General features: G+C 33.9%; 1 protein-coding gene across 2 annotated transcripts; it reads right to left on the bottom strand.

Annotated features, from left to right (window-relative positions):
- Window positions 1–16,494: 16,494 nt before the first annotated feature.
- LOC138330648 (endothelial PAS domain-containing protein 1-like) lies at window positions 16,495–94,750 on the bottom strand. Of its 2 annotated transcripts, none has more exons than XM_069278198.1 (11): window positions 94,287–94,750; window positions 67,612–67,802; window positions 35,169–35,269; window positions 34,744–34,854; window positions 32,353–32,488; window positions 29,781–29,854; window positions 29,203–29,390; window positions 25,623–25,729; window positions 25,140–25,281; window positions 21,813–22,964; window positions 16,495–21,476 (listed from the first exon to the last, which is right to left on the bottom strand). In XM_069278198.1, the coding sequence occupies exons 1-11, from the start codon at window positions 94,349–94,351 to the stop codon at window positions 21,266–21,268; spliced, it is 2,478 nt and encodes an 825-aa protein (XP_069134299.1). In that variant the 5' UTR covers window positions 94,352–94,750; the 3' UTR covers window positions 16,495–21,265. The 2 variants fall into 2 exon arrangements, with proteins under 2 accessions (XP_069134299.1, XP_069134305.1); XM_069278204.1 differs by having other exon boundaries at window positions 34,744–34,833; window positions 94,287–94,749.
- Between the last annotated feature and the right edge of the window lie 9,087 nt (window positions 94,751–103,837).

Here is a 103,837-nt window from a genome sequence, read left to right as displayed (position 1 = left end):
TCTTTATAAGACAAAAATGTAACCTTACCATGCCTCATATACACAATACAATGGGATAAATATAGGATGAATAATAAAAAAATCACCAGGTTGTATATATTTAACTCCAAGTTAGTAACATTGCAAGTAATATGCAAACGTTCTTCATGAGTACTACGTAATGACGGTTATACATTGAATAGTAGAGCCGAAGTACATGTAGTATATTTAGTTTTGTTTATTAGAAAGTCAAGCAAGCGTATAATACAAATTATTGAATGATACACTAGTGTATCATATACATTGTGTAACTGCACTCTGAAAGGTATGTCTTTATGGTATATTTACAAAATTTCTGGAAATGTGAATTATAGTCATCCAAACTCATATAACATATTATTTTTGTATCTTGAAAAAGACCAATAAAATAAATTTATCCTTGATTATTTATAATATCGTAAGTGTATAGAAAGACATTCATCTTGTAATACTGTATTAACACAGAAGCTGTTCCTCAGATCACTTACACAGAGAAGTCTCTCATCCTCCGGACATACACCACTGTTAGCCGATCGATGGCCTCGTTTTATATGTAGCCCGAGCTAGGAATTATTTCTCGATATCGAACATATAATTTCATCTACTCGCCCATTCTAGTTGGTGTCCTATCTGTAACCTGGTGTCCTATCTGTAACCTCAAAAAGGAATTATTTTTCGCTGTCTTAAATTGATGTCTTATACATTTATATTCAGCTATTTCCCAATTTCTGTAGATTTTAAATATTGAAAATCGTATCTAAACCAGAAATAAATTATCAATTTTCAGTATTTCATTTCAACAATCCGAACATTAAAATGATTGAGAGAAAAAAGAAAGAAAAAAAGAAAGAGAATTATACATCCGTGCAGGTATGGACGATAAACCATCATTTATTTTATTATCAAACCCATTTGCTTTTTTCTGCCCACCCGAATCGTGCCTAATGTAAACATAATGATATAACATTAAAATTTGTTTTACATAACAGAGAAATGGCAATAGTTCAAGATGGCAAAAACGTATATATAACGTTTGTTCAACCCGTTTGATAAAATGCTGTGTAAAAACAAAACAATGATCTGTCTTTTTTAATGGACACAGTCATCATGAGATCATGAACAATAGATTACTGACAAAATAAACGAAGCATGTCCTCAGACAAAAATCACCTAGAGAGCATAACAAACGTGCACAACTTTCATTTCATAATCTCCATTGTCATATGAATAGTATGTATTCATGTCCACAAAAATTCAATTTCTATTATAATCATATGTAACTCCAAATAGTCGTTGTATTTTTGTATTTTTGACATTAACATTTATTTAATAAATACTTGTTTTCACCACCATGTCTCAGTTGACTTTATTAATATGTGGTAAATAACATTGAAGTTTATACAAACATATTAATGTATATTTTCCTACGATTATTTCTTACTTAATGTGATAATAACATTATACTTAAGCCAATATAAATGTTCGTTTTTTAATTATAACACAGAAACAAAATAATTCAGGTAAAATACAGTTTTACATTAAGAATTATAGAATATGATCTCATTATAAAATCATTAATATGATGGCTACTGCATGTCATATAATAATATAATCCTCTGAATCATGTCTTCATCAGATCCGGTTTATTTGCTTATTAAGATATCTAATAAAAATTTTAAACAAATAACTCAAAACATATTCCTAAAGTTCTGATAGTACTTTCTGTGTTGGCAAATAATTTTCTGGTGGTTCGGTAAAGCACATTTCTATTGTTGACAAACTGACATAAAACATTGACGGAATTTGTAGAAGCGGGTTAAGGTTGAATAACAACATTGACACCGATAACTTCACATCATAATTTCGTAAGACGTTTGTATAAAAAAAGTGTAAACAGATAAACAGACATACGACACACAAACCATTAATATATATATAAATTTCAGAAAAGTAATATTACTGAAACAATGGTGACTTAAACACCATTTTGTATGATATGAATTATATGAGATTTCTAATATCCGGTTAGAATCGCGGGATTGTTTTTAAATTCATGACATTTAAAAAAGGCATTTATGAACGTATATCTGGTATGCGCGAATTAGAATTTGTTAGGGCAAACAATGCATTGTTAGAGAAATCGCCTTTGGTTCAGTCATTATCTGTAACTATCGATAAAGTGATAAAAACAACAATGGTAGCGCAGGAACTGCACAGTTAGTGTGTGTTACCGTGGAACAAATGACACAACTAGATGTGTTCTCGTGAGGAACATATTTTACTATTTATAAAATAGATCAATCGATTTAACAATAACAAAAAGCGAGTAAAAAATAGATATCAATATAAAACGTGAGCATTTTTAAAATTCTTAAATAACTAAATAGGACGCTGAAATAAATATAGAGTATTATATAAAATATAATTGTGTACAACAATAAATCACATGTCACCATTGACTACAGTCTTATTCCAATGAAATTGTGAAAAAGTTCAAAAATTAAAAAAAAAAAAAAAAAAAAAAAATAAATCTGTGTTAAAATGTTTAAGTAGAATGCTGGCAATGTCGTCAAAACATTGTATTTTTTATTATTATTTTGAAAAATAAAAATATTGTCATTGTATACATTTTAAGCAAAAACCACATTTTAATTATGCGAAAAAGATACCGTTGTGTGTCATTATAAATGTATGAATAATATCAACGATACGAAATTCGATAACATATCTTTTTTTTTAAATATAACATAAATACAAACATCAATGGCACTTATCAATATTTGTTTTCTTTGCATTCACATAAAATATGATTTATAGCAGAAAAAAACCTTAAGTTTCTTCCGAATTTTCAGAACGAATAATTGCATAAGTGTTTCCGAACCCACAACAAATCTAATTTTGCGATCGGTTTAACTTTTTTAAAAAGTGAACAAAACATGTGTTCTCAACTCGAAATGAATTTACATTTTTGCATAACATTCATATTGACTGTTAATGTACCGAATAAAAACTAAAGCCGTGGTAGGTCTCAAAATAGTATACGTCCTTGGCAGCTAGTATACATAACTCCGGTATAGTAGTTACTGAAACATGAATTTCCTATTTACATAAGCAATCTTACCAAAGATTATGTTGTATTATTCGCCGGAATACATTTGTATGAACAATATAAATCCAATGTGTCAATGACATCTCAGCTGTGGACAGTTCACCTTCAGCGCTTGTGGCTCTAAAAACAAAATCCTCGTTGGAAATAATTATCCCACCACTCCATATCAAATCACATAAATCTTCCATATGGTTGTTTTGAAAATATGATGTCCTCAAATTCCCAGTAAATATTGAAAGAAATACATTAGCGATGGCATTGATGTACCAGACAGAAAATTTGTTTGAATTTCAAAACACATTCCTGGTCTGCTGTTATCAATTTAAACATCAAAGGCTATGGAAACCTTTACGAATATGTAAAGATTATTGCAAAGTCTACATTTACGGAACTGTGTGTGGCTAGCCTGTTCGTGTAGAGAAGGATAGACCAACCAACAGTTGCGTTATTTCTCCAACCAGTCACTCGACACGTCGTGTCGAATGCCTCCAGTTTTATTCTTTCTTTTTGCATGTCACATGCAAATTTTCCACATTTCGTGTATTTATACATTTGATGAAATATAGATTAATTGGCCATATCAGTAAGAAAAGAGGAACAAGCATTCAATATTTGCGTGCTGTGCTCTGAATTGTCGGTGCATAATTTTAATCATGATACTTCTTCGCATACACGGCATGGTTTCCCGGACACTGGAAGTGACAAGTCTCGAGCGCCGCGACATCAGTGCGTGTCAGTACCGTGCGTGCTATACTATGCATGATAACAGCCCATTTTACCGACCAAATGTTTCTATTTAGTAAAAGAAGCACTAATACGAGTATACAATCAGCTACTAGGACTATTTTCTTTATGCTGAAAAAATTAAAATCAGGTTATATTTCTTGGTGTTTAATCAGAACTGAATTTATCTTAGCATCTGCCAACTGACACGTAATTTAAATTCAAAAAATAAAACTGTTAAATCGTGACGGGCCTACTTTAGTTTATGCTTGACATGCTATTAGCAAGCTCAACAGCGGCTTGTTCAGGTTTCCCTTATTTAAGAATGATTTCTCCCCGCAAATGCCGGGAGTTTTGGTAAAGACAATGGGTCTCCATCGAAATGAAAATTACAGCATCGGCAACAGAGGCAAGAAATCTCTGGTTGATATAATGGATAAATTCTGTCATTCGCTTGAACAACGCACTTGTGTGAACTGTAGAATAATTACGGATCGCCAACCATATGTAACTACAGTTTTCATGACACAATCCATTTCCTGAATGTCGTGCGAGTCGGAATCGTGTTACATTGTTTGGTGAGCAAAAAGTCAATATAACACAAAGGACGCCTGTGTTTTACACACAATGGTCGGTCAAGTATTCTGTTAGTTTTTGATATATTAGATATCTATCGGATAATTGTCGCAGGATTCATTTCTTAATAATTGGTAAATCTGTATCAATACACAGACTTAAAGGATCAATTTGGACAATTGTAACACATGGAGGCATCATAAGCACAGAATAAATAAAAGAGTGTGGAAACGCAGTGAATAAATTCCGGATTTATGCATACCAATAATTTAACCTTTTATACACCTCATTGGTTAGAAATGAATGCTGCCGTTTACCGATAAGAAGGTGGAAAAGATGAATGTATTTAACGAAAAGAAACAATTCCAAATGTAACTTTCTTGGCGTATTCGTGTTCAATGTTACAAATGATTAATTAATCATTTCACCAATAACTATGACTGACGCTATTTCAGAGGAATCTAACAAAACATTTTGTGTATCTTTTGATCTACTTTGTAATTATTTGTGTCACGTTGAATTAAAACGGGAATGTATTAAAATTTGGTTATCATTTCGTTTCTGTCAATTAAATTCACAATATCACGTGCTACGCGTAATTTAAATTTTATTTGAAAACTGATAATGATCAAAATAAATGTGCCGCTTATTTATTTTTGCTGGCATTAATGTTTATCAACAGTCGGTTGTGATTAAAACTGCATTTCCGGTTTTATGCATTAATTGTACACAAAAGCATCATTTAAAGATAAAATAGTAAACGTTTTGACATGATTGATTTACAATTGGTTTGCTGCTAATTTGTAATGCAGTTAGGTGCGATCAAAAATAATCTGATTTACAGCGCTTTCTAAAATGTCAGGGAAATAAAACAAGAGTTTAGTTCTCAGCTTTTTTGTAAATGTACAAAGTTAAATACTATGGAAGAAATAATACATATATATATATATATATATAAATGCATAGTATTACTCATCGCTCATTTCATATTACCTTTATATGTCAAAATCAAATCTCTCTAGAAAAGATATTGGCAACAAGGTATACAAGCTATATTTTCATGGTAAACGTTATTGTTGTTTATTTTTTTCCTTTAACAACATACGGTTTGATGGCAAATGGTGAATTTACTTTGGAATGGTTTTACACCAACGCAAGAAAATACATGCACCGTGGTTTGATAAACCAATAGGCTTTTTATAATGATGCTTCTTTTATCATTTTATACCACCTATTACAGAAGTTGTAAGGGATCGTTTTTACACAATTTGAACCCCCCTTGATTAAAATCGTTTTCAAAGAGTTAAAAAGATAGGAAAAATTACTTTTCCGTTTAAAACGTTATTTTAAGCCGTCTTATATGTATATACATGGGAGTACATTTATTGAGAGACTGTAATATAAATATAAGAAACGACAGTATTCATTTAGCATTTATATTTGAGTTCATTGTATGTAATACAGTAGTCATATACTGATAATGTCTCAGTGAGTTTCATAGGGAAGAGAAAATTAATGTAATGTAGTTATATGTTGCGAAATATATTGCAAATTGCAAGTAAAAGAAAATAATTTTGTCTGGAACGCTGATCGCGTTTGGCTAAAAAAACGTTATCTGAATATATGATTTATGATTATTTACAACATTAAAAGAAGATTTTATGAAAGAAAATTATTTCGGCTCTTTTATATTTATTTTTTTCACTATATCATATATATCATTACTATGGGATTACACTTGATTTCAGATACACGTCTCACAATAAAAGACATTAAAGAATATTAGCATGATTTTATCCGACCAATGAAAATAATATTGTTATATTTGATGGTATTTCATGGTTTAGATTGTTATGTGTTTCGCATTATTAATATAACTATAGTGTCACGTGATGAGTTATATTTATTTGAATACCGATTCCATATGTAGAAGCGTTCAGCAGGTCAAAGAAACTGAAGATCATGTCCCAGACTATAGGTTCATCCTGGCCGTAAAAATACCATATCTCCTACCACTTCGGTTCGGATTACCGTATCTTAGCTGATATGTGACAAATATTTTGAATTCTGAGAAGATTCAACTGGATATTATATCCAAGGAAAGCTCGACCACCTGACCTTGTCTCTGCTTTGGGGCATATTCTATTGGAAATAAAATTGATATTTGACTCGCTTGTACTCTTATATAAAAATTCAATATCTTAAAAAGTGTTTTGCCGTGGTCTCTGGTTTGGATGACTACATGATGGTTTAAGAAACACCTTCTCCCGCCTGACAGACTTACGACATATCACTATAACGCCGAGGCACGCTAGGTATTCGGTTTACAAATTCGTGATTTTACGCGAACATGATATACGATTGTTATGACAGGTATCAACTTTTTATTTCTCTATCCACGCACATACGCAGCGGTTTTTTATTTTAAAAGGAGAGAATATGGAGGAGAAGGTGACACGGAGGTGTAGTACAGTGGCCCTGATTGTCAACGTCTGTCTGAACTAGAGGCGCGCATGCGTCAACAGTGAAAAATACCCAAAAGAAATGTTAAGTGTAAACTGTTACTTCAACTTCAGACTTGATTAGTATATTTTTTCAATGCTATCATGTCTTGGTTATACGAAAATGTATCATATTATTACAGTTTAGAATGAATTTCATGTGGATGAAACAATGGACAACACATTTCCTTTCAAATAAGAACTTTTGAAAAATTCTTGTTTTTCATGATATGTTAATAGTTGTTCGAAAATTTGTTTGATTTTTGTTTGTTTAAATAAAACATAAAAAGCTTTATTTGAAGTAGTTGTTTATAAGTAATTTCCAACTGCGCCTATTTTCATATGTCATGAAACACGTACAAAAATGTGAAGGAGAGGAGTTATATAAAGATGTACCGATGCGTAAAGGTACATGTTGTGTAATTTTATAGATATACCTTTTCTTATCAAATCGAAAGTTTCGCCAAGCAAATATAATATAAAGCATAATACCCAATGACCTACATTTGAAATAGAGGATGTATCCTGTTATCATTAAACCTAACACCCTGAGTTCCAGCCATTCCACAATGGCGAGAAGAAGATTGCTTTATATATCATACCTCAGACAAAGTTGCCGAGAAATTGTGGATTAAGACTGTGTCCCCTGTGGATGTGTGCTGAGACACTGGCCTCGGTCAAACTCATTAGTAATAATATAGAAATGGCAATGGTGGCAAAGTCTGTCTGACAAACCGATTTTGACATAACGTCATTTCATACATCCATCACTAAGAGAACCTTGTGACGAACCCCAAAATGTTCCATGAAAAACAGATAATCACATTAACGTTCTAATTTTTGTATTCCGCAATTTCTTGAATGCACAAAGCACCCGCAAAGTGCACCCTGGATAGCAAGGGTTATTGTTAATTTTGGAAAATAAATGCTATATGTATTGTTGTGAGAGATTCGCCCCTTCGTCCGCGTTCTTCAGTAATGTTCTTCTTTAATAAGTCTATTCAGTTCTCATTTACTACGATTTTCACCTTCATTTCTCGTTCATTCCCTCGGCGAAGCTTGTCATGATACTTTGTTACAAGTTATTATACGCATATTAGGGTTTGCGTGCAAAGTGAACAAAATGTATTCATGCGCAGCATCTCTGGGGCTACCCTTGCGTGCCACGGAGCAGACGATCACTGGCTGTAACGACAGCTGTCGAGATGCGATTCCAGTCGGTAGTGCCGTTTGTTTACCAATTTACAATGTCAATGCCTGACTTTCCTATACATCCTTGTCATCTCATGAAATGCAAATTCAGTATTCTGTAACATTCTTCACATTGTGGACGAAGCCCCCCGTCGTTATGTGCCAGGTTTCGGCCAGGCTCCTCGGATCAAGATCCGACGCGTCTTTACAGCCTCTTCTCTACGATTCCACTTCCCTCGTCCCAGGGAAATGGCGTTGTAAACTTGAGTTATATGAGCAATACGTACATGCTTACCATAACAATGACCATAAAAATCTCCAAATCTACTTTCTATGTTAAGTTTATTTAGTCTATAAAAATTCGTTCCCGAATTTGCATGTCTTGAACAAGGGTAAGGACCTTAAGTAGCAGCTAGATTTGTCAGCTCACTAGTTGGAAAATACGCCATACATAATATATTACTACCACCGCTAAATTTGTCTGGTATAGCCACAAAATCCGCGAAAATCAATGTCTGTCATGTAATTTTTCTGATCAGTAGATTTTGTTTTCTAGTATGCAATAATATAACATAATCGAAATTCCCATACTAGTCTAAGACTCAACATATTCAAATTTTCTGATGTTTTATCATCCTTATACAATAATTCTGTATAAATTATGGAGCATTCGTTTTAACCATATGTGGGTGAGATGATAACAAGTATATATTTCTTACTAATGCATGTCCTGGCAAAGGCGATATATGGAATTGTACCTCGTAATTTACGACATAACACTCCATTATTTCTAACCACTCAATATCCGTTGCCACTCGATATTTGCACATGTATTTCAGTATATAACAGGTTGAGAAAAGACATGACCAAAGCTACCTGTCCACCGATCTCCGTGATGAGCCAAGCGCCCGCTAGCTTCAATGAGATGACGACGAAAGCAGGAATAAGCACGCAACAAGATTGATTACTTTCCAAAAACATCGCTGAAAATCAGTAGGGAATGTACAAGCAAACTGGTACAGTATGGCTCTGAACCATCCTGTAGACTGACTCCATTACTTCAAAGGACACAAATAGTACGACTGAACTTCCCACAGTGCTCAAGATAATTAAAATGTTTTTACTTATACCTACATTTATTTCTTAAGATATAAATATTTTCGTTGGGATATTTATCTTTATTAATATATTTTCAATTGTTAGTATTGCTCGAAAGTTGCAGTACCCTATAAACCTAATTATATACAGTTATAAGAGATTAGGGGAAAGTGATTGAATGTACGGTATATTGACGTTCATCATCAAATATCTTGAAGGTCAATTAAATAAAGCTGATATATCTCGAATATCATACATCTAAAACATAGTAATCTTGTATTGTTTTCAAGTTGTTTAATTTCACCATATTGTTTTATTTTATTTTGAAAAATTATAGCAACATGTTAAGGATCTTCTCCGCTAAAAAGTCAAAACTTTTCTTTGACAACTTTTTTCTCTAACAGATTTTTTTGGAAAATGGAGGAAAAAAATATACGTTTGTGTCCTTGATTTTGAGTTATTGTGAATGACGGGTGGCTATTTTACGCAATCGATTTTACCAGATTTTTACCGTTTTAAATGTAAATATGACAAGCTAAATCAATAACTAAAAACCGGGTTATCTAATCAGTATGAACGTTTGCAGAATTGACAAAAGCAATTTCTCCTAAAAAATAATTTTACACAAACACTCGAAAGAAGCAGCACATGTTACCCCTACCCTCTAAATTTTGAAGATCAAAATACACTCTTTTTGTCAAAATTTTTGGTAGATCTAACGCTTCAAGCAAAAACTTCTGATGTCTAAAAGGCATGCATATTGGGCGATCAGTGTGGTTGATGTTTGCTCAATCACAATATTCATAATTTTTCAGCATGTTATTTAATTAAAACCACTTAAATACACTAAAATGTAAATGTCAATAGGTTATAGTTTAATACTTAATTGTTTATTAGATTCATTACAGTGATCCCCACAAAACAACAAAATGAACTCGATACAGCTAAAAATGTTGTCGCACCCGGAATTGGAGAGAAAATATTAAAGTAAAGAAAGAGTGCAATTTCGACTCTTTAAAAACCGTATTAAGCACACGTTTTCACAATGGCCGCAAAATTAAATAAAGGGGTCAGTTGTTAACATTCTTATATAAAACAAATTCTATAAACAATTAAACTCTTCTTTCTTGTTGACACAATTTTCATATGGTAAATTGCTACAAACAGACACAATATTTTTTTTTAAATCACAAAACTTCTTTGACCACGATTGAAACGTGACTGAAACCTCACCAGTTAATAACTGGCGGTAACCGGAACACTTATATCCATCCACAAAACTATTTGTCTGAAACAATGCTTTTTTATTCAAGAAAATTCAAACGAATGTAAGAGTTAGTAAATTCATACTACTACTAAGTAATGCTGATAAATATTAAACAAAAACTAAAAGTGCACTGCATAGTTCATTTTCCGTTTTTAATAAAGTTGAATAATTTAAACGAATATTGGATTTGGTTAATCAAAAGTATCAATTTCTACAATCAATAAATTGCTGAAAAAAGAGATATCATCATTCATAAATACGACTTATATAACATGATTAGAGTTTCCAACGGGATATTAGATTGAGATTAGAGTGGTATTTTCTGTCGAGAAGCATTTTGAACTTCATTGTAAATAGATAACAGAGATAAAACTAACAATCCGGCAGTCGACATTGTAAATTGGTTTACGTTTTTCTCAAAGAACATATTGATTTACAATCAATTTCAAAATAGGTTTACCAGATATTTCGACATAAAAGAAATTCTGTATTAAATCAAAAATGGCCATAAAAGGTAATCAGGCATAGCGAATAGCAACAGATAAATAATTTGGCTTATCACATAATCGAAACCAAAACAAATCCAGTGGTAGTTTTAAGATGCGGAATAGAGTAGGCCGAAAAAACTAGATAGGTAAATTCTTAAAAAACTAACAAAAATGGATCAGATATAAAATATCCTTTCTTATGATCATTCTGAATCAGGAAGAAAATCGAGATTTTGTTTATCACAAAATATGAAAGGATTACAATTAAATTCCTTTTTTATTCCCTTTTCCTAGTGAACAAAGAAAATTGCCTTGATATGTCATAAAGATAACGATACTGCCTCTAAAGATATGAGCGAGCAGATGAAAAGAACGTTATGAAGATATACAAAACTGAACTAAATATTTCATCTTAAATAAATTACTGTTTCTCCTAGACAGTATAATATTATTGAATGAAGATTTGGATGTTCTTATCTTCGTTAATTGGGATCTTCAAAAGAAATCATGAACCATATGCTTAATATTAAGAAGGAGACGAAAATAAAGAATGCATCATAAACTGTTAAGCCTCTCTATTATTCATTTTGTGAAGAAATGATGAATTGGCTCTCTGATGTAAGAGAATTTCACATAATGAATGTAAGGTAAGATTACAAAAACATATTTATTTATTTCAAAGATTTCCATAGCAAAATTTTATCTTTTCTCCATAAATCAGAATTATAAAAACAACAACAACAACAACAAAAAAAAAAAGCTAAGAAGAAGGTGGGACAAAACCCTCGGTGTTTTTTCTCCGAGTACTGTTTTAGTGTTTAAATGAAATTTGCAAACGTATACAAACGTAACTCATGCAATAAATTTCAATAATTATAATCTATAAAAATTCCTGCATGCCATATTGTATTTGAATTGGCTTTATTTTAATGAAAATTGATAAGGTAATAAAATAGGACAATAGATGCATATTAATAATAAAATTTTCCCAGCATTCGTGTATCACTATCATCAGACAGTAAAAGTTAAGTGAGGTCATGGGTTAAATATTTCAACATTCAATACGACACTCTGAAACACAAACAATTCTTATAAACAAAGATTCGGGCACGTTATTGTTAAATAAACCTGAACTAAATGGGGAATTGTATAACACGTCTGCATGTACACGTATCTTCTTTCCGTAAACTAAACACAACATATAATGACATTCAAAAATATTCTGACAAGATATCACATTTTTGAAATGCAATACAGATTTCCTTTTTTAAAAGGCGACGTTTCGCCAGATGTTAGCTAGGGGAAAGATTGGAACAATCATTAATCATAAACGGGGCGGCAATTTCAACAGCTCTGTGTCACGTGATAGTTGCACTGTGTCGCGTGCTACACATTTCCACTGTTTTAGTATTTCTGTGCACGCAGCATTTCCCATTGAGTAAAGCGGTTACGGAAGTACTTGAAGTATCAAAACTTAGGAAGAAACCCATTTTAATTGACTTTTGCTTAAATTTGATAAAACTTAAAAGCGGTATGTAATAGTTTAACCCAGTAGAAAATAACTATAATTACAATAAAATAAATGTTTATGAATAAAATATAAAAAACAAATCTTCGAAACTATGATCTAAGATTGATAAAAATAATTTAATAATATTGAATAAACACTAATACCAATAAAAAAAAATTCTTATAAAAAATCAACACAGTTTAAGAAATACAATATAACCGGTAATTTTTGGCAATTTTCCGAGACATTGCTATGGCCGCGAAAATTTGATCCTCGAAGTAATGATAGATGGATGAGATATATAAACTCTGAACCAAAAAAGTCGCAAAGGATTTTAAAATGTTTAATATATGTCTTTAATCAGAAGGACTAAAATAATCATAAAATACCGTTAGGTCCTATACTAATGGTTCACGGTTATTCAACGGATTCGAAGTAAAGTTCAATGCGTATAACATTCATTTTCCATATCAATCGTCTATTGGGTATCAATAAGAACACGTGATATGTAGTGGAGTTTCGCCCGAGGCGACCTCAAAAGTTATATTTGATTCTATTTCCCAGATATATTCCTGTTATTACGAGGTGCAGACGGTACAATCCATAAGAGCATTACGAATCCTACAATATTAATAAGAGAGTGTCTTTGTGTTATATAAATAACAGTATATCACAAACGGAAAGACCTTTGTAGTTTTATGAAATTGCAGTTCGTATTGAAAAATTAATTCCCCATTATAAAAGCCCAAGGAAACAAAGAAATATTTGGAAGCTATGCGTTGTATATGTCGTATTTGGGTTCCAAGGTTTACATTAACAAAAGTTCAAAGAGAAACAGATGATAGTATGCTACGATGTTATATATACGAGTTTAGTTTAAAAAATAATCATAGAACGAATCCTTTGCAGCCAAATCCACCCCATACCACGTAGAACCAACAGTTTGTTTTGCTTATATAAATTATAGCCTAAGTACTCTCTAATAATCAATATTTTGCGCCCACCTCCATTTAAGAATATTTACATTTTCACTGCAGTCCCAGTATGTAACCTTACCAAGCGCAGTTGGCAGTCATATAGACAATGAACTTCAAGCGCTTATTATGACGTCATTATCATTGTGACGTCACAATTGTCGTGCCAGCGATCACGGCAGACGGCTGTTCAAATGGCTGTTCCATCCATGACGATAACGAATGATTAATTCATGATATATGCAAAATTCCTTGGGATTTCATCATAAAATTGTAACCAAATGTAAATATAAGCATTGAACGTCTTTAAGTTGGCATTCATAACCAATATGAATGCAAACTGGACAGAGGCAAATTCAACATGAAGCGCTAGCGCGCTTCATGGAATTTGCCTCTGTCCAGTTTGCATTCATATTGGTTATGAATGCCAACTTAAAGACGTTCAATGCTTAAATATTTCAATTTATTAGGTATTACGTTGCATCCTATACCCTTTACATCAAAATCAGTCGTTAAGATACCACTTCGGAAGTTGAAGTTATATTACTAAAAAGTCATGAACTTTTCTAAAAAAAACCTTGTCGAATAAAGATGTAACATGAAGCCTGATGGCTTGTGACAAGACACTGTATACATTAAACGATTATGCACATTTGGTGTTTATACACAAAAAATACAGTCAGCGATAGCGGTGCCTGGGTGATTAAGCATAAATATTATGACGGGAAATGAATTCGTATACCCTCGAAATCCAGGTGTTATCCTACAGCAGTGTCTGCAGCTAATTCATAAATATTGGGTCCAGTTTGGCTCAGTATTCCATCGCAAATGTAATCTTTCTTTCCGTTTCCGGACAATTCAACACATACACCTATATCCTTACTTTCAATGCCGAAAAATAATCAATATTTTCCAACCTTTTTTACAGTGGGCGATATGTTTCTTCACAAGGTACATGTATCAAACGTACTTTGTTATGTATATTTGGGTTTTGTCACCTGCCATTACATTTTGCTTTTTATCACTGACGCCTATTTGAAGGACACAGCAGCAGTACATGGTGAAGTCAAAGCCGCCTAATAGCTTGTGGGTTTTTTCATTCCTTTGCTTAGTTTCGGTATTTCATTTCATATAAATTGGTAATAATCTTTGTAAGCAACTCCTATAATAAGTCATGGATGACAACAATGAAGTCAAAATTGTTTGACCAAATTTAATCTACATTGTATAATACATATACTACAATGTATAAATATGTTGTAGTGAAAACAGGTTTATGTCTATTCGGAGTGAAAAGTATAAGAAGATAGGTAAAAACAACAAATATGTTATAATAATACAGATATTAGGTGACCTAGACAATGCATATTGTCTAGGATGCGGTTATTACCAATGCATTCTTAGCAGACGTATTGTTCTTTCAGAACATGCATAGTAAAGATATCGTTTCAGAACACGATATCATAGGTTGAAAATTTGAGTAATAAATGATTCACTATTTCTTCAAAAAATGATTTCTGATGCGTCTTATTGTATATTCAAGTGAAAACATGTCCTTACCAGAGTTGTTACGACATGGCACATATTTTTCGGGGAAAAACATCAACATATGTTGACCAAAATGACATATTTAAGTATATTATTACCACGCAAGAGATGAAGCTTTCTAGAACAAGCTATCTTATCTATATTTTGTTAATTGTGATAGCAGGTATTCTGGAAATCCCATTTGGTACAATGTATCCTTGATGGCTTGGAAAAGAAGAAGTCAGATAGGGAAGTATAGTTTGTAACGCATTCAACTTTGAATCTCCTAGAACTATTATCTCAAACTTATAGGACCCTTTGGTAGGTATTTATAGTGATCGTTATGCCAGTGGATTTTTATTATTTAAGAATCCTGATTTTGAGACATTTTGCAATTCCATACGTTCAACTTTTTTAATTCAATCATTGTAGTATTCAAGTACTACTTACTTATTTTCAAAATTTGTATCGTTGATTTTTTTAAAGGTTTAGAACCTTCTCCTCTTCTCATTAACATCCATTTTGATTTGTATGAATATTTTGTTTGTCATCATCTCTCTGCTGTATCATTAGTAGGTCAAGAACGACCGTGACGCTGGGACATCGATACCACGAAGATTATGAACTAGTAGTACAGATGGTATGGACACCCTTGTGAGCTGCTTTGTTTGTCTGTCCAGGTAAGTGATGCCGGTTGGGCCCTCGTAAGTAACTTCTATCTCATCTTCAGTCCTATTTCAGATGTTATCTCGTTGTTTTTTTCCTGTCCGGCCATACGCACGACAAATGTTTCTTGGAATTGTGGTAAAGCATATGTTTGAATTTACTTGCAAAGGTGTATATGTGCAATGACTCCAGGTAAAATTGAAATGGTATTAGGGACTAAACAATATGACGGATACTGTAGGTTTTGCTCAGACTTAAGTTTGTATCTTCATTCTAGTGGTTGTTTTTTCGTGGCTATTTAATTTCACAATTTACTGTTAAAAAACATTATAATCTTAACCAACCGTTTTTCTGGCTAATAAACTACGGAGAATATGTTTTGCGTAGATTAACATTTATGTGGAGTTTTCTTTCGGTTTTTAGAAAATTAAGGATATTTTTGCGGATTCAAACTTTTGTGAATTGAATTTGATCGCCAAATTCGCGAAAGTAAACCGCACTCGAAAGACGGTTGGTTTACAATACTGTGCGGGATGTAACTGTTTTATTGAGACTAAGAGACTTCCCCAGATATTAACAACCTTTTATAATGTAATAAGATACATTGTAAGTTGAATTACAGAATGAAACAAGACCAAAACCACACAGTGAAGACACCAATAAATAAGCATGTCACCCTTAACTATTAGCGGTAATTACGTACACAGGTCATTTAAGTCAGTGGTCGATAGTCAGATGTTTCTGTCTATTAAATTTATGTCCAATCATTTGGTGGCTTAACTATAGCGAAGCTTCAACAGAAGAGCAATAAAGATATGAAAAATAAAAACAAATCAAACAAAGCCATAAATGTAGGCGTTTATTATTTCAAATTACATGTTCATCTCTGTCGTGAGCGTTACATAATAAAAGTAATAATTCCAATTAAAGAAACAACATAAACATATTTAGATCAACAATTAAGTTATATATAGCAATAAAATGCAACAAAATTATTTTTGTAGCAACATACACATTAAACTGACATACTAGCAACATCTCACGCGCTAGTTTTCTGAAAGTGAGTGTTTAAATATAAACATGTACATGTGTTTTATACAGGTATGTATAATATATATATATTTATTTTATTTTATATGTTTATGCTATATTTTGCTATATATACATATACGTACAAGAGGTGGTTTCAGATAGAAATACAGAGAACATTGGAATTAACATAAAGAAACAATGTTTACATGTGCAGACCTTCTATTAAGGTTTAATGAAAAGATTTTGGCACTGTGCCAGAAATCGACAACCAATTCCATTCAATGTCCGTGCACCTGTAGTATGTATACCTGTCGTTTTAGACCTCAACATCTGGCGAACTATTTTCTTAAAATTCTTTAATTAGGCTTTTTAAAATATGGTTTATGACTCTCATTTCGAAGCTTGTTTATAACTCTTTATATTATTCTGATATCCTCTATTGTTGTGCTTCACAAGTTCTTTCAAAAGCAATACATCTAATACTTTGGGAAAAATACATCATATATAAATATCTTTATAGCAAAATTTACCATAAACAAATGATTGCCATCCCTAGGGTTTTTCATTAAAAAGGTTTTTAAAATATAACAATTTTATCGAGAATTGAAAAAAATACTTAGGTGTGAAAGGGTAAGGATAGTCTTTCTTAAATAACCTCAAACACTTGGCGTACCTTTTCCTGTAAATAGACTTTTTTTTTGTAAAATGCAATTTTTTTGGATTTGTATATGATTTAGATGTAATAGCCTTAATTATATTTCGAAGTTGTATGAGATTCAAATGTAATTCCTACAATTATAATCTGAATAAATTTAATAAAGAATGAATGAGTAATCAGAAATAGTTTAAAGAACCCGTTCTCTCAAGCAGAAACAAATTACTGGCGTTTATATATAAATATTTAATTGTTGACAAATTACTTTAATCATCTATGTGTCCTCTACAGTTCTTTGTTAGCCGAAGGACAAGAGAATGAACAATAACATCTTTTATATAGTGATACGCAATTTTTAAAGAATTCATTTCCGCTTGGATGGAGAGATCAAGCGAGAAATACAATATAATAATAATCACGGCGAAGTCTAACAGTTGTGTTATTATTTACCATCGTTCTAAAATCTCTATAATTATCCTATTAAGTTATATATATAAAGAAAATTATTCCCATCTGAACAAAATATTGTTCTTCCTTCTAAACCTGCACTGGCAACTTTTCAAACCTTGAACTGAAAACCTGACGCACAGTAAATAGAAAATGTCTGTCTGCAAAATATAATTGGCAAGCGTTTAACGTTCATAAAATACATTCAAAAAATTGTATATCGATGTACTTTATTTATTGTTGACTTGGTTTAAAACACATATCTCAGTATATTACCCTAAAGTCACGAGGTCTTGGCTAAGAAATTGGCTCAAATTAGTTGTGATGTTTAAAAGAACTATCGAGAACTCCACTGAAGGCTAAATATAATATGGATTTTGAAAGTTATATGGAGCAGATTTTTTGTACGAACATAATTCTTGCTGTTAAAAACTACATCAGAGATGTCCCTACACATCTCTAAGGACAATATCTATAAAGTATGACTAAACAAAAGACACCATGCCTAACATGTGAGCAACTGTTTGGGAGAAAAGAAAAAAAAAGGGAAAATACATATAAATTAAAGCACCAATCTAGAAAATAACAAAAGCTGTAGAAAACTTTGGGCACAACTGAATGAATGGTTTGGATAAAAACTTTGCATATTAAATGTCTATTATCTATGGATTTTTTTTTAGATAATAAAAGAAAATGTATTGCTAATATGTTATTATGTTACATATAAACAATTTAACATCATATATTTCCAGTAGTTGTTTAACAAATTAAAAGATTCATAGCACAATAACCTTTTTATTTATTAGAAACAAAGCAAAGTTCTACATCTTTGTTACTGAATAACCGTTTGATGAATATGTAATTAATTCAGCAGACTTTCAAGACATTATGGTCGACTTCTTGTGTACACTGTTGACTGTTCCAATTAATGTGATTTGACATAAGGGTATACATCAACCAATCACTGCTATGCTTGAAAATCATCAGACATATATGCAATTGAGGTCTAGTTGTCTTAGTCCTAATAAAGAAAAACAGTGATTGAGCAATAATGAACATTAACGCACATTTCTGGTTTCTCCAAAAGGACCAAACTCTTTGCTAGTTTGATCATATGCATTACAGTAGGTGCCTGAAGTCATATTTTACCTTTTTACTAACAAGGGGAGATAATTGATCAACAAGGGGAGATAATTAATGACCACAGATAATAACATATACAATCTTCACAATATCATGATGATACCTTACACACTCTTCAATAAAGCACCAGGAAAAAAACCAGAAAAAATAATAATATATTTTACACTAAAATTGATGATAGTCTATTAATAGCCATAAGCAAAATGTCCTTTCGTGTTATAAAACTAAATTTAAATACGAATTCAAAGAGAACAATCTTCATTGATTTTTTTCATATTTATCTTGGAACATTTTTAAAGACTTAATAGGTGAAAGAAGCAATATAGTAACATAAAAAGACGTCAATGTATCTTGTAATTATTTCTGAGTTTTTATTAGGCGTTTGGCAAAGGGAATCTAGGTTTATAGGAACATTCTATGACACTGTGTTGGATGTATAAGGAGGGATGCTTTATAACTACTGAAGTATTACCAATAAAGATACAACAAATTAGGCTGAGAATTTATCTTCAATATAACTACTGAAGTATTACCAATAAAGATACAACAAATTAGGCAGAGAATTTATCTTCAAAGATATTAGAGTATAATGAAATTATAAAATTGTTGGTCAAAATCTGACATCTCAGAAAACAAAATTTTTAATTTGATTTTGAATATACACGTATATAAAGCAAATTAAAATAAAGAAACAAATTGTCATCTATTCATCGTCAGAGATAAATATATGTTATTATAGCTTTAGGCAAATAAATCAAATCTGTCTATCTAATTAGATTCTATGGTAGTTACATATCACTATGATATGCAATCATTTGATATTCCAAGCAATACAAACAGCAGCATTCCCTGAGCTTAGATAATTCTCTCCTCATACAGATACAATTACACAATTAGTTGTGTTAAAATTTCAGACAACACCTAGAAAGTACATTGTGAGTAGACAAAACAGACTTCTGTGAAACGGAGAGGAAATCTTCCACTGAAACAGTCATACAATTAACAGAATTCGGGAAAACAGTCTTAGCAACAATAAATAAATTAATGAACAATGCTGGCTTTAATGTCATCATTTTTGTTTGTAGTAAAAGCCAATATCTAGACTTAAACAAAAAGAGACTGCATCATCCCAACAAATATTTAGTCCTAATAACTACACAGTTTGGTAAATGTCAGTACTTTTTTTCCTATAACAAGAAGTAAAATTTTCTTTGTGAGGGTTTCAATAGAGTAAATAGCATTATTGAGTACGGAAGTCCAACAGCGTGGTAATTGTGGGACCACACTTTAGTGGGACTGTATGACATCACAATCACCAGATATGGGATCAATTCATAATAAAAAAACAAGAATTTACTATTACACAAATAACCCTTTTTTTGTAAAACTTATTATTGAAATTAAAGAAATAGACTTTCCTTGATTTAATACTGCCATACATCGATATGTGGATCAAACCTAATAAAACTTTTAATCTCAAAACTGAAGCCTAAAAATGACTTGTTTTTGAAGTTTGAGCCTTTTAAGATGTCTGTACATTTGTATATGCTTGATCACTCATGTGTACCTTGTTTGGCAGAAATCAAGAAATACATTCATACTTTTTTAGCATTAATCATTTTACTGAATATTACTGAACTATTAATAATTATTCATATTCATTAAGTCTGGTCATTAATTAGAATTTTATGTAATACTCCATTAAAATAAATAGCTTACTGGTCTTTCAGCTTACTTATGAATGCTATAAGAATAAAGTGTTTTATTCAGACAATATATAAAATTTTGAACAAATGAGAAACATATTATCACAACATCTTCAGTACAACAGTCAGCTATCATTCTCAACCACACTATCATGTATACAATGCATGCTTACACCATAGTCATTCTTTACAATGACACAAAAAAAAAACTCCATTCTTTTAACAACAAACATTATATGCCAGACTAGCTAAATCTCGTACAATATACCATCTCTCTCACACCAGTAACATCATTTTAGAAAATTATCAAAAAAAGACCAATGTAAAACTATGCCTGTAAGACTTTTTTCTGCTTTTGAAATATGTACAATTCATATTGACCTTGAACTGTCTAGAAAATATGTAAAGAGGAGAGAAGAGAAGCATTCTCAAAGATAATCATAAAACCACTTCATCTATAACGTTCTAACTTTTCTACACAAGAAATTTCTTACATGAAATACCGCGATTTTTTTTTTTTGGTTCTCATTTTGATGGATGATTTGACATTGTAGTGAGTCTGCTTATACATTGTCTGACACAAAGTCGTCATAGATCAAAAATATCACAATATCACGTGGAGCAACTGTCGCTGTCACTGTATCGTCACTTTGGGTGCGTGTGACATGTTTTCTGTTATAATGCCACGCTGGGACTTCTGATGGCAGGAGTACATATCATTATGGCTCATGGCCCAGTCTTTGCTATCTCCATACGAATTATGTGATGTGGGAAACTGATGAAGCCATGCAGATTTCACAACAGGGACTGGAATACCAGCAACTAACGGCTGCTTATCACAAGCTCTGGAATAGACAAATTAAATGAACTTTTAGTCATTCAAAATCACCTTTACGATGTATGTTTTTGGCAATATAAGAATGTTTTATATCAAAATGGTGGTAGAACATCATATGACAAATTTCAATTGAGTAACCAGTATATTAGTATTGATGACCGTATATCTACTAATAGGTTCTCCTTTATGTTGAAGACACTATGAGAATACAATTTATTATTCTGTATTTTTGCAATACATATAAAAAAGACTTTTTAAAAGTAAATGTAGAAAGGTTTTCTGGTGGCAATATTAAGAATTTTTTAGAGTAAGGTGAGGAAGTTTTTCTTTTTATCACACTCACCTGTTCTGAGTTTTATTTGCTATGTGTGTCTGTATCACAGACGCGGGGGTGGCCCCTGATATGGGACTACTAGATGCTCCACCCAATCCATTCTGTTTAGGACTACCACTATTGTCCGAGCGTGGGGTTGAGTTGGGGCTCGATTTAGAACACTGCGCCCATGTCCCCGACACTCTCGACATATTGTTATAATTGTTCACAGGTGGACTCCCCATTTGTTCAGAACTACTACAACGAGAAGAAGAATGAAGTGTCCGTGGACTAGCTGCATTTTTTATAACAGAACTGTGGTGCAGAGGCATAGAAGGGTTCAGCCCCTGGCTGCCCTGCAGGACTTCCGAAGGGGAACATATCACTTTAGTCTCCTTTGACAACATGTTCTGACCATGAATGTCAGGTTTGAACAGTGATGAGGTTAGACAGGGAGAGTGACCTACCATACTCTCCCCATTTACAAGTGAGGTACCGTTGTACATTGATGAGGCTCGCAAATCCACTGGTTCTAGTGAACCATTCAACAGATTTGGGAGCCGTTCATTTCCATAGTCATAAGAATATTTCCTAAAATCGTTGTCTAGACGAGAAAGTTCCTCACCATAATGCACTTTTTTGGCATAACTTTCAAATCCATATTTCGACATATCATAACTATATTTTGTTGAGGTACCCATTAAATCGGGATAGCTGTTACCATGGTAACTAAGTGTGTGTTGGTATTGCCTGTGATGAGGCTCTAGGTAGAAACCGTTGGTGTAGCCATGTTTGTCCGCGTCGAGACGGTAACTGTCTGTACTTGGGTACACAGCTCCGGGGAACCCAGAGTACCCATGTGACCTGTAAAGGTCAGACTCTAGGCTAAAGTTGTTTGGAGGATAGGAGTAGAGTAATTCTGGCTTGTAGTCCCCACTGTCATATCCGTTATACTGGGGGTAACTTGTGAGTCCATTTTCTCGACACATTTTTCGTTTCCTGCCAGGAGTTTGCACTATTTCACGCACCTGATTCTTCTGTTTGTTTTTCTTTCCATTCTTAATTTTTATCAAATCATCATTGGGAAAGTCAAATCCTGAGCATATATCCAGATCAAGAAGTGGGTAAGGAAGTTTGAATTCATTGCCTCGCTTGTGGAACAGATCCTGGCCTTCATCATCTCTGCAACGACATAGAAAATATGGCATTTACCAAAATAGCATAACCATTATTATATTCAAATCAGAGAACAGTATTTCCCATATCCTTTATACCTTTATGTATTTAATTCATTTAAAACATAATTGATATTAATACTACTCTTCAATTACTACTTTTTTTTTTAAACTTCTCACAAAGTAAAAAAGTCAGATATTTTTCCTTCTACTCAGTTTAAGTTTACATCATAAACAAAATATGTTCATCAAAGTAACCTACAGCAAGAAAATTGTAAAGGCCAGCTATCCTTTTTTTATTTGATCTTAATCATATTGATTGGAATTAAAATGAACTAAACAGAACATGTGTGTGTTCTGGCCTCATGAGTCAGATATATAGCTTTGAGGTATTATAGGTGTAAAGGTGACGATCGATACAATATTATTCATCATATGTACCTGTCTGTCAGAGAAACAGGAAAAATTCTCACACCATGGTTACATATAATTTCATATTGAGTCATCTCCATTCTTAATTAAACTGATTTTATCAGGTGCCTAACGACTTTGATTATGTTATGGATTCCAGGAGGCAGGAAACCAATATTAATGCTGAATAATTGATGAATTCTTGGCATTATTTGATTGCTAGTGATTGTGAAAAGACACCTGCAGTATTCTCATCACCTGAAACTCTTGTGTATCAGATATGTGTTATCTACAGCAACAGTTTCTTTCATTTATGCATATGATAAAAAAAGTATTGTTCAAAACATCTTGATAATGTCATTTTAGCATAGAATTTTTCATGAGATAACCAATTGTTACAAATTAATTCCCTATTATTGAAATGATAAAATATATTTTGTGGTAATGATTTGTCATTGCATTTAGCACAATAAACAAAATATGTTTAATAATAATTGATTTTTTTTATACATAAATTTCCTTTGGTTTCCATATCACTTCTTATAAATAGTCCAGTTTCGTTTAATAATTCATTAGTAATTTTCCCAAATTTTCTGTAACAATTTAGAAATAATTTTTATATCATCTATTTTATGGCATAAAAATGATTATGATTTGCTATCACTTGTGTTTACCCAAGATGGTTATAAGAGTGTTGTATACAAAGGGAGACAATCAGTCTTGCATGCCTAATATAGGACATAACTAATCTACGACCAATTGACACTTCCTTCCCACTAAGCCAACTTACAGAATTTGTCCATTAGCCTACAGATAGGTTTGCTTTATTTCAACACAACCGTATATAAAAACATGGACGAACAATTTTAATAGGAGCATCACATTGTCATAAAAGAGATTCAGCGATCATCACTAAAAATGGCCTTTAAAAAATCCCTCTCCAAAGAGGGTCGTTTGTGGGGACTTTACTTTCTTGCCATGTCCGAGGAACAGAGGACAATAAAAGTGAATCAAAGAACGACATGATAAGGAGATGGTTTGAGTTAAGTGTCCACAGAGTATTAGTGCTATCTTGTGTAATTCTGTCTAATGAAGCGTGTAACAGCATTACACACTCTTAACTGTTGCAAGCTTGTCAAAACTCAAGTATGGTGGGCTCCGTCAACAAATTTTTAAAATCTTGTCATATGTATTAAAAAGTTTTCTAAATTTCTTTTGCATAGAACTTCTTCAAATTATGGAAAATCAATTTTCAATTTGATGTTTTACGTAATGAAAAAGGAAAAATACTTTGCGATGAAGAGTCAATAACTTAAATGAAATTTATTACATCAAGATGACTATGAATTCTGGACTCATCTCAGAAGTAAGGCTTTCTCTACTGTTCTTGTTCTCTGGGGAGAAAGCATTTCTAGTTACCAATGGCCGACTATTACTAAATTAATTCTGCATGGATAGAGGCATTCATGTTCTTTCCTAGAAACAACTGATAATCTCCTTATGTAACAGAGAAGAGCACAGGGATGAGAGACTCTATCTAATTAAATAAATATTACTGAATTAAAACAATATATGTATCAATCCCTTTAATATTCAAATAACAACAAAAAATTATCAATTAAAAGGCACACGATCTTTCACATTTTCTGTCAACAAGTAAAAGGTTTGTTTTTTTCTGTTTGCTTTCTGAACTCCAAAGAATCAGCCAGGAAAATATAACAAACCCAATTTTTTTTAAAGTAATTTCCCTTAATTTTAATATGCTACTCACGTTAGTTGACGATGAGTACAGATAATGAAGTCGGGTTTGCTGTTTTTGTAAATAACTTTACAACTCGACTGAAGCCACAACCACCGGAAGTCTTTTGTAAGCCAACGGTAGGCAATAAGCCCTGAGCTCCCAGTCTTGATCACTGGAAAAAATTTATTAGATATATAAATAATTACACTATGTAAATACTGTACATTTTATATGTTCGAGCACATGTGAGAAGATTCTTTGACTCAATGTGCAATGAAATGAAAATAAGGTCCATTATTATCATATTATTATTACAATACAGTGATTCTACAGTCATACACTAATAATTAAGTTCTGAACAAAATTTTGTTGTATATATGTTGAATTGTGATAATTAAATATTCAAAATGCCTTTATTTAATTGACGAAGAGCATGCAGAAGGTATTTCAAAGTTATATATTACTGAAAAAGATATGATAAATATAGTTAAAAAGAGTTGTGGGTATACTCACACTCTTGGTGAGCTGCAGCAAAGTAGGAAAGGTCGTCCGGGTGGATTAAATCATAGCCAGATTTTGTTGCAAGTTCACGGTCAGAGAAACTAAACATCATCTTACCTCTGTAAATACATTAAGATATATTCTCTCTGTTAATAGTTGCCCTATATAATCACACAAATGAAGTCAAAGATATCGGCAATAGAAAGGGGAGATAAATCAGTCATAGAAAGGGAAAGAATTAAAGGGAGACAATCATACTGCAGATTCTAAAGAGAAGAATTTATCTATTGCAGACATTTCTGCGGAATTGCGAAGAGTAAACTCACTGTTTCTAACTGCATGTCAAAGAGCTAAGTTTATATGACTGCACTATTCTGTTGTTGTCCTTTTTCCTTCCATTTATTTATTTTTAACTTCAAAAGACCAGGTGTTGATAGGCGATTGTGGGCCATGGTTTATTACAATGAATCTTCACAGGTAAATCTTATGCTAGCTGACAGAGTACATCAGTCTTGTTACCCAGCCAACTGTTCTGACTATAATGGGACATCAGTAGCCATTGTTCTTCACTAATTGTATGTGAAAAACTGTCTGGAGCAATCAGTGCACTTTGAAATCAAAACCATATTTTGAATTTATCTCCAAAAATTTCCAGTTTCTGACTCATAAGATATTTGCATCAAAAATTCATGAGCCACTTTTCAGAATTTTTTGCACGGTAATTGAAATTAACATAAAAACTTATATAAAACGTATATAAAATTTATAAATAAAATTAAAAACATATAACCTTATGTAAATTATAATTTCTGACACAAAATGGTGGTATAATAAGCAGAGCTCTGACTAACAGTTCAGTAACCCACGGCACCGTCAACACAGGATAATGGAACTAGCCACTGTTAATAACAGCGATTTAAATGACACAATTTGACATTTACAGATTTCAGACTTAGATCTTATCCCTGACTTGCTAATCTTATTCCAAGTCAGTCTTGACAAAATGTTTTTTTCACAACAAAAAAAAATGTGTCAAAAAAGTTCTGGTTCAACAGCTTGTCTTTAATGATGTATTAGAAAGAACTCCGATGGACCTGTCTGACTAATATAGACTTCCTGTTGTAGTACAAACTTATGTTTACATTTCAAAACAGTATGCTCACGATGTTATAACAATATGTCATTTATGATTTCTTGTTTCTTTAATTATATCTGTTAACAGATGCCATAATTCAAAAAATAAAATGAAAATAAAATAAATTAATTAATAATTGTCTCAATATTTGTATGTGAAAGTGATAACAATAATAAAATGTAATAGACCTGATGTTGTATTTTTCTAATTTAACCTGTATAAAAAAAAATAAAAATAACTAGAACATGATTTTATTCTGAAAAACTCAATGGTTTTATATGACAAAAAATATATATTTATTATAGAATAACACTTTTTTGCATAGGAAGCAATATAACTTATCTAATTGTGTCAATTCATTTTGAGTGTGTTTTGTAATTTTTGGGTTGTTAAAATCATATGTTTTATCTCTTTATGTATATATTTTTCATGCTATGATTAAAGTTTTGTACAATGATTAGTTTGATGCCATGTAAATTATATGGCAAAAGTAAAAGTTTACCTAAAGATAAACAACATGAAAGCAGTAATAAATATCGGGTTGTCTTTCACCATATATACCTCATGTACAGATACATGACAAAGAAAATTAAAAGCTCGTCCTGTAAGTAAAAAAGATGAGAGACAGAGAATTGGTGTGAGCATCATTACACAGAAATGGGCGTGTGTATCTCGCCACTAAAACTACGAGCCTAGTGTCTGCTGGGCTAGTGGCAAATGGGTGTTGTGACCCAACACCCCCGCTAACAAAGGAAAATACAGTCAAGTCATATTAATGCTAGATTTGATGATGATCCCATGGCGTGAGAGTGGCCAATCGTACACTCTACTGTTCCATGATATACCTATCATAGTAGTGTTTCTCACTATAGCATTGGGGGCTGCCATCTATAGCCATAATGAAGACATGAAAAAAACAGTAGAGATTTATGTTTTAATGAAACTCGAGTCGACTGGATCAACTTTTGCCCGTGGTATATAGGATCTAACCAGCTCACCTGTGTGGGAAAGTAATTTGTCAACATAAATGAAAAATGTGTACTTTGTTTGAATGGATGTACGTAGCGGGGCCGTCGTTACGCTGGCTAACTTGCTACTTAGGTGGGGCCTACATAAACCAGATCATGGCAGGCCGCGATGACAACTTCATTACAGGATATCCTCCCTAAACGTTCACCGTTTCCACTTTTTCCTCTGATTTCACGCAAACAAAACACAGCTTTACCTCATGTAAACTCTGAGGTGTGACCCACAACTGCTAAAAACTTAATGTCATTTACACGAAAAAAACGTTCCCCTGATCGGTGATAGGTTCTTCGATCTCTGATACAATTTGTGTTTAGAAAACAGCATGTGCCTGTCGAGATCAGATCCTGATATGATTGTACAGCCGGTGTTTGTCACGAATTATGAATATAAAATGGCGGGGTTGAATAAGGATCAGGCCGATTTGTCTAACATCTAACCTCCTAAATCAGTCCAACAAAAGACCTAACATGTGTTCCTTAGGAGTTACATAACACCATTTGTGCCATTGAAACGCAGGAGATATATTTAACACTTTCACAGGAATTCCTGTACTTTATTTAGGATTTAAGTTCCTATAGTCAAACTGATAATCCATCCTGGTTTCATGATTTCTATCTTAAATATTTCTGAATGTTTACATAAAAGTGCACTGTAATGACAATTCCAAAAGTTCTTTTAAATAAAAGAATTCTACAAAATATTCCTGTTAAGTTCTGCTTTATAAATCAATAGTTCTGCATGTTTTGCTTTCAGTGGGTTTTTTTTTTTTTTTTTTTTTTTTTTAAATTTAATGTTCCATTTTTGCACTTTGTATTTTTTTTTTTTAATTTTTAAATTGTGTTAAAAATTTGTTTTTGAAAAGCTTGAAAAAATTATTATCATCTTCTACCTTGTTTTTATTACATCATCATTTTTTTCATTGTGAAAAAATTATTATGATTTTCCTCATTACATTTTTATTGGGGAAGGGGCTTACTGATCTGATATTCTATATACCCAAACATCCCTTACGTCAACATGAAGACTTAACTACTGAAGAGTGACAAAGGTCAAGAGAAAGGTTGACTACACTCCCCCACAAACACATCCGATTCTCACAATAAACTATCGACTTAAGGTGTCATTTACAATTCTTCAAATGTTTTCCCTACTAACTGGAACAAATTTGAGATGCATGTTTTTTGTCAAGTCATTACGGATGAAATCCGACCGTATTGTGTCTGCCTAAAGATATCAGAGATAGGACTATGATATGTACTATTATACAAACATGTCTATAAGATAATAAGTTAAAGCATCTGATGAAAACTGTGGTACACTTCTGAAATTAAATCATAAAATGTGATGTCCACTCATTAAAAAACGTAGTTAACAAAAATGTCATTTTTAAGAGGGGAAAAAATTGGAGAAATAAAAAATGGATCTTACCTGTTGTCCATAGACATAGGAGAGAAATCCATTTTGTGTTTGGATTTGAAGGTGAGTTCCCGAGATGGAAGGTCCAGGAGGGACAATGGACCAAACGGACAACATGTAGCGAACAGAGCCAACTGTGTCTCGTCCGTCCGCACATTTTGTCCATGCAGTACCCGAATCCAGCCATTAATCTCCAACGTCTGAAATAAAAAATAAATAAAATAACCAACTTGAATATTGGAAAAATGAATTATTTCATGAAACTTTAAACAAGACAGACTTGTATGATCATCATTTAACACTAAGAATATGGAATCACTGTCAAGGATAGGCTTGATATTATGTTATGGATAAAAAGATTGAATAAAATCAATATATTCAGGTATTCTTTTTCAAGTAACGAAATTTAAAATATAATAATGGTAGCTAAGAAAATAACTTGACTTAAAAGCATAATGATTTCTAAATTGCTAGACATTAATAAATTATTTTGAAATTTAGCTTATGAGCAGATTTTGAACCACTACTTCAGAGAATACCAGTAGAGTTATGCCATAGAAAGTGTAATGTGGTCATTGATAAACACTTACGATAAAGCCAGATGTGTTGTCCAGGAGACACCGGAACCTCACAGTGAATGAACGATGCATGTGATGATAATTTTCTGTAACCAAACAAGAAATTTTTAACATTTATGAAAAATATAGATAAAAGATCATTTCAAAAGGTTCAATAAATTTATATTTGTACATATTTTTCTTTACTCCCCCAGCACTTTACAAACAGCAAACATCCAATTGAGGACCCTCCCCTAACAATTACCTAAATTTAAATAGTGTTGTCCAACATTGCTAACAGTTCCTGTATTAAGTCTATACCACAGAAAAAGGCAACCCACAAAGTGTCCAAAAAAGTAAATCTATACATACATATATATCACAACATTTACACAAAATAAGACACACCTATATGACAGACTTATTGACAGATAAAACCAAACATTTTAATTGATATCAGGATGTTCAATTTTAAATGAGTCGGTTACAGCAACTGATTGAGCAATTTCTCCTTTGCAGTGCATCTCAAACCATTCATTGAACTGTTTTTTCTCCTCATCCTCAAAGAGATTCTAGCCCATCTCCTTCAATTACCCTGACAGTACTACCATCCCAGTCTCAGAAACACCAGCATTATCAAGCATATTGAATTCAAACCCGAAATCTTGGAGTCAGCTAGACTATCCGATTTTGTGTTTTTATTGTTTTTCTTTGTACCAAGATTAATACGGATCTTGTCTACAAACATTGTGTAATTGCCCAGGAGAATCTGCACACAACTCAGAAATTAAAGACCTGAAGAAACCACAAGACACAATGCAAGGATCGGGAGCAGAAAGTGACTTGGTTCTTTGACAACGATCAATAAGAGTGCCAGGATTCTGCCCGCCACATTAGAGTCATTTCAATTTGTGTCTCCACTGGAGATTGCACACAGTAGTTACACCTGTCAGGGCGTAATCAGTTGCCAGAAAGCCACAGCTAAAAACCTTGTTGCGACACACAATTTCCTTCCCCAGTCGGCAGAAGAGACGAACACAATGTTGACAGTGACAATGTTTCTCTCTGACTGTCGATTCCCTCTTTACGACGGTGGTTACACTAGCATTAGCTTGACACAGGATTTCCTAACTAAAGCACTTTTCTGGGAAAGAATATAAAGGCCTCTTTCAGCCAGCGACGACATCAAACTGTCTTAAAATTAGGGTCTTGTAGTACTGTTTCCATGACTACTGCACAGTTTAAATGCATCAGATCCAATTTGGCACACCAAATAAAGAATGCAATGCACCATTTTACTCAGATAAAAACGGTAAAATGGTACAAAGAAGTAACTTCTAAAAATGTGTTGACTGAAAAACAGCATGTATAGAACAGCATTTCCATAACAAATTTATTTTCAAAAATCCTGATTTTTTAAATTTTTTTTTACACTGATATCATTTAATGATTTTATGGACAATAAATACATGACAAATAAATGTTTTCCTTTATCTTGTTTCTCCCATGATTTATATATGGACAAGCATGGAAACACAATTTATAGTATCTTGAACATGATCAGAATTAAAACAATTTTACTTAATACAGGGTTCTTATAGCAGAAAAAGACATTATATCTAGGATTCAGGAAAGCACTTAGCCTACTGAACAGAACTGAATATTTTCAGAGGATACCAGGTATTGATTAGAGGTTGGTGAATATTTGAGACCAATGATTTAAAAATATTTCAAGCCTTGAGATAATAGTACAGATGGACTATAAATAAGAAAAAGAAAAGAAAAAGAAAAGGTTCTTTCAAAATAAATATTGGCCGAAGCCTGGAAAGGGCTTACTGCCAGCTTGGTATGTAATAGCATTGCAGGATAATATGTTGGAATATTCTAAACTTAACTGGCATCACAGCCTCGTGGAGAGGAAGTGTGGACTTGTCTGAATAGACTTACCTGGCATCATAGCCTCGTGGAGAGGAAGTGTGGACTTATCTGAAGGGAAACTTACCTGGCATCATGGCCTTGTGGAGAGGAAGTGTGGACTTGTCTGAAGGGAGACTTACCAGGCATCATGGTCTTGTGGAGAGGAAGTGTGAACTTGTCTGAAGGGAGATTTACCTGGCATCATGGCCTCGTGGAGAGGAAGTGTGGACTTGTCTAGACTTATATACCTGGCATCATGGCCTTTTGGAGAGGAAGTGTGGACTTGTCTGAAGGGAGACTTACCAGGCATCATGGCCTTTTGGAGAGGAAGTGTGGACTTATCTGAAAGGAGACTTACCTGGCATCATGACCTTGTGGAGAGGAAATGTGGACTTATCTGAAGGGAAACTTACCTGGCATCATGACCTTGTGGAGAGGAAGTGTTGACTTGTCTGAAGGGAGACTAACCAGGCATCATGGCCTTTTGGAGAGGAAGTGTGGACTTATCTGAAGGGAGACTTACCTGGCATCATGGCCTCGTGGAGAGGAAGTGTGGACTTATCTGAAGGGAGACTTACCTGGCATCATGGCCTTGTGGAGAGGAAGTGTGGACTTATCTGAAGGGAGACTTACCTGGCATCATGACCTTGTGGAGAGGAAATGTGGACTTATCTGAAGGGAGACTTACCTGGCATCATGGCCTCATGGAGAGGAAGTGTTGACTTGTCTGAAGGGAGAGCAGAGTTCCATGTTAACTGTCTCTTAAACTCATCTCGGTCCTCTGAATGAATTAGCTCCATGACACTTTGATGAATGATGTCCGACTGTCAAAAACAAAGAAGATGTGTTAGTAGGTTACTTGTAGGCAGTAAACTCAATAAAAAAGGGATTCTTTGTTTTACTGTTTTCACTTGAAATTAAATTTGAATTTGTGCTAAACTGTCTTACCTATAAAACTGAATTTTATATTACATTGTATATTAATTATAGAATATTGAAAAAGAGTGATTCACAACAAATAAAAAACTGTCAACAAACATTTTTAAATTCAAAATTTTAGAAAATATCCATACATTTTATATTACATTGTATATTAATTATAGAATATTGAAAAAGAGTGATTCACAACAAATAAAAAACTGTCAACAAACATTTTTAAATTCAAAATTTTAGAAAATATCCATACATGTATTTGAAATAAATCAAACAGCATAAAAATTGTAATAATTTAGATTTGTTTTATACTAAACAAAGTCATGCCTGTTTCAAAATCAGCTTGATTTTTTAAATGTTTTTTTTTTTTTATTTCTCCAGTTAGGGATCAAAGAACTGGCATAAATTACTATGGTGATTAGCAATTTCATTCTGCCTTTCGTAATAGCAATGAGAATGGATGATTAACTAATTGATAATGTGTTCTAGTATTCTGCAATCTTACAATGGCTGTAGCTATCAATTTGAACTGACTCCTAAACACCAGTGAAATCGTCCTGAAAATATCCTCAGGATAATCTCTTTTTCTTAAAATTAAACCGTTAAAGAATTTAAGAGTCAGATCGACCACAGAAAAGCTATGCAGTAGCCTATTATCTAAAAGACACTAATTAAATACGATTCCCATTTGATGGGAGTCTAAGTGTCCCGACTGATTCGTTACTGAAGGCTGTGATGGCTGTAGGAAAGCTTCAGGAGCCATTTCCATGCGATGAGGTCCGGCGACAATATTAGTGTTAAGTGGAGTATATTGGACGTCACAATATAACGCCATTGTCAATGGCGATGGTATTAGAGGAGAATAAGGGGACAATCATTTCCTTGGTGATCCAGCTCGGCTTTTTGGTAAATTTAAAACCGCCATAAGGCTTAGCATAATCTCTACTTAACTGCTATGGCAAATGTCTCTAATGCTGCTAATTAATTGTGAGGTCTGACTTTAAAATCAATGGTTGAATCTCGCTCTTAAAATAAGAGAGATTTTATATCTCATGGACAAAGATAAATGCTGATGGAGGATGAGACGTTTAGTCCCCAATTAGACATAAATATGCTGAAGACCATAATAATAGCTCGCTCCGAACAGATTCAGTCAACCGCGGCCCCTCATTACTGCAGAATTGCCAAAAGATGTATATAGAATTATTGAAGCTTTTCAAATAATGCAAGAAAAACCGACTAAATTTCTCCTTAAGCTGCGTCATGGGTAACATTGGCAATTTTACAGCTAGAGATCACAGTAACATTCTATTTTAACTTGGCACTATTTACACAACGGGGAGAATCCAACACAAGTTATGACCAGCATCATGATTTTAAATCCTCCTCCCATGGCGGCCCATCGGAAGTTTATTTCTATTGGGTCGGAGAATTACCAGGTGATTTCTGTGCGACACCTAAACAGTTGGTTAAGCATGACATGGACTCGTCTCTGCGTGTCGCTAATGTATCATGGTCTAGCATGGCAAGATGAGCTAACTCACAGCAGTCCTCATTTAAGTTGTGTCTCAATCCAAGTTATATGTTCCTTCAACCGTCTGTTCAAAGGTGGGTTAGACGAGTTATCGTAGGCCGTATGCTGATTTATAGTGTTATCACAGTGAATTATTGGTCAGATCTATTATTTTTTTTCATTTCCGAACGATCCAATGTAAATTTAAGCTGTTTTTGATGTTGTTTTACATGACAAGTAACACCTAGAGAGCAAATCAAACAATAATGAACTCTTAGAAAAAGGAAGTCACATATATATGTAAATGTTAGATGGTAATGAGAAAAACAGTTCCTGAAGTATCGTTTCAGGGATTTGTCTGAAGTCAATAAAAATTATTTTCAATGTATATGTTTGTCTATCACAATTGCAAAAGATTTATTCAAAGCAAGCATGCGAATGTAATTAATAAAAAAAACACTTAAATACTACGATTCAAACCTGTCTATAAAGGACACAAACCAAAATTGTCCTTTATAGACAGGTGTATTTAATACAGAGGTCAATATATATTGCACCAAATGAGGTTGTTGAGTCAGTCCTTTAAAGACAAGTGTCTTTTATTGCAGGTTTGACTACTGCATTAAGAATTACCTGATGGAAGCCCAGATACTGTTCCACTGTTCGAGAAGCAAAGAAAACTTCGCCATCACAAGTTACGACAAATAGGAAGCCATATAGGGCCTGAAACATATATATTGCCACCTACATCATAAATATAGAAGAACTAAAATACAAACAGAACAGAAAGATCAACAACTTCTAAAATATTCACTCAGAAAATCTCGTCATATTTACCACAATACAAATAAATTTAGTTTCTGTGTATGATGGAGGCTTGTTCAAATTGCAACGTACAAATGTACTTACTGGTTTTTTGTTTTTCTTTCATTATTATAAAGGGGAATTTTAAAATATTTTTCATAAATTCTAACTCAGTATCCTTCTTAATGTTTTGGGATATGTTAATGCTTTCTCCTTATTTTAAATCATTTATTATTCAGCTGTTTGTAAGGTACCTGTAAGATGCTGTCGCCCTCGGAGAAGCCAGGGTCAGGGAAGAGGTGTGAGCGTCCAATCAGATGATGGGTGTCAAGGTTATATCTGTCTGGAAGCACAGCTGCAAAAAAGGTCAAAGGTTTTATAGGCTAAAGGTTAAAGTTTTATTAGGTGGTAGTTAAATATCTGTCTACATATCTAGTAAAGTTCCAATGTTTTTTGAGAAGGTAAAACAAGACATTATGAAAAGTACACTCAGGTTCAAGTGATAGGCTGTTCATTGCCACAAAAAGTTTCTAATTTCTTATTTATAGATAATTTCCCTTGGGATATATGCAATATAATATGTGAATATATCATTCTATAGATGTGGAAAAATGTCATTTTTTATCTGTAAAGAAATTCTGTTAAATTTAAGGCATGGTTGTATAACTGGATCGTGGATTAGTACAAACGTTCAGTAGTTCATCTGATAAACAAGAGCTGGTCTTTTGTTGGACACGGATCTGGTAACAACTAGAGGTTATCTATCATCTCCAGGAATTAGGCAAGGGTCAGCGCTTACGACCTACTTAATAGTCAGTTTAAATTCCATTTCATATAGGACCAGGTGAAAAACTGTGGTTCCAAAATAGATAGGAATGAAATATTTGAAAGATGAAAAATAAAAGGAAGGAGCAAAGTGACTAAATAAAATCAAAGAAATGAAAAATGATTCAAGAAATAGGTAATAAAACTTGGGGAGAGAGGTGTTAACTTAATGATATTTTAGAAATATCCCCTAACTTGGAATAGTTGTAATTTGAGAAGAATAAGCTTCTATATACATGCATGTAATCATATCGAGAGGGCGTATATAGGTTTTGCCTGATAACCGATCCAAATTGAATCTTTTGATTCAATAAAAATGTTTTTGAAATGAAATGATAAAGAAATTTCCATGTGCAAAGAAAGCAACAGAGGTGGAAGGGTTACTGTTCCAGTATAGTTGCATTGGAATTGAAATATTATAGCGATTTACCGGTACCTGAATTTGATTACCATAGTGTACCTTCCATATAAAATAGTAAAAATCATCGATTATGCAATTTCCTATTGGCTACTTACCTGCAACCATCTGTCAACGTTTTCAGGAATTAAAAACTCCCTTTTATATGATACAAGTTGCACACATAATATATACATAGGGATGGTAACATTTAAAAAAATAAAATTCTCCTGAAAATCTGCTTGTTTCCCAACTGTACAGTGACAATGTATTTTATTTTATTCTCTGACTGTCACATGGCACTTTAACTTATTTTCTGACCAGTTTTCACCCTACATACATGGATTATCTCCATTTCCATCAGCGTAACCAATAATTAAGGGATCAAATATTTATATACAGAGTGGATGTGTAACAGACCAGAATATCTATCTGGCCTGAGGCAGTGGGAATATATGGTAAAATATTCTGGTACGTATATCGCACGGCCAAACAAATATAAACAACTAATAATATCCAAAGGTCAAAACAATCTGAATACATGTATATACATCTGAAACATTTTGTTTACATTTCTGTTTTTTTCATTTTTTAAATATTTCCTATATGACTTCAGTTTTTGACATACCATATTCGACCCAATAAGCGCCCATGTCCCTATAAGTGCCCCTCCCCCTTTTTGAGGCCTCAATTCAGGACCAAAATTACATAAAACGGTATAGATTTCCAATAATTTTGACTTATTAACACCTTTTCATTTTTACCAATTTTTTTAGCGCCCTGGGCGCTTATTGGGTCAAATACGGTAAACACTTGAACGATGAATTAAAACCTTTCCCTTAGTTACAGAACATATATCAACACATGTAACTCTCAAGGTAGGATTCTAAAAGGTAACTGTATGAATACAATATCTAAATTATCCTCCTCAAAGAAATGCCTCACTGCTACCCTTTAGCATTCATCTAGCTCTGTTGATGTCTCCGAATTATCCCAGACTTCATTTACATTGACATGATATTGTTGAAAGTATATGTTCCCGAACCTGAACCCTCCCTTGTAGTTGTGATAAACAATGCAGAGTAAAGAATAACCAGTTGAATGTCTTCAGTAGTGTGGTTCAGTGAGATAGCACTAGAACTTCTGTATAAAGATTGGATTGGATATCTGCAAAGGATTTATCATTCCCTAAATAATATACTTAACAAATTCAGTCAGTGCCAAAGATACATAATGTTGTGTCTTAATTAATATTTACAAAATAATATATTGTAGTTCATCTTTATCAATTAGCAATGAAATACTGTATCCTGTATTACAACCAAAGGTTTAAACAAAATTTAATTTCCCAGAGACAATAACCCTTAATCATAAGGACTTCCTAATGAAACAAGAGACCTGTAGATTTTCTGTGCTGAATAATGAAACAGGTATCACTTCACCTGTTAAAAGTACATCTGGATACACCTGTAGCCTACCTGTGTTATCAGCAGGACGTACATACTGGCTGTATGTGTCATTTAAAGGTTTGTCTTTGTATTGTATCATTGCCATTAAACCTTACCTTGACTATCTGCAAATTGTTATGATAGTTTATCCTTAAGAAATACATGTTTTTTAAATGTGGGATCAAAACATTGAGAAATATGTGTAAAGTTTAAATATAGCTAACCTTTAAAATATGACTAACAATTGTCTTTAACTAGAATCCCTGAGAAAACAGACTATGCAAACTCTATAAAATTTTGATTGAGCTTATTCTAACAAAAAACATGTAAAATAAGCTTTCAAATCCTTAATATTACCTGCAAATTGTCATTAGAGCTTATGATTGAGAAACACCTGGGCATTGCTATCAGAGCTAATGATAATGATTGGGTAATACATGTGAATTTTCCATAGGGCTTTATTATGCTTGAGATACATGTAAAAGTCTATGAGAATTATTCATAGCTTTTTGCTATTTTCTTAAGCATTTCCTGAATATTTCCATAATGGATAACCTTTTATAGACACACCTGTATGTATATAACGATTTAAAACCAAGGCCACTGCCAGGTAACATGTGTTGTCACCAGATAAAGACACGATGACACTGCACATTTTGTTGTACTTTTATAAATGCGGAAATCTACTCAGGCCACCGTTTATATTCCTGAATTACATATCCATACATATTTTCATAATTTCTAAAGCTTTTGTTGATTATATCACAAGCTCAGATATCCGTGTCACTAATATAAATCTCAGATTTCAAACACCTGTGATATTTAGGCATGTTCCCAATACTTACAATGGAATTCTCTTGGTTTTTATAGTATTTCAGAGCACTAGGAACAAGCCAATTAATACTTTTTTCAACAAACAGTTGGTTATACAAATCTAACTTTTCACAACACAATAGTTACATTTTGTATGAATATGTAACTCCAATACAACTAACATAAGATGACAAATCGATTCAAAATTTCATTTTTTTCCCTCTTCTTACTCCTTCAAAAATCAATTTGGCTAGACAATTTAAGTCATAATGGTATACCAAGTGTACATACTGAAACTCTAGAGGTATATTATGCAAGCATGACTGAATTCACTACGTTACACCACAAAATCAATAAAATTTAAATTTTCTATGTCACAACTACAAATTTAAGACATCCTCTGTCTAGATAGAGGTATTGATTCCAGTGCTAGGATACCCAAGCTTCAAGAAAGTAATCCATATTTGCCGAAAAACTGTAAGTGAGAAATTTATAAAGAGATGTTTATGATGGTTACGATGTCAAATCTGTTCGCTTCCAACACAACAGGAGTCAGCAATGTTAGAACACATGGATCCAATCTACAGCTATTGCTAGTTTTGATCACGGAAAACTAGCATGTAAGACAACAAGATATTTTTTAGTATTCACACAATATTATACATTCAATATTATACATTTCATATTGGTATTCAAAATACTTGTAGGTATGTTAGCAGGATGATTCTGATGGATTTGTGTGGAACTTAAATAATAACCAACCATCAATGTGATGTCACAACCCATATTGCTAGAACATTGTTTAAAATAAATAAATATAATAAACATAACTTTTGATTTCATATGCATGGAAAACCAAATCCAATCTTTACATATGCAGTGTTAATACAGCTGAACCTAAGCATATAAAATTATGATATCTATAATTTAGACTCATTGGCCAGTTTATTTGATCAAATTCACCCATTAAATTTTAAAATGAACTATATCTTCCACTCTTAAGAATCAGAAGAAAGCAATGGTGTCTTAAAAGGGGTGAATTAGCTGAATAGATTTCTTGGTAATCCTTGGCAATTCTCACTACGTATTAAAGAAAACTCAACCTAGCTTTCCATGATACATCAATTTTAGAAAGAAAGAGGTTTAACTTGCGACTATATAATTGGCATCCTTTTTTTCATTTTTAAGTACCTTTATTTCTGTGTTCCATACCTATCTCAAACAAGTTACAACATAATTCACTATCTATGTCACTTTTAGTAATAAAGAGTCTGATTCAAACAAATAATTTATCTCCATACAAAACTACTGTTCCTATTATATCCCTTCCAATATAAAATCCTATTTAATTCAACCAGTGTCGCAAAGGTTTAAAATAAATCAGTCCAGCGGAGTCTTATATAAAACTAGATGATTACTAAATCACAATCTTGACAAAAATTCATGGTGTTATTTGTATCATTACATGGTCACTCTAATAGTCCCCCCCCCAACTTCCTTTGTTTTAAAAATTGGTTATAAAGGACAATAGAAAGATGTGCTACCCATTAGAACCTAACAATGTCTGTGTGTAGGGATTTATTAGAAATGGCTAGACACCTGATCCATAGCTCCACTACCTTCAGCCTCTTTTCTTTGATTTACTCCGACTCCTTCAAGGAGATTTACGTCAAGTTTGTGTCACTAAGATTTACACAACTCGAGAAAACCGAGATGGAGACAATTGCGGAGGATTTGTGTTAGACACAGCCCACCCCTGATAGATTTAAAATGGTACTGAAACTCTATCTCGGGAGTGATGGATGAAGCTAGGCAATTAAACAATAAATCATGAGCGAATTTCCGCTCCATTTGCTACTGACGGGGAAATCATCGACTTGACTAGAAACAGCATATTTAGAGCACTTACGAAGCAAAAATGAAGCAAGCTCAATGTCTTAGCTTCATTGTGATATAATTTCTAAAATTCCATTTTATGGTTTCAAAGCTTTCTCCAACATTCTGGTCTTTCAAAAACAAGTGTACAATATGAAGCTAATACTTAATGGCAATAGTATAAAATAATTAGCTTTTGATAGGAAACAAGCTACATTTCATTTTTCATGCATAAACCTATATTGTAATATTGAATTTATTATGAATTTATTAGTAAATATAATTTTACATGCTTCTAACTGGCTCAGTTTGTCAATGAATTGTTTTCTTTAAAAGCCAAGAAAAAATATTACTTACATCCACCAAATGTTAAACATATGTAAAAATCTCAACTTAAAGGAAAATAATCTTTATAAAGGAAACTCATGTAAGACTTATTTTCATTGAAAGGCAGCACAAACTATGTAGAGAGTAATAGTTTCAATTCAACAAAGAATTCCTTAAAGGAATTAGGCAACATGATATCGAGATAATTAAATCTTTCTGGTAATTACTTTCCTTTCGAATTTGATCCTAACTTTAATTTCAAGGGGCAGATTTATTTAACATGAAATTTGGCAACTATTCATATCACTTCACAATCACACACATTTGGTATTAAAGTCTGGGGCATAAGGCATTTCCAGTAATGATATTTTTTGCACTTAATAAACATACAGGTATCACTTTTTAAATTTAATGTGAGAAATGTTTGGCTTGCTAATCTTGTATGTGCTAGGGAGAAACCCATTGAAGAACTTGCTAGGTTTTGTTGGTGCTGGAAAGCAAACGTTCCAATAAAATGACAATAAGGGTAACATACTGGCAACCCAATTCTACATGGGTCTGAGGCTCACGACCCAGAAAAAGGGATTTGGTATTTTTGGCAAGACATCTTCATTGTTAAGCAAAAATGTATATCATTCCTTTTTTGATTTTTTTTAAAATATCAGATTTAATCAAGTAAACAAACAGAAATATCTCATTGCTGTTAGTTTACGTGATTAAATCTGATATTTTGTTTGTTGTTGACAAAGAAGTTAAAAATACTTAAATGAAGTGGATACAAACTGACAAAAGCCAAAGAGCTGTTCATGAGTACAACAAAAGTTTATCTACTAGAGAAAGAAGAATAACACAAAATGAATAGTATAGTTATCAAACATTTGATTTCCACGTATACAGACAGATCAAACTTATTAATCTTGTTAAGTGCTTCCATTTGTTTTATAGGCTGATGACAAAGATCTAACCAAATAATTTGAGACGATGAGTGAAAAAGCTCTGTTAACTTTTTAAATGTAATTTGAATCTTGATAATATTTTTGTGTTTGAAACTGTTAAAAGAAACCATGAAAGTTGAATGGACAACAGCTCTGAGTCATTCATTACAATTTTCAATATGCTTTAAATCTTTTATTAATTGAGTGGGTTAAAACATAATAACAGACACCAAAACAGCAGAACATTGATATCAGAATATTAATTGATGCTAATTGTCAAACTAACCAGTCTGGTGACCATACACCTCTCAGATGTAGGTTTTATGCCCCTAGTTTATATCAGTTGTGCTCGAGAATAATTCCACAGATTACACAAAGTTTCATGAAGTGCAGATCGGTCGTATAGATGTACCCCAGTACATAAAGTTACCGACCAATAGTGATTAGCCCTAGGCTAAGTTGCTAATTCACTTTGTGTGTTGTCAGATAGGTGATCAAGTCACTAATACAAGGTAGTCTGCTCGTTGATTCCTCAACTCTCAGGTCCCAAGCCACCGACACTGGTAAGATCAATCCAACTTTATCTTTATTATCAAAGGACATGAAAGCCACAGGTAAAAGTTAGCATTTCCAGCATTAGCTTATTAGCACACCGAATCTACATAATTAAATTAATCATCTTTCCATCAGATCTATCTCTACAGATTTAATACGTAGTAAAATGAGGAATGAAATAAGGTACATTCTTAGTGTTAAGTTTAGAAAATTTGGTTTGCTGGTGCTTTATTCCATCAGGTAATGATCACCTAATGATAGGGACGTCTAAGGTTTTGGTGCTGGAGGAAAGCCAGATATCATGGAGAAAAAAACACCAACCTACAACCAGTTGCTGGCATTTTCAATCAAGGGTAGTTCTAGAATCATAGTATGAAAATCATCATTCACCCTAACACCATGAGTAGATACTAGTGGGAGATACTATTTAGCTTTGGTACAAAAGTTCACATCAGCTAATTTTTTAACTGCAAGTGTAAATTATTATTCCGTCTTTGCATATCAAAGGGTTTACTGCCATTGCAGGTAGGTATCTATTGTGATGTCATGAGTTTGTGAATATTTTTCAGTGTTACGCTCACAAAATAATGACGTCAGAATCAATACCTACTCGCAAGGGAGATAACTATATAATATGTGAAGGCAAAATATCAGACTAACTTGTGATTTCTTGAAAATATGTACAGTATCTCAACAGGAAGAAACACCATGTCATATTAAGATAAGCATTCTATAAATCTAGACACATTACTGCCTTTCTCAAAATAAACATTCCATTACAACATGGAAACATTATGTATCATCTCTGTTTCTAAATAAATACTTCAAAGGGACCTTTTGTTAATTAGTTCCTTTCAGGAGTCTTTTTTCTGCTATACACATCTAAATATCATTAACAACTCAAGAGCTGTACAAATGAATGTCTAAAGAGTTATCTCCCCTCTCTTTGATTGATGGCAAACAGGAAGTAAGGAAAGTGTCTAGTATTGATTCGATAATTAGTCCGGCTTTCAGTTTGTAACTTCGCACTTGACCAATCATGCAAAGCTTCACTTCTTGAAAAGAATCACTATAATACGTCGAGGGTTGGGGAGGCTTTGGTAACAGGTCTGTGTTCAGTAGCTGTGATGGTTATCTCTAATAAATTTCATTAATCCAATGACTTCCAATAGCTCTGGATTGTTGGCTTTGTATTGCATTAACTGGCCAGTTCAAAGACAAAGGTGAGTGATGTACTAAGCTACCCCAATCAACGGATCTAAGAGATGCAAACCACTCATCCATGACTAGAGGTGGCCATCTTTGCCACATCACCGTAGGTGACAGATAATCAAAACAAATAAAATCGTCAGAAAAACACACAATTTGTTTCATCAATTGAAGCCATGATGTCATCTTTCCGTCGACCTACAATATTACTGGTCACACCTGAGCGATCATGGCTACATACATGAGAAGCCTTTCGGGGATTTTAATTATGTCGCTTGTTTGAAATGCGGAGTGTGACTGTGTTATGCATCTCTTTAGACAGATTTAAAGTATTTCCGGGGAGTATTAAGGTAAATACACTAGGAACACAAGAGTCAAACAACCATATACAGCGTTCACATCCAATTTGTCGCATCAGTTCAAACATTAGATACAAAGACAACAACCACATTGAATTAATGGTTCATTAAAGGAAACTTTTAAGGAATTTACTTGTTCGGAAATTGTCCAATTATAAATGCCTAATGACTTCTACCAATATCTATAGATGCTTTTATCCTTCACAATCATCAGGTTCATGTATATTTAATTCAATATACTAATCCAATTAAATTTTTTAAACAGTTATTTTTTTCCAAAATATTATACTCTTTTCCATATATGAACTTTTAATCATATTTCCAAGACATTTCTTATTTAAACCAACTTAAAAACATATATATAAATATCGAGACATTTCTAGCTTAAAAAGCTGAAGTTTCATGATGTAATTAATCCATGAAATTAAGTTGTTGTGAAAAATATTCTTCAACTACTAGTACAATCAAGTGTGTTTTAACTGTTAATGGTGTAAATTAAATTGTTGTGAATAGGTTATTGGGCAAGAAAATTAGTTGGTTAACAATAGCTAGTATATTTGTAGATAAGCAGAATGCAGTTGCAATTGCTAAAAGTGCTTAGCTCAGGTTCCTACTGAAATATGTATATTAAGTAGCTGATATGCTCATAGACAATTAAAAAATGTCATCATCAGAATCAATAAAAATTGTTTTCACCAAATAAATTAATGTAATAGTTAAATTCAAATCACCGTGAGAAATACTTAATTCAGCCATAAAAGGTGGTTCTGGCTCACAAGCATGACATATATAGCCTAATCAAAGCTACCTTTATTCATAATTAGCCTTTCTGAAATATATAACCCAATTTATTCATCCATGTAAAAAACTAGTAACATGTAAATATATGATGAGTTATAACAAGTTTGGTGCGTTTCAGCCTCCAACCCTATAATGGAACAATACATTGACAAGCCAATGGCCTCATCACATTCAGAAATACAGAAACCTTTTCTCCATCAAATATTTATACATTTTTCTCCATTACCGATTCACTTTCATCTCGTTTTATTTCATTGTATTGGATCGGCCTGGCACACCGGGTTGTGTTGCTGTAAACATCAAATGTATTGAGACTAGAAGCTCAACATTAATTACACTCATAAATACTCACATCTTTCCCTGTCAAACTCTCCTGTTCTTTTTATGTCACAAGTTGAGAAGGTCTTGGAATTCTTCACTCAGAAGTGTTGAACTATATGCTTCACTCAACTAGCAGAAAATATTACGACAGCAGAATTTTTGTTTAAACATTTCATTTGAATGCCAATGTACCCAGAAGACAATGATATTTAAATAATAACTTGTAAAACAGTTAATAGAAAAAGTAATTTGCCACATTGGGATATACACCTTTGAATTAGATAAATAAATGATGATGTTTTTGTCCTGTGTGAGTAAGTTAAACCTTAATCACTTAATGATGCAAACAGATCATAACATGGTACATTAAATACCCAGGTAAGACCATACAACAGGTAAGATTAGATATAATAATAAACTTACAGTTAAAACATATAATGCAATAATTGGATTTTCCATAGCAAAGTGGATTAAGTGAATTGTGACCTTGGCATTTACCTTGACCTTTGGAATCTGATCATGAACTCTTTATAGTAAGGTACATATGTATACAATACAGTCAAAATCCAAGAACCTGGGTTTAGAAATAAAGTTTGTGGAATGTAAAATAAAGTCACAAGTCATGAGATGACCTTGAAAATGACCTTTGTATGTTTGTGTCACATGTCCTACAGGACACAGCTTCACCAATAAGCACAATTCATTTACAAAGTTTCTGCTTTTTATTGATATTCATCCATACACTTTTTTTTTATTTCATTAACATTCATGCATATATTAATTCCAGTGACATATTCTAAATAATATATTTACTGATATCATTCTAAAATGTTTTAAATATTTAACTCTTTTAAACATTTGAAATAGCCAATGCATTTCACAATGAATAACTGGAAACATAATTCAATACGTGAAAGCTGACATCATATTTGATAAAACAAGTAGATTTGAAAGATTAAAAGTGCATTAATGATTTTTTTTATAAATTAATTAGTTCAAACATTAATCCCTAAAATGTCATTAGCCTTGACCTTTTATGTTTTAGTAACTGATATGAGAGAGACATCAAAACACTTCATCAAGATTTAAACAGTGATTTCTAGCGTGTCAGGATTTAAATCAAACTTGTCATATAAAAATGTTACAAGCCTTGATGTTGTAGTAAAATGATGACTTTTCTCTGTGTATTCTTTTTTATAAAGGAACTGAAGTTCAGCTTGCCTTGTGAAATCTCTTTTACAATGACCTTGAGGATGTGCCGCACGGGCCCCTTGTGACCCTTACTGCCCAGAGTCACAGGTTAAGTTATAAGATTTAAAGCACCAGACTCCAGATAAAACTCCCAGCCAACCACAAGAGAATGATGCCATCATGATTGCTATATATAAGGTTCATTTATTTTTACACAACCCCAAGGATTTTAAACCCCAGAGCATTGTTATCAGTCTAACAGCACTGATCTACCTTCAGATTGAGACATAATTAATTCTATAATGTATTGTTTCCTGGCAATAAAAACGTCTCTAAAAGACTCTTTGCAAATTATTTTTTAACTGTTGCTTTGACGATATGAAACTGCACACGTTTACAAATTAAAATCAAGATTTGCCCTGGGGTATGCAGAGCATACACTGGGCCTTCCAACAAACACACCACAGAAGTGAGGACAAAGTTTTGATTATACTGGCCCCTCTGATCATAGTCCGTAGCTTTTATCATTAACAAGAATAAAGATCCATTGAGATTTAACTTCTTCTCTCTCTCAGCCTCTGGCTATCATGGCTCTCAATGCTGAGTGATCAGTCAAGAAACCTTCAGTGAATAAACACATAACATGGTTTTACTGTTCAGCTCCTGCAACGGGCAGTGTGGCAGTTTATGATATTTTGAGAAATGGACTGGTCTGTGCAAATGAAGAATCATGTCCTTTGATAATCTTTATAATTTATGCTGGATTTATATTTACCATAAAAGGGAATATAATTTGCAAAGAGTTTTAACAATTTTATAGCACTTTGATCCTCTCAGTTTGTATTTGATGTATGTATCATTGGAGATGTCGTTAAAACAGTTTTGTTTGGCTAAAAATGATTTAAATTGTTGATGGACCCTTCAACAAATCATTCAGAAGCAAGCTTTCAGGCTTTATTAAACAATCCCTGCATAAATAAATTCTCGCAAAGAAAGCCAAATTTAATTTTTCAGAGCAAGAAATGTCTGTAGGACCTTCACCTTCAATGAAATCGAAACAGAGCATGAAGTGACGACATGTGACATGAGAGCAATTGTGATGGGAAGAGGTGGGAGTGATTTGAAATCCCTAATACCCAATCTCCATTTTATGACAGAGGAATAAAATATACCATTCATGCAATACTGAGTTACGTACTTGTGAATTTATAGAGTGTTTCTTTTTTTAAAACAAAAACTAATTTGTGAAATGTCTGACAGTACGACAAGGTCTGAGACGGGTTTGTAGAGTTATGTCAGTGTTTTATTACTGTCAAATCTGTACAGGCATGGGAGGAGGTGTGTAGCCAAGGCGCGGCCGTAAATCATATGATTGAGTAGCACTTTGGTGATCATTTGATCACCATGTGCATTTAATACAAGATGTGCTTCCATACTAGTAACCACACAATTAAAAACTTAACAGTCTCATGAATAACAACCGACAAAAACGTCGCACGAGGCGAATGATTTACTGGCGAAAAGTGTGGTCCAAAATATCAGTTTTTGGACAAGTCATTTAATTTTACTTGAAGAAGTGTGAGAATTACTGCAGACGAAATTGACTTCTGTTGGAGGTGACACACATCCTTCTAGGCTAGAAGACCGACTTTATTATGACATATTTCCTTCCTCGACACCAAGTCTTACTTGATGAGAAAGAACGGCCTAACAATGCCAGAGTGTCATGTTCATTTACACAACATTAGTCGTTTAAGACAGCTTGACCAAGCCCTGGGTGTAAATGCGGGCACCAGCTTCAGTGCCATGCATCACGGTGTGGCCTTCACATCATCTCCCAATAGCTAATAAAAAGGAATACACTTTAGACATTTACCCCATACTGTCTCGATAGTCACCACATCTAAATGTTCTCAAGAACCCATATTTCTTTTCTTGTAGAATCACATTTATCTAACAAAGACTCTTAATAAACTAGACAGCATGTTCTTTGTGTGGAGACCACATCCTCCTGCAGCCATTCCTCACAGGGCAGCAACCTCTACAACAATAGTACCTTACAGGTTTCTCTTCCCTTCTACCTGTTTTGAGGTATGAACTAGGAGCTAGCATGGAATGATTAAGAGAGAAAAGGGAGGGAGAGCAATTGTTTCAAAAACCAGGGAAGGAATAGTTGGGGTGTAGGATTGATTTGGTTATAATTTAATGTCCCATTACCATCCAGAGGTATTGAAGGACATGCTGGGTTTAGATGTTGGGGAAAAACCGGCCAGTACCTGGAGAAAAAACACAGACCAGCAGTTAGTAGCTGGCAAGAGCCCAACATGGGATTTGAACTTTGTTTCTTTATTTGATTTAACATCCTATTAACAGCCAGGGTAATGTAAGGACGGCCTACCATGTATGCAGTGTGTACTGTGTGTGTGATTTGTTTGTTTGTTTGTTTTATTAACGTCCTATTAACAGCCAGGGTAATGTAAGGACGGCCTACCATGTATGCAGTGTGTACTGTGTGTGAAGTGCGAGGTGCGTGTTTTGGGAGACTGCGTATTTCCATGTTGTGTCTTCTTGTATAGTGGAACTGTTGCCCTTTTTATAGTACTATATCACTGAAGCATGCCTCCGAAGACACCAAGCAACACCCCCCATCCGGTCACATTATACTGACAACGGGTGAACCCACCATCCAGAGATGTTCATAATGATGTATGGTAAAAGTAGGAATGAAGAAGGATGCTAAGGGAGGCAGTTAGAGGTGTAATTATGAGGATAGATAATAGATATAGTGACTGGGGTCAGAGGGGGCAGGCATGCAGGGGCTATATGAGTAGAAACAAAAGGTAAAGGATATAAAGGGTTGGAAGTTATAAATACTGTATTCAGCACAATAAGCGCTCATTCTCATCCCTATTAGTGCATCTGTCCTTTTCGAAGCCTTAATTTCACTTAAATTGAATTAAATTCAGAATGAAAATGAAACTATGTAGGTTTCTTTATTTGATATCTTTTGCAAAATGATTCATAATTTTGTACTATTAAGTGCCTCCTTATTTTTTCCATTTTTTAAGTGCCATGGGTAGTTAATGGGTTGATTATGGAATGACAAGTTTAAGGGAAAATGTCTTCCACTGATGAGCAAGTATAGATTTTAATCCTGAAATTAAAGGTAACATTACAGCAAACACAAAACCATCAGTAGTATAGTCTATTATACTGAGTAATATATATTTCTCTACATTCTAATTAATTTGAATTATGTGCCAAAGTACATGGCAAAGAACCAACATCAAAATTTCGAATTTTTTTATTCTTGTGTGCAAAAACACACACAGCAGGACGATCATAAAAAACAGAATTTGATCTGACTCAATCAGAAGCTTACATTCCCTGGCACATGTCAGTGCGATTACTTCCATCTTGAAGGTAATTAGGTGTAATTAATTGAAAAGCTGATAGAAAAGTAATACTCTTTTGATACTGCCAGACAAATCCAGCCAATGGATGTTGGATGTTGTCGGGTCTGGACTGCCTCGGGCGTATATAGAGCCTGTCACAAACCATATGACAAAGCCCCGCGTCTGATGGGCTTGTTTAGTATCAGCTCAAGCCTCTCCACAACAGGTGAAAGTGTTAACCATTCCAAACACAAGGTTGAAACACTATAGATATTAACCATTCTAAACATCAGGTAAAAAAAGATCAGTTTGAAAGGATTTTCCTATTCATTAAAATGGCTTAAAGCACAATCTACAGATAGGAGCTCTAACAATCTGCAGGTTCAAATTCCATATATGCCTATGGTTGGAATTGAGATGCGAGTTAAATTAAATTATCATTCATAGACCAGTTACACAGTGTTGACCACAGGTTAGTATTTTGTCTCCGAGTGCTCTGGTTTTCATTAACCTGGCACATCCTTAGCACCTCAGCGTTTAGTAGAATGAAACACAAAATAAACCAAACAAAAAGCATTTGGATGGTCTGACATTTCTGCATTAATATATCAAGGTTCTCCACAGTATACAGGGAATGTATTTGCTTTGAAAAAAAAAGAAAATCTAATTAATGATTTTTTATAATGGACTATTTTTATGTATAAAATATTTGCTTCCAAAGAAAACGGAAATCTAATTAAGGAAAAAGGGTACTTTTTTTTGTTAAACTTGATGTTCAACATAAAACATTTAAATGAATAATTCCCCTTTACCCTATAGGGAATATAAATCAATAGCTTGTCTATATGTCATAGTAGATGATTAGAGTTCACGATTACTTTGTACTGTAATACCCTGGTTACTTGTAACACTGGTTTAATTGGTGTGAATATCTTTTTTAGGTTTACGCTGAACATGGAAAGTCAAAGCCAGCACACAATGGAGACGAAATCAGCCTCCTCAAAGTAAAATAGGAGACGTTATTAAGATGAAAACTGGGAGCATTCAGGGGAATGTTTCATAGTGGTTCAAGTCTGATGAAGGGTGAAATGGATAATGGTGTCTAAGACATTCGCCGTTAATTCTCAAGTCCAGATAAAATAGCTTCCAATGGACTAATCAAGTGTAATCAACGCCTCGGACAAAAACTCCAATCCATAAGAAAGCTGACAAGAAGGAGTGAAATACATCAAAACACTTCATGACACAAAGCTTCTGGCCAGTAAACCCGCTGATCCACAATTACCAAGCAACATGGTGTCGGGGGTTGAGGCCACCACTAAACAATGGTGGATTGCTGGCCTGAACAAACCCACTAGCCTCATTACCCGGGAATCGTATCAACATAAGCTGGAACCCTCAGAGGAAATCAGTCCAGGTCCTCGATGGCCTACCTGACGATCCCAAACTTCTTTTTATCTGTTAATTAACCGAGGGCAATCGACTTGTACCTGTATTTCGCTCAAATGCTGATCCCTGCTGATTAGTTCAGACTCAATTATGGCAAATGTAAATTGAATATCAAACGGACATCAGCGTAAACTTTATACACAGCCATTGTTTTCATTAGTTTCTTTCAACGATCTGGGTTTTTTAATACCCAGACAGTATAAAAATCACCCATTCCCTTCTTTCTAGTCTTAGTGAATAATTTATACCAATCAACAAAATTACGTAGTGATTGACAGATCAAAGCTGGAAGGGAGCCGCCCGCAGGTCCCCAGGGGAGCTTCAATAATCTGACGGAATAAGATGATCTGAGTGATTAAATAACATGGCTGTTACTGAATGAGAACAAATAAACATACAATACATTAATGTATTGTTTCATTGCAGTGATTATGGTAATTATAAGGTAATGAGGATAAATATGATGATCCTATGTCTATAACTAATGAGAATTTGTCATATTTATTGGCACGTACGATATGTTGATTTTTTAACAAACAAACAAATAACAGATACTCTGATGTACAAAACTTAATTATCATAATTAATATACAGTAAATAGTAAGATGGTCAAATTTTAAGGAACTGATAGAAATAATTTTGTTTTAACTAGAGATTCTCCTTAGTTTCTTCACTAAGGTAGCCATCAGATACAACACCCAGTCTGACTGATCAAAAACCGAAACAAACAAATAGATTTTGGGGCTCCAATGTATGCTGTGTAATCTAGCTGCACTGTAGAGAGATCCATAGATGCACTCAAATATTAGAATACTGCAACCCTAATCAAATCACCCCTGTTCAGGATCTGATATGTAACGAATCCGCCAGACAAACTTGATCGCTTTATCATATCAGAATAAGTTTTACCTCAATTACATACACCAAAATTAAATACATCTTTACAATTTATTCAATTAATCAATTATTATACAAAATGTTTGAGATTTGTAAGCATTGACCTTCATATTTCAAGCAAACTTAATTAATCTTTATATGTAATAATATCCTTTGGGATATGATTCATAATTTGAGTTTCCTCCAATGGCCATATACATCAGTAAAGTTTATTACCAGTAAAGAATCCTCTACATCAAAATCAAATATACATAATAGATAATGTTTATGATTAAATTCATCGTTACTCCACTTCATGGTAACAATGAACCTTCTGGACCTACATCCAATGTACAGTAAAAGAGAATTTCACTTTGATCAACATACACAAGAAAGAGTTTGACGAGGTTAAAAGTGAATTCCACCTTGAATAACATAAGCACAGGAAACAGTTTGACAAAAATACCATTTTTTTTTTAATTTTTGTTTACAATTCTGCTAGAAACTTCGTACTGTATGTATGCCATATTGAAGGTCAAGTGTCAGCGTAACCCACGACAACAATTAAGTTGCCCAGGAGATCAGGTAACCTACAAGTGCATTAGAGAAACAATGGTAGCCGATACCTGAGCCATGCCGTTCTGTTGGGCAACCAACATTATAATGATTGATAGGCTAATCCGCACCAGCACCACAGCACACAAGTAACCAGTGACACCTGTCAGAATCAAAACGCCATGACCCTGCCAAAAATTTCAGAAAATTCTGCCATTTTTCATTGACAAAAATATTCACCATAAATGTGGTTACCTAGTATCCACAGTACAGTCCTGGATTGAACCATTAGGATTGGTCAATTAGTTGTTGAATGTGTGTCGGGTTAACTCGGGTCAGTGGCTAAAAAAAGTTCAAGGTATGGTAATTAGGCATCCATTTTGTGCAAGGTGATATGAGTGTTTGAGAATTGGCTGACATAATCAGATTTACACTCTGAAAGGCATCAAATTTATACCTATATAGGTACCATACCTCGGATGGGGACGGCATATATAGCCTAAATCAGTCTTCTCATAATTGCGTAAATAGACAAAATATTTTCCTTTGATTTTCATCATCATAGTATATCGACATAATTTCTAGAATTTGTTAAGAACATTTATAGATCTTTAATCCATTTTTCTTCAGTCAAAATATCTGATTCTAAATATTCTGAAAAATACTGGATCATCCTCACTAATTGGTCAGGCAATACGTACTTTTAGCTTTGATTGGTCAGTTAATTGTTAATAAAAATCAACAAATGTGCAAATAATTTCATCAGAATGTAAATTTATATTTTGATTGTAAAATCATATTTATGTCTTTGTTTACATTTAATGTACAACATGACAATCTTTTCGCGTATCATTATCAACATAAATGTCCTCCTGATCATCCAAACATGACATGTGCCCGTCTCAATCAAGCTGGACCGTAATAAAATCAGCTGGCCACAAAGTCAATCCCAGACAGGACAAATGACTTAACCTTTCACCCCAGCGTCCAGTGAGGTCAAATGGCCAGTAAATAGTGGACAAACTCCCTGATTAGTTTGGACAAAGTAGCATTGTGATCTCAGAGGTGGCTATCGTCAGCGATATGGTCGGCTTTATCCCCTCGGATTAATAGAACTCTCTTGTCGTGGAGTCCCCTTCAGTCATTAATGGAGTCGGGTGTTGCATGTGGCATGCGATGTTTTGATGTACAGCGGGACATTGCTGACAGATATATACGTAGTAATTGCCGTACCCTACACACAGCTTTCGGACTGTAAAGTCGGACAAGTTGCGTGTAGTCTATTTATTGTAAATCGGCATTGCTTTACTTCTCTTCCTTCATGACTTTCCTCTAATCCCAAATGAATGCTCATTTAATCTATTCTTAATCATGTCAAGAAGAAGATAGTTGAGCGAGACAAGCATGGAGCGATCCAGAATGAAACGCAGGAGTGATGTCGTGATCCAGTCAATGAGGTGTCTATGTCAAATCTAAGTGAATCAGTTTGTATACAAAAACTAGAGTTAATTTTCCTGTCGCTATGTTGCTAAATAAAGCTAGCATGCAGCTTCTAGATCCTGACACCATTTAAAACAAACAGTTCTGCGATCCTGACTGTCAAAATACATGTGATTTTTGCCACGGAATTGATGTGTGTATTTTGAACCCCACAATCACTGAAGCTAGTGTCACATTGAATGATGACAATTCAATAACCATACTATAAAGCTTTTATCTATATTGAAATTTTAAAAAATCTTTTAACTTCAAATCATAATTCACCATAAAGAAGTGACACATAAATGAATATCTCACATATGTGCTAATGTATATTTCTTTTTTGTTTTTTTGTAAAGAAATCCTTTTAAAATGCTTTTGTTTTGACAAAATAATTTACTGCAAAGAGTGTGAATGAAAGAGATTTGATAGAACATGTAGCCTTTAAAAGCTGTTATTTCAGTTTATATAGAGTTCACTCTGGCTGGCCTAGAAATGTTTTCTTTGCAGAGTGGCATGGTAGATGATATTTATCATAGCTTTTCTGCATTGCTTATACCAAAGATGCACCTTTCAAGTATCTGTGAAAACATGCAAACTGTTTGAGTTCACTTTATTGTCCTATGAGATCCTGAAGAAGTTCTTAGCACCATTTGTAACATAAAAGTCAGATGTGGTCAAATATTGGTAATGTCAGGTGCCACTTAAATGAGGTGTCAGTAAAGCCAGGAGTCAGTTAAGTGAGGTGTTAGATCATAAATAGGAAATTCAGACGACAGATAAGTCAGGTAAGAGTAAATATTTACTTTAAAGTCATTAAGCAAATTACATCACTTTATCATTGGGAATAAAGACTTTGGTTACATCATTGTGTTGATTACGTATATTTGAAATTCAGGGGAAATTCTGATTCTTTCTGGAAACAATTACTAAAAAAATTATTACCATTCAGGAACATACATCAATATTTCCAATTCAATTCCTTAAGAGTACACTGAATTACATCAGAATTTTCATAAACTTCACCAAAATATATAATTACACTAATTAAGTTCAGAAGTCACTCCATCATCCTCGGTAGCATTTAGAGGGGTGATGAATGGGATGACTTTCAACAGCACTGAGGATCAAAATGTACATCATTAGTTTATGGGCCATATCTGAACAGACGAACATTCACTGATGTCGACAGACAAGACAGTTAGTGTGCAGTTTATATAAAACACCGTGTATAAGACCATTAAAGGGGGATAATTGTTTTATTTGTCCAAAGGTTTGATACACATTTAATTGAAAACCAATGCCTGGATCGAAGGTCAATTAGGTGTTCACAAGGTTAAAACTGAAGCGATTTTCTCTCATGTGTCTTTGATATCAAGTCACATTCACAATAGGACTATTACTCTCACTTAAAATGCTGATCGTCCGTCAACAATTCATCTTCCTTCTTTTGAAGGTGCATTTTTATATTTCAAATATCTTCACAAAACCCATAAAATTTTATACAAAATTATCATAAAATCTGTTCCACATCAATGTTGACGGAAAAAACATCGAGAGAAAAAAAAGAGTGTTGTGTATTTATATTATGTTGTGTGTATTTAAAAGAAGCCAAGCGAGAAGATCTTTATAGAAGGAGCCTTTTATTATACAGTCTGACAAAGCGAAGCGATTTATTGTCAACTCGATCCTGCCGCACATGAGGAACCTTTTGTAGGCCATTGTTGTACGACACTATGAAACAGAGGGATAACTACGGAGGACCTTGTAGGATAGTGTCGTGTTGTATAGGCAGGTCAGACCTCGTCAAGGCCTCCGCTGATATAGACATCATCCACCGTCACCTTACATTAACCAACCCTTACCTGGATCGTTCACCAAAACGTCTGGTACGTTTCAAAAATCTACAGAAAACCTCATAATACTTCAGAACTAGTGTATCAATGTTACTTAAAGTATGAACATTCGATCAAAGACGTAATTTAAGATCCAAATACATTTATCTGGTAAAATGATAAACACTGATCACTTTCAATGAGAAACGTTTTTATCTTTGAAAATTCTTAAAAAGCTGACTATTCAGAGTACTAAGGTAATGAAATTGATACTGATGTTAGGTGAAGTTACCGCGGATTATTTACCAGTATAAATAAACAGAGCTCTGTTTCATTCCTACAAATAGCTGGATTAAATTTTGTTTCCCTCGACTTCATTTGTGATCAAATACAAAGCCTGCCTTCTTGATATCCTGAATTCTCCGTCACTCTGCACGTTAACAATAGCCCGATATTGGGCAGCTTCTCAAAACCCCAGATTCTGCGTAAAACAATACGACCCTATATGACCACGCAGTTATTATTAAGATGGCAGGAATGTTGAAATTCTTTTGTTCAGAAAAGTTCAAATGGAGCAAAATATGGCTATGAATTAAACTTCAAAAATATATCGGCCCATTTGATAACCCAAATTTTTTTGTTAATAAATATGAAATAAGAATATAATATTATACTCAAAGGACAGCATGATCAGTCTAGGAATTTTTATAAATAAAACATGGAAGATTGTAAGAATGGCATGGTACATGCTTGATGTACGTTTAAATCTATTACGCTGCTGTGAATATTAAGAAAAAAATTATATCAGATTTCCGACGTGATGCAACTAAGCACCAACATTTTTTTTGGATTTTATTTTCATGTGAAATATTGAAATCAGGTTAAAGTCTGTGTCCTTGAGAAATTTATGGAATGGAAAAGCTTCATGTTTTTGTAACATTTCAATCAAGAGTATTTTGTAATAACCTGGATAAAGTAAACTTGTCTATAAAGACCATTTTTGAACAGTGAAAGTGGTTTTTAATTGGGAGGTGGTCAAGGTAAATAGGAAGAGATTATGTGGTAATTAATTAATATTAGAATTCAAATACAGTCTTCATATGCAAAAGATTTATAAGCAAAAGTGATACCCGCCAGGTGTGACAAAATATATTTTAGAGTATTTGCAAGAAATATAGCACAACTTAAATGAAATTTCACATAAAATTGAAATTTCTCTATAAAATTTTAATGCAAATTATGTGTATATGTAACTCTAAACCTTTCTTTTGTTGAGACTCTCTTCTGTTTCTTAAAAGAAGAATTCTAGCTGAATACACAACAGTGAGAGATTGTGATATTTTTAGATTTGACAGCTAGTGAAGCTGACCCCGGGTGATATGATGGAATAATAGTAGTGAGAAGAGAAGTTCTGGATCACAGAGATGGGCTCCTAGACCTCTTTATTTAATGACATAATCTAATTAGAATGATTAGCCCCATCAGGTCGTAACAATCAAACCGACTGGAGCGACGACCAGTCATGTGTTTGACAACCATTGTGTGTCTTATATAATGTAATTAGGTTCTGCAACCACCCCCGACAAACATTGTCACAGGGACGCATTCTCTTATCGTTACGATTTACCAAAAGCACAGCAGCCTTTGCCCACTCCCTGCTGCCACAATACACCAACACCATACGTTAGGGCTTCAGCCCCCACACCCCACACAGCACCATGGCCTTGTTTGTATGACACCGTTGTATGACAAATTAACAAATGCTGAAATGATAATTAAATCAATCAATTTGGGTCGGTTATTGTGTATTTGTTAGATGTCGTAAGATATAATGCAGCATTACATCAGTGGAGTGGGATGCTTGTAAATCTGTAGGCCTGATCACAAATACTCGAATGGGACTACAACAATGGTCGACGGCTCTCAATATTACATCTCAATTAACACCATGGTATGGCAGTAATTGACATGCTATACATATATGTAAGAATTATCGATGATGAATGTATTTAACAGGAGCAGAGATTAGAAAAGCTGGTCAATGGTCACCATTTGTGCTAGCTTGTGTTACGGCATATTGATATCGCTTACTGTTCTTTTGAACTCATTATCCGTAATTTGTATACGGTACAACAAAGACTATTTTGTACAATATGGAACATATTATATATCTTTGTGGGCTGCAATAAGCCCAGTGATGTGGAGGAGGTGGTGTGTAGAAATCAAAGACTTTACATGACCTTTGCCTCAATATTTTCAAACAAAAGTGCAAACTTTGAAATATCTTAAAACAAACCAGATATTTATATTATCAATTTTTATAATTTACTTAAAATTAAAATTATTTTAAACATCCCAATTCTGATAGGAGTTTGAATTTCTTTCCTTGGTTTGAAAGATATCTATTTCTTCAAAGAGTTATACTGACTCAGCTGAGAGCAAACTATACCCACAGAACAAACGGTCCTCGAACAGACCTTCACTTGAGTGTGTCTTATGAACCAATGTATTATCAGAAGGTGATTATCAAATTTGGACAGCATATTTTGAACATCTGCAAACAATGTTAAGATAATGTACGACCTGTTGTAAGGGAGTTATTAGTATGCCACATACTTTATGTCCGCCTGACCAACTGGGCCCAAACAATGGCGAGAGGCAGGTAAAATGGGGGGTAATTACCAAATTAGGGCTCCCAGACACAGGTGTCACGAAGGTAAATTATGGCTCAACACATTGAGAAAATCTGGCCTGGTAATGGGGAATTGAGTTTAAATCCTTGAGGTGCTAATATTTCAAATAACTGACAGTAGATCTTCTTTATTAATATCTATTTAGGAATTATGAAATGGACATTAATTTGTCATTCATTTAATTCCCTATATATTTGCATGTATAGTGACAACCCTCAACAAGAACTATAACAGCTCAGCTAGCGTAATAAATACTTTTAACGAAATAAATATTCCAAATCTATTCCAAGATATATTCCAATAGTAAAGCAGACCCGTCTTAGACTAGCTACTAGTATACAGTGTCTATATATATCTATATCTAGAAGCCTCGATCCACAGTACAAGTACTGGTTACCCTGTTACCAACCCATACTTTTTCTACAGCTTTGCTTAATATTCCAATAACTGTTATAACTCCAGTCAGCCATCTCCCTAGAGGCTGTTAAAACGTTTACCTGACCTACTTTTTATCCTGAATATCCATTTGCATTGTTATTGTGTATTTTGAGATTGCTCATCTTACCATAGTTGTTTCACAGTAGATTTTGTTTCTGTCTATTATCCGTCCAAAAGAGGTGGCTAGATAGCGCAAAAGATGATGATCATTGAAATATGAACTAAATTTCTACTACAATAATGCTACACCTTTTCCACTAATGTTCTTTTTGGATTAACAAATTTAAGACCAAATAAATATTTTTTTATTCAACTCATATTTGAATTATAATCATTTACATTAACTATGGTATATAATATAAAAGGAAGAAAAGTTCCATGAAAAAAATATATGAAAATTTCTTTTTACATTCACACAAATATTCATTCTGAAATTCCTCTACTCCAAAAGTCAGTCTTTAGACACAAATAGATATATGTTTATTAAAACAACTCATATATTCATGACCTTTACCATTAAGATAGTAATGCTACTTAAAGCAGAAAGCCCTATAGATCACAATGGAGTCCTATTAACTTCTACATACATATCATCTTTATGAACAAATAACCTTGGCTATCTTCACAATAAATATGGACAAGGACAAAACAATATTCAATTGTGTTTGTATGCATTGTCTGGTGGAGAACTGACCCAATCATCCGTGTGATGTTCTGATGATGCTCACAGCTTTATGAGGGGCGGTTAAAAGCCTGGAATTCTACATCTCAGAAACCTGAGCCGCTCTCGCTTGGTTCATACAGGCCAGAAGTAATTAAAGAAATGGGTAAGCCTTTTTTGCATCAGCCCCTGCCCAACTTCCTTAAGGAAATGAAGTGTCGCCTTGACGCTGGTGTAAATAATATTCCTACATTATGGCCCCATATCAAACGTGGGCCACGTCTTTTCAAATGATGGCATGACGTGTGCATGCTACGCTATCGTAGGAAATAATTAGCGTTCAACAAAATGGGAAGAGAAATGGATACATAGAAGGATTTTAATGTTTTGTGCAAGTAAATGTGTTCAATTACTAAGTTCTATCCAGAAGTTGTGTGGCACATAAATGCAATTTTTCTGCCATATTTGAGTAATGCTAATGTGAAGATAACATATGGCACTTGATGTACGAGAGACAGTTTAAAGTAAGCTTGTCTATTGATTGCTGGTACGTAACAGTCACAGCCACTCGCTATTGGCTCACTCAATCATACATGTACATGTAAATGATTTTATATGTAAGAACTGATATATAAAAAAATGCATAATCTGCCTGGATTGTACAGAGATATTTTGCTGATCTGGTTTTATCAATTTGAATTTTTTTTTATATGGTATGTACCATAATGGGGCAGAATCTTTTCTTTTGATTTGTATCAATTTCATCTGCTCAGATAATAGAATTCCATAAAGGCCTGTAAATGTGTCCTTCCCAAATTTCAATAGCAGTTAAACATTATGACTGAGTGCCTAATGACTTGAGGCCTAGGTTATTGGTTTTCTCCAGGTACTCTGATTTTCTACAGCGACCAAAGGCACATCCTTGAATGAAATTAGTTGCTAACAGTATGTAAAGCACAAACCAAACAAACTTTCAGTACCAAACCATTTAGTAGATCCTTATTCTGGTGAAATTGAATATAAAGCTTATCATTGTATCATAAGGCTACTGACTGACAGAACCAATTATTACGTATGAAATGTTGCAGTGACTGAACACAAATATATTAAGCCCAGTATAGCTTTATGTTGAAACAAATGAAATTTGATCATTGTGGTTTTGACAAAAGGGATGGGGAATATAAGTCCCCTTTATCTTAGAAAATAACAATATTGACAAATTAGGGTCATTTAAGGATGTATCAAGTTTATCAAGGAGGAAAGCCAGAGTAACTAGAGTAAAAGCACCAACTAGCAGTCAATACCTGGCAAATGCATCAGGTTAGATTCAAACTCACGACCCAGAAAAGAGAGCTTTTGGTGATATGTCAGAACATCTTAACGACTTGCCACTCAGCCAACACCTCCTCCCTAATTTTCAATATCTATGATGTAAGGCTATTTTCCCAAATTACAAATGAGCTTTTCCCTTATACTCCCATATAGTGTAATAAAATGAACCATTTTTGAATTAATGTAATTGAAAGTTGAGGTTGGATCCCCTAACTGTGTTATTATGTAGAAATAAATAGAGCATCAGTACTGTCAACAAATCATTATTAACAGGTGAATTGTAATCAAAATCATGTAACGTGTAAACACATTCAGGTTATTATTTTTTATAAATTATTAAACTCATTAATTAATACACAGAGAAACACATCCCAGGTGAGTTTTCCTGTGAAGTTCATGCGATGCCTCCGGCAGAGCATTCTCCTGTGCAGAATTATTGTGGAGAGATTTCACTGAGATATAATAGTCAATATTATAATGTTAATTATACCATCATACATATACCGTAATTCTTATAATAAACAATCCATCCGCATTTATTTTTAGTTGTAAGATCTAATTTTCTTAATTACATAGCCTGACTATATCGTATAGACTTACACAACTGATCATGACTTAACACTTCAGGTCCCTCCCCCTCCATTTTACTTTATCTAAGAAGTAAGTAAAATGAATATGTACATAAAGCCATAAAAATGAAAGAAAGGCTAAATCAATAAAATAGTAATAACTTGGCCGATATGTAAAGATCTTTTTATAGGAAAAAGGATGATACAAACCACACAAATATTTAGCAAGATTTTTTCTTGGACCATGTGATATGTACCCAGTAATGATACTTTGACTGTAGCTGCAAGGGCTCTGCAGTGTAAACAACTAAATTTTGGACAAATAACACAGCAATAACAGCAAAAGCAAAATTTGCCATACAAGATTGAAGACATTATGAAACATGAAATTTTGATTTCAAAATGAAAATACCTACACATAGTTTCAACAAAATACCCTACCACAAAATGCACCATGTACAGCCACATTTGCTTGGGTAGTAATATTGCTCTCTCAAAGCCATAATTAATTATATTGCCAATACATCACAAAAGAAAGTCAACTCAGAATATGGAAATCACAGAAATATGATCGATATCAATTTGTATACAAGACTACATGTAAACCATTAAAATATTTTTAAAAGCAAATATGAGTTATGCGACAAGCATACATATGAAGCAGATGTATTACTATCAAAATTTCCTCACCGTGTAGTACAGAGACTATTATTTCCAGCAAACATCTTGAGGAATCGAGTCATAATTTATAACGCGGCACTCACATTAACGTATGCATTGAAGATAACAATAATTCTCTTGTATTAATTACATGGGCAAACAGCGAATCAAAGTTTTATTCCCCATATTCTGACAAGGAATTGTAAATCACTGTTTAAGTGCTCTTAGGGAACCAGTATCAGGCTTTTCAAAGAAGATGGGTAAAAATGAATAGTCTTCCATTAATGAAAGGCTGAGGGGAAGAGGTTAGAAGCCTGTGCGTAATATACACACGGAGACAGGCTGGATAATTGATGTCCAACCCATGTAACCCAATGAAATATGATTATAATTACACAGTCTTCGTACTTAAATGCTTTCCCGCATCCCAACCTTGTAGTTAGATGTTGGAGAGCCTAAATACTTTTATTTTAGAACCGTTTACTCTAGAAGCCAGTCAGAATCGCCATCACCCGGCTGTCATGATACCGAGCAATTCAGTGTGGCGCAAGTATACAAACAACAGCCTTTATCTTCTGCCATCACAAGGCTAGTGCTAAACAGAACTCTTTCTTAACCTTATCTACGCTCCTCTATTGTCTTATAAAATTTGAAGAGGAAAAATATCAATATTTATGCTATTCTGGGTACGGCTATGCTGGGAACGTTGAGTGGCCTGGTCTGGGGATCCTCAGGCTGGCGCGATGTTGACTGAATGTTGTTGAATCTCTCACTTCAGGAAGACACTCGTAAAATGTTTAAAAGAACAAGGATGTTAAAACAGTGACTTCCCATAATACTCAGCATCGTCTACATGACTAATGCTGTAATAATGTCTAATGATAAAGACTTGTTTGTGGAGCTGTCCTCTCATCTTACGATATTGACGGAGTACATTGTTTCTTACACTATTGTCTTGTCTTTGTTAAGCCCTCAATCACTGTATCAGTCAAAGAAATATACATTGATGTAATTTCACAAATTCATTGTGCTTCCATTTACATGAAAATTAAGTTAATTAAATAAGTTGAAATTTGGAATGGTTGGAAGACAAAACTGCTAACACAACTCCATTGCTATCGAACCCATTGTTACAAGATCACATATCTGGAGATTTCTTTATCAAGGATAATGGTCCAGCTGTCCTACTTATCAAATTGATTTTAATTTCAGCCTTGAAATTGATTGAACCAGAATTAGTAAAACACTGAGACATTTCCCACTCCCATCTATATCTATTGTGTCCTTGATGTAGATATTGATACACAATCTTAGTGCACTATATTTTGTGGTTAATCACAGAAGTAGGACAATCTGTGGCCATGTGGTCAAGATGACCCACGATACAACCAGACCATATGCCTTGTACCTTTGGGCTGCTGTGCCAAAGCAGTCAAGGTAATGGACAATTCTATGGACAGTGTTCACATAATTAGACTTATACCTCTAGCTGGTCTACTGTTGCTGAGCGGTCAAGGTACTGGACAATTTTTCAACCACTAGCCCTTCATTTTAGGGCTGCTGTAAATGAATGGTCAAGATGCTGGACATTATTATCACCATAATCCCTATACCTCTGGTTCTTTAAACTCTTATCGGCTGCTATTTCCAAGTGGTCAGTCAAGGTGCTGGACAATTCTACCACCCTAAACCCTTCGTCTCTAGACTACAGTGACCAATTGGTTAAGGTGCCAGTTCTACCATGGCCACCGCTAACCCACCTGAATTTGTGTAGATGACCTTTAAGTTTAGGTTTCCTTAGGTTGATACCAATGGCCATGGATCACGTTCATAAGGCATGGAGAACTTTCCGGATGAAACTTGTGCTTCTCTTTATCACAAAATCTGACTTTTCCTTCAGATGATCTACTAATTAAAAGGCCATAAAGCAGACACAAAGTCAAAGATCAATTGTACATACCACATCTACTAGATCAAACGGTTTTAGGGGGAAATTCAATATTTGTGAAAATGACTTTAACTACTGCTAGTAAAATAAATAATACTTTTTTAATTCCTAGTCTTAAATTTTAACAAATCTTTCAAATGAAAAAATACACTACATCAGATTTTGTTTGATAAAATCCCCTCGCACCAACAAAAAAATACTTTCTGCTTTTCTGTAAATGATCTATATTTAGAAATACCTGGACACACTCCAAATCAATTAAATGCAAAGTAACTATAAATAATTCAAAAACGTACAGAACAATGTTTTTTCGGCTTCTGGCCGTATAATCAACGGCAACAGTATGTGTGATTAAATTGGCAACCATCTGTGAATTAAAAGAAATAAACTGGACCAGAATCGGGTCCAATTAGACTTGAATATAGCTGACCCTGAGTCAGAAAACCAGGTAAATTACAGCTACATTCAAAAGGTAATTAATGCAGTAGAGAAGTACCATCTGTAGAGTTTTGCTACCTGTATTTTTTTCACCTGAGTTTTACCTGTGCTGTAGAAAATCAGATTGTAGTATAGGAGCCCCAGGTTATAGACAACTTAGTTGGTTAAATCAATAGCATAAAAATAATTTCATAAATAATTGATGAAAAAAATGCTTTAATTCAATTTTCCACTAGATTTATCAAATACAGATTCCAGATGCTGAAATTGTCCACAAAGGTACACATAAATAAAACCTTTGTAGGCATCTTATCAAAAACCAAAAATCTGTCCTTCAATTTAAGGCTTTTAATGCTTAAACATTCAACAAATCATGATATAAAAAAAATATCATTACCATTGCAGAAATGCACAGTAGTTAATTGCAGATCCAATATGTGATATACTGCTTCTATTTTGATAATATTTAGATGTTGGGCCTATTTTGAGATACACAGTATTCTGCATTAAAGCTAAAGACTTGTTTTGAAACCATCATTAATTCAATCTGCAAGTAAATCAACTAAATAGCATTTTAACTGTAGGAACATGTATATAATTCTTTACGATTCCTAATAGGTATTGTTCAAAACACAACAATTTAAGATATTGAGTATCCTAGACCAGAGCATCTTCTGATTGAAACCGAAGACTGAAAATAAGAAGAATTGATTGCATAGTCTGTGTGTTTTTGGATAAAAACTGAAACATTTGAGTTTGATTGGCAGCGCTAATGATTATTGAGTATAATTACATGAGGACCCACCACCGCTTCAATTATATTGGTAATTTGACTGGTCCTCTCCAGACTCGAGGCTCCGTCAGCCTCCGTACCGCCACCGAACCGACTCATCACACACTACACCCGATAGGGTAAAACCTGTGACAGTTACAGCACTGCTAAACACAATTCACACTGAGAGAAATTGAATGTTTTCCCCAAATAATGGAGGAAATTATTTTCATTCATTATGATGACAGTAATTTCATCTTTAAAAGAAATTTCTCATATTTCATTTATGAAATGGTTAAAAGTTTTCTTGTTTGATTTGTAGTGTTATTCTTGGAATAAAAAACATTGATTATCTGTATTACAACTAAGACATAATAAGACATTAATCACGATTGCCAGTGATATTAACTGTAAACAAAAACCAAAACTAAAGTTTCATGATTGCAGAAATAATATGAAATAAAGACTACAAGTATGATAATGACTTTACATTATATTTGCATGTTTTTTTGTTTCTAAATAAATTTTCTAAATAAATAAATAATTTGAATTCACAAAATTCTCTTTAAAGAGACAATTCACTCAGGTTAATACTTTTACATAACCAAGAAGCAAACTATGGCATAAATGTATTGTTCTACATTTCTTATGAAACATATAACATAAAATATTGACAAAGTCCACGTCAATGTTTAGTATTTTAATTGATACTGTTGTAATTACAACTCGTTGATCAATACGATTAAGCATGTACAAAATGTACGCTGTACTCATACCCGAGCCAAAGTCACGCACGTTTAACAAATGAACAACATAACCACTGAGGAGGTGATAAAATGACTTTTTAGACAAGACAATTTACCTAATAAGGTAAACACACTACTGTCAGAGCGATTTGAGCAGTTCTAGACGAAAGTTGCATTACCCTAAGAGCAAGGGACAGGGTTCTTTATACAAGATGTTCGACCACAATATGTAATGGCGGACAGCGAGTGAGTTTGAACATTTCACATGCATTTCACCACTATGGGTTTTTCTGGCATATCACAGTAAAACCGACTGATATAATTTCCATTAGAACTGTTTTTTTTTCTATATATGTACACATTTTAATGTTATCTTAGACTGAATTGTCCCTTTAATACTGGTCAAATATGTAATGTTATCACTCGACCATGGAATATTATTATTATGCACTATTCTGAATTAAATTAACCCTCGTGCCTCCATCCATTTATGAAAAGTAAATTTACAAATAGATTAAAGAAGATAGTTAAATTATCACAGAAAATCAATAATGATATTTATATCCATATTAGCAATGATATTAGTAATATCATTGAAGATTTTTTATTCTATTCAACATGTTTGCCTAGATTTGCTTATATAATATTAAAGGCAAATTTTAAACTTCAAATAAATCTGTATCTGATTTCATCGTCTATACATTTTGTTCAATATGCACTTAATCCTCTAGTAGTAACAGAGGATCACGCAATATAAAAACCCAGTGTTTGGTTCAGCCATACTTAAACATATGCAGCTGTCAGTAATACGGTGTTTTTCTAAAATGATTATGCGATGAAAAACTAGCCTGCCAAGTGACTGCACATTTATAGGTTCAGAAACAGAAAAAAAAACCATCTCCATATCTTTGCACAGATGCATTTGAAATTGGTATATATATGTTTTGACTGGGTTTCTCCAGTGACAAAAGACTCCACGGCATTCTAACATTCTTCGTCACGGAAACACGGAACTTCCGCACTACACAGTATGCATGTCTGACAGTGTCAGAGCAGGGCGAAGGTGCATGCAACACATTAATTAAACTTTGTCTCCGAACAAGAAAATCATTCAACAAGGTTAAATTAAGAATGAGTAAACACTGCAGAGAGGATATCTTTTGCATGTCTATAGGAAATCTAGAACTTGTGTCTGGCTCTGGGAAAGCCCAGTAGCTATAGGTTATAGATGTGTACAGTGGCATAAGGCCACTTTTAGTGTGAAATTGTGTTTGACGGTACTTGGACGTGTAAAAGTATCATATTAGGTGTTGTTATTATAAAAAAATGACTTTTAAACTATTTAACCTAATAGGAACATTCTTCTCTCTCATTTAAAGAATCCATATCCCCCTCATAGCATAATTCTTTTTCCTTGTACCATTTTCTTTCACTAGCAAAGGTATCTTATAACTACAGACTGGCACAAGTTTCTGAAAAACCTCTACGACAATTGCAAAATACTGGGTATTTTTCTCGTATGAACAACTGGAACACTATGTACTTCAGTCAAAAAACCAACAACTAAAGACCCTCCTAATTTCTAAATTGTCCAAAAGTCCAATACAATCTCATTGGAAACCCTTTAAATTACTATAACAGGTAGCACATGGTACACAGTACTAGTGTCTAGCAGTAGGAAGGAGGAATAAATTCTTTTAAAGAGTTATCATACAGAACCACCAAAACTGGACAAGCCAAACAACGTTCTCAGGTACCCGGTAAAAACATTGATGAATGACAAATATTGTCTTACCTTGAAAGTAGCTCTTGGTTCTGAGATAGCTAACGGCAAGTCGAAGGATAGAAAGTTTGTCAAGTTTTGAAATAACACTTTGTTCAAATGGTAGTAAACTGGCAAGATGATCGAGTTCCCCATTAAGTCTTTCCCTGTGTCGTTTACTGGGGTTACTCTTAGGGGGGTGGTCCTTCACTGGAGTTTTTACACTGAAACACAGAAAACATAATGATAGAAATATGCATGTATCAGGTAAATATCACAACATATTCAAAAAGTAAAAAATAATTTCAATATGTTACCAGAAATCTTAATCAAACTCTAAATAGATTATCAAATATTAAGCGTAATATACACTATGTACTGTAAACTGTCAAAACAAGTTCTTGTCCAATCCAGACAACTGACTATTCTGGCTTGATTGTATGGCTTTTTATAATAACTGAAACCTGTATAATCCAGAAACCTGTCTTTACCGACCAAATATGTTGGTCCCAATGGCATCTGGTTTAGACAAGTTCTACTGTATAATAAATGTCTCCGTCTTTATATGACAATAAGGCTGGTTCTCAACAAGATTCATTAGCAATTGCTATACACGTTTACATCAAGGTTCAGTCACCATTTGTCCTTATAAAAATAAAGAACGCACTATGGTCCTCCTCTAAACAGTAGGATACACTTGAAGACATATACCTCAAGTCTTTGTGATCCTCTACATTGAAGGTGACCAGGAACTGAAACTCGACATCGTCCAGGTCCATACTGGGTGATAATGAAGCGGTTTCAGGTCCATGGTACTCACAGAATTTGTAGATTCAATAATAATCAGCTTTTTGGTTACAGCTGTGTATCATTATATTTTATCCTAATTAGTATTACATCTGTTTACCACTATTACTATGATAAATATACATTCTACCATCTTTATTCTTACCTCTGCTCCACCAAAGAGGTTACAGATACCATATTTGTGCAGTCTTTTGAGAAGGGTTTGGTTTTATTTGCTGGTGTGATTTCCTTGGCGAAACATATTACTTTTATGGACATACAGATATTTCCTGGCTACAGTCATAATGTCTCAAACTTCCTGCAGATGTGGAGGGCAAGAGGTAGAATGTTAGATATAGTAACTTATTCACTGCAGTGGTTTCTGACAACAGCCTTTAGTGGACCATGGCCCAGGGAATGGAGAGGGGTTTAGAATGTTAGATATAGTAACTTATTCACTGCAGTGGTTTCTGACAACAGCCTTTAGTGGACCATGGCCCAGGGAATGGAGAGGGGTTTAGAATGTTAGATATAGTAACTTATTCACTGCAGTGGTTTCTGACAACAGCTTTTAGTGGACCATGGCCCAGGGAATGGAGAGGGGTTTAGAATGTTATATATAGTAACTTATTTACTGCAGTGGTTTCTGACAACAGCCTTTAGTGGACCATGGCCCAGGAGAGGGGTTTAGAATGTTAGATATAGTAACTTATTCACTGCAGTGGTTTCTGACAACAGCCTTTAGTGGACCATGGCCCAGGGAATGGAGAGGGGTTTAGAATGTTAGATAGTTACCTTAACATCCCACTCTACCAGTAGAAGACAACAGTTTAGATAAGTGCATATATGTTGACTCTTTGCCCACTTGATCTGCCTGCGGTTCCTATCTTTTTGAGATACATAGGCACAGTCAACTATTACACCCCAGCAGGGCATTTTTCATGATAAAGAGGCAGTATAGTACAGGTATAAAAGCCCTGTTTTCCCTATTATCTAGTTAAGTCAAAGCTCAGGTAATTAACCCATCATCAAATCTGCTTACCTTTAATTTGCATATGTGTTACATATTTCATTAGGTGCCCTGTACTATGTGATACGTGAGGTAGTGATCTCGCAGGAACATGTTTATTTATAGTCTCATTGTGGAGGGCAAATGTGTTTTATGCATAAAATTAAACCTGTTGTAAAGTATTTATGATGATACAATTAAAGATATCATTTCTCGTCTTAAGTGAAAAGCAGTTAATAAATAATACATCAATTGTTTTTATCTCTGTTAAAGTATATGCCTTCTTTAGAGATAATGTTTCCAGTTGGTCTTTAAATACAGGTAAGATTATTTTTTTTTGTTTTCAATTTTCAAAACAACATAAACAGTGAATGTTCCGAAGTAATCTCTTTTTTGGTTTTGTTTATGCCTCAGAAGTTAAATTTCGATCAATATCAAAATCTTTCAATTAGGTGGGAATAACATTAAAATCAATAGTATTTTTAAAATAGAAAAAAAATGCCATTAAATAATTCTGAAAAGTAAAATATTCAACTGCATCTCTATCATACCTTGATAGGTTTCCTTGTAAAACTGGTGTCTGTATTGAGCACATGTAATGGTATTTTTTTTTTATCTATATTCAGATCTCAAAAAGATAGCATCTGTAAGATGTCTATTTCCTTCGTCTATATTTTATATATTTACACAAATGTATATATATATATACAATAACAACAATTTTAAAGTTAGGATGAAATTTATCATTCATATGCTTATAAATAACAAAACATTTAAACTGAATCCAAGATAAAAAAAAAATTTAAATTGTGAGTTTTTATTTCTATAAAGTGCAATTGACTGGCAGACATTTTTCTGCATACCATGGTTATATGTCAAAATTGGCACTGGCACGCAATTCAGAGACCATTTTTGAAATTCTAGAAAAAAATATATATATAGCTTCAACTAGTATATACATAAACCATATATAGCTCAATACATATGTATGACCTATTACAAGATTCTCAGTGAAATGTGGCCATTCCTCTGCAAGGGCTTGTTTACCATACTTTGTTTTTATGGATGTTTCTGGTCTAAATATGGCATGTAAGTTAAGTCACCCAAACGTTTCTGAAAGAATACCAATCTAAATACATGTACTTATCTAGGATTTTTTTACACAAATTTCTATCAGGTCAATCAACCCTGAAATACATAATGGAATGTGTCAGACTCAAGAAAGTTAATAATATGTCTTAAGGCAAGAATGAGACGATTAATTAATTTTTCAGACCAAACCATAAATTTCCTTCCAGATGCAATCTTTTTTGTGACATATATTTCCTGTCCATTTTCTGAGTAGGAATTAATTTCCACGATATAAATTCCCCTGCCTAAACCTTGCAGTGTTTGCGATATAGTTTTTCTACCCATACTTTAGTTAGTGCATGATCACACCTATATGACTCCACCTATTCCTAGGGTTCATCTCTACCCCTACCTAACAGACTGGACGTTATCGCAGAGTTAACACAATGCAAACAGATTCTACAAACGATGATGAGTCTGTAATACCGATTGAATAGCCTCTCCAAACTTAAGGACGGGACAAGTAGATTACTCTAGAACTACAGAGTCCTTTATCTAATGGATAACAACCCTTCAAACAGAATTTATAATAACGGCACTTCTGTGCGATGGCGTGCACGGCACACGATCATCACATGCACCAGCCGACACCTAAGGTGTCTGTCCATTAAATCTCTGTTTAATGTAAGTGAATTACAGCACTAATCAACAGTCTAATACATTGAAGAAAAATATAAATACCCGTATCTCAGATCACAAGTGTTAAAAACACCATTTTTTTTCCCAGTGAAAATATTATACCCAATAATCATGGTTAAAAAAAACCTTGAAAACATATTGCATTTATATCAGGATGCTAAAAGTGGTTAAAATTACCCAGAATTTCAATTTTTTTTTTTTTAAATTCTATGCTCCAAATTTTTCATACATCATGGATACTTAAATTACTTCTCAAAATCCCACCGCTGTCACCTTCTTAGAAAATCCAACTGCTGGTCCCTTTTTAGAAAATCCCACCACTGCAACCTTTTTTTGAACTAAGATATGCCTAGTAAATCCGATTTTATTTTACAAGTTCAAGCTGGGACATTTTGTGAGACAAAACGAAGCATTGATTGCTGTCCATATTTATTATTATGTAACTTTAAGTAAACAGATTGTATGTGCAGTGGATTGATTAAGATATAATGGGAGAAGGCTTCGACACATAATGCAAACATGATATTCATTTGTTGTTAAACATCACATAAATATATCAAATGGTTGCTATAAATCACCTACAGTCACACTTACACAGCTTTCATTCAGAAATTCAATGATTATAGCCCATCTCGTCTAAATAACAATTCCCTACCATCACAACATTAGACAAATTTCCCTATTGTCACATGAAGGATCGGAATTCAACGGCCCATGAAAAACGGGCAGTGCTACCGTATGGTGGAATTAGGCAGCACAAGAAACCCAGATGACATTTGGGTATGTGATGTCCCTTGGGCTCTTCTCATTGTCATCATGTAATTGGCATGTCGAAAACAAATTAACCTCTCGTTATAAGACTTGGTCAGACTTTGATTGGCGCAACCAACAAACTATGTTCCCCAAACGGCTCTTCACATCTGCTACTGGGGCAGACTATAGCAGATCTCCTTGTATCCTCACAGCCACAAAGTTCAACAAATTCCAACTTCATAGTCTTCTAGTGTTTTTCATTTCAATTCTTCAGTTTTTAGATTGACATTTAAAAACAATAAACCAAAACATTAAGAGATCTGTATGCTCTTCCGAGAATCCAATGTCATTGGATAGCCAGCCTCTTCAGTTTTTACACAGTCAAACACGCATCCTTATGTAAACATTGGAGTCTGTCAGATTTCACAAGGAAATTGAACATCATCACACGTTTGTTTATTTAGTTTCTCTCCATCATTCATTTTTTCTTGCTCTGAGGATGCCTCATTTTCAGCTTTATCATAACAAAAAGTGAAATTACGAGTGAAGAAAAACTGTTTACATGGCAATTTTTAATTTTGTAATAGTTTCCACCTAAATAAACCTGAACCTAAAAATCAAAATGGGAATAGGCTGAAAAATACTCTTAAATATAACTTGCTTTGAAAGTATGGAATTTATATGCTCAATGTGAAGATAAATTATACATAAGATGTATACACTTTATTGGTACAAAGTATCGGTATAATGTTAAATGATCCGTACAGTTGTACAAAACACATCAACCATACAACAGGAAGTCCAGTGCAATTTTAATTTTCGATACACTAAAACATGATATGAAATTGATTTTTTATTGTTTGGATTAATTTGAAGCCTAAATATAATATACAAAGTATTGGTTTCCCTAATGGTTAATTATCACTGTTGAATTTTTTACATTAATATATATATATATATAGTTCATGTACCCAGATAGCTATAGCGTGGGATGTGGACCCTGAAAACGCTGGTTGGGGAGTCACTCAAGCATAACTGATGATAAATAAATAATTTTAATTCAATTTCATCCCTGAAGGATGTTATATGCTGAGGTAGGGCAATGTAAATAATGGTTTTTATCTCGATAAAACGGGTAGTAATGGGAGAGGGTTTTTTCTAGATATTACACTCTATTTGCATATAGCTATTGTACTTTATATTCCAGTAAGCTTCGGTTGAGAGGAAAGCTTCATTATATCAAAGACAGTCAAGTGTTGTTCTATCTCCACATCCGATTACAAAACGATACATTTTCTAATTCAATGAACCAACTTCCATTCTTGTACGATTTTCCACTCCAGAAATCATGGATGTGTATTAACAAAGAGGGGAGGGGAGGGGGAGCCCTATTTTCCAATCTCCGTAGGATTTGTAACACAGTAGCATTAGCAGTAATTTGATTCACTCTATTGAGTTAGTGCCGATAAAACACAATTTGGTCTTCTGTTCCTTCCAGCAACATCGCACAAATACCAGGAATAATTATGATAAAATTTATAATCGGGCGTGTTGTAAAATATGTAAAGATAACATTAGGTTGTAATAGATTTGATCCTGATGGCCTTAACTATTAGCCATAGAACACAGCGAGATGACGGGACTCACACTCCTCGATAGTGTTCAGACTCGCCTATCATTTACACAGACAAAATGGCAAGCCCTTCCTGTGATGTGATAGGGCTATATCAAGCCTTTTCTCCATCATTCGCCTCCTGTTAAATGAAAACCCAGATGCTTATAATTTCATTTGAGACTTGTGAAATTGCCCTGGGCTATGTATCTGTTAAAATGATCAAACACTGTTTTTTATAGACAACAGACAACAGCTCCATAGCACCATCGTAATCAAGTTCTGAAGCATTAACGTCAAGTTCTATGCCAATGTTGTAATTTCATACCCAACTTATTGCTTGCTGACATGCAGAGTGCCGCAGACCAGGGGTATCAAGGCCGTTTGGCGTTATGACGCGTGCCACCGCCACACTGAAGAACATGTGATACAAGGTGTTCCTCTGTACCTTTGCTTTAGTCCATATATTCTCCCAGATCATCAACCTTTAATCACCTGATTGCAGTGTCTTTGCTGCCCAAACTACATGTGGCTAATAATCCATTGTGTTTCTCCAATAGAGTCTGGATTTCCTAACTCTGATAAACCTTATTGAATTATTTTATCCGGAAAATGATGGCATTAAGAGATGGAGGAACAAGTCTGCACGCAACTTTAAATAAATCGTAGAAATCCTGAAATACATTTATCAGATCTATATGCTGCCCTCAATGCACTGAAAAATAGTTTTTTTTTAAAGCAATGAAAATAGATGTTGAAATTTGGTTGCATGATACTTTAAGGAATACAAAGGATGAGATCAAGTTACTGGACAGTTTTACTAAAGTAGTAGTAAGCTGTCTAGTAAAATCCTTATAGGAGTGGAATTAGTGGAATTATCAAGTTATTTTGTTTTATTTTTCAGAATTTCAATTTTTGAACTTTTCACTTTAAATTTGCAATATGCAAAATATTTGATAAGAAACAGGATAGACAGTGTTAATAAATTTAGAGGTTATATTTTTAGACAAAATAGATATATATTTTGTATTTTCTACATTCAGGAAGAATCCTCCCTTTTTGTATTGTAACTATTGTTTGATTTAAATAAGATTCTTCTACTTGATCGCTTGCTTGCCTTGTTGCTACTTTAAAAATGCTCCAACGCTGACAAATGGTAATTTTCTCTATCAAAAAGAGAAGCAGAAGATTTAGTTCTTCAGTTACAAAAGTTACTTACTTTACACAATTATCACCATTCAAAAGTTTGCCGTCCAATTTTACTTCAATATAAAAACATTAAAAATAATTAATTGCATCCCGAAAAAATTACGTGGTACTAAGTCCTGTATGTATGCAGTACTGATTGTGCATGCACTGAAAGCAAAATGAATTATTTTGAATTATTTTTTTATGTTCATTAGTCATATATATACGATTAAACACCAATTATTGTTAAAATGATGGGTATCATTTATGCCCTGTCGGTGTTGGAGCATCTTTAAGAGAATTACAAAAATTCCACATTATTTTTAAAACATTAAAAAATACTGCCACTGGTGAAACATTCTTAGAAACCAAAAGAATTGATCTCTAAATTAAAATATTCCACCATAGCATCCACTCAGTTATCATGCTATAGCGAAAATGTTGATTACAAGAATAATTGAATGTTCCCATAAAATAATCTAAAAGTCATTGTCGCAATTGACCATCAAGCCTTAGCACCCATTAAAGTCGCACTTTAGCCATTCTGTCGCGCGTACTTCATATAACATTTGCAAACATGTGTAAATGAAAGATTAATCGGTGGTCATTTCCTGTGAAAATGGCCGGTGGTCATTTCCTGTGAAAATGGCCGTAGTCTTCCAACAGAAAATCTATTCTGAGAATCCGAAGACGAAAACGATAATAAATATTCATACATTTCTCACACTAAAGGAAACATAGAGACAGGGCCATTACAACCATCTAGTGACTTTGGTGGCTGGTCAATCAGAGAACAGGTATTTATATGAATTAGCGGCTGCCTTGGACAGAGATACGCTCACAGTCAACGAATATGCTGCTATCAAACTCGAGACATTTTCTGTGAGGGCAATTCCCCTGGATGTCAATAAATGCTCAAGCTGCAAATGGAAGCTGTACAGGGAAATTTTATTTTTCTTAATTTTTCTGCATTATCAAAATTCACAGCTATTTTTACAGCATCTAAAATCAAAACTTAACATGTGCTAGCATTAGAAATATAAATTATGCAATATACATATTTTTTTACTCCAAAAAATATGCTACTGGTATTTATTATCACTGAACAAAATTGTAGGTAATAATCTAATTATGAGAATGAAAAATAAACACATCCTTTTAATTTCAAAATCACACAATTTGGAAATATTAAAGCTAAACTCTCAAGAAGGAATAAAAACAATCTTTATTGAAAAATACGTCGAAATGAATAAATTCAGTAATATTTCTAATAATTCAGTTATTCACCTATTTTAAAATTCCTTTAAAGGTTTGGTTAATCAAAATGCCAATTATGCCATTTTACTCTTTCCATGACATAATGGTGAACAATTTCATCATGAAAGATTTTACAAAATTTGGTTGGTTAAAATAGACGAGGCTCCTTCGTGGAAAGTCACCCCTCTAAGTACAAGGAAATCCAACATTCTGTGGCTATGGGTTTGAATTAAAAACCTTCTCATCACCCAGTAATGAATTGGTTAATTTTCCTTCCCAGAAAAACCACCCATTTGTCAACGGTAATAGCTAAGGGAAACACACACACAAACTTAGCAAGACAACTTCTACTTTGTGAACAGATCAATCACACAATCTTCGTCACCCGTATTTTTAAGTACAAAGATATTTTTTTATTTAAAATCTTTACTCAGCCTCCGAATCAAAATCTCTGGGGGATTAGAGGTGGAGTTTAAAGGTAATACAATTCAGCACGCTACCATCGTAAATCTTTGTTTCAGGTCTTCCAAGGGGATGGCACATTTAAATGAGACAAATACCTCGGCCACGTTAAAATGTCACACTCTCATTTGAAAATATTTCGGTCTTCTACGATTGGGGCAAAGGTTTTCATAAAAATTTATTCTACAAGAATCTGTTTGAATGCAAAACACATTTTTCCTAATTTTGGGTTGAACTTTTTATCTTCGCTTAAAGGTTAGAGAACATTAGCATTTCATCCAAAGAGATCAATTCTCATTTTCAATTTTTATATAGATACATTGACACTTACTGAAGCTAAATGTATATAAATATATTTCAATTAAATGACGCTCATTTCTTTTAGTTCAAATTTGAAATGTTGTCAGTAGGTGCAAAGCTCACTCGCACTCTAACCACATGGGATAGAAATGATGCCATTCGTTCAGATGTTGTGTCAAGAAAAAATACTAGTTTTATCATGGAAACATCCAATCAGAATCATGAATTATTTCTTTGGAGATAAAAACAAAAACTGCTTTGAAATTTGAAAACATTTACTTTTATTTGAATCATTTGTGTATATAAGAGAAATATATATTGGAGAGTTCATTTGACTTTCATTTTTCAGCAAATAAATCTTGATAACCATTAGAACTTTTTTAAATATAAAATCAAATTTTAGAAAAAAAATTGTTTTCAATTATTTCTATTTCAAAATGAATAAATCTAATTTACTCGATACAAAATCATCCTGTTAAGTGAATATCATATTTTACGGCAAGTAGGGACAGTATGTTTGGGACAAAAATTAAATTATACTGACAAATAAAAAACAGACAAGAACAATTTTTGAAATATTATCTGGCCACCATGTGTCCATCAAACGGTCATAACAATAGGGGGGCTTGACCTAAAGTAACCATCCTTCATGAATATAAAGACTTGTAATGTCACTTGACTCCTCTCTTCCATCATACAGCCCAGAACCAAAATCCAGATTGAGATTGATCTTGTCCCTAATATTGATGAAAACCTCTCAACTGACCACAGGGGTGGACACGGAGCAAGTCTTTGACCAGCAATCATAAAGAATAGCTGCGTCCACTGATCCATCATAGCCCTGACTGGTTTATAACCAACTGGTTATTATCAGAAATCACTAACCTGTCTTTTATAAATAGTTCTATAGAACTCCATGCAAGAACAAAGATAAATGAACAGAAAAAAATGTTTCCAAATTTATTGCGTGAAAATAGAATAATCAAATTGAAAGATCTGAAGAATCCTTCGTCATGCTTTAAATATACAGATAGAATCCTTGTCATGGCAACAAGCTCATGATCAAATGCTAACCTGATGTTTTAGTTCAATTAATTTTGAAATAACAAAGTTGAAATGCATATATGTATACCTATTAAAAGAAGAAATAAAAACCTCCATATCCTGTATTATTCAATTAAGCATTACAAATAATACAAAAATTATTTTGAATTTTTTTTTAAAACTTTTAAAAATTAAAATAAGAATTATTTGATAGAGATACATCATTTAAGGTCCTATATAACAGCTAGCTATAGGTTAGGTGATAGGAACATCTTGGTCCACTGTGACCTTCAATGACATGTACCAGGAGGCTGGTAGCTGACCATTTGAATGACCGTTTATTGATGATGATATCTCTGCTACCAACAATAAGAACTTGACCTCTGGATTACACTTTTCTTTGACCTTTGTTATTACTTTCTTTTTATAAAACTCGGATTGCAGTTCACTCCGCCCATTTCATTTAATCCTATCATCAAATATACCAGTGATGTCGTTCCTTGGGGTCAACAAGTGCAGGATGGCCATGGTTCATGAATGGGTGGATGGTGAAATCAGCCAAGCTTTCTCCAAACCTTTGATATTAACCCAAAATAAACATGGCCCATCAGTTGGGGCGTGCACAGTACGTTCAACACCATACTTAGGCTCGTCTTCCTTGTTAATTTGACGGTAACTACACATTTAAAACTGATAAAGTCATGATTTAAATCTGAGGTATGCTTGGGAGGAGCAGGAAAATTACACAGCCATCGTATCCAACCCTACTGTAATCGGCTATAAACCAAAACCTGCTCCCAATCACAGCTATAAACCAAAAACTGCTCCCAATCACAGCTATAAACCAAAAAACTGCTCCCAATCACAGCTATAAACCGAAAACTGCTCCCAATCACAGCTATAAACCAAAAACTGCTCCCAATCACAGCTATAAACCAAAAACTGCTCCCAATCTACACCTAATACAATGACAATTAAGACCAGCCAAACTCCCATTAAACCTGAAGTCAACTAACAAAAGTTTGTATTGTTGTCATGGCAATTAAACGACAATCTGGTTTAAAACTACAATTTGAACAGCAGTTGTTTTTCTGTTTGTGTCATTTTGATCAACCTGCATCATCTTCAGATCATAGAAAAATGTTTTTCTTATTCTTGTCTTATTTGGGTATATATTTCTGATGAAAAAATTATATTTGTCTTTCTGGTTTTCACAAAGTTTTTCTGATGAAAAAATTATATTTGTCTTTCTGGTTTTCACAAAGTTTCATTTTTTTCATTTACTTTTTCTAAGGTGACCATCTAATTTTGGCCCAAATTTCTAATACCGTTTGAGCTACCTGGTCACCGATGATCGACCCAGTCCAATCCCACTACATATCTAGTTAAGAACATTTTCTTTTTCATACCATTTCTTCAACCAGCTTTGGCTTGTTTTGTTGACGAAGCTGGCCGTGATGGCAATCAATACTAGAATACCTTTCCTATCCACAATCTTATCCCCCAACAAGTCGTGCTTTTGACTCTTAAATAATTCTATTTGATTCATATCATTTGTAATTTTATATCGAAATTGGTCACAATCTGTCAAATGTTGTGTTGTTAATAGTTTTGCCTTTCTGTATCGTTGCGTTAGGACGGCCAAACTGACACATGTCAGTTAAAACACTGACAGATAGATTTCAACTTCCTCCGTCCAGGTAAAAATCCACAAGCGAAAGGGAGTGCACAGACTTTCAAACAACCATTTTTCTTTTACCTAAAATTACCTTTCTTCTTTTAAGTGTAAACAATATATTCACAACATATCTATTTGCCCTGTAAGGCTTGCATTGAATGGTTTTCACATTCTTGGTGTTCAATTTACCATGAGTCAAGTTTTTAACTACAGGCCTGGGTGTGTAAGGTCGCAAGTCTATTCACTATTTGGCCAAATTGCAATATGGACCAATTTTCTGGTTCCATTCACACGTAGTAAAAGAGTATATTAATGTGTTGAGATATCCTGACATACGTTTATTGTAGTATTCCGACCTGTAGCCTTACTGATACTTCATGGTACAAACAGTTCCTGTCTGTTGTTTAAAACTCCTAACAACTTAAGTCTGAAAAGCCATGACTAATCTCTATACTTGTTAGCTTCCCCCAAAAGGACGTCTTTTAACAAATCCAAAATTTCTAAATTAAAATCTCATATTTCAAAATAAACAATTCCAAAAATAAAACAAAATAGTTTTAGTGCTTCTTTTCATAAAAATAAGTATTGTAAACCTGAACAAATTTGAGATTCATAGTGAATTTAGTTAAAATTATTTTGAAAGTCATATTAGCAATACCTAACCAAGCTTATTGTTTCCCTGTCCTGTACAGTAACAAAAATACCCCAAACACGCTCAACAATGCCAGTATTCCATTTCTATTGATAGTCGATTAAAAACTTGACTAATTTGAAATAGAGTAAGAAAGCAAACTACAACATATGACTGAGGAGAAAGATTGTTATCAGCAGAGAGAGGGAAGTGTGTGGATGTCTTTAGGTAAAAAAACTGAAATCTTGACAGCTATTTCATTCAGGCAGTGTTCAACTATTAAACAACAACAGTTTAATGGCCATTCCTTAAAAAAAATTCAAATCAAGTTCAATGTAAAATATCAGGCCTAAATGTGGTCTGGTGGAGGTGCATGTATTAGTCAGAGAACGTTCAAACCTGGACAAGCTAGTTAAATCACTAAAATATGTTCATATATATATTATCAATACTAATATGGAGCAAGCATACAGAGGTTGCTTTACAACCTTTGGCAAGTTGGAATTTCAAAGTGGTACCAAGTGTCCAATTTGTGACTAAAGAGAAGATTGAACCCCATAAGTGGTAGATTATCACTAAAACCTTTACAGATTTTGGTGCAAGGTAGAAATTATAGCAGAATGGTATGCATGAGGATTCGCGTTAACAAACTGGGGTGTAAGACTTTGTGAAAGGTTGCCTCACTGACTTCAGCTTATGGGAATTCGGAGTGATTTGTCTACCTTTAGACCAAAGGGCTGCAACTTAATTAATGAACACAAATGACAAAGGTGTTTTCTTTCTGAACTCCATCCTGTTACAATTACTTCTTGACTATTTCCATAAAAATTCCATGAGTACAAAAGTCCTCAAATCTTATGAGTTATTGAAAACAGTAATAGATGTAGTCTATACCAAGATCAGTAATTCATCCTCCAAAATTCTTATATGTATTTTATATCTGAGATTTTATAACACATGCCAACCATAAAGTGCCCAATATGTTCACTTACAGACTCCTAAATGATACATAGATATATAAATTATGGAAATCTGGAAGCCAGACCATATCGAGATCAGATTTACTGAAATCAAATAAGACCTGGAGCAAATGTCAGCCATGCTGGACTTGCACAAGCACCCTTGGACATGCAATCGAGATACTGATGGGTTATTTCACATTGTCATGCACTTATATACCATAACATTCAGATCATTCTAATCCCCTACCATCATAAGTACATTTAACCTCTGACCTCTAGCTTGCTTAAGATGCTTTCACTCCTGGGTATTATTTTATAGAAATAATCTTTGAAGATACTATTGTTTTTGGATTGACAATTTTTAGTGCCTACTTAAAATTTTAAAGTGAATACTGCGCTAAATTTACGCAGGACTTTTCCGTAATTTCAATGGTCACAACTGGACAACATAAGCAGAAATTGACCGTCGTTTTGAAATGCAAGGATTTTTGAAAGGCCAGTGAATGCATCTAGACTGGTTTTCATTGCCCGACATTGCATTTTTTTTTAGACAAATTATATACTACAGGATGCTTGACTCCTGCTTTACTGGAGGAAAATTTATTTAATGCTGCTAGAAACCTTGGTTTCATGTAAATACAGATATAGGCAATAGCAAACTAAGGGATTTGATAGTAACCCACTCTAATAGTACACACGTGTTAGGACATCTCGTACCGCCATCTTGTACCTGTATATTTCACCTGTACGGCAGTAATGTGTCGAACAATAAGGTTATTGTTTTCCTCGTTTCACACGGACAGTCTTGCAAACACTCTGTAGGGTTTTGTAAGAGTTAAAACTAATCTACGTAGAGGAGAATGCACACAGAGTTATATAAGAAAGGCCATTATAGTATTGTTACTGAGAACTTTTATCTGTATATTTCCAGACTTTTATCAACACCGCAAATAAAACGCTTGGTCTTTAGAAAACAGGCTATGACAGAAAGATAAAGTTTTTCTCTCTCAACATTTGATTTACCTGTGATTAGCTTTTCATTAAGTGGCTTAAGATATGTCTACCTTGTGGTTGGGATTGGATTAGAGGGACTCTGGTGGAATAGAGAAAGGTGGCGGCAGGGTTGTGGATCTGGTGATAAACTTTGGAAGAAGGGAAGGGAGAGGTTGGTCAGAGGTAGGGTGGTTGAGATGGGGATCTCTTGGTGTAGTTTTGGTGTGATGGTGAGGATGATGATGGTCATGAGTCAAAGAAAAGGTAGATAGTAGTACCAGGATGTTGGTGATAGTGAAGGGGGAAACTGAAGGTGGGTTCTAAGAGAGAGGGAAGGGTGGCATGGTTGGATGTACATGTAGATGGTTGTGGTTTGGAGTCTGGTGATGTACTGTAGGTGTGGTGAGGAAGATGTTGATAGTTGAATTGTGATAGAATTTTTGAGGGGCAGTGGTGGTGTTGATGGCATAGGTTGGAAATCTGGTGATGGATTCTAGAAGAGGGGGTGAAGAGGTGTCCTTCACTTGGGGATGGTTGTGGTGTGGAACTTTCTATGAGTTTAGATGAGTGATAATGGAAATGCTGAGAGTTGTGGTGCAGAATCTGGAGTCAGAGATGTATAAAGTGAGTATTTCAGCAATGGTGGCAACAGTGGCAGGGGTTGGTAGTGGTGGGATGGGGAGATGGAATGATGATGGTGGGAGTGTTGATGGCTGGAGATCAGGATTTGTTGTAGAGACCTTGGTAGGTGTGAGGACCATCATTTGAGTGCATGGTGTGGGGAAAATGGGAAGGAGAGCTAGGCAAATGTTAGTTAGCAAATGAGATGCTGAGTAATTCTAGACCATCCTGATATATATATATACTATTGATGTACCAGTGTTTCTTATCCATCCTAATTAAAGTATTACAACTGCTATCATAAAATCAATTATGATGAAACAGGTGCCCCATTTACAACCTGCAGCAAACAGTTACAAATCAATTTGACAACAAAAGTAGATGGCTATTTCTGAATCGAGTTTCAAAACTGTACCTATTTCCTTACTGTAAAATCTAATACAATCATGCCGTCATCTAATAGCATGATTCACAAATAGAAAATATTTTATTAATTCATGATCCTTTTCTTTTTTCACAAACACAAATAATTAGGTATCATGATTATTTTCTGTCTCAGTGAACAAATTAATTGAAAGAGTATTAAGTACTTCTTAAAATGTTTTTACACAAAAATAGAAATTGAAAAAGGTTTTGTTATTTTAGTTTAGTACTGGATTTACAAGGAACAGTTTAATATCAGTGATGTCAAAGTTTATAGGTCAAATCAGAGATCATAGGATGAGGGCATTTCGGACAAACCCATGCCAAACGGCTGATCATATTGTGGTTTTATGGGACGATCTAGAAATGACATAAATTATTTCAGTTTTGTTATTTGATGTAAAAGCAAAATGGTATAGCGAGTCCATAAGTTGTGTCTGAGAGGATGTGTGTGCCCTGTAATACAAACTTAGCCTTAGTGCACATGGATAGCGATTAAAATTTGTGAGGCAAAACTGTTTGGTTGTAGGGGTATAAGGTAGAATTACCTGGTGTTTGATACCCCCTAATTACTGAGCTCAAGTCAACTCTCTGTCTAATACTGGAGCAGAGGTCTTCTCCAGGCTGCCTACATCAACGGACCTCTGCCTATTTGGTACTCAGTCGAGCCAACAGTGTAACCCAGCTTATAAATCATTGACTGCCCCAACGGCCGTCAAACCAGCCTTGTCATGTTAACACAAAAATACAGATATTCATACACTGATACTTCATTATACTGTCATTTTTTCCCGATAAATATCAAACTGAAAACATTAAGAAACATTTCAATATTTGGAAGATGGTTTTATATAGGTATTAATAGCTGAACGTGAATTCTTTATGCAATATAATATCGTATCTAAAGTTAACTGGGCTTTTGCTTTGGTAAAAACAAGCCTATTGACTCGGATGAGTTTACAATGAGCTTACAAAGGTATCTTATCTTTATATGAAAGAAATGGAAATGAATTGCTCTCTTCTCTGAATTCTAATTCTGACAAGAATATAGGCCTATAAACTTTCAAAGGTTCATAATAGAGGTTTGACAAATTCATTTATCAAATGTAATTTGGGGTCATCTGGTACTGGGATGGGATGGATGCTAGGGGTAAGGGAACACCCACAGATTTTGTATGTCTTCATCACCTTGATGCTTGAAATAAGGTATCAAGAGGCAATTAGTACCTGACCTATCACAACCAACAAGGCACACATTGAAGTAAGTTAGAGACTACAAAGACCTCAATTATCACTTGGTTAGGTAAGTAAAAGAGATTTGATTTGTAAGGCATGTGTACTAGGTGCAAAAAAATGCACTACAAGACAAGGATTCAGACCACCAACCCTCCGAACGCCAGTCAGATGCTTTACCAGTTGAGCTACCTTGTTGCCAATTGGTTGATACAATCCAGAACTGTTACACATAAACATAGTCCTCCCGATTTAACAGTCTAAAAGTGACAGAATAATGACATCACCTTAGCAAACACCTTTGAATGATTGAAATAAAATAGAAATTTGATGACCTCTGGCCTTTGGGTCCAGGTTAAAATAGCCTACGATAAAAATAAATTGTACTGCAGATGGTCTGTTTGTGATTCAGGTATGATTCAAGTTTCATTACTAAATCTACAACATTTGATCCCAAGCTATAACTAGTTATCATGGCTGCAACCAATTGGCAAAGCATTGTCCATTAGCCTATCATGTATTTGTCCTGCAAGCTTCTTTTATTCTTCATTGGTACTGAATTTTGGTCTAGAACGAATTCATGACAAGACACAGACGAAGTTATAAATGAGACAAAATAACAATGAGACCCTGTTGTTGCAAGATTGTACAACATGCTCAGAACCAGACAAAACAATTTTCAGGGAAAGAAATTCTCCAGGAACCAATATCATTCCAAGTTCACATGCTACTGGTTCCTCCAAAATGTTTCAGGAAAACGCCGACTGGTATACAGGATCCCCTTGTATAAACCAATTCAGAAGGATGAGAACAGAACCAACTTCTTGTAACTGATACACAAACTTTCTTCTATGGCTTGTTGCCAAAGTTATGTTTAAGTATATTGACAACAATACGAAGTAAGAAATAGCAGAGTCTGAAATCACTGAGGGGACTTCAGCAGAAATGATTGCTTGGAAAGAAAAATGCTTATATCATGCATAAAACAAAGGATTTGTATTCAAACAAAGACATACTAAAAGAAAGAAACTATTTTATGTGTATCCTGTCAAATTTAAAATTGAGACCAACATGTAAATTCCTTCCGACCAAATGTTAATGTTGTTGATTTATGACTGTAGATGCCAGTCGATTGGAAATTTATGATTTACTAGGTTACAGATGTCAGTGTCAATTTCTCGAAAATGACTTTTTTCATGAATGGGTTTGGAAAGCTATCCGCAGTTGATTCGTAGACCTATAAGTGTTTGTCTGAACGCCCCAGTCCGCCACACAGTGAGATACTCTAGGTGACCACTGTTCCACGTCGACTCACCCATTCAAACTATTCCCCCCTATAAATGGTGGAGTGTCCGTAAGGCCCAATTCCTACACAATTACATACTCATGGCTTTGTCTTACTTACTGAAGTGGGAAAAGTAGAAAGTTAAGTCTGAAAAATGACAGGCCTTTACCATATAATACTTACTGTGCTAGTGTATTCTGTATACTACACTTTTAGTAATTTTGAACACTGGTCAGTTAAAATGTTAACTGGTTATGGTAACCAACATATTCAGGCATTGGGTTGTATATTAAAGTAAAGGTAGGAGCTGCAGCTGTAGGGTAATCCCCAATCCTCACAACCAAACTTTCTCTCATCCCCATCCTCACCACCACCCTCTCTCCCATCCCCATCCTCACAACCACCCTCTCTCTCATCCCCATCCTCACCACCACCCTCTCTCCCATCCCCATCCTCACCACCACCCTCTCTCTCATCCCCATCCTCACCACCACCCTCTCTCTCATCCCCATCCTCACCACCACCCTCTCTCCCATCCCCATCCTCACCACCACCCTCTCTCTCATCCCCATTCTCACCACCACCCTCTCTCTCATCCCCATCCTCACCACCACCCTCTCTCTCATCCCCATTCTCACCACCACCCTCTCTCTCATCCCCATCCTCACCACCACCCTCTCTCCCATCCCCATCCTCACCACCACCCTCTCTCATCCCCATCCTCACCACCACCCTCTCTCTCATCCCCATTCTCACCACCACCCTCTCTCTCATCCCCATCCTCACCACCACCCTCTCTCCCATCCCCATCCTCACCACCACCCTCTCTCTCATCCCCATTCTCACCACCACCCTCTCTCCCATCCCCATCCTCACCACCACCCTCTCTCCCATCCCCATCCTCACCACCACCCTCTCTCCCATCCCCATCCTCACCACCACCCTCTCTCCCATCCCCATCCTCACCACCACCCTCTCTCCCATCCCCATCCTAAACACCACCCTCTCTCCCATCCTCATCACAACCCCTCTCTCCCATCCCCATCCTCACCACGACCCTCTCTCTTATCCCCATCCTCATCATGACCCTCTCCCCTTCCCTCATCTCCACCCTCACCACAAAAACAAACAAGAGTTTAAAGGAGAAAAGATTGGAAATAAGGTTTGACGGTGAAAAGAGGGTTAAAGGTCAGGCTATGTAGCATGGATGTTGACAAGAAAAATTAGGGATTTGTGGTAAAAAAAAATGAACTGAACAGTAGGATTGAAATAGAACTGAGGGAAGGGACATGAGGTCTTGGAGCCAGACCAATACCAATTTAACAGATAGAAAGATCATACAGTAGAAACATTCAGTACAAATTTGGTATCATATCTTACATCTGAAATTCAAGACAAACATTATAGGTTTTTAGAGTAATATGCCAGAGGAGAAAACATTGGTTCAGAACAAGCAAATAAAAGTCAAAACATTTCTATTCCTATCTGCACTATATATATATATATAATTAACTTCATCTACAGAAATAAACTGGTAGACTACCACATCAATTGCCATCTATGAAATATATAAATTTCTGTTATGGGCCATAAAGGATAACAGTACGTGTAGCCAATGACACTAAACGATATCACAGACACTGCACAGCACAATTAGGATTAATAATTCACACTGAGAGAAAGTGTTGTATCGACGGACCAGGTGAAAGGACTACCCTCAGAATATTGGGTATTACACCTGTATATATCTATAGGTTTGATTTACAGCCAATATGGGTCCAGATATCATAGGTACTATGATATAAGGCTTCAAGTAAGAGAAAGTAAGTACTAAAATATAACGTCATCGATCCTATAACAGTCAGAGACAATAAAGGATGTGCCAGGATTAAAAGGTAAAGGAAAGCCACAATATGCAAAGAAGAAACAACTGCTCCCATACGGTTTTCGAACTCATTCCCCAGCAATTGAGTACATACTACTCAATGTGGTTACACATTGGGAGGGGACCATAGTGACCAAGTGGTTCAGATGTCCTGACAAAATATCACAAGTCCTCTACCTCTGGGTGGCAAGTTCAAAATCCATGTGGGGCAGTTGCCTGGTACTGACTACTTATTAGTTTTTCTATGGGTACTCTGGCTTTTCTCTACCTCCTTAACCTGGCACATCCTAAATTGGAGTCTAAAGCAAGCACCTTAACCATTGTGCCATCATGGTCCCTTCAAACACACTACATATCTAGGTATTGTGTAGATGTACACACCAAGAGAGTTACCATCAACTCCAAAGAGTGTCATATGGCAAAGATTTGACTGAGGTCATTCCTCCTACACATGTATTGTCCAGTAGTGGTCATGTACAGGTATTGTCCAGTAGCGGTCATGTACAGGTATTGTCCAGTAGCTGTCATGTACAGGTATTGTCCAGTAGCTGTCATGTACAGGTATTGTCCAGTAGTGGTCATGTACAGGTATTGTCGAGTAGTGGTCATGTACAGGTATTGTCCAGTAGTGGTCATATACAGGTATTATCTAGTAGTGGTCATATACAGGTATTGTCCAGTAGTGGTCATATACAGCTATTGTCCAGTAGTGGTCATGTACAGGTATTGTCCAGTAGTGGTCATATATAGGTATTGTCCAGTCGTGGTCATGTACAGGTATTTTCCAGTCGTGGTCATATACAGGTATTGTCCAGTAGTGGTCATGTACAGGTATTGTCCAGTAGTGGTCATGTACAGGTATTGTCCAGTAGTGGTCATGTACAGGTATTGTCCAGTAGCTGTCATGTACAGGTATTGTCCAGTAGTGGTCATGTACAGGTATTGTCGAGTAGTGGTCATGTACAGGTATTGTCGAGTAGTGGTCATGTACAGGTATTGTCCAGTAGTGGTCATGTACAGGTATTGTCCAGTAGTGGTCATATACAGGTATTATCTAGTAGTGGTCATATACAGGTATTGTCCAGTAGTGGTCATATACAGCTATTGTCCAGTAGTGGTCATGTACAGGTATTGTCCAGTAGTGGTCATATATAGGTATTGTCCAGTCGTGGTCATGTACAGGTATTTTCCAGTCGTGGTCATATACAGGTATTGTCCAGTAGTGGTCATGTACAGGTATTGTCCAGTAGTGGTCATGTACAAGTATTGTCCAGTAGTGGTCATATACAGGTATTGTCCAGTAGTGGTCATATACAGGTATTGTCTAGTAGTGGTCATGTACAGGCATTGTCCCCTAGTAGTGGTCATATACAGGTATTGTCCAGTAGTGGTCATGTACAGGTATTGTCCAGTAGTGGTCATATACAGGTATTGTCCAGTAGTGGTCATGTACAGGTATTGTCCAGTAGTGGTCATATACAAGTATTGTCCAGTAGTGGCCATATACAGGTATTGTCCAGTAGCGGTCATGTACAGGTATTGTCCAGTAGTGGTCATATACTGGTACTATCCCCTAGTAGTGATAAAGACATTGTCCACTAGTGGTCATTGTGTCTTAATTTTGTCCTTTGGTCAGATAGTGTCTGGTTTCCCCTACCTATAACGTTTCCTGCTGTGACTACATTCCCAAGACCTTGAGCATCTGTCTACAGGCCTAAATAAGTCTTTCTATGAGCATCTGTCTACAGGCCTAAATATGTCTATCTATGAGCATCTGCCTACAGGCCTTAATAAGTCTATCTATGACAGCGGTAGAAATATTAGCATTGACAGAAAACAAATTTTCCTTTTCATCCACTGTCAGTTTGTCTGCTTACAAGACAATGACTAACTTATCCATAACAGCATAATTATGTTCAAATTAACTGGAAATGAAGGCCATGTGAATCACCTATGTAATAAACCCTTTGACAGCCAGACGATTGTTCAGGAGCAAGTTCACACCTTCCATAGTGAACAACAGATGGATTTGTTCACGACATTCTCTTGATTCTAATTATGTTATTGTTTGATTGGAAAGGAATTTAAACATTAAACTATGGCAACTTTTTCCGGATTTCCTGTCTGGTGTATTGTGGCTTTGGACATATGTTTAGTATTTATGTTCAATAATCAACCTCTACCATAGACAAATCACTTCTCACTGCATATACACCATTTTATTTAACATTTCATTTCCATACCTGAAAGTTAATAACTGAAAAGATGTAAGAAAACTATATCAAAAAGTTCATAATGGAAAATATGAGAACACGAAAGAACTCTACGGAACACTTTGAGTTTCATGTAATTCTTAAGATGTGAATCCAATTTGATAATGCTTATAGCCATATACATCTACTTCTTCAAACAAATACTCAAGCATATTCTGAATATCAAAACAGATATAAAGTATGTACTTTTCCAACACACATAGCTCAAGAAACATTAAGTTTTTTCTTCTTCTAGAAATCTGATTGATAATGGAGATTTGACAGTTTTTATTGATCAAGCTGAGCAACTCAAAAAGAGAATTTTATTATACTGGTGAAAATGATAGAATATACCACTTTCAAATATATTTCCAAATGGAATTGTGTTATGAATAAAAAATCCCTAAATTTCTTATCATTCATCTGAATTGTTCTTCGAGAAATGATTCTTTATAGTAAAAACTACCGTAATATTTTTAAGTGTTCATGTAGGTGGAAGAATGACAAATATAGGGATTGGATGAAGCTAAGAAATGTTTACTAATTAAGAAAATTATATCGGTAACAAGAGACAGCCGTTTCAATACAATACAAATGTCTATACCATTGTTACCTCATATTGTTATGGTGCACTAAAGCAATGCAAATTAATAAATATCTCGGCCATCCACAAGAAAAGTTATCTTTATCATCCTTATTATAAATGTCTATGCCATCTTCAATCATGTTTATCAAATATCTATGACATCCTCAGGTGGGGTTCACAATTTTTCATCCTCAACAGGTTATCAAACCTCTTTGTCATCCTCAAGCAAGGTTAATAATTTTTTATTCTCAATTATGTTTATAAAATATTGATCATTTTCAAAAAATGTTAATGAATATCAATCTTATCCGCAAAGTTACCAATTGTCTACTCTATAACATTCTGAATTTCATATCATAAAACAAATCCAAATTTTGACAATTAAGAGAATAAAACAATGTATTTGACTGTTATTTCAAACTGTCCTATCTGAAAACTAATAAGTTATGAAAATGGAATGATTGATTTTTACCGATAAGCAATTTGCTTTTTCAAACAAATTACAGCGACCAAATTTTCATCCAATCTAGATAATTATCACTTGTAGATTCAATCACATTAATTGTCATAAAGCTAAAAAGAATTCCAGTTGAATAATAGGCAAAACAAATAGAGGGATGTACTCCTAAGCTTTCAAGAAATCACAAAATTATGGGAGTGTAAATTGTGCATATTAAAAATTAATGCAATAGAAAGTCAATAAGGATCTTGAACAGTTAACAGTGATCAGGCACAAAACTTGTGCGATAGCAAATGCTGACATGCTGCCGATTCAGTCAGGCATGACATATGAATTATACCTGAGTTCTGTAAACACCGACTTTTGCCTGTAGCAGACACATCACTACAATTATTTCTACTATTGTGTCGGCTCCCCCTCAATAAAACATACCTGTGACATTGATTTTAATATTTCATCTAAATCAACAGAGCCGACAGATGGGCAGACTTCTATGATTTGGGTTTTCGTATTGATGTTCGGAGGAGCAGATCTAATTCACTTTCCAATTTCAATTTTCTTTCCATGTTGTTTTTACATAAAACTACATTATGAGTCAAAGACTAAATTATATCAAAGCAAGAGACAAAAGTGGAAAGAGATTCCTAGAATTCAATGTCGCAGTGCCGACAATACTGGGGTCGTTGTTCATCATATCATAATATAAATATCCTTTAGTGGATGGCTTTTTAGAAGGCTTGGCTTGGAAACATCAGATGTGTTTAATCACATGTAGCTGATTCTAATCGGTGATAATGTCTGGCATATGATAACAGAATTACTGATCATGTTAAAATATAGCCTCATGTCCTCAATGTTCCTTTATAACAGAATTACTACTGTTGTTGAAATACGGTCACACATCACCAACATCCTGTTTTACTGGCTAGAGTCTTTATAGGACAAAACACAAATTTAATTGGGTGTCATTAAAAATATTGTAACGTCATTATTTTTAAATATTCATTATGTTAAGCATGTAGTAGCATTTTAACGACTTCTTAATAAAGAGCATACATGCATATTTATTTTAATCACATCAGAATTATAATTTTTAATTCAGTAATGCATTATAAAAAATTTAGGGTTGGGTAAAAGCAGAAAGTAGTTATACTAGTATATATTTCTTTAAGAAAAAAATAATAATATTGAAAAAATATGCTACAAGTTAATATCAAGCATTTATTCAAGCAATATTGATGCATTTTAATCACATTAACTGTCAGTCATGTTATGTTGGAATAGTAACAAATTGATATTTCATTTCTAACATACAGTAATATGCTTACTGTTAAACTAAATTCATTTATTTATCCAAATTTACAAAAATACAAATTTTACTTTTATTTTGATTTACAATCTTTCATATTTAATATTATATTTTTGCTGAATTTTATCACATTAAGCAATTACAAAGTTAAGTCAAAAGTTCCTTGTTTGGTTTAATACCAATGATATATTACTATATATAATTATGTATATCAATGTATCTTTCCATAGAAATATTTGTAGACTACATCATCACTATTGTCATCTTTAGTTTCATTTCTGTTATTAGGCCACAGGTCATTGATGATAGCTCTATCCACAAGACACAGATCATGCCAAAATTTAAATTTATCTAGTTTATTTCAACTATTCTTTTGTATTTTTTGTTTGAAGTTTTTCATCATTTAATTGCTTATATTTTTATAAATAAATTGAAACCCTTTAATAGCTTGAATACAATTGATTTAGAGTACTATACTGCTTCACAAAACTAATATCAACAATGAGAGAGGAAAAATATTTCAAAAAACAATTTCAAAAGTGTTGTGTTTCAAAAATACTAGTGCAATGGTCATGTTGTTTTTTTGTTTTAAATCCCAATTGTTTCAGAACAAAGCTATTGTAATTCAGCACGTTTAAGAAAAATTATTAAATGCCTTCAAAAAGGTAGTAATGTATAGTTTTGTATAGTCTCATAAAAGAAAGGTGAAATGGCCATCAAATTTTATGAATTTTTTTTAACAAAGATGTCAAATATTTAATGATCTTGGCACCATAAAATTCTACAAATTTAATTATAATCAAAAGAATAAAAAATAAGATATCTCAATTAAAGGCTATAAAGTACAAAGGTCTTCTCATATTGTCATTAATAAAATGAAACATTATACAGTGAGGCTGTACAAATTCCCTGCAAATATTTTCAGTAAGGTATAAGAATTTAATTTTGTAATGGAAAATGCATTAGCTTTATACGAGGAATAAAAGAAGATAAAAACAATGTAAGTCCTTTATCAATACAACAATTAATTAGCTGAGGTAATTAGGTCGTGGGGGACATTGTGTCTTTTTGCCATATGCCCCTCACAAAACAACGGATATGCCCTTATCTCTTAACAATCAATAGCGATCTCCCCGTGACGCTCCCGGCCAGCATAACAAAGTCTGTATTTCTTTAAAATATCAAAACATTAACACAGGTAATTCTTATAATAAAGCCAAATTTACTACCTAAACATCTGTATTAAAAGACTTGATAGTGAAAGGAAGAAGGAAAATTACAACCAAAACAAAAACAGAGCGACAATGAGAAGTCAGGAGCTCGTCACGGCAGGCGAACCGAGACTACAACAAACTCAACAACCGTCCAACTGTCATTAATACTTCAAGGTACTACCGACTTTTTAATGGCTCCAAATTCATTTCATTTTCTAGTGTAAATTTCTGCCTGTCGAGATTGCTATCCACAATAATATTCGATCTCAATTATTGCAGTTGATGAGTTATGGACCACCTTATTTGTACAGTGCTCCTGTTCCAGGTTAAAGTGCAAACGCAATGTCTATAATTATGATGCCATTGTTATAAATATATGATGAAATGAAAACATTATTTTTCATTTAAGTTCATTTTGTTACATTTATTTCTGTTTTCAATAAGGAAGAAATTTATTTATTATATATACAGATAAATTGATATAGCATAAATGAAAAGAAATTTTTTGCTTGTTTTTTTTCCCTTTTTTTTCTTCGAGGTATTAAAATACTAAGACCCCATGCATATCATATTTAAATTGTATATTGATTTGTATTATTTAGGACATAAATATTTAATCTATTGTTTAATTGAATAATAGAGACAATAAAAATAGTTTTAAAGACAACATGTGTTTAGTTTTGTTTAAAATAAAGTTTAAGATAAATTTGAATTACTTATCTATGAAACTATTCATTTTTAAAAATTAATGGTGTTCAATAATGCAACGTGTTATAAATATTTTTCAACTATTATCTTTTTTGAGTTCATTAAATAATAAAAGAAAAAATCCATGTCTTCTTAAATTCTTATGTAATTATCGATACAATATATAATTCACAAAAATCCACAAATAGTTTTGGTCATTTCAATACTTGAAGTTTGTCGTTCCTGTACTATGAGAGTGGACCCTCGGGCAGCAACAAGCATATCAGGGACCGTGATTAAAACCTTACCTTTTTACGGTCCTTCTTCTTCGCTTAGTGGCATACATAGTTTTAATCACCCAGTCCTCCACCATTAGCCGAAGATTCCTTTTTTTAAACAACACAACCGAACAGTGGTATCACCTCAACAAAACTTTGCAAATATTTTTCCCCATTCCGGCGGAAGTTAAGCATCCTGTCTACCATGAACTTTCGGCATCTTGAGATTTTTTCAAGACAACTAGTGACTATGATTATATTGACAGCATTCATTCATGACGTTCTTTTTGAGAAAATTGAAGACGAGTAGTCTAAATTAAAACAAAATCACTGGTGTAGGCATTACGGAGGAGCATGTCAGTCGTGATATGATAAGAATGCATATATTATATGTAATGTAAATATGACTGTGGACATAGCTTCTCTGACAATTCCGATCAAGTTCACTCACAATCTCCTATGCAAGTTTCATGCTAACTATTCTCAGCCACGCGACCATCAGCGATCAATAAGCCACGCCTTCGCGGCGTTTATCCCGCCTTGCTGATTATGGGTGGCCAATCACCTGCTGTGAAGCTGAATAGTCATCCCGTGCCTTAAATCTACGGGTATTTACCGTGTTCATTTAACAGGTGTAGGTATGAATGAACAGCTCCCCGAGGGTCTCAATTCGGCTGTATGACAGTAACCTGACTTTGGATCATTATCCTATTGTCCCATACAAAACCGCCCCATTCAAACTGACTGGAGCAAACCTAATGCTAACAGCTACCCTTCGCCTTCTCCATACAGTTCTGGGCCAACCTTAAAATCACCATACATCTCAATCAGCACAGACTTCCCATCATATCTAGTCAAATTTTCTTTATACTGATTAATCATCAATCAATACTCCAGCATTTTAAATCTGTGCCATATTTTTTTCTTGATTTTTTTCCCAATTTTGAGCAAGGTAATGCTCTTAGCATGATAATTTGTGAGCCATTTAAGCTCTGGGGTGTTACGAGAATAATCGTATTTGGTGACAAACCATTGAGAATGGTTGTAATTACCTCGGTGATAATTCCGATAATGTACCTGTGCCGAGGTGTAATTGCATTACTGCACTACACAAAGAAGTGACATCACACACTCTCAGTCCATCTGGTCAACACCTACTCACCTGTAACAGGTCACTGACACGCCCACTCAACCGGACATTGTTTGACCAACCGGACATTGCTTGACCATCCCATCTCTGTTAACAGTAGCAGCAGACTTTCCCTTAAAATCGCACAAAGACAAAATTTCAGATATTATGCAGGAAAGATTTATCTCTGAATAAAAGAAAAACCACAAATTTTTATTGAATTCCAACAGATTTACCTCCTATTATGTAGTAATTGATTACAATTAACTCCTTTCAATTCTCATTTTGATAGCAATGGTGACTTTGCATTTCCATAAGATTTCTTTTATTACCTGGGTATATCAAATCAAATTATTCTCACAAATATATTCCCACAAATAATCAATATATAGATATCTTTTATCTATGAAATTGATTTCTTTGAAAGATTTATCCTTTTACATATTGAAAACATTTTTAAAATATAACTCTTGCAATATTTAATTTCATGTTATTCTTCATGCTAAATACTCATCTTCAAATTTTCAACAATTAAGAATTCATTAACAGTATGATATAGTATAGATACATGTATATGTATACATGTTTCATATAGAAGCTCCTTGAAATACTAATAAGTTTATTACATTTAATATGTCTTTCTTTCAATTTAAAACATTCACATTTTTCATTTTGATGAATTTGCGCATAATATCTTAAAACTTAATAAGCCTTCTCCATATATTTTATTGATGCTATCATATCATTCACAAGTTTTTAACAATCTCAGCAGAAGTATTTAAAGATGCTCCACTGCCGACAGAGCATAAATGATATTCATCATTCGAACAATAATTTGTGTTTAATCCTGTATATATATGCCTAATTAACACAAAAAATAATATAAAATAATTTATTTCGCCTTTGGTGCATGCACAATCAGTACTTCATTTCATATAGAATATAGTGTCATGGAATTTTTTCGGGATGCAATTAATTGTTTTTCATATTTTTAACTTGAAGTAAAATTAGAAGCTCAAACTTTTCAATGGTGATATTGGTGTAAAGTAAGTAACTTTTGTAACAGAAGAAAAATATTAAATCGTCTGCTCCTGTTTTTGATAGTGAAAAAATACCACTGTCAGCGGTGGAGCATCTTTAAGAATAATATCTTCTATCGAAAATATTTAAAAGTGATTATTATACATTCAGCAATGCTAAAAAATTTAAAATGTGAAATTGTAAAAAAGAGAGAGAAAAAAAAGAAAGAAAAAACTTTAACCAGTTATATACATGAGTACAGCATCTAAAATGTTGACAGAAAAAATATTATTTCAACATTAGTATCCTAGTAAATATTATACCATATCTAGCGGTCATTATTAAACCTCAAGTATTTATATGTACAATCTGAAAACACTCAAAATCAAGTTTAATTTCAAAATACACAGACATTTTCAGATGTGTTAAAATATGTCATATTTTGCCATCTTATTTTCAAATAAAAAGAAATCACATATCAATGTTCATGTATTGACAGGATATAGATCTTAATTTTCAGGGGTTCATCTTATTTTCTTTAAAAACATTTTCTTATTTATTTTGAAGAACAGGTTATTAAAAAACTGGTTATTCAAGTTTTTAAAACACAAATCCTAACACTAGAACATTCTTGTAAGTCAAAATTACCCTTATTCATTTCAAAATATATTAATTCCAACAAAAAAGATATTTTTAAATGAAGCATTACCATGGTATTAATATTAGGTTTTTTTTTTCTTATTGAAAGACCAAGTTAATACAAAATTTTCTTGGCTAAGATTTTAATCATGTTACTTAAATCAATTCTCTATATGGACAATCCAAAACATGACAGAGGTGAAGAAAATTCCTTCCTAGTACATCATGTACTAGAACTTCACATTTTGAAGACAAGTGGTTCACTCACCTGATTATTTGCTAGGTTCATTACCTAGCATGTGAACTAAGTGACAGGGCCACCTTCTAATGGTGAGGACCTCACTGAACAACGTATGAAATGCCCATCATATGTTATCTTGAACTGAAAAGTAAGAGTCTTACTCAATAACATAAACCAAGACAGCACAGTCCTGTCCATTTCTTTGCAAGTAGAAGAACCACTTCACGTAAAATAATGAAATCTTAGCAGTTTCATATTCAAGAACCAATGGAAACAAAACACTAGCTAATTAAACCTTTGTGATTTTAAAAACAGGAATTTACAATTAATCTCAAACCCATGCAATCTTAGGTCTCTTTTAATTTCTTGATTAGCAAAAATACTTATTTCTTTTTTCCCATGAAACTCAGTAGGTCAAGACCATTCACTTTGTTGGGTATCACATTAACAGTCAGGATCATTTGTAGGGCTGCCTTATGTGTATATGATATGTTGCATGTGTGATGTAGATGTATGTGCATGTTTTGGGAAACTGCAGTATGTTTAATTTTGTGACAGACAGTTCATAAATAGGTTATAGATTTGAACCAGGTGTAATTTCACAGTGGCCTTATTAGCTTGGAAGAAGTCTTTTATCTGAGAAAATATATAGATTCATATGTCTAATCCATAACGCTACAAACTCTGAGTCAGGTCTACTGAGCTTAGTGTAAATCATTGGTTTGAGAAGAATTTGTAAGATTATTGTCACCAATGGAAAGGTGAAAGTTACTAACAAGAACATTACAGTTAATTAAGCAATGTATTGTCAAGGTCATAGTTAGCACAGCAAGGTCAAATCCAGCAATAGAATCATCATTTCTTCAAACAAAATGTATGTTTTTGATTCAGACTTATACCTTGTGAAGTAAGTTAAAATAAAAATATGAACTAACTAGGAGTAAATTGGACTGTATCTGTTACCTACTTCTTACTGAACACAGTGTTACACTGAGATCATTTACAATCATGCTAAAACCTGATGGGACTGGGTTCTGTGCCCTTGGTTATTAAGAAGATTTAAAAGAGTTTAGCATATATATCGTTATGAAATTTATCAAAGCTAGAAAAAGGTTATTCCTTTGAACAAAACTGGTAGTCTTTCACTTCAGCAAAATACTGACCAAATATCATGTCTTTGGGCAAATGGATATGAATGAATTGAAGATCATGTTTGATTCTTGAACACAATCTGAACTGGTAGCCTTTCATGTACCTTAGAATAACATAGTCCCAATAGCAGATCTGTGTCTCTTGGTTATTGAGTATAAATTGCAGAATAAAGAAAAAAGGTCATTTGAATGAAAGTTGTGTCTTGTTTATATGTTATATAACTCTGTCTGATACAAATTTGGAAAAATAAAATAAATACATTAAAAAAAAAGGGGTCATTGACACTTTAACAAACTTTTTAGCTCTTCGAATCATCTCAGCTTTCTATAAGCCAAGATCAGGACTGAGTTTCACTAAAGGTCCCATGTCTACACGTAGACGTAAACCTTACGTCCGAACTTACGTGTGCGTAAGATGTGTTTCACTAAAGGGCGTAACTCTGCACATACGTGTAAACGTAGGATTTTGCGTAACTTACGGCTGAAAATCAATTTGTATCATCGCGTCTGATTGGCTGATGCGACTTGGTACCCAATCAAATTTGGCGGGTGTTTTTATATTCCGGCTTGTTGTCTATTTGATTAATATTCTTATGTTTTATCGCGTACAAAACAAAACACGCCATATATTTGCCATGAAAAAATATTTGTATAAAAATCGATGCGTTTTCCATATATCAAATTGTCAGGAGTGAATTTGAAAATTATTTTTGCAGGACTGAATTTACATGTAAGTTAACATGTATTAAAAAAATCGTTAATTATTATTAAAAAGAGGACAATTATGAAACCTACATGTACATTATGTATTCTTTATTCGCATTGCCATCAAGATAGAGATTTATCGGAATATCCTACTATTTGGTCACCATTTAACAGGATATATAATTACCTATCGAACATGTATCAGGATATCCCACTATATTATATCAAACTTTTTTTTCTCATATAGATTTTTGGAAATAGGAGTTCATACCATAAAAGAAAATGGAAGAAAAAGCATATGTCTGTGTGCTTGTTTTTGAGCTGTTGTCACTCACAGATACCTAGTTGACAAAATATTGGATTTTATGGGAATTTTGCCGTTTTGACCATATACAAAAGAGATTAAAGTCATAATATCCTAATGAGGTGTGTGATATGTATGGATGTTTGTGAATTTATTTTCCAGTAGTCTTCTTTAAAAATATACCAGTTTTGGCCAGGGTTGGGCCAGAGGCAGGAGGCCACTCACAAGCTTAAACACCAATGTGTTAGAATATGTTCATCTTTTAGGAATCTGGTTCAGAAATGGGATAGAGGTGGGGGGGTTAGGGTGTTACAGAGACGGGTGGGGGTTACATACAAAGTGGTGAAATTGAATTAAATGATTTTTAGAATAATTTTGAAATCTCAGTATAGTCATAGTCATGTAGATAATTAACTCATAATAATATTTCTGTTCAGTTCATATGATGCTTGATATTTATGAAATATTTTCTGAATACCAACATTTATTTTTGAAATACAGAATTGATATATAACTATAAAACAAAAAGTATACTCTTATACAGGGTCTGAATTTTAAAGGCTCAATATCTTTCAGAAACGACTTTTAATTTTTAAAATGGGAACGTAAAATGAAATTGATAGTTTTGTACAGACACAAAAGTTATTAACTTGCCGTTAATACTACACTCATCATCTTCTCCTGCAAAAATTAACAAAAATAAACGATGATAAATATCATAACGCGGGTCGTCTTATGTTCCCTGCCATCGTCCTTAATACTGCGCAGTAGTTGAATACTACAGCAAAATGAATCTCCACAGTTATCATATATTATGCAGGAAATCTTGCATATGTTTGGTATTGTAACCTCATCTTTGGCCATCGATATGTATTTTCTTATGTTATTAATGTTTGAAAAAACCAATAAATTTGGCTCCGGGAAGGTAGTGGGCTTTTAAAACATTAAAATTGAAATTCATTGTCCAAATAGCAATAATGCATACATAAAGATATTTTTCTGTGTAAAATTTCTGCAAAAAAAAAAAATCTTATCATATAAGTAATGTCATGTAATATACACCATATAAGTAAATCAGAAAAGAAATCTTAACTTTTTGCATATGGCATGGATTGAATTCAGTTTCTGTGTCATTCAATATTTTTTCAATTTCCTTCATGTCAAATAAATAGTTGGGAAGATGAAAAACCTATATCTACCCAACACAAAGTCACAAATATATCTGCGAAGAATAGAAATAATTCTTTAACCTTGGTTCCATTAACTTGGAAAGAAAATCAATTTTTTCCGAACACACTGTCAAAGCATGTGGCACCAAAGCCTATACGACGTTATGTCATTTCACAGTCCCTGTGTATAGGTAATGCTATCATATATTTATCACAAGAACACTGTCTAGTGTACAGGAAAGCCTACAGCTAGATCTAAACATGCAGAATTTTACAGATATTTTGACTATTTAATCAGATAGAGAATTAATACGACTTGTTGTATACTAGGTTTTTGATGTTGCTCGGTACTACGAACATTCCCTAGAGGTGTGTAACGTAAACATGGGCCATCTTTGATTTTATATTCTAACAGTTTCACCTCATGTATCACAGGCATGGAGAAAAAAAAATAGCAGTATTTTGTATAATTGAATTTTCCCTCAAACAACTCATCGTACTAAAACAAATATCGTAACTTAATATGTAAAGTGGGGAAAAGGTTTATTTGTTTGGCAAACTTATCTGATAAATGAAAAGTTGAACACGTGCTGTATGCCTTCATCATGATTAAACTGTAATGTTTAATGCACTTCAAAAGTACAATGGTGGTCGACTTTTAGTTGCCACAGGGGAGACAACCCCTTTTATCACTATTCTCCTGTCACCACTTGAGGTAAAGTGTCAGTTGAGACTTCCCCATAAACAATTTAATGCTCCGGAGTTTAACACCAATAACACTCATAAAACAATTGCTAAAAAATCAGAAAAAAATTAGCTGCAACTGATATACATCAATGTAAAACATATTTATAATGGATTTAGAATGTTGATAGAACGAGGGTGAATTTCATTAGACTTTATGCCTACTCCATTGGGAAGCAAGTTTCACATAGAGTCCACAGTTAAAAGTTTGAGACACAATAACTTTGGCAGGGATCAATTTAGGTTTTGGGGGAAACTATCCTTTTTCAAAATAGGGGAAAAGTTTGGGGAAATATAGAGGAATATGCTTCTTTTTAATTTGGTCCAAAATTATATTCATTTTGATGAAAAAATACTGTAACATAACTAATTTCTAGATTTAGTAAAAACAAGAGATTTTAAGCCAATTAATTAAAAGTAAAGTCTAAAGAATTCATAAAAAATAAGTCTCGGGGGAATTTTTTTAGCTTCAAAGGAGGGTGGGGTGTGTGTGTTTGTTAAATCTTGAGTTGAATTTTAGGCCAGAGGGGAATTCATTCCTTGAGGGGGAAATTATCCATAAATGGTTAAAAGCTAAATTGATTCCTGTTTCAGCAGTCACCATGTAGTGGCCCTCGATTCTCTACAAACTTCTGTTTTCCACTACATGATATTTAATTAAGCCATAAAACCACAAAATATAAAATACATATAGTGATTGGTACGGAGCACACTCATACCTAGCTATTCTTCCTAACTTTCATTCTTAAAAGCAAAACTGGTACTGTCAATTTAGATAATTCTCATTTGATTGAAATCATAAAATTGAATTCTATCAAAAACCTTCACAGACCAGCATTTCTTATGCTAAATTATAAAATCAATGTCACTTCTATACAATACAAATAGTAGGTTAAGTTCCTGTACGCCAATTTCACTGCCAGTTGTAATATTAGATGGATGTCTTTCTTGGCAATATATTACCATGTTTTTTAAAAGGAAGATGCCCAATATAAACTTTACAACTATAGTCAATCTTCCTTCAGAAATTCTTATCAATCTACTGGGTAACCGATTTCCTAGCTCTTATACAACAGCTCCAGTTTGATATATTTTGCTTTTATTTTTTGTCAATCCATCAATTAGAATAGTCAGTATATCAAGACAAAATTGAATCTCAAATGTAGGTTAAAAGCTTATGGCAAGTACTCTAGGATACGTGCTACGATAGCAAGTGTTTCATTTTGTGTTTCTTGTGAATAGAGAAATGGTTTGGGCTTTGCTGTCCAGACTGAACGACACACTTAAAGTCAATAGTCAGGCAAAGGAAGGCTAAAGTCTGTAAAAATGGTGTTGATATATCCAGCATATTTCTTATGAAATAGAAAAATAAAATTTCCTATCAAAATCGCTCTGCATGCGAAGAAATTAATGTATATTGTAGGAATCCTAAAACATCCTCCCGGCTGGCTTTGTCAATCCGTATTGACATTCCTATGCAGCCTCACTTTCATAATTTATAATTTTTAGAGCTGTGCAAAATTTACACGGGGCTTTTCCATATTATAATGGTCAAAACTGGACAACGTAAGCCAAACATGACCATGGTTTTGATATTTAACTTTTGGAAGGCCAATGAACGCATTTATACTTGTTTCATTGCCCGACTAATCACTTTAATCTTATCTGTCTTCAATTTGGTTTAGTTACACAGCAGTAGATTTTTGTACAGAATGATGGTTATTTCAGTTTCCTATTATATTGAAATTCCTACAGTCTTTTGAAATAATCATCAGTTTATGTAATCAGAAGTTGCTCAAATTTGACTATACCGATCAGAAGTAAACAAACAAAAGATCAATGCAAGCCAAAGGTTAAAATATGAGTTAAAGCAACCTTCTTTTTGTTGATTCCATATTATCTAAATATATGGGTTAGAGTGACCTACTTTTTGTTGATTCCATAATGATCTAAATATATGGGTTAGGGTGACCTACTTTTTGTTGATTCCATATTATCTAAATATATGGGTTAGAGTGACCTACTTTTTGTTGATTCCATATTATCTAAATATATGGGTTAGAGTGACCTACTTTTTGTTGATTCCATATTATCTAAATATATGGGTTAGAGTGACCTACTTTTTGTTGATTCCATAATGATCTAAATAAGGGTTAGGGTGACCTACTTTTTGTTGATTCCATATTATCTAAATATATGGGTTAGAGTGACCTACTTTTTGTTGATTCCATAATGATCTAAATAAGGGTTAGGGTGACCTACTTTTTGTTGATTCCATAATGATCTAATATGGGTTACAACGACCTACTTTCTGTTGATTCCATAATGATCTAAGTATAATTTATGGAGGAGTTCGAGTCTGCAAAAAAGTTCAAAGAAATGCCAAATAACAGGTGGATAAAAGCACAAATATGGACAATCTCTTTGAAGATTTAAATATGGGTCATTTTTTGTTTCCTTGTTTTAACGACTGGTTTAC

This window comes from Argopecten irradians, chromosome 1 (genome assembly GCF_041381155.1).
Source record: "Argopecten irradians isolate NY chromosome 1, Ai_NY, whole genome shotgun sequence".
Taxonomy (NCBI): Eukaryota; Metazoa; Mollusca; class Bivalvia; order Pectinida; family Pectinidae; genus Argopecten; species Argopecten irradians.
Note: the sequence above shows the minus strand (reverse complement) of the source record. Positions and strands in the feature narration are given on the sequence as shown.

Bases quoted from the DNA above. Each gene is read 5' to 3' on its own strand.
- LOC138330648 (XM_069278198.1), bottom strand. From the start codon at position 94,351: ATGGTGGAGGACTGGGTGATTAAAACTATGTATGCCACTAAGCGAAGA. The intron at 29,855-32,352 runs GTAAGTCTCCCT...GTTTGGTTACAG, and splicing joins CCATGAGGCCATGATGCCAG to AAAATTATCATCACATGCAT. The intron at 29,391-29,780 runs GTAAGTGTTTAT...TTTTTATTTCAG, and splicing joins ACAACACATCTGGCTTTATC to ACGTTGGAGATTAATGGCTG.